The 144,179-nt window shown below is 37.2% G+C and overlaps 1 protein-coding gene across 6 annotated transcripts; it reads right to left on the reverse strand.

Moving 5' to 3' along the window:
- Positions 1–59,686: 59,686 nt before the first annotated feature.
- On the reverse strand, positions 59,687–117,794 carry HNF4G (hepatocyte nuclear factor 4 gamma). 6 transcript variants are annotated; one of them, XM_068186413.1, is made up of 13 exons: positions 117,210–117,791; positions 92,648–92,753; positions 80,384–80,517; positions 78,952–79,053; positions 75,949–76,117; positions 73,515–73,609; positions 69,918–70,024; positions 65,624–65,779; positions 63,434–63,521; positions 61,219–61,371; positions 60,806–61,042; positions 60,220–60,342; positions 59,687–59,814 (listed from the first exon to the last, which is right to left on the reverse strand). In XM_068186413.1, the coding sequence occupies exons 3-13, from the start codon at positions 80,418–80,420 to the stop codon at positions 59,696–59,698; spliced, it is 1,386 nt and encodes a 461-aa protein (XP_068042514.1). In that variant the 5' UTR covers positions 80,421–80,517; positions 92,648–92,753; positions 117,210–117,791; the 3' UTR covers positions 59,687–59,695. The 6 variants fall into 6 exon arrangements, with proteins under 6 accessions (XP_068042514.1, XP_068042503.1, XP_068042524.1 ...); XM_068186402.1 differs by having other exon boundaries at positions 117,052–117,791; XM_068186423.1 differs by lacking the exon at positions 78,952–79,053 and having other exon boundaries at positions 117,052–117,794.
- Positions 117,795–144,179: the final 26,385 nt, after the last annotated feature.

Genomic DNA, 144,179 nt, shown 5'->3' on the forward strand with positions numbered 1-144,179 from the left:
TTATTAAAATGTAATGAAAGCACATCTAACATGAACCATAATTTATGAAAATTTTAGATGTGCTGCTTGACATTCATGTCATCAGGCTTCAAAAGTTTCACATCTGAAATGTGAAATTACACAGATTTATAAAGATCCCTTTTCAACATGTTAGCTGGCACTATCTTCTGCAAAATGTATATATTTGGCTTTAAAGAGACAGGCACATGTAATTTTAATGTCAGCACCAGCATCACCAAAAAGTGCCCTGGCAATCAGTGGAAAGGTTTAATAGGTTTCCTGTCTTGTTCTTAATTTGCTGAAATTACAAAATCAATACTTTCAGTTGTAGCTGCAGCTACCCATTTTACTGCTTTAAGATAAAGTCTACAATAAAGTAACCTTCACTTTCAATTTGTAGCACAGAACATCAGGGTGTTCTTGGCCACTAACTAGTCTTTCTTTTCTCAGCCCGTATGAGACATTCCAGGTGTGTGATGTTGCCCTTCAAAGGGAAAGGGGCATTTTGTATTAAGTGCAGCTCTCATCAGTGACTTGGTTTGTTTATTTTTTAACATCTCAGTCTACTCTCTCCTAAAGTCACCTCTGCATGGGTTGTTCATTATTTCCCTATTTCTCTGTGTTTATATTCAGTACTACATAAATAAGTGATGGGTGTTGAAATGGCCTAATCTTTATTTTACTCCATAGTCTCCCTTTATGACAAAGGAACAAATTTTTCTGTTGCAGCTAAAAAAGGAAATTATCCATAGTTACTCACATTTTTAATAGCAACCATGATCACTGCATAGGCAAAAGGCCTCTGAAAGGATCAGATCAACACCACTGGAAAGGTCAAGCTCTTGCACAGAGCAAGAAGGAAAAACAATAAATAAATACTCTTCCATGGGTTTCTCTGCTATGCCTCCCAGCTCTTTAATGACAGAAGTGAAAAAAACATATCTTTAAACAATAATTTAGTTTTCCAGCTCAGGTCCAACCTTTCCAATGAGTGTTCTACACTCAGAAATTAAAGTTGTAAGATGACATTTTGACCCTCTTATCCCTGTTTCAGAAGCAATTAAAATGTTTTTAAATTTGGGGGGTTTTTTGTTTCTGTTTTTCTTTGGTAACTCTTTTCCTGAAATACTTTCAGCATATAAGCTCTCTTTACCACTTAGCTGAGCAATATTCTGGAGCTATTAGCACTGGAGAAGGGCCTTGGCTTGGTCCTCTTCTAGTGAAGCAATAAAAAGAATCTTAAGCTGCTGCTCACAAAAGAATGCAGCATAAGATGTCTCAGTGCTTTCCACTAATGCAAAATGTATTCATACCAAGGAAAAAGAGCTCTCAACACCTGCTACCCCAAATGTTAATGAATACACACACACATGCACACACACATGTGCACATTATGCTTCTTTCTTCTCAGCCACAGCAATTTCAAGTTGGAAATTTTACTCATAAACAGCACAGGATGGAGCGAGGATACTGTAAAACAGAAAGCACAGTTGATCACAGATGGAATAGAGAGCCAAATGCCACAGCTCCCTTGCTTCATGCTTTACATTTTTAACTAGCTGCTCAAGGTAAAAGCATGCTATTTATCTTGTGATGTACTCTCTGTAAATGAAAATTTAGAGTAGATCTAGAAACAATATTGCACCAAAGGAAACAAAAGCATTTGTCTCTAAACAAGTCAAGAGAAATGCCAAATGATTCGAAGAAGATCACTTGTGTCACTTATGTTTGTTTTGATTGGTCCTCCAGTGTTTACAGCACTCAACTCAGCAGGCTCAGAACCCCAAATCTATATTTAATTTAAAGCATTGCACTATCACTCAAATCTTTCAGCAGCCTCACTACAGTCTAAAGAACAAGAGCAGAGGGACCTGTTTACATGGAGCATTTTTACATGCTCCAAGGGATTGCAGAATAGTTTAAAACAAATTATATCAAGATATAAAGGAAATTAATTTTTTTTGGCAACAATTTTCCAGTAGTTGTAGGATTTTTGGCTACATTAAATTCTGTCAATTTTCAGGTGTTGTCAGCAGGAGATCATATTGCGAGACAAGATAAAATATTCCAAAAGCAGATTTAAACTGCAAAATAAGATTAATCTTAGAAAACTTTTTTTTCAGAACTAAGGCAATGATCAGGAAACATAATGTATAAATACAGCCATTGCTATGACACTGAAAGATTTGTAAAAATTCACAGCAATTTAGAGAATTAAATAGAATAAAATAAATAAACAGCACCAATTTGAGGGCCCAGTCCTTTCAGATGCAGAAACCAAAGTTTTACAAAGATAACTAGCTGATGGGAAAAAAAACCCCAAATGCCCATTTAAGCATACACAGGTAGTCTTAAAACATGTCTGGCTTGTCAAAGGGAACGAGCCCTCAGCTTCTATCAACAACAGCCAGGGTGGAATCCACTTGCTGTTTTGCAAAAGCAGCCCTGATGCAAATGCAGAGTTACTGATGTCGTATGCACAGTGTCAAAGAGCAGGAGCCTTCCTGCTGTAACCATGGTGGTAGCATGCACCAGCACAGCATTATTGCAGTGGTTTTCCATCCTTGTCAGCCCGCTGGTGTAAAAGTCTCTAACTAAATTTAGGGGTCTCTCCAGGGAAAGGAAGCAGAGATAGAACAGAGTTTAGAAAACTAGACATGTTTTATCTATGTTTATCTATTACTATCCAAGTTTTCCCAACATGCCACGAGGTTTACTGGGGAACTTGTTACCTTGTTTGAAAATGTAGGAGTTTTTTGCATTCACCCTACCTATCACCTCCCTTTGCAGTGGCTGCCAGCCTAAAACTGCTGCCCCTGTCCCTAGCTGGGCCATTCCAAGCATGAAGTTTGATCAAAGCCAGTCAGAAAAGTTGTCTGCAGATGCTACTCACTGTGAAGCATGTTTCCTCCTCAATGGCTCAGTCATTTGCAGGACCCTGGGCATGAGGACGTTCTGCTTTGCAGGCACATGCAGTTAATGAGCCCGTCCAGCTCTTCTCCAGCTAGGATCAGAGTGAGGCCAAATCTGCAGCACCGAGCGCCAGTTCCCTCAGACAGGAGGAGAAGGCAGTGTTTTGGGAGAGGGTACCCAGAGGTTTCAGCACTAGGCAGTCTCCAGCCTCCAGGAAAATGCAGAGAGGGAAGGAGAGCAGACCGAAATTAACTTCAACCCTGGAAAAAGGGGACAGGCTTGTAATAGTTTTCTTCCTCTTACCAGAAACATTTGTCCGGCATCTGTGTTTCTTTCAACCCTGTTGTGCTTCTCAGCAGACAGGGTAATTTGACCCAGAGGATTTTGGCTATCTAAGCTATGCTTAATCATTTGGCCCCATTACATCACTACAAAATAGTTCAAAATAGAGGGTTCCTTTTAATAGATTTCTTGCTTCAGTTAACAAAAATTATTCAAACTTCAGTTTTAGCTGAGCTTATTAAAGCAGGACTGTGTTTAAGTTATAGTAATTGTCAATAAAGTCCTTTATAGCAGATTGAACTCAGCATATTTTAGACCTTGCCAGTTTGAGACAGTTTCCATAATAAAGGAGAACAGCAATGTTACAGAGTGATAACTCAAAAATGGAAAAAAGGAATTATTTAGCATAAAAAGAATTATTTAGCATAGTAAAAGGAGGTATAACTAGGAGTAATGGGAGGAAATTAATAAAGAGAATATATCAGTAGGGGAAAAAGAAAAACCTGACTGTGAGTTAACCAATAGAAAAATCTCCCTGGAGAGCAAAGAGTAGCCCACTGCTAGCCAATTTTAAAATAACTGGCCAAAACACTACCAAATAAATAAACAGGCTGCAAATAATTTTGCAACCATACAGACAGAAGACTAGGTTACAATTCTGTTCCCTGCTTCGAAATTTTATGAAAGTGAGCAAGTAATTTAAGGCTTCTGATTGACAAATCTAATGAAATTCAGCATTCTGGCTGCTGAGATGTAATTGCACAGCTTTTATCTTCACCAGCATCAGAAGTTAAAAAAAAAAAAAAAAAAAAGGAAAAATGTTTTGTTTGTCTTTTGTGGTTTTTTTTTCCTTTTAATTGAAATTAATTTTGTTGGTCTGAGTTAATTGAGTTATCTAGTAAAAATTTGCTCCTTCACTGACAACAAAAATTGCACTAAAAATGCTTCATAACAAGAACTTAAATTGCAAATTTTTAAATAAATAATTTGTAACAGTAAAAAAAAAAAGCAGAAGAGCCAAAATGCTCTTACACAGATACCTCAAAATTATACCAAAATATGATAATTTCTGAAAATTCAGAATCGAAATTAACATCCTTCTGAACTTCCTTTTTTGGAAGACATTATATAAAGCATTGTTATTGTTTATTAAAGGTAAGTAGAGATATGAGGCAACATAAATGTGTTTAGGGGTTTAATATTATTTTAAAATTTTTTAAACATACTGAAAAATAAACTAACAGTTAAGACTAATAGCAAGTTTGCAGGCATGAAACAAGCTATCCCATACCGATTATACAGCAACACGTGTTCAATAAAAAGGATTAGAATGTTCCCTTGCTGTTAGACTTTTTTGGATAGGATAAAACTTTTGAGTTATTCAATGTGTGCTGTAAAATTTAGAAAATGTGTTAATTGAATGTGTGATTGAAATTAGAAAATGTAAATCCTCTGAATCGTTCCTGTATATTTATGACTATCATATATTTTGACACAAAGATAAAATAATCAACAGATTTGTATTTAGTATCATTACATGTGAAAACATTAGTAGAATTTTAAAAAATATTGTTACAATGTATGAACCGTTTCATTGAGAATTTAAAATATTTTTTCTTTATATTTAAAGTCCTACATTCACTCACAAATTTATAGCAACATGCCATAAACCCTTGCATCTAATTATTTTTTAATCACATCTACTGACACAGATGATTTCAGTTTTATTTACAGTGAAAACAGAAATCACATCACAACTCTGACAGACTTGGACCAAACCAATGTTAATCTGCACAAATGTGATTTTGTAGATGTATCATAAAAACACATGTTTCTGCACTAAAACTTGTGCTCATCATATATTTTTCCTTTATTTTTAAGAACCAAAAGTTGTATTTCTATATAAGGCAGAGAACTTTAAAAACAAATGACTGCAGAACTCCTTTAAAACAAGAAATATTTATAGTACATTGCAGAAATATGGAGGTTATTATTTAGCCGTTTTAAGTAGAATATTTAGCATGTAAAATTATGTTTTAGAGTGTAATTAATAATACTGAAAGATTAAGACAATTATATAAGTGGGGTTAGGTTTATGATTTTTTTAAATTAAAATCAAAGCATGGTGCACCTCAGTTCTGTTTAAACATGCAAAATAAAGAAAAGGATTTTTAGGTCTTCCTGGGTGTTATTTCATTTAGTATAGAACCTCAAAGTACTTGAATCTTAGCCTACAAATACACAGCTAAAATAAACAAATTCCAAAGGAAAAAAAAATCAATCCAACTTTAAGGAAGGTCATATAGTTTGAGATCAACACTTTTTTTGTTAGGTATAAAATAGAATGATTTCCTAACATGATCCTAACCTGATCCTCCCTAGCAATGTTGCCAATTTTCAAGTTATTTATAAGAAACTGCAGTAACAAATAGTAGTGTTGCAACAAAAAGTTTATGACTGTATCAAAAAAATATTTATATCCTTGCCATTTTTACATTTAAAATCTATATTCAAATACATTTGAGCATTTCAGGGCAAAATAATCTAAAAATTAAAAAAAAAATATTGAGGTTTAGATTTAAGCACTCCGCAGGAATGATCCAGAGCAACGATGTGTTTGCCTCCTGCTGGGACTCCCCATTTACCCCGAGCATTTCACGTGTGTGAAACTTGTGGAGGGCGAGGCGGAACTTGGAGGTGCGCTGGGAACGTAGCACCTTTTCTGTCTCCAGCTGGCAGGATATGCTAACAGGGGCAGTGAGTTTGTGCACATCCAAATGAACTTCAATAACATTCATCCCTTCTGCTTACAGGTAGCCAGTATGTCTAGAGATAGGGTGTATTTTCATATGGATATACGTGTACACAGCCATCACAATGCCAAATTCAATAGTTTGCAAAAAAAATTCAAAGGAAGAAAGGTTGCTGTATAAGCAGAACAACCTGCTTCCTTAAAAATAGGTAGTATCAGTGCATATACTCTCTTAAGACATGCTTTAAATTCAATACTTTATCACTTCACTGATATCCACCTGGTAAACAGTGCAACAAGTCTCTGGACGCTGATTTTTTAAAATATTTGATTATTTTTCTAGTATTTAAAGTCTCACAACTTCAGAACTGAGTTAGCTTACAACAAGAACATCAAACAATTCAGCAAGGAAATTTTAGATAATACTATATAAATTTAATTTTAAATATCTATCTGGAGAGAGATAAAATTTTACCTTACAAATGCCCCATATTTTAAACAATTTAACTATAACAGAGTAATTTCAGAAAGAAAGTATTCTATAAGTTATCTTTGCTTCAGAATTTAAGGAAAAGTCATTAATGTAATAATCCTCATAACTCTTCTTTTCTCTTCATTTTCTTAATTTGGTTCTGCTCACTTCCCTTTACTTCTTGTTTTCCTGCATTCTTTGTATTTTAACACATATATATAACAAGAAAATCATATTTAGAGCCATGCTTTCTAATTATTTTCATTTCTACAAATTAGATACTTGGGAAAAATCATATTCTCACAAGTAACATCCTTCTGGAAAGTGTCAAAACCCAAAAGCTGTTTCAGTAAGGTACTGTTTCAGCACCTTACCCTGCCCAGGACGGTGAATAAGGGGATCTTTTACAAGACAGTTTAGTCGCTCCATGCCTTGTCAACTATTTGGAACAGAAAAACAGTGAGGCTAAAAAGCAAAGCCTTAGGATTTTATCTACTTTAGCCTTCTTAAGATCTGCTACTTAGTAGCATTTTTTGATAGTACAGACTAAATTTTGCCCCAAAAACCAAGAAGGAGTCACAAATGTTTGCCTCAGCTACAGCAGCTCTGTGCTGTGCAAAACAAGAATACACTCCAAATCTTATTTACCTCTGGCCATTTAGTATCTTATGTGTAGATGTAAGAAAACATCTACACATATTCCCCTTTGATTAGGCTTTGGTTTAATCACAAGTAAGTGAAGTCTTTATTGCTGATACAGAATTTTGCAACTGAGCTTTTCTTTTCTGTAGTGCTATGAGATTCAGAAGGCAAACCATGCACTCTTTCTAACAAAACAGTATAATAGGGATGGAGGGGAGAAGCAATTTGGAGTCTATAGAAAGGTTACCATAAAATTTACATTTTCCATAAAATATAAGTAGCCACCATTTTGCTGTAATCCCAGAGCAGCAACGAAATGGTGGTACAGAAGAAAACTACCCTATCAGACACATTTCATCATTGCTTCTATCCATCACTATCTTCTTTCTCCAGCATGATTATCATTTATTCCCCTTCTTACAAGCAACATCCTACTTTTAAACTAAAAATTGATAAATATACCATAGTAAATAGATAAGGTGTAATTATTAAACTAAGAATACATACTGTACAAGTCCTCTCCCCCTCACCCCACTTCAAACTGCAAAAAAGTACTGCGTAGTGTTTCTATCACACACTGATGAACACATCCCTTGGAACTGCTACTGTATGAAAGCTGTATCCTAGAGGTAGAACACATGGTATGGAATATGGCTGCTGCATTGGTCAGTATGTATTTTAATTATTATATGATGAGATATACATAAGTAACACTCAGAAGACCAAAATTGCTTAAATGAATTGGTTTTGATTGTAATGTACAATGTTGCATTTTGTGAAACATTTTATATTTAAGTGAATCTATGTATATTGGCATACTCGGTTTAGAAATTTATATTAAGGCATCAATTTTGATAAGCAATGCCATCTTTTCTCTTTTTTTTCCTTTTTTTTTTTGTTATTGAATGTTTTCAGGTGTGGAAAGGATTGCCTACTTGTACATAAAGAAGGAAACAGTATTTGTATATTGGTGCAGGTCTATTCTGTGATACTGTGCTATACATACAAAAAGAATTCGTAAAGTTTATCCTGTAATCTCTAAAGAAGCACTATGTGTTATAAGCTTTATTAACTAGGTCCTAAATTTATAATTTTGTTATAAATCAGAAAAGTATATTCTGTAATATATTTTCTAAAAGTGTGCTTGGTGTTTATTACTATAAATATGTAATGAAGTTAAGATGAATCACATTTTCAAATACAGCATGTAGTAGGAAAAATGTTCTTGTTTTTCAGACAAGAATATATTAGATTTCAATAATATGTTATAACTAGTAAATAAGAAAACCTAAAAATGTGGGTCTTTTAGGTGATAGTGGATACTGAATTTAATTTTTTTAGGATAACTTTTAGAAAACATCCTTAATGATGTGAAATTTGTTTGCACAAATCTGCAATTATGTACGAGTAAAACAAATGTCCTGTTCCTTCCTAAGTACTCCCATTCTTTTCCAATACAAAGCAGAGAGTATTTAGGTAACACTGCCACCTATTGCTTAAAGGCCATAGTGACTAAAAACTGGTACAGTTTTTTTATCACTCATCATTGCTCGTTTTGACTACTATGCTTTCATTATTTCTAACAACTAATGAGATTTTCACGTTCTTTCGTACAAAAAATAATAAGCATCTGCCTTCAGTACTATGGCTATAATTTATCTAGAATCAATGAACACTTAGAAGACTTCCAATATCGATAAATTTAAGTTTAAAAAAAAATACTAATCCATCCACAAAATCCAAATACAAAATCCATCTACAAAAAAAGATACCTTCAAAAAAGAAGATTCTTCAGGTTATAGCATGGCCAATATTGCAAAATCCAATTTATTTCTTAAATACATGTTTTCTGATAGAATCCAAAATAACAAAACACTTGTTAAAATTTTGCAAGTGGATAAGCAAATACTCAAATTGCAAACATCCATCTGCAGGTCTTTTAAGGACACAGCTTTAGAAGCATGAAAATAAGTCAGTATAAGATCAGACCTAATTTTTTTCAGTGAATAATTATGTTTTCAAGACAACAATCAAAAAAACACTAATTCTACATATAAAGAAGTATCATGACATAAGAATAACCTTTGTCAGCTTGGAAAAAAAAAGAGAGAAAGAAAATTATTTCCACTTCTTTAAAAGAAAAAGTGAGGAAAATATATTTGGTCATCTAAGGAAAGTCATATGAATCAATCAGGAAGATAACACCGATTATATAAACTATATAATATAAGTACTGTCTAGGTTAATTTACAGCAATATAGAAAGATTACTTAGTTTGAAAGAAAATTTATTGTTAAAAGGCTCTTTTTTTTCCTCAGTGTATTACTCAGTCTGCATGTATAAAATAAGTCGACTTTTATTCTTCACTACAGGGGACTAGCTTTATATGGTATGAAATCCCTTATACACTCTTCTATTATTAGAAGAAAATGTAGAAATCCATTGTTTTTGTGCCCAAAAATGTTCAGAGTTACTGTGCAGAATGCTGACATTTGTCCTACATTAAAATATATCACTAAGTGTCCAGTTCAATTTTGAAGATTTGTGAAATTTTTAGATTGATGCTCTCAGGAAGAGCAAAAATAGAATATATTTTTAAAAATAAAAGCAGTTTTGTTTTAGTTTTGCTTAGTTAGTTAGTTAGTTTGTTTGTTTGTTTTGAGGCAGGGGTGCTCTGCTTGTTTTTGTGGTTTAGTTGGTTTTTTTCACCTATATGCAGGTATTTTAAATCTCAAACATTTAAAATGCCCATGGTAGCAGAGAGAGTATTTATACAAACATAAGGAATCTACATGAAGGTTAAACTCCTTATAGACAATTTTTTTTTCCTGTAATCATAACTACATCCTTTCAGAACTCAGAAACAACATAAAAGAAGACTTGTTCTTGCAGTTAGGGATTCCTAATCTTTTCCTCAGTCTTATGGTTTTACCCCATGAAATTTTTAACCATTTCTCTCCTGCTAGAAGGCTGTCTCTCCAAACAGTCAGCTCTCACAGCCAAGCAGTGTCCAGAGCTAATGTCAGAAAGGACGTGACTGAAGACAAATAGATCTCTACATACCTATTTTTATCTTTCTTGTTCTTTGTCTTGTTTCTACACTTTCAACTCTAATAACAATACATGATTCCCATATTGGTGAAAAAACCCTGAACTTTGTTTTCGTTTTTTTACTTATTTAAATAAAATGAATATTCAAGACTTAGAAATGTTATGTTTTAAAGGAAAAATTTGGATATTTTTCAGATTTCATTAAATTTTTATGTACCTAAAAGAATTTGATACCAGAGTATTCAACCTTAAATTCACTCAACTTAGTACAGTATAATGAATTATTAATGTCCTAATTGCTAAACATTGATTTGTAATGTAATTACTTGTTTAATGCTCCTTTTTTTGTAAATATCAGACCAAAACCTAAAAGTGTGGTGCTTTGACTAAATTTTCTTTGATGAAATAGATCACTTGTATATATTCACATATAAAAATATGTCCTTGTTTTCTCCTTTAACAAACTTTCTTTCAGGAACTATAATATGTTTCCTAAACAAATGTTTTGTGGCATCAAAAGTTTGCAGGTATATTTTTCTCCACCTCTTGTACTACCTAAATTCTGATATGACTAGACATAAATTTTGTATCAGAAAAAAAATTATCTTAAAGGAATATTCAAAATGTGTAAAGAAAACAAACGAAAAAAGGAATACATTAAATTAAGTGTATGAAACCTAGAACAGGTAGAGAATAAAATGCAATGTCTAAGATCCTTAAGCTACAGAAGGCATTCATGAATAATTTGTTAGTTTTATCCCCAAAATAAAATTCACACTTGCACTAAATCAATTACTTTTATAGATAGCCTCAAAATCAGTGTAATTTTTTGTCTATCCTATATAGAAAGATTAACAGGCAGGCACATGCATACTGAAGTGCTTGTAAAAATGCTAGCATGCCTTGCCTCTTAATATTTGTGCGTTAAAATGCACTTAGTTCAGACAAAGATGCAACTTAATGCAAGGAATAAATTGAGATTAGGTCAAAAAAAGTATCTTCTTAGTTATCTGCTCTAATCAACTACACACCTCATGTCAGCATGCACGCAAAAATGCAGAGATACTTATACTTCCACTGCTAACATTATCATTACTTTTATACATTGGCTTTACTAGATCATTGCTTTAAATGAGCATCACAGAACCAATGGAGCTTTAGTCTCTATGTTACATTTTCTTCATAATCATTTTCAATTTATTTTTTTCTTGCATGTCATCATTTTAATGTAAATCTTTCTTTTTCTTTTCAATAAAATGAAATGATTAAGTAATCCTGCTTTTTGCATGATTAAAGATGATGGATAAGCTTGGGTGGATAAAAATCAAGGCTCCTAACAGAATCTGTGCACCTCGCATGTCAGAATTCTTCCAGCTTGTTCAGTGCTAATGACAGAAAAAATTAGCATGTCTGTGAGTTGCCTAAAAAGGATAACAAACTACCTTTAAGGACCTAACCATATCTCTAAACTAAATTTTAAACAGTTGTTTTCCATAATTTTCTGTAGTAAGCCCTGATGAATTGTTTTGAAACAGATTAATAGAGAAATCTTTTTCTAGAGCAATAATAAATGTTCATTAAATCTATCACTGACTATCACTGGGCTGTTTAATCACCACCTTTGTATCACTAGATATAACACATTTAGAAAACAAAATGCAAGGGATACAATATGCTGAATATAGTAGAAATCCGATAAAAAACAATGGCAATTTAAAATCAGCCAGTCAGACACGACTCAGTTCTATAGCACAGGAAAAAAAACTCCCAACTACTGATTTTTGCCAGTGTATCTTTCCTTTCAAGAGCCCTATGCAATATGTGTTCAGCCTTTTCTGACTGAGACAAGAAAACCAGGAAGGGGATATTACAATACAGCACATACGTACTGCCATCGCCTCTAGACATATGACCCAAAATGATGCTAAGAAGTCCTTCTCTGACCTCCTGCTAACCAGCCTCTTGTGATTAATTCAGCATGTCCTTGAAAGTATCTGCTAGAGACCCTTATTTTTTTAATTTAAGAGTTTCTGAAGCCTGCCTATAGTTTCACTGATGGATTTTTATTTATTTGTTCTTTTTTTGTTGTTGTTTTATCAGAGGTAAAGCATTAATCTATGAACAGAGGTCTGCAGTAACAGAAAAACACCACCTGCCTAAGCATTCACCAAATAGGACCATAAATACCACAACATTTCCTGACCTAAGTTTCGTAGACATCTGTATCATGGTAACACTGCATTTCCCTTCTTTGACAGATGAAATTACTATTCTTTGATTTCCAGCACCCCCCCCCACCCTTTTTTTCTGATTATGTTCTGGATGGCAAAATTTGGGCCACAAAATGCTAATTTCTAACCTAACACCATGACAGCAATCACAGCCATCACAAGGATGGAATAAAGAGAGCAATCTAACATCCAGGGATATGAATTTCTGATCAGTGGCTGGCAGACTGCCGTGAAAGCTTACAGTAATCCCATTGGACAGCTAGGGTTGATGAAGCCTGGGAACAGGCAGCCACAATGTAGGTAGTTCACAATTGCAAGCATTTGTCCATAATTTAAAGCTATATGAGAAGTGGAGAGTATTCATCTGAACAACAAGCTGTAATTTAACTAGAGTAACATTTACACAGTTTTTAACCCATTAAGTCCACCTCTTCTTACACTGACATTCCCTCTGTTTAATGCCCATTGTAAACAAAACTCCTGCACACTAAATGAACACGTATTTTTAGCATTTGCAAAGCTTGGAATAATTTACTGAGATTAACTCTTATTGTATATTTGGCAGGAAATAAAGCATTTATTCTTAAATCCAAAGTCCAGACCATGTAAAACCTTACTGAAGTAAGTGGTTCCCCTGAAGCCAAGGGGGCCAGGCCCAGCACCCCAGCTCACACTGAGCAAAATCTAGTGCATAGACTGATCACACGATTAAGGTTCTTTTCAAAGTGATAATGCCTCAATCATCCAGTGATGTTCCCACCAGAAGAAAATTAGCCCCTGACAAAGTAGGGAGGCTCTGCAAATGGCAGATACTAATGCAGGCTTTGAGCTCTGCAGGACGAAGGGGTTTCTCTATCAGGCTTTAAAACTGTAGCCTGAAATGTAAAGTGTTGTCTTGTGCTTGAAAGCCCCTAAATATGTCTTTCTATGCAGCCAAAGCATGTTCCTGCTCCGTCTTCCGAATTCAGCCATTAATTGTCATTTTTCTATTTTGTCACAAAGCCTTTGCAGCGTGCGTAGCACTGCTGCCAGGATTTACAAGGCCCAGACATGATGCCGAAGCTGCTCTTGGTGAAGACTTGTCTACACAGTCACAGTAGCACGGTGACAACTAATGACACATAAAAGTGGGCAGGTGTAACTGCCACCACCATACACAAAATACAGCACAACCACAAGCAAAGATTATCAGAGAAATGATAGAAATATGCAATAGATGCACTTGCAATTGTTTTCTGATTTCCTTCCAAACCTGCACAGCAAAAAAAAAAGATATTCACAGCCCCAAGGCCCCCAGCAGACAGAGAAGGAGCAAAGCTGGACCACCCTGTGGGCACAGAATTGTGCGAATTACTGAAATGGGGCAAATTCCCAGAAACATTTTACATTTGTATGTTACTATAAGTATGCACAAAAATAGTAAATGCACAAAAGCTAACAAATGCCAAGTGCAGCTGAAAACATTAACACAAAAACAGCAACAAGCCCAGGATCTGTGAATAAGCTCAAAGAAACACTTGTGTTCTTTGTTTGTTTGTAAAAGAGAGAGCCTGCTTCAAGTTTAGTGTAATATGAGGACGGGTCAGTTCCATGTGCCTCCCAGCACTGAGAAAGAGGAAAACATCATTACAGTGATGTGGATGTTGTGGAGTGACTGCTTTGCTTTTAGACACAGAACTCACTTTTTTTCAGAGTTTCATCTGTTTTGGATATTTTACTGATTTGTGAGCTGATTCTGAAAGGAAAAAGGGGAGGAGAAGTGGGGAAATAACTACTGTAACCACCTGCAAATATTTATCGCCAAAATACAATAACTGCAGAGTAAGATAGGTTTTGTTCACTTCTTTGTTCTTTCTTTTGTTCTTCCCTCAGTCATTTCTTCTGCTCACCCCCTCCTTCCTCCTTTCCTACTAGTTTCCTTTCCATAGCCCCTTTGGTGTAATTTCCTTCCAAATTATTTTTTCACTCACATATGTAAATATTGAATCTACCTCCATCAGTTCTCTTTTCTTGCAATCTTTATATATATTCCCACCTTTATTATTCTGATTTTTTCTCTTTTTTTTATTTTAAGCTCTTCACAATGTTACTTGTGACCTTTTTCTTTCACCATTCTCTCATGATCATCTCCATTTCATGAGTCTGTGAGACAGTTTATCCAGTTTTGGCTTTTTTCCAGTACAACTCAATAAAATATATTTACAGTGGCTTCCTGATCTGCAGTTGAGTCTTCTTGGCTTGTTAACCGGAAAACTTAACTGTAGTGCAGGTATATTAGTCACGATAGTGCAGGGTGGGAGGAAGCAGGAGATGGATGCTGGTAGCAGCTCATGCCAGAGAGCAGAGGGTTCACTTCACACCTTCCCCTGTTTAGGAGAAGGGAGAGACTGCCTCTCTTAAAGGGTGTCGTTTGGGTGTAAACAGGGCTATGAAACCTGTTGTGGTCCCTACTGAGCCCCTCAAGCTACATTCAGAATAATAATACATCAGTTTACATTAGAAACATCCACATGTGTTGGCAAAAACCCCTCACTATGCATGCCATTATCACTAACTGGTCCTGAACAATTTCACAATTTAGAGATGCTTACCAGAAATGCCTTAGCCAGAACAGGTGATGCAAAACTCTGAAGAGGGCAGCTAGACTCTACTTCTGTTCAGCTATTTTAGCATTCTTATGCTGAACAGATCTCTGGGGACCAAGGAAAGGAGGTCTTGACACATAACAGTAAATTGTATTTATAACTATTTTCCTATATTCCTCATTACTTCTAAAAATCACTTTTGCATGTGATTGTCCAACAGACTTAACCATGTACTTTCAGGAATATGTCTCAGAAAGCATGAGCCATCAAAAGGAAATGATTGAAGTTGTGCTGGATAAATATCTCAATCAGAACAACAGCACCCATTTCAGAGTCTAGCCATGACTGTGCCTTGTCTCCGGCAGAATGTGATCAAAGACTTGAAAACTAGCAGCAACAGACTTGTACACAGCCTCACATTTGCTTTTTCCCCTCTAATGCACAACATAGCAACAGAGTCAAGCTTTGGAGAGGAGTGTAGGCAGGAGGGAAAGTGGCCACTATAGATATTAGGTCCAAGACTGGACTAAGTGTGGACACAAAGTATGGTTCAGAGGTTTCTTTTTATTTTATCCAAACTGCTTAGCAATGTATGAAAAGCATTTCCATTTCATGTTATCTGGATAATATTTTAGATCTCCCTAGGTGCAGTTTGCCTGCCTTGGGGCATTGCTTCACGAGACCTTTATCAACCCCATTGTGACTGGAGGATGTATCTATGAGCTGTTTAAGGAGAAAAGAAATAGATTTTTTTTAACAGCTTCCACTTCCACAGTGCAACTACAACTAGATCTTGAAGTATCTTGGCTATCACCAAATAGTAAATGCAATTTTTCACAAAAAAAATCTGTGTATGAATATGTGATGACAGTGAATATTTAACAATTCCAATAACAAATATGCACATATAGGGACACACAAATGCCTAAAAATCTGAATGTCACCATACAAAAAAAAAAAACCTGTTATAATAAAAGCTAGGAGACCCAAAGCTGTTTCCAAGAACCAACATATCCTTGGTAACAATCCAAAGGAGTCAGTAGCACAGAAGACTCACATGTTTCTGCAAGGACACAAGAAAGAAGGGAAAAGCAGATAAAGCCTCAGATATTTCAGCAGCAATATCCATCTCTATTTTCTTAGAAACTTTCTGTAAGTCTTAAAATCTTAGTTCACTCTTTGTTAAATTAGCAAGACAATATCCCTCTCCATTCCTTACTGCTAAGTTGTCAGCCAAGATTCATTCACACTTGTGTAATGTGGTGATGGAATAAATATAAATGTTTAGATAAATACATACAGAAGATATAACTAGACACACCTGTAAAATGTCATCCGCCAAAACAACCTGCATGGCTAGCTTTGGGAATTACCAAGTGGGGACAAGTGGGGTTGAAAGGCTGTTTGAACCCAACCCAAATCACAGGGGTTGCCATTGGCAACCATTGTAACATATGTCTGCTATTAACCTTCCAAATGCCAACAAATCTGAAGAAAGTGTACACTTTGAAAGTCCACACTTTTCTATAAATTACACAAAGTCCTAATATGAAAAGCAAGTTTTGATGCAATACTTTTCCATTTTTCACCAGACATTTTATTTCTATGGTTTCCAAATCTAAAGAATTCTGCAAAAGTGCATATGCAGAATCAGAAATTAATAAAGGCATTTCAGAGACAACAGTTTTTTGCCATATTTTGGGTTCTATCACTCCACTAAAGGCAAATTTTCTACATGTTAACAGCCAGCTGCTTCTTCAAAACATTCTCGTGAAAGAGAGAAGGTAGAAATTTAAACAAAGGTAGCTTGCCTCAGATTACACAACCTTTTTGCTGGCTTGATGGCAGATCAATTAATTGGAAAAATAAAAAAAAAGAAAAGTAAAAAATCAATTTAATCAATTCCCTTTAATTAAGGTTTCAGATTATCATGCAATGTCCAGGAACATAATGAAATGTTCATTTTGTCTACTTTATAGGAGGAACCACTGCCACAATCTTTTCTGTCTTTTACAACTTCCATTTTCAGTGCTGATTTTGTACTTTTCTTCCAATTATTTTAAGCCTCACAAGATTTCTAGCAAGCCTTACTAAAAGGCAAAAATGCAGGAACTTAAGAATTGCAAGCCCTCTCAACGCAATTCCCAGGCAGTTTCAGTGGATGAAGTGAACTTTAATGAACTATATACTCTAAGTCATGCCCACAGTGACTTCCAACATATATTTCTAAGTTTAAAATTATCAATTTCCCTAAATATACATATTAGCCTCTTTCCCATATAGGAAACTTAATTCTTTTGCATGGTTGTTTGGTCAGCAATTCAAATGTCACGGCTGCAGATCTTTTTATCAAAGGCGTAATTCTTTAATAAACACAGAATAAATACAAATTTGAATTATTAAATAAAAGTATACAAGGATACATGACTGTATGTGTTCTTATGATGTATGTATGCATAATATATAGCAAAACATAAAGAATAAAATAATCTCTACGTCCACAGTATCAACCCAATTTTTATTGCTTCCTCCCACTTCTTTTAAATACTTCTAAGGGTTATTGTGTAAGAACTGTTGAAGAGCAAAAGATATATATTTTCTTAGAAGCTTGTTAAATCAGTAGTATCCTTTGCATTACTTGTATTTCTTTTAAAATGATACCTGGCTTACGAATTCACATAATCATTCAATACAAATTTAGCTACCCAAAAGTAACATCCTCACATGTTCAAAAAGCCCTACAAACCAAAAATATCACTAGGAGAAAGAGACACAGAGATCAGGAAAAAAGAGGTTTAAACTCATCTTAGGAACTGACTGTTTCATGGCGCAACACAAAATTTGTTGAAGCCCCTACTACACCCATAACGTTAAATCCTTGTGCAGCATGTTTTTGTTACAGTCCTTCAAACTGCGGTCAACAAATCTGCATAAAAAATTCTGTTATGAACTGCACTAATATGCAACATCCAACAAACTTGCCACCTGTTTTCTCCTTCTGTGCCATTTCTCTGACATCTGGGAAAGCAACATAAGGCTAATAATATTAGCAGAATCAGTTGCATAATTATGCAGTTATCACCCACGTTAGGAAAACACATTTTGTTCCTATTCTAGGTCAAGTCATTATGAAAATTTGTACGCTTGACTAGCAGAATAATTTGTAGAATGTTGTTTGCCCTGACATTTTGCTATCATAGTACCTCTAAAAGCCTGTTAAACTTCACAATTATGCTTCAGCTCCTGGGTGCCATTGGACAGGTCATGAGAAGCAGACAAGTGAGTGGTGAGTCTGTATTTCAACCTTTGTAAAGGAAGCATTCCCGAAGCTGTTGTCTGCTTGGTAGGTGTTCAAATGACCTTTCAACAGTGGATTGGCACAAATTATTGGCCAATAACAGTGGTTTGCTGTAGTGAAGCTTTCCACTCTGTCACCATTTTCGGGTTTCTGGAGCTGAGATCCTTAAAAGTAATTTTCAGGGAGTGGGACAAAATCAGGAATTGGATGTAAATATCTTTTGTCTAGTATGTTAAATCTGTGTGAGAGATTCGACATCTCTACTTTACAGCTGAGATCAACATGGATACCCTGGTTTGTACTTTAAATAAGCACCGTGAAAATGCACGTGGCTTTACACTATTAAGTGGTATCTAGAATGTTATTGTACATTATTATAAACAAAATACAGGAATGTCACAGCTGACTAAATTCCTATCAGTTATGAACTTAATTTTTACACACATTTAATACTTATCTCATTTCAGACTTTTCTATACTGAGAAATTTTCTTTTAAAGAAAAATGGTTTATACAGTTCACTTCCTGCCATAATCAAGGTCTTTCTAACCTGATATCTGAAGGTTATGCTTCAGTGAATAATTCAGTAGGTTAGTGAAACTGTGGCAGCAAAGAAAGTGCTAATCTTAGATGGAAGCTGTGCGGGATATTAAGAAACAATTGCAAAAAGTGACATATTTAATAGAGAAAGATTACTCTGTGCTACATCTATTTAATTTGAATTGAATAAATTTTGCCAGTATTTTATGAGATGCAGTCTGCAAATTATGTGAAACTTCATAGTGTCACTGAAGTCTAGAGGAAAGAATAAAGGATTTTTTCTCCCTCAACCATTTTATGAGTATTGTGATTTTTGAGGACTTCTCACTCTTTCAAAAGAAATTTCAAAGGAACTGAAGAATCATTCACTGCAGGACTTTATTAATTTGAATTAAGGAAGAAGAAAGGGTAGTAAAAGGTGATAGTACTGAAAGATAAATAACAGGAGGCAATAGAAGGATCTGGTGTAATGAGACTTCTTGAAATAACTGAATTCCTTCTGGACTGTGACTGAGTGAGGCTGTATATGTTCTCAATCTTTCAGGGAAAATTTAGTTGATCTAGCTGAGACAAGTCTGAAAGTATGAGTAAATGCAAGTGTGAAAAATGATAGGGGGCAGTTTTTTACCCTTAATCACTAAACAGAACCTTAATGCTGCAGCAGTCATGACAAAAATAATTTAAGTATATGCTCATATGATTCCTTGTATAAGTCTGTGAAATAGGAATATGATGCTACTAACAAAAATATTAAACTCATCCTATGTTGTTTTTGAGGTAAAAATTATTTTAAAAACCCTGTTCTTTTTCAGTCTTTCTCACAAATATATATACTTTTTCCTTTTATATCACTGTATTTTTTCAATAATTAATGACACTATTAACAAGTCATACAAGGTGTATCTCCTTGAAATGTTCTTTGAAAAAAAATTAAGTAATTTGCAACATCTGGTGAAAAGTAAACAAAGCCTTAATTACATAGCAAACCTTTTGAAAAGAGGAGAATACATTTCTTCATACCAAGAAACAATTTGAGAGAGCAAAAAGATTTAACATGATGTTAAAAAAAAAAAAAAAAAAGAGACCTTGCCCAAAATTTTCATTAGAAATATGCTTTCCAGGAATTTTGAACTTTGTGCCTGCACCACGTCCATCCTAGCCCAAGATATTCTGCTGCTCAATGCAAATTGCACGAAGTTATAGGTTTATTATATGTGGGGTTTTCATTTGAGGACTGCAACTTTTTTTTTAAACTTGCACTATTTTATTTTTAAGTAGATGATACAAATATAAAATATTTCTTTGGAAAATACATTGGGAAAATGCCAGCTTGCCAACTTCAGAAACTAACTCTACACTTTGAAGTTAAGTTTTGCAAGCTGTTGGTTATGAATGTAGATGGTTTCATATTTTGTTTCACTATAAGGTCACATTATTAAAAACTGAGAGGAGACAATAACTCTTTCCCCTTCACTCTTCTTCCCTCTAAGTGCAAGAATGGTAAAACCATTGGAAGTCTACACTGCAGGCAAAATTGTTCTCTCTGATCTGCATGGTGGATCCAGTATTCCCAATGGGAATTCTGTGCTGTGTGAATGAAGACACAAATTTCTTAACTGTAATTTTTACTTTGCCCATTCATAATGCCCTTTGCTCCAAACAGATTGAAAAGACAAAACCCACAGATCTACTGTGCATTTCAGAGAAAAAAAATTCTCTTGTATGCATGATTAACCGTATACTGAACAATTCGTGTACGAGCAGGAGTGAAAATAGGATAGGATATGGAGCATTTTACCTGTGCTATAAGTCACCAAATCAAGACTAGTGCGGGTCACTGGTAGCCTAAAAATATTACAGACTAATGGACAGTCTGTGACCCACAAGAAATGAGCTGGAATTACCTAAATTCATGGAAATAAATTTCTGTATCACCAAAAAAACCCCACAAAACTCACTCAGGGCAAGCAACCTTGCTGGTAACATTAGAAGCAAACAGTAACTGCAGAGATCGGAGGATCTTTTCACTTCAAATGGTGGTCATACGAGAAAGCTGCAGCGAGAAAGCGGTTGAAGTGTGGGAAAGACAGAGAAAGAGGCAGAGAGGGGATGCTGTGTTTGTCTATGTATCATCTGATATGTGTACAAAGAGAAGACTTCAGTCTCAAGGCCTGTCAGTTCAGCACCTTTCACAAGTACAAAATGTCATGTACTACATACTGATGAAATAAAAGACAAAGGTGTCAAAGGAACCATTACACTATATTCTAGCAATGATCAGAGGATCAACAGCCTCCCTTCTAGATTGACACTATGTTAAACTATGCCAGTGTATTTGCCCTGAACCTCTCCTTCCCTGCCCCAGTTTTACACCGTGGGTGGAACTTAATTTACCCCAACAGCCTCACACTTTGTCAAGCAGAAGAGAAATTAAATACTCACCTATTTCTCTTCTAGATAATATTTTTGTAATTTTTCAACAGACAATATAGCTGCATACCATTAGGAAGCTTACTACTTCTTCTATTACCAAAAATAAAGAGTGCATGTTTACTCACCAGTGGGTTATCACAGTAGGCAGAACAACAACTTGCACCAAGAGGGCTGCTTATAGTTGGGAAAGCAATGTGTGAAAATAGCACTCTTTCAAGTTCACCTCATCCTGTATATTTGCCTGCAAATTGTATTTCTTTCATCAAAATACCCTTCTGTAAATATAGGTAATTATGAAAGGGTTCTGCATCTCAGTTAATGTGGATTGTGATGGTTTCATGATATCAGAATGCATTATCTTCTGCTCTATTCCACCCACACCAGACACTACATGTTGAGAATTCTCTGAGACCAAACATATGAAAGATGTTCCTATGAATGCTTGTGACCAGAAATGTCAGAAGTGACTAGACATGACTTTCCTAACAGATATGCCAATTAAAACTTCTGGTTTGATTACTTAACTTGCATAATCAGCATGAAAGAGAGGACTTCTCTGGTTTTGGCCTTTATAACAATAACTGCTGCAGCAGCAGTGTCCAATTGTTGCTTTAGTTACCAGATCCAGTCAAAATTAGATTAAATAGCTCTAAAATGTTTAGATACTTGCTTTTCTTACAAATGTTTTACTAGTTTGCAAGCCTTCAACAGCTTTGATTATGCAATGAATGTAGACTAATTGCCTACAGGTCTCTCTGTATTATACCACTTACATAAATACAGGTACTAGTCTTCAAAGAGTAGCGGGTTGCCTTTTACAGGACCTAAAGTGAAATAATATGTAGCTTACTCTTTCCCAGACGCACCTTTTTCCTGGCAGGAGATTTCCCCGATCCATTCCAAAAGCATGGCTGTAATGCACAGCTATAATGATGGTTGACTGCTGTGTGGAGCCTCCTGCTGCTGAGCAGCACGTGTTCCTGGTGGAATGGCATCTTCCCAACATCACAAGGGGTTTCTACTTTGGCTTATGTCTCAAGAAAGGCGGTCTAAAAGATCGTTCCATTTTAATTACATTAGGTAACGCAAACCTTGTAACAACCATTATTTGAACATATGCTGTTCCAAGGGCATGTGGCTCAAAGAGCAGCCTGAAAACAAGAAAAAGAAGGAAGGAAGGAAGGAAGGAAGGAAGGAAGGAAGGAAGGAAGGAAGGAAGGAAGGAAGGAAGGAAGGAAGGAAGGAAGGAAGGAAGGAAGGAAGGAAGGAAGGAAGGAAGGAAGGAAGGAAGGAAGGAAGGAAGGAAGGAAGGAAGGAAGGAAGGAAGGAAGGAAGGAAGGAAGGAAGGAAGGAAGGAAGGAAGGAAGGAAGGAAGGAAGGAAGGAAGGAAGGAAGGAAGGAAGGAAGGAAGGAAGGAAGGAAGGAAGGAAGGAAGGAAGGAAGGAAGGAAGGAAGGAAGGAAGGAAGGAAGGAAGGGAGAGAAAGAAAGAAAGAAAGAAAAAGAAAGAAAGAAAGAAAGAAAGAAAGAAAGAAAGAAAGAAAGAAAGAAAGAAAGAAAGAAAGAAAGAAAGAAAGAAAGAGAAAGAAAGAAAGAAAGAAAGAAAGAAAGAAAGAAAGAAAGAAAGAAAGAAAGAAAGAAAGAAAATTATGTTACAGCTAGTCTCTTACTACTGTGTTCCTCACCATTGCACACAGTAGGAGCATCCTGTCATTCTTATTCCATTGCCTCACCATAAGGTACACCGCATGCATAATTTTTCACCCTTTATTATGTTTGCATAAAGAAACACACCTACTTCTTTATCTAAAATTAATATTCAAAATCAACATGGATTGTGAATAAGTGCACAGTACCAGGGACAGTCACATCTTAACTGCTCACATAGCCTACCTTAGTCTTGTTAGCAATTTACTTAGTTACACCATAAGAGCCTAGTTTCACAGATTTCTTCATGACTGGTCATTTTTGTTGGGGCTCAGAAAAATTTCCCGAACTTTTTCTCCCATTTTCTGCAGTTCTTTCATCCATTATACTGCAGGCAACAGCCTCTAAAACCCTCTTACCTTTTCTTAACCTTACAGCATAGTTTAAAGTAAAAGAAGAAAAGAAGAGAGAGACAGGCACTCTCCTGTTGATAGAATGTCATTTCAGAAGTCCTTCTGTGCTTCCTACTTTAGTCTGACTACAGCAGTTCAGCAACTTTGCCTGAAGTTTAAAAAAAAAAAAAGCTAGAAAGAAACATGGAGGTTGGAAAGGATCACTCTGCATTCTTTGAGCACAAAAATTGGTGTTAAATTCTAGCTCTTGTTTTGTCATGCAATGAGAGATGCAGTTAAGCAAAAATTCAAAACAGAAACACCCAAGTAGAAACACAACCCTGTGTTTCTAGGCTAAAGCTGTTCAGTGTGTTCATACGCTGATCTATGAATTAAGAGGTCAATGTTCAAGGTTTGCCACTCAGAGAGTATACAAAGAATCCCTTGCATGCTTGAGCAATGCTGAACAATGCTGGAGGGATGGCCCATCCCTCAGATGGACACATTTTAGGCAGGTATTTGTAAATAATCTCATTGGTTTTACCAATCACATGTAGGCAGGAAGACATCTGATTAAGAAGTATATTGATTTCATCATAAAATCCACCTGTTTAAAGAGGTCCCAGCCACTTCATCAGCCAAACATTATTTTTTCCCAGTGTCCTTCCCTATCTCTGCATTTGTAAGACATAGCAAGGTCTAAAGTTTCCAAAACAACTTATGCAACGGAAATCAGACTAACTACCTCTAGACTGAGACTGTGCTGCACTGAAGTCTGGAGACTCTCAGCCATACCCCCTCACCATGCACAGTATCATTGCTCTCATATAAAAGGTGCTGCTTGCTCATCACCCCTTGGTTCTTGATGCTATACTGCAAAGTATAGAAGAACTTTTGATACCTGACCAGGATTCTTAAAACAGGTCACAAGATTTAAATACTTTCTCCAATGACATCTCAAAAACCACCCAGACTCATGTTGGGAATGTCAGATAACAGTCTCATGGTAGATCCAGCAACAAAAGAGGAATAAACAAATTTTGCACAAGGTCTAAACTACAGAGGACTTTATTATTCAGAAATACATCTCTCAACAAAAAGGAAGGCAGTGCAAATTCTGGAGATTGAATATCAACACTGCTTCCACACATTATTCACATTCTGAACTTCAACAAATTTGTCCATGAGCCAGCAATGCGCCCTTGTGGCAAAGTGATAACCAGTGATAACCTCAGTAGGAACAGCATTGTCAGCAGGTCGAGTGAGGTGATCCTGCCCCTCTACTGCGACCTGATGAGGCCACATCTGGAGTGCTCTATCCAGGTCTGGGCTTGTCAGTACAAGAGAGACATGGAGCTTCCTGAGTAAGCCCAACAAAGGGTTACAAAGATGAGATTTGGGCCTGTTCAACCTTGAGAATTAACAGCTGAGAGGGGGCCTCATCAGTGTATATAAGTATCTGAAGGGAGGGTGTCTGGGGCATGGAGAACAAGACGCAATGGGCAGAAACTTATGTGCAGGAAGTTTTACCTGAATATGAGAAAGAACATCTTTACTGTGTGGGTGACTGTGCATTGGAACAGGCTGCCCAGAGAGGTTGTGAGGTCTTCCTCACTGGAGTCATTGAAGATCTGTCTGGACACAATCCTATGCAATGTGCACCATGATGACGCTGCTGGAGCAGGGGGTGTGGACCAGATAACCCACTGCCATCCCTTTGAATCTTAAACACATTCTGTGATTCTGTGGATACTATTTGCTGAACCCTGAGATCTCTAAAGGTGCTCACTGCAGCCAAGCAAGTCAGAGGTAGCAAATGTTTAGATATTGCCAGAATATCTTGCATCTGAATTCAAATTTTGCAATCCTTTTCCTAGGAGAGAAGGGAAAGGACATGCCTGCCCAGTTCAAGTATCCCGCCCTCCACAGATGGCCAAGATCTAAAAGGAGATGTATGGTCATGAACCTGAGTAACAAACTGCAAGCAGCTCCATTCAAGTAACAGTAGCCCTGAATCTGCTGTCAACCCTAAGGATGAGCACATTTGTACATCCATCACATATGAACTTTCCTTTTTTTTTTTTTTTTCAGCTTTTCATTGTTTAGAGATATTTACCATAGGGGGTCTGGACCCTTTAAAAGGAGGATGTAATAACTAGATGCTAAAGACTGGCATTAGGGCATTGAGATCCCACTTTAACAAACTGGCCGAAAGGAACACATAGAGAGAGAAAAAAAAAAAAAAAAAAAAAAAGGCTTCTGAATGCTAAACACTGTCCTGTCTCAATTTTGGGCACTGAGCACTAGACCCCCTGATCTGTATATAGCAGACAGTCAATCCTTAATCCCTACCTGGCTCTGAATAACGTATTTGCATTGTGTACAGACATCATTCTGTGCTTTGACACTTCGTTCATGAGAATAGCAATGGTGAAGACATGGATTTTTCTTCCTGCCTTTTATATACCCACCAAATGCAGACACACACACACACACACACACAGACACAGACACACACGCGCATGGATAAACAAATATGCACAGGTACCCAGCCACATAAAAATTCACAGTAAGGCTCACAATCAAACAGAAAATTTGCAAACGCTCTGAGTGTAACACGCAGGCTAACTAGACACACAACAAAAGACTGCTGAACCTTTATCAAACACAAATTAACAGGAATACATTTGAATTGTTAAGCCGAACGTCGCCTTTCAGCGCGGCTCGGGGCTGACGCCTCCTCAGCCTGCGGACGGGAAACCTATTGCTGCAGCTCCACCTAGTGGGCAGCGGCGGGCAGCGCAGCGGCCCCGGGGAGCGCGGCCCGGGGGCAGCGGGGGCGGCCCGGCCGCGGCAGCACCGACCCCGCCGCAGCCTCCCGCCGCTCCCAGCGGGAACGAGCCGTGCAGCGGCCCTTTTCAACCAGAACACATGCTCTGTTCTCGGGATCAAAGCCGAGAGGCTTACTGTTTCTGTTTGTTCATCAGGTGAGGCAACTCTCTTAGAGAACAGCACCATCTAATACTGGCAGGATCATTCATCTAAGCAAGAGATTAAGCTGCCAAAATTATATATGTTTATAATCAAAAGGAGTCTAAATTTTCCTATTCATTCAGAATTTTCACGGTATCACAGAATAGGTAAGATTGAAAGAGACCACAGTGGTTCTTCTTGTCCAGCCTCCCTGCTTCAAGCGAGGTCATCCTAGAGCATGTGGCACAGGATTGGTATCCAGGTCATTCTTGAATATCTCCAGTGAAGGACCCTCTACAACCTCCCTGAGCAGCCTGTTCCAATGCTTCATCACCTGCACAGTAAAGAAGTATTTTCTCATATCCAGGTGGAACTTTCCCTACATCTGTTTCAGCCCATTGCCTCTTGTCCTATTGCTCAGCACCACCAAAGAAGACCCTGGATCCATCCTCCTTACTCCTGTCCTTTAGACACATTGATGGAATTATGAGGTCCTATGACCTCTGCCAGGTTAAAGATATGGGAACTTACTGTGTCCACACTTTATTTCAATATTCATTTGTGCTTCTGTAATACATTTTATTGCTTTATGTTCTTTCCAGATACTCACATGTTGCTATTGTTCATGCAGCTAGACGTGAGTGATTCCATGGCATGGTTACCAAAATCCCTCTGTCCCTCTGTGTTTCTTTACCTTTGCCTGACATTCCCAAGTTGACAAAATCTGAGAATCATGGTGTCGTACAAATACATCACCTCTTCCGAGCACACACAGAATGTAAGAACTTTGGAAGAGCTGTAGGCAGGAAAAACCAGAACAAATCCAAACCAAGCTCCCAACCCTTTAAATGGGTAGAGTTGTCACACCTTTCCTGAAAGACAGTGAATGTGATGGCATGTTCATAGCTGAACCCCTTGATTTTTATTTAATGTTATTCACTTTTAAATAATTTCATTTACAAGCAGTCTGTGTTTCATTGTGGCCCATTAAAAACATTAATTTTTTCCAAAAGTCAGCACACTCTAAGGCCCACTGTATTTTTACCAAGATGCTCCCCTACAGTTTCCCTGCTCTGCATGGGACATCTAGAACTCACCTTACATTTGAAGGGCTCTAAACCACTGCCAGTAAAGCCCAGGGTTTGACTAGCAAACACTCCAGCCCTGCTGCCAGAGAGGCAACCTGACACTTTCCTCCTACTAGAGGAGGTGAAAGAAAAGCCAGATCTGAAAACAAAAGAGGTATTAATGGAAAACAGTCTGCAGATGGGCTGGGCTATAGGGTTTCTGCTTAACTATAGCATATCCAAAGATTAATCTTAAAGGAGCAGTAAAAAAAATTTCATCACACAAATTATTTAATTCATTCCAAAAATTGTAGCATACTCTCTGCATGGTAGAGGGAATAATTGCAATTTTGTGCACATTCTTGCAAAAATGCTTGTTACCATATGGAGTAAAAATTAAAACAAAAAACAGTAGTGAAAATACTTAGTTGAAATTGAAGCTTGCAAGTTTTCTTGTGGCTGCTATGGGGACAGTTCAGAGATCTTAATTCACAGATCTTAGTTCAGTGTATCGATATATATTTGCAGAACAGTGGCTCTACGTAAGCAACAGAGGGAAGGCATCCATCTACCAGAATATTTACTTCAATATTTGTATCTGTTCTAGTTTGTTTCTCCTGAAAATATAATTTTTTTTTCCAAAAAAGAAACCCAAAAGGTGCATAATGATTTCACTAAATTCACGTTAACTATACAGGGTAAATTAAGCAGAAAACATAAAGGCCAAACACTGTACACAGTAATTAAGCTCAATATTACAGGGCTGTACTGTAATAATTACAGCCAGCATTGCATGCACACTCTGATAATTCACTTAAATTGCTTTCAGAACATGCCAAGAAAATCTCCTTTACCCAGACAGCAAAAAAATATTTTTAAAAAAGTCAAAGAGAAAGAAAAGCAAAATTTTTCATTTTGAAAACTATTATTTTTCCTTTTTCTATCTTGTTTCATGTGGAAAAAAAAAAAAAAAAAAAAAAACCAAAAAAACAAACCCACAACAAACTGAAAAACACCTAAATATAAATTGAGCATTTGCTGTTGTCTTTCTACTAAGGCTTTTAAATTTAAGGAATAATAGATGCCCGTCTAGACAACCCTAAAATTGTTTTAGTTACTGATGTATGGATGACTGATAAATGTCATCTTTTCTGCCTGCAGTGCATTTTCCATCCAGTCTAGTGACATTTGTCTATAGCTGACCTGAGTCTGCATTTTTCATTTGCATTAAGCATTTAAATTTTACAACTCTGGAGCTTCAGGATTAACTGTTTACCAGAAAATACAATACCGTTCCCTCCTCCCCCTTCCACCCCAAAGGAGAGATGCTTTCTTTGCTTGTCACATGGCCATTTTTAATTAAACCAGCAGGGAAGATTCTAATCAGACAAAGGCAATGGAATTTCCTTCATACCTTTCCAAGTGAAATAATTATTAATTCCCTAGTTTCACATTTCTCATACAGATAAAATGAAACATGCAGCATGGACAATGAAAGGAGGTTTCTATTTAAATTTGGACACGTCTTTTGAAACAATGCAAAAGACAGTTAAGTATTTCATGGTAAATGACAAAAACATGGAGATGTGGAAATTAATAGGTTTACCAATTACTTTTAAAACATGCTTTATGCTATTAATGTCTTCAGGCATGTAATTGCAAGATGGTAGAATTACCTCATAGACAGATATCCATTACAAGACAGATCACTATGTTTTACACACTTCTACTGTGAAATGTTTGTTGCTGCCTACTTTGCAATACAGAAGATTCTGATATTTTACTCTGTGAACCGTATTCTTCAGGCCACCATTGCTCAAACAAGGCATGATTTTTGAAATGCATTACCTCAAAGGACTCAATGGAAAATCTTTGCAATCTATAAGTGGTCCCCTGATTTTGATGATCCTTGCTTTCCAATGGCTATGCATATCCCAAATTGCAGCAAATGTTTGCTGTTCACAGTTACTGCAGGGTTTTTTAAGGTTTGAGCTTCTTAAAAAAGCACCAAAATAAAATTCCATTGAAATTATTGTTTTCTATTAATATGTTTGGCAACAAAGCCTGAATCTTTTCATTATAAATATTCAATATTATTTTTTTTCATTTCAGATTTTTCCTACCAGAACTTTTGCAACTGTAGCCAAGGTAAGAGCTGGGGCAAATGCTTTGCTTTTTTGTTGAGCTGACGACAAAATGGCTTGACTGGGAGGCCTAAAGCAGGGTGTCCACCTTTGCATACATGAAGAGTGCCATTAAGGCCAATGGATTTGCATACATCCTATTAAGGGTGCACATAAGTAGTCCACAATAGACTTTTTGTTCTACTGATTAAGCTACATCAGGGAATCTGCCCTACAACAAAACCCGTGGGCAAATATTTTCCCCTGCTGACTGGTACCAGCACATTTCCTTGCAGCTTTGGGAAAGTCCTACTCCTACATACCATTTTTTTCAACAGCTTTCTGAAAACGTTTCTCTGTTGTATAAGCCTGGCAGAATTTTCAGATTATACAGAGAAAAGCAACTATTTTTTCTCTGCCTACCCTACATGTGGCAGAAGTGCATCAATGCAAGAGAGAAGCAGGGGTTTGTACCTTTCCCTGTGTTAGCTAAATCTCAACCTACCTGGTACAAGACTCCCTGTAGTTCCCTTGGTCCTGGCAAATTTTCTCTTGGCATTTTTCTATCAGGCTATACCTCATTTGCTCCCATTCTGCAGAGCTGGCTTTAATATTTTCACCTCTCTAGCACAAACCAGCACAGAAAAACATCAACTATCAAGCCCTCCCCCACCCCCCCCCCCACCTCCCCCCCGCCCCCCAGCAGTCACAGATACAGTGGGAACAAGTGTTTGGGGCACATATGGTTTTTTAACCACTGCTGCTAAAAGTGCAGCTAGATCCTAGAAAACAGAACTGAGCGGAAATGGTTGCTGAGCTTTTTAACAAGCATGGAAGATACAATTTTTAAATGGGGCTTTTCACCATGTCTAGGCCAATATCTCCAGCCCCAAAAAACTAACCCAAGGGTTCTTTTTAAATACTATCAAGAAAGCATATGCTCTGAGCACAGAGGAAGTTGTAGCAAAATGAAAACAGAAAACAGTTAACCTCCACCTTGTCTATAAATCAGAGCAACAGATGTAAAAGTAAGCGCACATTTGGAACCTACTGACCCAGAACACCAGCGCTGAACTTCTGTTTTCTCTCCTCTCCAATATGTCTCCATTCTGTGATTTGTGCTCACGAGGCAGAGAAGACCAGAGGACTTTTGTTCTTTTGCAAAATTCACTGAGAAACATTTCTGCCTAGTCTTCTAAAGCATCTTTTTTCCTCTAGAGAGTTGAGGAAAGGTGTCATCATAGGACAACATCCAGTATTCACACAATTTAAGCCACGTGGTGTTCTTAAATACAGGAATCCAGTACTGCCAGACCTGAAGGAAAAAAAGCCTACAATATTGTAAAATCACTCTAGGACTGGCCTAAGTACTGTCTCATCAACATTCAGCAGCAGTTCAAAAGCAAAGAGGAGAAAGAAAACACCCTACAGACACATGAAACAGAAAAAAGATAAAAGGTGTCCTGAGTGAAGAAAAATATGTTATTTCTTAACTGAGCTGTGGATTAAGCAGAGGAAAGGGGCTCTGACATGGCCTGCAGCTCTTTGTTTGTACGAACATTCTTCCAGTGATCTGAACCAACTTCAGGTGGGAGCAAATCACTACTCCTCATCTACGTTCAGCACTCTGGCTCCTGAGCAAACCTAGGGAGGTACTAGGTACAAATTTGTGTGAAAAGGCTACCAAAAAATTTGTTTCAATGCCTCATGCAGAATCTTTTACACACTAGAGTTTTGCAGGCTCACATGTACCACACATCAAGGTCCCAATCCTGCAAGTAAGCCTCTGTGAGCAGCCCTTTGTGGTCCATCCCAATTTTAGGAACACAGAGACCTATGGAAAGCTGAAAAGCATAGCAAGAAGAGTTCAAACATTGATTGGGTAGCTAAAGCAGGAGGTCTACCAAAAACTAATAACAAGATATAAAATATTTACATAATTATATATTATATACATAATTTTATAATTATATACACAGGTTCTTATATAAATGTGTGTGTGTATATATATATATAACCAAACTGAAAATTAGAAAAGCTCTTACAAGCCTTCCTTTATTTCCTTTCTTTAGAAAAGTTTTCTCAAAATTCCATATTGTTTTTAAAGGACTAAAGAGCCATTTTTCTTTGTGAGGTTGGTACACTATATTGCAAATTAAACTCGTTGCTTTTCACAAAAAGTGTAAAAATTGTCTTTCTGTGAAATAAAAAATCTTCCTTCGTAAAGCAGAGCCTTATCAGAAGATTTTGTTCTTTTAATCCAGTTTATATAGGAGGAAGTAAAAGAACAGTGCCGTTAAAATGAAAGTGAAAGCAACTGCACTGGTTTATGGATCTGGTTTTATATCACTCCCACAGGCTGAAAATAATTTTTCTGAAAATGCTTGTGTTATACCAATACAAAAGTGATCTGAATTTGACCATTCAAGCTTTTTGAAAAGAAAAGGAATAAATGTTTGTTCTCTAGCAAAGGGAAAGATTATTCTCTTTCCTTGGGCTTTTTTGTTGTTATTCTGATAGCTGAAGAAGGCATTTATTAGGACTGTCCTCTATATATAAATTTCTGTTTATAATATTTTTTTTATTTGTCTATTTTTAAGCTACCCTTCTATCTTACTTGCTTTTATCAATAGGGTTTGCTTGACACCTTCAGGGAAATTCTTAATTAATTTCTACATACTATGTTTTTAAGTATATATAAATGTATATAAGGTGGCATTTAAATACAGAAACAATTCCATGCTGTACTCGAGAAGATGTAATCCACCCAATATTTACCTGGGAGAGATAGGAAGCTAGACAGATGGATATTTGGAAATGACATTAAAGGAAGGGCAAGGTTGCAAATTGCTTGATCAATACAGTACGGCAATAGAGAGAAGAACTGAAAATGTCTATATCCTATAGGGATAAGGATAAACATGGGTCAATGATGGGAATTCAATTGCCATAATAAAAGAAGTGCAAATGAGAAAGCATAACTTTCATGCATGGGCAATAATTGAGTTTATATCCAATGGCTAGTGCTTGAAATAAAAAAACAAAGTTATAAAACCAGAAAAATATCATGACAATAATAATGAACAGTTGAGCCCCACTGTGTGCAACTGCTGCGTGTGCCCATTTTGCATCTGCAAATTCCTGCCTTTGCCCAAACCCATTTCTGGAGGTGGTCCACACAGCTTTTATAACCTGTTCCAACAGCATTATATTTAGTAGACGTCTGCACTCAACTATTGCTTATTTTCATATGTCTTCAAGGGCTATGGAAGTCGCATGGACTAAACGTTCTCTGTTTGCAGATAGGGAAACTGAGACCTACAGAGAGCTTAATTTGCATAAGGTCCCCTGGGAGCTCAGGAAAGGCCACTGCCTGAGCCTCCTATCCAAGAGTGGATAATATTCAAACCCTCTCTCTTGAGAAAAGCCCAGTCCTATCCCCACATGGGAAGATTAAAGAAGGGTTTTCTGGCATAAAACAGAAAATAACTCAAAACAGTTCTTGCCAGGCAAGGAGGCACAATGCCTCTTGGTTCTGGGGAGTGGAGGGCTGCTCCTGCAAACTGTGAGGTTGCACACAGCATTTGTCCATGGCTGAGTGTCCTCACCCTTCCCTGGGTGACCCCACTGTTTGACTTCCACTTTGAACTCCAGCATTAGCTGTTACCTTTAACAAAACCCTTCACACCACATGGTCTCTACCTGAGAGGCCTAGCTAGAAAAACTACTTCCACTTCATCTTTTAACTCCTCGCTCGAGACACTGCTCATTTCTCTCAGAGAAATTTCTTTGCATCCCTCTCGCTCGACTACATGACTATAAAACATCTTCAAGAGTGTGTCTTTCTTGCCATGGTATGAATCAAATGTATAAAACATGAGTCTTCCTTCTCAGCATGGGAGACTGTTGGTACAGACTCCATTACAATACAGCATCAATAACAACCCTTTTCATGTTCATCATATCAAATTCAGACCTTTATAACTTCCTGACGTATATATTTAGCAGTCTGAAGTTGCCTGAGTGTTGATTCTTCCTAAAATAAATTTGTTTAGGCTGTAAAAGTTTTCTAGATATTTCCAAGAGTTAGCTGAAAGAAATAATAAAAAGAAAAAAAAAAGGGCCCTTAAATTTTAATTTTGAAGAGATCAAGTAACAAATACGTTTTGAAAACAGCAGAATTTTGGCCTAAGTGAGAAGCTGGGCATAAATTAGTCTTCTTACTGGAGATTAAAAGAATAAAAGTGAAAATATTTTTCAGCTTTTTAAACTGGCCATGTCTGTGCGGAAGGGGAATGCATGCACTTAAAAAAGCCTATAATGCTAGAAATTTTCACACTAACAAGCCTTCCATGTAACTTTATAAAAGACAATACAAGATTCCATACTGAATGGGGTTCACCAATCTTATGTGAGACCATGATATTATTTTTTCCTTTCTATGGACCTCCTCCTTTCCTAATAGTGTAGTTAAGTCCTCCACAGAGTTCTAAGATGTAATTTTTATGTGAAACTATTTGAAGTTCCTAATTTCAAAAATCTTGATGAGATGAAAGACATTAAAGAAATGAAAGGTTGTAAAGGTTGTTCAGAGGTTTCTGGTAGGTCAGTTGGAAAAAAGTTATGAAACTGCTATTTTGGGCTAATTCTCAGTTGCCTTTTACATCATGTTGTCGCATCTGCGTCTTGATAAAAAGCAAGAGGCATATAAGTGCCATCAAGTTGAGTTCAAAAATATTTACAATTATTTTGCACTGGAGTATACAGCTAAAGGAAATTCAATACAACTGGAAACAAGTCCCCTATCTCTTTCTGAAAGAGCCCTCAGCAAGGTGTGTGTTACATGAGACCTTTGTTTATTTGGGACACACCATAAAAAGCAAGGACAAAAGTCAAGTGGTTCTAGTCAACCAGGAAATGGGATTACCTGTTGAAACTATATATTTTTTTTTGCTATTGGTGGCAGTCTGTTATTTTACAGTTTGTTCTTCTGTAGTATGTTTTAATATTCCTTGTTATAAGTTTGTAATGGTTCATTCTATGTACCCCATTTGGCTTCCCTAATGGTTCAGTTCTAAGTCGTTTAACACAGTTTTCCCCGCCAAAATGTATGTCAATCCTCATGTCAATCCACCTGTATACCTCCCTTGTTCCCTTGTCTCACCCCTGTCTGTCAAAGATTAGCACACTCCTTTGGTTCTGGAGTGTTCCCTGTCTCTCATCCCTTCCTTGAAGCAGAATTGGATTGTAAGGTTTGCTCCTCCCCATGTTGGCTTCTATTGGGGAGCCCTTACCCTGCACCCCTCCCCTAATGCCCTGCTATTGGTCAAAGGCTGTGTCCTCCCTGTGTTCCCCCCATACCTTAAATGTAGCCCCTTCAGGTTCAGATTTGGTCACTTGCTCTGCCCCACTTCGGGAATTAAGTCCTTGGACACTCAGACAAGTGTCCCTCCCTTATTCCTCTGCCTCGGTTTCCTCATGCCCTGTGCCTCTGCTGTGCTACCCACGCCGCAGCAATCACCGCCACCCGCAATGGTCTTGGCAGAGACTCGGGGGCGCCCATGTGTGTGTCGGCCCTGTGGCCACAAGCGGGACAGTGAGCCGGCCAACCTCCATCCCGCGGCCACTGAGAGCCAGACACAGTTATTGTTTTCAGAGTTCTTTGTTTCCAATTTGAAACAAGGCAGCAGCAATTACTCACGGCTTTAACTGTTGATGCTTGAACTGTTTCTGCCTGCTAGTAGCATGTTACAGTTTGCAGCAGTCCAGAAAACACAAAAGTCTAGCTATGGGTGACTGCCCAGTCTTTCATGTTTTATTTTCATGAACAGTACATGCTTAGTTCTGATGTGTTGAGGGGCTTTCTCTCTGATGATGTTTGTTTGTTTGTATATGGGACAATACCAGTCTTGTTTTTCCCTTCTCAGTTTAACATGACTGCCAGGGAGCTCTACTTTCACCTCCCCAGAATATGCGAAATGAAGTCTCTTGCACCCAGCAGAGGACTATGCTGCCTTGGTAGCAAAGTCAATGGGATATTTTACACTGGCTTCCATCAAGATCTAGATCCTACATCTTGACCAATCTTCATTTTACCTATGTCTAGGTCTTAAATATCCTTGACAGCATTGCATGGCAGTGAGCAAAGCCCTCAAGTAGCATTTAAAAGTAGTAAGATTTGATTATATTTTGTTCTGTGAAAACTATGCACCCTTCTTACAACTCAAATGCGAGTTAATGTCACTTGGCGGAAAAAGAAGGAAACCAGATCATTGGAATTACATGATTGCTGATGGATTAATTTGTGACAGAAGAAAGTGAAAGTAAGGTGGTGACAAGGGGATTAGCTAACAAGATGCAGTAAGAATGCTAGGAGAGCTGCACTTGCTTTACAAATACACTAGACTTTTGAAGATATTGCCAGCATGACAGATAAAGGGAATGTAGCTGCATTATATATTTAAATTTTCCAAAGGCATTGGAAAAGATACTGCACAAATGGCTTATTTTGAAAATAAAAGCCCATGTGATGAAGACAAAGCTGCAAAATGAATTAAAATGTAAGAAGAAAGGAGGGGAAGGAAAGGAATAATGAATATAATGCACTTAAAATGGAAGGTATTCTCCTGAGAAGTATCACAGAGCTCTGCAGGCTGAAACGAACTTGAGCCTTGTTATTTAATCTATATAATGCTTTGCTTATAGACTCTTATCTGACTGAATTGATGAAAATACTTTATGGAATTCAGATGTAATTTTTTTACCTTATTTAGAGTATTTATTCTATATTCAAAGTACAAAGCTTCTTTTTTGATATCACAGAGATGGAAGGAGAGGTTAGCAATAGCCTTTTCATTACAAAGCCCACTTGCTTAATTGTTATAGAAATCCTTTTCCACTTCTCACACAGAAATTATTTTTCTGTAGTACCTCTGCTATGCCTCTTCTTACACTGAACACTTAAAACCTCTAGAAAAGAAGTACCCAGTGGAGTCTGTAACCCAGAGGTGTTTCTTTTCAAATAGTTTCTCTTTCAGCCTTTTAAATCATTGGCTCACTATCTTCATGAGCTACTGTGTTGTTAAATATCTACACACAGATTTTTAGATGTCCCATTACCTGCAATTTCATGATTACACTCATAGAATGTGAGAAGGACCAATATCCCATTCTTTATGGACAAGGGAAAAAAGAGAAACTTAAACATTTGTCCTCTTAAAAGTAATAACATGAGGTATTGCAAAATTTAAGACATCACATATTCAAATCCCCAGTTATTAACCCACCATGAGACTCATGAACCTAAACTCAGTTTGTCCTTTTGCAAACAAAATGACAGAAAAAGCATAGAGTAAATTGAGGTTTAAAGCATTCAAATTCTGCTGCTGCTGGAACTAGACCAAGAATTTTCCTCATAGCTCTGCCAGTTCCCACATGAATACCTTAATTGCAAAACACTTGAAGTGTAAATTTATTTTATTGGTGTTACTGTGTTTTATAAATTATGTAGTGAGAAAAAAGGGAGTATCTCTTTCTTTGAGCACTATTCATCTATCATATAGATATACTTGTGTTAGATCACTGCCATGACCAAGGCAGAACAGGGATCTGAATCCAGTTTTTCCCAACTCAGGAAAGGAATATTAGCACTTAGTCAGCCTTGGTAAATAAACAAGGCTGGTAAATAAGCCAAGGTAAATAAACAACACAAATAAAAAAAAAAATTATTTGAATGAGATCTGTGTTTCAGGTATGTGCTTCATTAACCCCAATTCTAAGCAAAGTGTCTCTTCTGGGCAAGCATCCGTCTGTCTGTATCCTCCTACATGGCTGTAGAGAGTGATATAGAGGATAGTACCTAAGAACCATCTCAAGCCTATTTTGAGGAATACAAGATCCATCAGGACCAAGATATTTACCAAAAGATACATGTTAAAAAAAATGAAGAAACTAAATTCATTGCTCCTAAGTTCATAGTCTTTGTATAAAACATTCTTTTTGCTCCCATAAAGAGCATGCTATTGTAGTTCTTGTTATTAGCCACAATGCAGTTTGGCTCCTGCCATATCAAAATTTTGGTATTTGAATATCTTCTCACATTTTTTAATGTAATTTTGTCTCCTTTGTAACAACAGTTTTGAAGAAAATGTGACATTTGCTTGAAGAATATAGTAAAGTTTTTTGGTTTTGTGGTGGCATTTGCAGAGAACTAACATTTGCAGAGAATAACGTTTAGAGGATGTTGAATCAGGTTGTGTGGTTTCCTAAGAGGGGTGGAACTTTCAACCTGAGTGCAATCTTCTGCTTTTAAGCCATGTTTCTTTAAGTGAGATCAGCAGAGATGATTAAATTCTTTGGGCTCCGATCCAACAGAAAAACTCTGTTGAGTTGAACAAAGCTGTGGCAGACATTACATAAACAAGATGAACAGCCATTATGTCAAGGATGTTCTTCTCAGCCCAGTTCAGGATAAAATATTCAGCACACCTCAAATTTAAATGGCTCAATTCTTCTCAAATCAAATACAAGATGCAGATACTAAGAAATTTCTTGTAAAGCAAATGGTGCCTAAAGAAAATTTTTAATATGATAAATAAGATTTAGTGCTTGTTTAGGGAACGTGAACTTCAGCTCTTTTCCAATGTGAATCATATAACTTCTTTTTTGTTGATATCCAGACATCTGCAAAATCCTTCGAAAGACAAGAAATTATGGAAGTACTTTGGCTCAGAAATTATGAAGAGATAATTTGACATATGTAAGATTGCAACTTACAATATAGTTTGGATATTTGTTTTTTATTTTACAGTTGAGACAGGATATGCTGTTACTTTGGGTTCTTAAAAATTTCTGAGATTTAGCTTTGAAATTCATGAATTGAAGCACATAGGCCACATAAAGGCATTCTTAAAAAAGTAATCCATCTACAAATAAATGTGCCTGTAGTTGAGAGAAAGAGAAAATATACATCTGGTCCATAGCAAGCTTCTAACATGTCTAAAAACAGTTGTTTACTGTGACCATTAGTGGTTGGAAGACATGGTTCTGTGCACAACTATATTAAAAGCAATAATAATAATTTGGCCCTGTTTTAAAGATGAAAATAAACTGTGCGAAAACTCAACAATGATTGGAAGGGAAAATATCAGAAAATGAAATAGGATAATTCAGAAAACATTGCTGATGTGCTCTGCTCTCCTTGAATTTCCTGACCTGTCTTCAAGGTCACTTGTGCATAATGTCAATGGATTGTGCTTGCTTTAATGAAGATTATCATTCTCATCAGCATGATTTGAGGAGCAATTACAACATCAAACTGCAAACTGAAGAAGGAAAATGTTGACTATCTCATCTGCCTAGAAATTCAGAAGGAACAGAAATTTCAATGAGACTCAGAATTCAACCATCAGAAAAAAAAAACCAAAACTGCAGCTGCATGTCTACTGGATGGCACCCTCTCCTTTCCAACTCCAGAAAGCCTCAAGGAGCCATGATATCTGTAGACCTGTTCTACTGTGCACTGAGGATAGGTTCGGGGGTAATACAGCACAGACTTTGCATAGATGAACAGAAATCTACTGAGGGAAAATTGGAAACTTGAGGGAAAGCAGTGTAAACCCTCATGGCAGGAATCCGCCCAAAGGCTTTCCTATTAAAGACTCAATGGTGAAAGAATTTAAAAAAAAAAGCTGGTGTTGGTTGTGGATTTTTTTTTCCTATTCTGGATTACTGTTTCTGTGTTTGACACTCCTGGCCTTGGCATATATTTGAATTGCCTTGATATAGTCCACTGGCATTTTAGGATTGAGAACCCAAACATCAAGTCAATCAAGGCTCTTTGGTAACAAGTTGCAGACGTCCACCACATGGCAGAAGCTATATAGGTGCAGCAGTTTCATCAGCTTTTATTTTGGAATTTGGGAAGCATATTAGGTATGGAATGGTTTGCTGTTCAGGAAAACACTGAGTATTAAATAGCAAAGGAAATCGGATTGACTGATTTTAACATCGGTATAGATGCAAAATTGTTGATGCTGGCTTATTGCTACAGGGAGGTGTTAGTTGTCAGACCCTATTGATTTCAGCTTAGATATCTTAATTAGTCAATCCTATTGATTTTGATGGGGATGTCATGTAAAGTAATTACTCTACATTCAGCATAGTAATTTTTCTATTTTAGCATCTCTTTTCCTTCAAAAATCAGACTTCTTAAATTGCTAATAGCGCTAATGCCAAGAAGGTAGCCAGATTATTTGGTATAAGAATCAAAACTAGACTCCTAAGACCACTTATCATCATTTTGACAGTTTTTGTAACAGACCACCAGAGCTACACTCAAAACTGTCAAAAAAAAAGTTGTGTTTCAATACTGCTTCTTCCCCAAGGTCTGATTACAGTTTGGTATTCTTAACTTATTGAATTTTCCCTCAAGTAGTCTTTGTGCCTGAAAATTGTTGAGCTGTTCTACCGTATTAGCAAGAAGTGCTTGTTCTAGTAGTGTACAGCAGGGACAACAAAGCTCAAACAGCGCTATGTCACCTCATTCATTTTTCCACACTTCTCACTTATTTATTTCATGTCTGACATCTTCTCTATGTCTTTGCATGATCAAAGTCAGGAAAGCTAGTTTTTGGTGCACTATGTATCAAAGAGTATTTTTATCAAAAAAGATTGCATTTGGCTAAAATCAATATACATATTTTATAACACCTTTCAGTTTAGTCTCAAGTGTTGTTTGGGTCATGCTTTAATTTAAAATTAATCACATTTTACAGACAAAAGACCACAAGTAAGACTTAATTCGTAGATTAATACTAGCCACACTAGAATGTGAATATATTTAGACAAACTGCAAGAAAAGTTCTCCAGAACTAGGACAGCAGGAAAATTGGCTTCTGCTTCTATTATTTAAATAATAAATAAATAAATACATACACACATAAATAAGTATAGTAAAGACAGCAATCTTCATTAAAAGTGCCAAAGATCTTCAGGAAGTATTTTTAATGTACTTAAGTAGAGCACAAAAGTTTGACAACACAATGACCCTCTCCATGTGATTCTGTCTTCCCAAGAAACACAAAGTTAACACAAACTTTTCATTTTTATCTTTTACTGAGCCTGTCTCAAAGCACTCTAACTAAAGCTGGTTGTCTGACAGTAGTTCTCCAATGCGATTACCAAAAGCAGGTCCTGAGTTTTAAGAGCCAAGAAGATTATTTTAGGGGCTAGGAATACTACTTTTGGAAGAAGAGAGATATGAACATATTTATGAACTAAAAGAAGAAACCTGATGTAATGACATTTGACAACAAAAAACGGAGTCCATAGTTCAACAATTTCATGTCCATTCCTAAACAGATTTTTGCCCTCATAATGTTGACGTTGGGAAAAGTAACAGACTATAAAATGGGCAGAGAAAAACAGAGAAAATGTTTCTTGACAGACTGGCTCACTGTAAGAGACTATTCTCTGCATAGATATGAGGTTCCTTGGTTGTTGTCTTACCAGTTCTTGAAGCATCATTGAAATAGCCTCCTCCTATTAGTCCAGAAGTAGCACTGGTGAGCTGCAAGGCTGCTTCACATACTCTCCTTGCAGTGTTACCTGCTTTTTTGAGAAGTAAAGGATGAAACAGACTAAAGAGATCCCTTGTAGCTTATATCTAGGGGATTGTGATCTTGATCACGTGCCCTGCTTTCACAGAAAAAATAGTATACCTTTCCTAGTAATTTATGCAACAGAATTAGTTGAAGACATTTTATTGACTAATTTCCAACACAAGAAGAGAAAATACTATATGAAAACTTTCTTCATTTAGATTGGATTCTGGTAGTTTAGGAGGATAATATTTGGTTCACGAAATGGTACTGAATGCATATCAAAGATACTGGGAATCATGTAGTTTACAATATCTGCAAAGGCAATGTAAAGCCTGTTGGATTGGTTTTGTATCAGGAATAATTGTCTGACTATATAAACCTGTGCCACATCTTCTATAATAACTAGTGGTTTTTCATAGAACTGAGATTGCTTCCTTAAAGTATACATTTTTATAAAGACACTGTTAAAGCATCATTTATTTCAATGTTTTAATGTGATGTTATGTAATTGTATCACTATTTTATTATAAATTAGAAATTTCCTGGCATGGTATATTCTACTTGCTTGCTTCAATATGTATATTTCCCTCTCAAAATCAGGTGACTTTTGTTTTTCAGACCTTCTGAGCACCTGCTGCCTGCTGGGATGGGTAGGAATGGAAGTACCATTTCCTCAGTACCTCAGAAATTAAGCAAAAAAAAAAAAAAAAAAAAAAAAAGGAAACAAACAAATATAAAACAACACCAAGAATATCTGTGGGAATTCAGTTCTGAGAGAAATGCAATAGACCTGGTGTTTTGGCTGGGATTTCACAATTTAAGAATTTATGAATTTATTTTGTGACATTTTCTCTGAAGGTCATTTTTGAATCTTGCTATATTTGAACACTATTGCTGTATCAGCTTTTTATTCTGTGAGGTGTCAAATCTGCCCCTTTCTCTTTGTGCCTTAAATGTTCAGATTTGACCCCAAAGTCTATGGTGTGGAAACTGGCCAGGAAGTTCAATGATACAATAAAGCAATCCTTGATGAACCTTTTGACTTTAGATTTTAGAAAAAATTATATCTATTTTTTATTCAGCTGTACAAGTGAAGTGTAATGTGGCCACTTAGATCTTCACAGACACTGAGACTGCTGTTATTTGTAGTGTGCAAGATCAAATAACCAAGAGAGGATTTTTTACATTTCAATATACCCTCCTGAATACCAAGAATATAGTTTTATATCATTGTCTGCAAAGAACAGTGTTACAGGAATGAAAGACCTCATACTGCAAAATTATTAGGCCAGAAGAAGGTTTCTTTGTATTATCTCCTGTGTTCCTTCCAGATGATCCTCACAAATTTGAGTTTAGTTTGCGGTGTAAATTAAGGTAATAGTCTATAGCATGCTAAACTTCTATGATTTTGAGGGGGGAAAAATAATGTCTTCAGGTGGCATACTAAGCTGGAGATTCTGTTTAAGAAAGAAGACACATTTATCTTACTTTGGATGTCTAAGTTAGTATATACATAAGATATAAAATGGTACTGCAAGAGGCAGTTTCTTCCTAAAACTGATGAAACAGCTGGAATAATTCAATGTTTATTATATAATTGACAGAGAACCAAAAAAAGGAATCTGCTAAGAATCCCTAAGACATTGTGTCAGTTATGTGCATGCAGCAGTTGATCAATGTAATATAAAAATATATACATATATAACTCATATTTATATTTACCATAACATCATGCCTTATTTAAATAATCTTACAAATATAAGCATTTAAAATAAATAAATGTCTAAGAAATTTGCAAAAGAACCTTCCCTGTTAAAAAATATAATTCTGAAGAATATGAATACCAATTTACATCACAGGTCAATTTTTCCTAACAATCTCAAATTTTTACTTCTCTTTTGCTTTTGTGACACTAAAGTGAATTGGAGCTGTGGGTTATTTTGTGCACTGATGTGTATGAGCATTATGTGTTAGAAATAATGGCATCTCAATTTCTTATACATCTCCTCTACACATCTCTGGTGTGTGGAGTTTTATGATATTTCTGGATTGCAAAACAAGATTAAACAAGATTAAAACACAAGATTATCTATCTGACCTTTTAACATGAATAAGTCAAAAATCAAAGCAGCAAATTTTAAAATCTCCATATTATCTTTGGTCAGAAAGTTATGAAAAATGGTGACTGTCAGAAGTGGCTTTGGGATAAGGAGCAAAGTCAGAGAAAAATACTGTAGAACTGTAGGCAGGGGCTGTATTCATCCACGGGTCCTGGACTTCCGTAATTGTTACAGTTCCATCAGCTAAAAAAAAAATTAAAAAAATAGGAATATATTACACAAAGTTCGAAGTAAGAATGACTGTGCCTTGCATTACAGCTCTTCTGGGTGCTGGGCTGCAGCAGGGCCCCACGCTCCATGACCACTGCTCTGACACAGCCCTCCCTGCCTGTGGGACCCCCCAAAGATGCTGGCCAGCCAGGCAGGCACCCAAGGAGCATGCTGAGTCCCAGAGATGAGAACTGGCCATCACATAGAGAGAGGTGAGATGGGAGACAAATGTATTTACAGAAAAAATATCCTGCTCTCATAAGCAATTCCTCTTTTTCCTCAAGGAAATCTTGTTTTACTACCATAGGTTTCAAAGATAATAACTACAGATTTCTTCCTCTCCTCTGATCCCATTTTCATATCACCAAGAAACATGAAAACTGTTTTCTTACTCATCCTTTCAGCTGTTGCAAAATTCACTTGTTCATTCCCATTTATCTTTTATTTGCCTTTTACTGAGAGAAAAAAAGAAACCAAACCTGTTTAATACCCTGACCTTTATAACTTTTGACTTACTTAATAGACTAAAAAAAGTTTTCTTGGATGACCAAATATATTTCTACTTTCCTTTTCCAGTGTTTTGTTAGCATGCTTAGGAGTGCTCTGGTATATAAAGCTTTGATTCATCAGATCACTCAATCCCAGGTTTAAATCTTTTTGAAACACACAATTAGGTGGGTGTTCTACTGAGGCAGTTCTTCAAGATGTGATTTTCTTTTATGAAAGTGATGTGAGTTATAATAAAATGAAAGGATCATCGAACTGGTTCAAAATTGCTCATTTAATTTCTGTGGATTTTTTTTTCCTTTTCTATGCCTGGTAAGATTAATATACCTGTAAGTCTCAATATAATTTTATGCAGTTTAGTCAGAAGAAAAACATATATTTTCTCTTTGTCAGTTGTGTGAGAGCTAATACAAAGAACAGCAGATTCTCATGGTTATATTTCAAGTATCCTAATGTCAATGTGTTCAGCTGTTTGACCTCAATGTGTCTTTTTTGCAGATAAGGTAATCTTTATTTTGCCTTCATCACTTCTCTGAGCAACACATGCAAACTAGGGTTCAGTCATGTAGCATGTGTGGCCAGATTACTTCCTGACCTCTGTCCTCTGGAGAAGGGATAAACAATCTGGCCTGTGCTGTTTCCCAAGGTATGTCCAGCTCTTATAAACCCGTGGAGGTTCAGATAAACTTCCTCTGGAGCTGTCTCATATTGAAACCCATAGGCTCACACTGAAGTTCACACTGAAAATGGCAGAATGCATGAGGCCAAATACAGTATTGCTCACATCAGGCTCTATTTCATGGTACTTTGAATGTCTGCCTAGAAATAAAAACATTTCTCACTCACAGAAAATATGTAAGGCTCATGAGAGCACAGTAAGTTGCTGGTACTGAGGTGGTCTTGGTTTGCCAGTGTATCAGCCCTGGAGACAAACTGGCTTCAGACAATACCCTCTCCTGGTACATTTGTAATTGCAATAAGTGACAGAATCCCAGCAGTGCTCTCTTTCCACTGAGCACTTGCTCCTTCAGTTTTTTTCACAGACAATTTTAGCCTCATACACATTATATCAGTGGCCTGACTCTTTTTTATACACTAAATAGAGAAATTACACAAATAATGAAACATGAAAAAAAAAAAAAAAAACAAAACCCAAACAACCAACAAAAAAAAAATCCAAAATTGCTCAGTGCTCATGAATCTTCAAGTCAGATTTTGAATAGGGTTTCATATATCCAATAAGTCTTTCCTTTCAAAGCTAAAAATTTGCCTTCCTTTCTGAAGAAATAATAGGGAAAGGTGTCAGGATATTATGAAAATGGTTTTTTAGTTAGTCCCTTCTGTCTAATTATTTCAACAACTGCCCCCATAGTACTTCTGGACAATCATTAGATGACATCTGCCATCTCCCTGCACTCTGAGGTTTTAAAGGCTAGTTTGGAGACCAATACAAACCTACACTCTAGGAAAAGATAAGTACTGGAAAGAAACAGATCCGTGCCAAACATCTTGTTTGGAGGGGAAAAAAAGGCATCCTTTCAGTCAGTATATACCCACGGAAAATACAGTGAGCTGAATATGTGTTGGAGTGATTCTGGCAAGGATCCTTTAAATCGCAGGCCTGTTCCTTTGTTGCCTCATCTTTCAAGTATTCTGGTGTTTAGTAGATAGTTATGAAGAAGATCATATACAGTTGTTTGCCTTTTTTTTTTTTTTCTATTACTAGCATGAACCAGGACATTTGAACAATGTGCTAGGTTCTGGTTCCTGCCCATTTGCTTTGGTGCTTTGAAGCATTTCATAGTTTTGTTTCTTGAAAAAATAAACCACAGCATGATATCTATCCAAGCACACTTGCCTAGCAAATTGAATTGGAACAATTCGCTCTGCAGGCACTTGTTTGTTTTTTTTTGGTGGTGGTGGTCAATTGCACAGTGACAACTGTCAGGACACTGGAACAAGACCGAGTTCCCTAACAGGCAGGTCAAATTATATTTTCAGCTGGTAAGTAGTAGAAGCTCAATTAGTACATGAATCATTTAAATCCAAATTGAACAGAACAGTCAATAACATTCTTTCGGGAGTAATCTTGCACTTGCAGAGGGATCTATCTATTTAGCAGCCTCAGGGCTGCTCTAACCCTTGCCTGAGGGCTGGTCCCCACTCAGCAGCCCAGACCAAGGGGAGGACTTAGGTAACAGTTCTTTTTCTTGTGCATTCCCACCCTCCATTCCCAAATTGAACCATGCACTTAATCATCGTGTGGTCATCACTTTGCTCCTTAGACACTTCTTCATTATCCAGCATCTTAAATCAAAAGCCTCAGGAATATGAAACCAAGATCATTCATTTTACTATAATTGCAAACCCTTATTTTATTTTCTATTATTTTATTATTTTTATTGCAACTTTGTCCAAGTGCATTTGGGATGTTAACTGCAAGCTGAGAACATTCACAGCCATCAGACTTAGGCATGTACTTCCTGCTTCTGAGCATGATGAAACCCCATACATCCTTAAGTATCATTAATTTCAGCACACTAATTCCAGGTTAAATTATTGCTATCATCACGTTTATTCTATATCAACCTGACTCTAAATTTATGTAGCAGTTATATCATATTCAGTTATATTTATTTTTAAAATTTACTTACTTCCTCCACCATATCTGCATGGATAGGATAATTAAGAAATCAGACTCAGGGAAGTGGCAAAAAACCCTCTTAAGATACCACTGAAAACTAGGTCTGCAAAGGAATCCAACACAAGTACATGCCTGTACTGCACAGTGCAGCATAGGTGAAGAATACCAAGTTAGCACAGACATTCCTGAAAATGCAAACCTGGTTGTAAAAGCAGTTTGGCCATATCAGAGCATTATATCTTTGAGATTATGTTGTACTGATAAAGGTATGACACCTGCAGTATGACAGCTGGCAGGATAGTGAGAGCCCAGAAGTGGCTCAGAGGCCACAGTGTCATCCTGCAGCATGTAGAAATTGCTGAGCAGTGATTGTTCAGCATCATCAAGTTTTGGAGTGGGATTTCTTTAGACTGTTTTTGACTGTTCTCCAACCAACATCAGACTAGGTACAAGGAAAAAGATTTTTGCAATGAGGATTGTGAGACACTGGAACACGTTCCCCAGAGAGGCTGTAGATGGCTCATACCAGGAAACATCAAGGTCATGTTGGATGGGTCTCTGGGCAACCTGATCTGCTGAAGTTGTCCCTGCTCAATACTGGACCAGCTGACCTTCAAAGGCCCCTTCCAACCCAAACCATGATACAATTCTATGACCAAAGAGGAGCTGAGGTGCTAACTGCCATCCTCAAAATTCTGTCTAACACCATGGTCCCATGAAAAAGCTCCTAAATTTTTACTTTTCAGAATACACAGCCAGAAGCATCTTAGCCTCAATGGCTCTGAATTTGATCAAATTTCCTCAAGGAGATAAAAAAAAATGGAAAATAAGAAGGAAACCATCTCTTCTTCATTTTAGCAGCCACCTCAGTGGTTAGCACACATGAATTCCCACTTGAGAGATATCTCCACTAGGAACATTTAACTTCCTAGCTCACTGGCCACCCATCAAATTCTCATTCTTGATTTAGGTTCTCTGTCCTTACCATACTTCAAGACATACTTCAAATGACAACCATGGCAGTCTAGTAAGTTAAATTATGAGATCCCTGAGTTAGCCAGTAGTACAGGAAGGTTTCGTGCCTGTTCCTCAATAGGTGTTTGCTCAAAGAGTCTGAGTGTCTCTATTCAGGATGCATCCTTCCCCAGCACTGGGTGTTTGAGATATGTCAGTCCCTTGTGTTAGAGAGAGAGATTCTGTAGATACAAATTTGGTCTAAGGCTTCCACAAGGGAAAATATATCACTGCTACTATAAAGATCTCAACTTACTCTTTTCAGTGATTTATATACTGCTACTATATAAACCTTTTCATCCCTATATGAACTGTAAATGGTAGCCACATTTTTTTCAGATATGGCAGACTCATGTAATAGGTTATTTTTTTCCATTAGAACACATGCCATTAAATCCATTATCCTTTCTAGTTTCTCTGTCAGGGCAATCAGTCTCTTTACTTTGCTACAGTTATAATGCCACTATTAATTAATCTTATCCTTAATTTATAACTCATATATTTTTTCTCAAATAAAGGTACAGCTTGTAATGAGCTGGACTGACATATTTTGAGATCAAAGGCACAGATCCTCAGAGATACATGCACACTTAATTAGTATTTAGGTAGCCAGCTCCATTGATTTCTGTAGTAGGTAGTGACAAAATGCCTTTGAAGATCGGTGCCAAAGTTTAGATTCATGTGTTAGTTATAGCCCAAAGTTCCCATCACTAGATCCATTTTGAGGGGGGCTGTGTCAGAAAATGAACACAGAGCAGGGTCTCATAGTTCATTCAGTCTCCAACCTGGCTGCAAGGATATGAGTGCAACTATTTGTGGGAACAGCTTTGTGATGGGACAAAAAATTTCTACCCAGCTGCTGGCCATTCAGTTCCAACAGTACTTCTCACATAGATCATAGTTTCATAGACTCATTAAGGTATAAAAAAACTTCCAAGATCATTAAGTCCAGCCTTTGACCAAGCACCACCATGCCCACTAAATCATACAGCAAAGTGCCATTTCTACTCTTATTTTGAACACTTCCAGGAATGTTGACTCTACAACTTCCCTGGGGAGCCTGTTTCAGTATTTACCAGTATTTAATAAATACTGTTTCAGAATTTATTTATTCTTCTTTCAGTGAAGAAATTTTTTCTAATGTCCAACGTGAACCTCACCTTGAGCACCTTGAGGTCATTCCCCTTGTCCTGTCACCAGTTTCCTGGTGAAGAGGCCAATCCCTACTGCACCACAACTTCCTTCTCTTGTCCAACAATCCCAGCTCCTTCATCCACTCCTCATAAGACTTATGTTCCAGACCCTTCACCAGCTTCATTTCCCTTCTCTGGACACACTCCAGCACCTCAGTTCTTTCTTGTAGTGAGAGGCCCAAAACTAAACACAGAACTTGAGGTGTGGCCTCACCGGTGCCAAGTACAGGAGGATGATTGCTGCCCTAGTCCTGGTGGCCACACTATTTCTGATCCAGGCCAGGATGCTATTTGCCATCTTGGCCACTTGTGCACACTGCTGGCTCATGTCCATCCAACTTTTGACCAGCACCCCTAAGTGTCGATGGAAAGAGCTACATGTTTCCTTCAAAAGAAATGTTCAAGGATTAAAATCACGACTTTCATCTCTCATTAATTTTATATTTAAAATTATGAGGATTCGAGGGAGCCTTTGTAATTCATAGAGCACACTTAGCTCAGACTAAGCTTGTCTTCTTTCATTATTTCCTGTGGATGGGAGAAAACCCATTCTGAAAGTGGGTGGGGGTTTTTTACAACTGTGGGTGAGGCAGCAATAATTTTTACGATGGGCTGCAGCACTGCAGTGCTTTCTGTTCCACAGGGTGGCACGCAGTGCACACTGCCTATTGCTACGTGGTACCGCATGTCACAGTGTGCTCAACTTTCCTACCAGCACCTCCAATGAAATCAGCCGTGACTCTGAATTTGGCATTGCTCAAGTGCTCTGTTGAATCAGGTCAGAGTGCAAAGTAGTTTTTTTAAATTCTATCTCAAATGTCTTAGCCTGAAGAGCTCTACCTTATGTTCTGAAGGCAGGTACTTTTATACATTAGGTTATAAGAGCAAATTATACCCAAATACTCTTAATTTCTAGGACTCCTATTATCTTTCCTCAGGTTGGCTTACTCATACAACAAAGTGTGACCAAACTGTAAGGCAGACTTATCATGGCCTTTGGTAAAATTTTCCTTTCAATCATACTATGCTTTGTATTGTGTCATAATATTGCACTGTAGTGTTTTTCATATTAAGAAACAAAATGCCCAATGCATGGATAATAATCATTCCAATGTACCAGCAGCTTTAGTGGAGGCTGAGCTACCTTTATTCCAGGGAAAAAAAAAAGCAGAAACTAATTCCCTTCCTGCTACAGGGTGGTGAAGCCCTACAGACATGCTGGAGCAGGCACTCTGCTGCTCCCTAACATTAGGGGTCACTTGTGCCACTTAGCCTCATTACCAGAGAGGACATGAGTCACGTGGGACTGACTGAACACTCTCAGTGGTATTCCTCATCATCTGAAATGAAAGAATATTAAAGGAGCTCGACATTTTACTTCAAAGGTCAACAAATAACTCTCAGTGTCTCCATATATAAAGCGAATGACAGTAGACAACAGGCACAGCTTTGGCCTTGCAGTGGTTGCAGTTTAAAACAAAGTGACAGGAAATAATGAGGTTTAAATTGGTGAATTGGTTTGTGTGTACTGGGGATTAACCTGTAATACACAGTGCACCCAAATTACAGAACTTCAGAGATGAACCACTTTAAAGCATTGTAGCACACTCTGACTGCCATGATGCCTCATTTAGAGAAATACTGGTATACTTCTGTATTCTCCCACAGTCACATCATAAACTTAGACTAAAATCTTTAACTATCTTGCAATAAAATCAAGTGGTATTAAAAGATAAACACAGACAAAAAACTATTTTTATAAGGTCTGTGATAGAAAAAAAGTAAGATGCATCAGCTAAGATGAGGTTTAAATGTTATATTTTTACTAGTAGGCTAACATCAATATTTATGAATGAAGTGCAAAGAGCCAAAGGATGACTCATACATTTGTGCATTTCAAACAAAAGAACAGGATGAAATAACCGTGCTGTTTGTATCCATCCAAACACTCTCCATAACAATCCAGATGTGGCTTTTGCAGTGAAAATGAGTGGCAGCACACAGACCTTTGTGTCACCATATGTCTCCTGTGACGTGAGGAACAACCATGCAGTTGCTAACATGTTCAGAGGTCATACACTGCAGGTAGTGAATTCAGCAGCAGTGAGTAACAGAAATGACAGGGTGCTCTGCGATCTTCTAAATTTGCTGCTTTCTCTTGCTTTTTCTAGATATTCTAGTAGGCAGAGGGTGTTGCTCCAGGAAACTCAGCCTGAATTTTCATGAAATGGGGCTGGCAGTGTGACAACACAAGTGCTGTAAGCTTGATGGGTTCAAGGATTCTCAGGCACAAGAGTCAATATAAATTAAGCTATAAATAAACAAGAACTCTTACTCTGGGAAAGATAAGATTCAGGTGAGAGAGAGGACAGGGCAATGCAATTAATAGTTATTACACTTAAGAACCTTATATCACCAGCAAATTATATTAGGTTTGAAGACAGTAATTTGAGGAAATGATTCTATTCACATGCTTTAGTTGAAGTAGGTTCCATGAGACTATTTATTGTGCTGGAGAAGGTATAATCTTTGGATCTGAGAGTTTCCATGGCTTTGGCTTCTTATTGACCTTTTTATATCTTCATTCACTGCCCCACCCCTCCTTAGCAAGCAGAACACAAAGATGACATCTAACATATCACAGTCAATGACAAGCATTTAAAATCTGAAAAGAGCACCCAGAATACCAGAAAATTTGACTTGTATAAAAAATCAATAAGCTGAATTATTTCCAAATCAAAATAATAATTTTTCTGCATGTAATTTTTATTGTTTAAGGAGGTTCTCTGTTAACCATGGTGCCTTCAAGCTTACTCTGACCATGAAAAAAGAGAGATTCCCTTTCACATATTGATATACCTCCAGAAGCTGAGACAAAAGGCAATAGCACTATGTTACTTCCTGGACTAACTGCCCTTCTGTGCTCATCAATCCACTTTGAATCTGTCCTCTCTAACTGGGTTCCCTTGACACTTACAGCACTATATTTTTAAAGGGATTTTTCCCCACTATTACCCCTATCTTCAAAGTACAAATTTCTCTTTAAGCAGATGTCTCCTTCCAAAGTCAAAAGCTGAAAGCTCCAACACTGCCTTCTTCATGAACAGGGAGATGGGAATTCCTCTCCTGCCCTCCAGAAGGACCCCATCCCTCTTTTCATTTTCAAATTATTTGTTGGTTAATGAGCAGCACCTCAGGCTGTCAATCTCTGAAGAGGCACAGTGTCACAAGGACAGAATATCTGCCTCTATGTGTTTAATCACATAATGCAATTTTAATCAACCTGCAAAAAAGCTCACATTAAAATAGAGGACAGATCGTGCTACAGTTAAATTGTGATTTTGGTGTTGAGATAAAAAATGGATATTAATGTTCATGCTGCAAAAGAAAAGTGTACTTCATAGTACATAAATTAAATATATAAACTCTTGTTATATTATAGTACATCTGTCCACATATTTTAGAGTATTGTTCCATTTTATTACATTTCTGATCAAGACTAATGCTCATTAAAAATCTAATATGACAATGAAAAATTTTATATGGAAAATTCTTGTCCTCTATTGCTATCTGCTCGACTTTTTGGAAACCACAGTAAATTAGACTTGGGCCGTGGTAATCTTAATTATATCTTGAAATAGATGATGTTGGAAATATATTGAATAAACTCTTTTGGTGAGATTGCCTTTGCCTCTTAATTCAAACTCTATGTTCATATGCTTACATTATTTAAATTACAAAAGGCAGGCATCTGAAAAACTGGATGCTTTGTTGGGTAGTCATATTCATGAAAATTCATTCAGTTGTGAGAAGGTCAAAAAAACAGGGAAGAAAAAAACTGCCTGCTGATCAAAACGTAACATAAGCCGCACCATTTAATTTAAGCTACAAAATGCACAGACAAAAAAAACCAGTTCAATATGGTCTCAAAACTTTCTATGAATTCGTTCTACTTTAAACTAGAGAGCAGTTGTAACCCAACATATTTACTTGCTTTATTTGAACAAAACAGAAAATAAAGGCCATTGTAATAGGTGACACAAACACTCTGCATATAGGGTGGCTGACATAAAAGTGACAGATGAGAACATCACCAGATCCATCACTTTGGCTTTTGCTCCAAAGTTGTATCAAAGTGAAATGTTGACTCGGAATGCAACTAAAAACCCAACCAAAGTTTTATCTTGTCTCAGTTGGCTTTGTGAGAAGCATGAAACAGAGCATGGCATAGCAGGTGATACAACTGACAAGTTCAGCTGTGTCACATGAAACAAGGCTTGATGATAAAAGGAGATTGGTCACAGTAAGAACTGCCATGGCCTACATGAAGGGCATTGTTTCACTCCCATGGCATTATGGCCCATTGGTAAAGAATGTGTTTAAGTAATACTTAGAGTAAGGGTCTCAGAGCTTTGATGAAGAATGTGGCCAGACCTCCCTGTAGAGCTGCCCTGTGAAGAGCCAACAAGCTGCCAGTGGGCACCTGAGGGCATGTTAAGCTGCTGGGATATGTTTCATGAATTGCTTAATCAAAACTGTAAATAAATCAGCTGCTCCGAGTATGAACTTTGCAATCTACGGGTGATACACTGAACCACAAGCCAAACCACATTGAATATATTGAGCAAAGCTGTCTAATCTCATACCTCCAGTAAAGAGGTTTTCCTAATCTCCTTGTGGAATCAACAGTGTTAGCCAATTTTTGTGTGTTTTTTTTCCTTCCTCCTTTCACTGAATTCCCTTGAAAGACTGAAGAACACCTTATTATGTACTCTATTTTTTCCTAACCAATCACTAACTCTTTTAACTCGTTCAGGTAATTTCAGTCCCAGAGACACATCTTTATGCTTGAAGACCTTCAGTATTCTAAAATTGAAACTGCAACTGCTGTCTGTTTGGTCAACCCACAGAAAAAAACTGGCAGACGAGGTTAGGTGGGAGGCCAGACCCCAAAATGTCACTGAGCCTAATCAGACACAGGATACTCAATGGTTCAACTCTGGCTACATTAAGACTCAAAAAGACCAGCCAGTGCTATTCAGATCAAATCCAAAGAGATTTAAAAACTCTGGATTTCTAGGCTTTCTGCTCTAGTCTCAGAGGAGAGTGCTAAGCTTTTAGATGAAACTACCCCTTGACCAGACTGGCTAGAGGAAAATCTTCAGCACTTGCTGCTGTTCACCTCATCATGTCAGACGTTGGTGACATTTACTCTCTGAAAAGGAAGAAGTAAGTGGTGTCAGGCCCAAAATCATTGGAAAATTTAGAGCTCTATGCTGATGCAAGGGTGTCCCGCCACAATGTGACTTGGAGAAGCTGTCACATCAGGCTTTGTTTGTGAGGAGCTGGCTACCCTCTCAGCAGCATCAGTAAATCTAGTATCGATGGCATCTTTGACTGTCACTTGATTCAGGTGAACTGCATAATGTCAGTAGCAATCATAGCTCTACCACAATATTAAGAAATAGAGATAATTGTCATAAGAACATTTTTATGTATATGTCTTGATGAGATTTTGCCCATCCTGTTTAGGTGGTACTCAAAAGGAAATTATAGTTGGTGACACAAAATGGAAGTTCTCTTTCACTGTCATTATATAAGAATCTTTACATTTGATTATATCTTCAAGTTTCTTACCCTTTAATAGAAATATTAATATTTTTGTTTAGAAAGCAGGCATGCATTTTAATTTTTACAAAATAAATTTTTGAAAATATATTCCTGCAGTTGAACACCTTTAATCCCCTCTGCAATTAAATATAGCTTTTGGCTTCATAGAAGGCTTTTTATTTACACATAGACTATTCAATTAATGAAAATACTTGGATTTGCCACAAGAAAATGAGGAACCAAAAGAAAGCAGTGATTGATGTCAACCTTGATGACAACCATCTCCTCTATCTTCATATTAGAAAAACAACAGAAGAAAGAGAAGTGCAATTGCATTGTTACCACTGTAACACTAAATTTGGCTGTAGCGGAGGGTTCTGGGGGGGACCCCCCGGGGGTGTCCCCGGGGGCCCCCCAAGGCTGTGAGTTCACTGGTGGCAGCAGGCAGGCAAGGAGACTCCACACGGCTTCCGAGGGTGCTCATTAGATGAGGTTTATTGGGGGTCCTACCCCCGGGAGGCAGCATGGTTTCTGAGGGAGAGGGGAGAAAGGGGAGTGAGGGGGGAAAGGGGAGGGGGAGAGAGGGGCTGAGCAGGCATCAGCCAGGAGAGCTGGGGAAGAGAGAGAGAGCCATCCCCCAGGCACACTGAACAGGGAGATTCAAAGTGGGCGCGGAACAGATTGGGCCAATGGGGTTACAGACACAGGATACTGCAGGGGAGGATCACAGGCTTGGAATAAACCATACATTTTCGAGGGGTGAGACAGAGCATACCATTTAACTAAAATATAACACCACATTTGGCGATAAATATTTTTTTCCATTTCTTGTTTATTCCTACGGAGAATAAAGGGAAAGAAGAAAGCTAATGCATCTGTATCAAGCCAAATAGAATAATGTAAAAATTAATTGCAAACCAGTACAGAAGGTTTTTGATAGACTTATTAAAATGTGGATCTAAGTATTTATTTACTATATACTTTAGCATAAGTATCACAAATAGTCGTGCACAACTAGAAATAGTCTGTTGAAAGACATAAAAAATTTAGGCCATCACAGACTGGCAGACATCCTTGAGGTAAAACCAGAACTTCCAAGTATATGAATAAAACAAAGAATTATGACAAATTCTCTTACATTCTGTGAATGTTAAATTTTCTGTCACAGAAGATTCCTGGAGCTCAGTGAATATCTTTGTTCACTTTCAGAATTCTTTAGTTGGGAGAAATTCTAGATAATTATTAGAACTGAAAGCTAGTTCATCTATCTCTTTCTCTAAAACACATAATCCTGATTCACCTATTGGGGCTACTTGTTAAGTTGATTTATTGAAAATCCTTGAAGAATAGTCAGTCAGCACTTCACAGCATTGAAGTTGTAAGGGAGTTTCCATATTTCCGTCATTGTAGGCTGAGAAAAAAAAAACTCTTCAGTTCCCTAAAATCATAAATCTTCTACACCCCAGTCAGCATTCATAAGTAGAGGTTTCCTGCATGCAAAATAGTCAGCCATTGATTCAAGTTCCTCAGAAGGACCAGATGATCTCCAGCACTCAAAATGGAGTCTCCATGGCAGCTTTCCCCTGTAGTTCTGCACTCCAGAGTAGAGCCCATTTCAGCAAAAGTAAGCAGCCCAAATCACTGCATTATTACTACTAACAAAAAAAAAAAAAAAAAAAAAAAAACCAAAACAAACTAACTAACTAACTAACAACCTAACCCCATTTCTATTCAAAATCTAGTAAAGAGACATGCAACTGAACATAATTTCCAAGGCAGAGGAGATACTGGTTATCTAAAAAAATATATTGTAAAGAGTCTTTCTAAAGTTTTCAATATCTTTATCGAGTTGCACCTAAATTTTTCTAAATAACAATGCACTGGAGCAAAGGCAGTGATTTCTTAAGTTATCCCCGTCCAAAAAAACCAGACTGTTGAACATATGGTTAATTTTAAACACAGATGGAATTAAGCATGTGCTTCAGTTCTGTTCTGAGTCAGAAGTAAAAACTGAAGACCATAGCTATGTAATACTTTGCCATGTTACAGCAGAATCAACTAAAATGTCGCCATCAGATTCTTTCATATGATTTCAATATCCTGCTTAGCAGAGGGGGTTGAATTAGATGACCTCCAGAGGTCCCTTCCAACCTCAGCTATTCTCTGATGCTGTGAACACTGTAGAGATGAAAGCATGTTAGTTATATACTTATTCATTGTGTAAGGAATATCAACCACTCTCATTGTTTATGTAAATAGTAAAAAAAAATACTAAAAGGCAAATGTGTCATTTGGATCATTCATATTTCTTTATTAAGCTTTGATGAAAAACAGTCCATTTGAAATATTTCCAGCAACCATTTCAATTCCAAATGCTCAATACAAAAACTTGGTATCAGAGTTCAAACATATAAAGTTACATCTCATTATAATTTAATATTTAACAGCACTAATCATTTCTGATTTTTCATAATTAAGTTTACAAAAATAATGTTACATTTATAAAATAAATCAGCTTTTCCCAATAAATTACAGTGGTGTTCTTATTCAAAAATGTAATATATCGTACAAAATAGACAATAGCTTTTTTTCAGACAAAATACTAAAGATACTAAAGTATATTTTTCCTCCAGTACATTTTGGCAGTGTGTGACAACATTTTATTGTACACTTGATATTTAAAGTTCACTGTGAAAAATAAAGTAAGCTATTATGCACATCTCATATATAAGGCAAGGGTGGCCAGTTTGGGGACTGATCTTTATTTCCCATTATATGTTTTTAGTCAGACCAATACTGCCATGTATATGTAGCTGACTTCATTTATCTGACCCAGTAAATTCATGCAGATCCACCTACAGTCCAACACTCTTTCTATGATAAGTACACAAACGTGAGCCAAATCAGTAAACTTTTGGGCTGCTCAGTATCTCTCACACTTGTTTTACCTTTGTGTATCACTGTAAAGCATTGGTGGCCGACTTGTAAAAAAAGCAGAGTCTGGATAGCCTTAAAGTTAATAGCAAAACCTCAGTACCTTATTTTGTCATAAAAACTCGTATTAAAAGAAACTTGTAAAAAGAGCAATGCATTAATAAAAAACAAACAGTAAACAGGGAAAAGGATCTAAAGAGCAAAAGGCAAACATTAATAGCTACTGTATACAGACTTTACAAAAGCAACTACTTTAAAATAATAAAGAAACACAGTGTCTACCTGATGGTAGGTGCATTCTCATTAAAGCCTTTTGAATGTTTAGGTCAGCTCAGCATTTACTGTGTTGCATTTCCTGCCTACAAAAATGTATTTGAAGAATCATTCCGGATTGTTTGAGCAACTTTTACAAGCCAAGGGTGTCACTGCACCATCTCTGGATGCTGTGATTAATGAAGGTTCAGGATGATCAACATCTCACCTTGAAGAATTTCTGACTCCTCTATGTTTTCTCTTTGCAATAGTTTAGCAAACTGCAATATATTATTATCCCTTTTTTGTATGTTTCTCTCTTACATATCTTCTGGTAGAAAGTCTGCTTTAAAGTACTAAATCATTGCTTTCCTAAATAAATAATATATGTGAAGTGGTGATTTTCTTATAATGTTAGTATTGTATGAACAACATATCACTTCATATATCATAAAAGATTACTTTCACAAATTGTAACTGAGTAGTATAAATGGCCCAAGTGAGCATGTGTCACAAGGTCCACTGTACAAATTCACAGAGGGTCCAAATCTAGATGGGTTGTTATGGACTCCAGCCACAAAGCCTAGTCAAGGTTTGATCCCCAGACTGGAAGGGGAGGAAGAGGTGGAGAAAGGGGCTTATCACAGAAAAGCAAGTCATCCCACACTTCTGAAAACTTAGACATTGAGAGGATGAGTATGTGAATTGAGAGGGTGTGCTGTCTTCTGGCTCCCTTCTGGCTTGAAATACCATGGCTCAAACCAGGAACACCTGGAGCTGAACTCAGGCACATTTGCCACTGTAATTAGTTAGTCATAACTCTCCAAACACAGAGCTACTACATTAATTACAACTTTTCAGTAGGTGAATTTTAGTGATTGCTGAAACATGCATTTACCACCCAGTCAGACAAATAAACACAATGGCTACTCTTACACTAGTAAACCAAACATCACAAAGTGTCCTCTTGCCCTGAGGTCAAATAACATGGTCCTAGTTACACCTCATTGTGGTCTACAACTTCCTTGTGAGGGCAAGAGGAGGAGCAGGCACTGACCTCTTCTCTGTGGTGCCAGCGACAGGACTCAAGGAAATGGCCTGAAGTTGTGTGGGGAGGTTTGGGTTGGATACTAGGAAAAGGTTCTTCACCCAGAGGGTGATTGGACTCTGGAACAGGCTCCCCAGGAAAGTGGTCACACAAAACCCTGATAGAGTTCAAGAAGCATTTGGACAACCCTTGGGGATGGTGCTGTGCAAGGCCAGGAGTTGGACTCGATGATCTTAGTGGGTCCCTTCCAACTCAGTTTATTCTGGGGTTCTGTTATACTCTCTGTACTCTTAAAGAGAAGGGCTGTATCCAAAGAACCTGGTGAAGAGTGTCCCTTGACTGGCCTAATTCCCAAAGTGTGCTCATAAATTTTTTGGGAAAGTACTAATTAGTCCAGATCAAAAAGCCTACCAGTCCTTGTTCTAAGTACTTATCAATATAAATGCTTCCGCACTGGCCAATTGACTATATATAGACATAATATCAATGTATGTTCTATATATAGATTTTAAGAAGTCATCAAGCACATACACCCAGGCAAGCCTTCTGCTTCAAACAAACTGTTAAGCAGGAACGATTCAATGCTTTTGTTGAAATTTTACTTGAAAGAGAAGGTCTTTTCAAATCAGGACTTTTAAAAATAGTTGGGGTTTTATGTCCATTAAGAATGTTTTTCTTTTTTTTTTAATTCATGTGCTTTTTTGGTAGCCTAATGTTTTACTATTAGTGGAATCTTGGCTTTTGCCTGAATAACCCACTTTTTCATATCTACAATTCACAGCTAAACAAGCACTAAGCAGTTCCATTATGATGAAAAAAATTATATACACATCTAAAACAATAATATTAAGACAACAACTAAAACAGGAAATAAAACATGAATCTGTGCATTTCTAAGATCTAAAAATAATATCTACCTCTATACATATTTTTCAGACTGCAGCGTCCACAGTTACAGTTGTATGCAGTAGTCAGAACAGCATTACTTTCCAAATCAAGAGGTGTTTTAAGGAACACCCACTTTGTAGTGGCTGCAGAGGAAATAATTTCCTTTATCAACCTGAGATTTTAAATGTGCAAGTGTTCTACCAATCTATCTAGTGCATGAAAAGGAAGAGAAGGAAGGGAAGGAAGGAAGGATAAGACAGAGATAAAAATATTATCACAATGATTTTTGTTTCAAAATAGATTGCTGTGCAATGACTGAAGCTTGATTTGCAGACATTTTGTATTCTTGCCCAGAGCCTTGTGGAGGGGAAGGTAATGGAGTTTCTGGAGTTGCTGAAAAAAAACACAGAAATAATTACATATTTTATAGCCTGGTCTACTCTACATATATATACTCCTGCACCGAAAGGGAGTCCTATTGCATGCTTGGGAAAGGAGTGCCTTGACATGCAGGGAAATAGGATATTTTAATGATCATAATTTTTAGTTTATTAAAGACTGTGCATGTAAAAACAATGATATATCAGAATGGAGCTGGATTTTTAAAATTAAATTAAATTCAGGTCAAAGTCTATTACTTAACACCATTTATATACATACATTTTTAATGCACAATTATTTTAATTTAAGAATTATGATGAAATAGCTCTATGAACACTGACAGGCCACCATGCTAATTAATATTTTAAATTGAAACAGTGAAGTGTTATGACAGAAGGCTAACTTGCAATTACTTACATATCTGTTCTGCATGTACAGGAGCAGACATTGAACTTATGAGGACAGTTTGGCCAGTTAATGGATCTTGGGCTAAGTGAGGATGCATTGGATGATGCAGATGACTGGCATCATTAGAAGTACCTGCAAAAATAACGTGAGCATATATCAATGCAAACGAGCATGTTGTTGCTAGTGACTTATACTTCAGTAATTACATTTCCACGAGTAAATATTTTGATTGGCAATTTGAATAATTGCCTCTGGGTATTCATTAAACAATTTAACCAGACTTCAAGCATATTAAGCACTGTGTTTATTTTCACTGTTTTGACTGCAATAACAGTGTGTTTCATGAAACATTTCTAAGGATTCTTTCATCTGCCTAGGGAATTGTAGGACAACCCAGTAGTTACTGAGAAGTACATACAAAATCTGTTGTTGTAGGACTAAGTTAACAAGATGAACTGCCAAGACAAGAAGGCTTTAGCTAACAATTACAAAACACAAAGCTCAGCCAGTGAGTCAGAGTGGTACCTTAGATTAGGATTCCCTCAACATCCCAACATGCTAAATTCAACATAATACAAGATTATTGCTAGCTTACCTCCCAGTAACATTTCCTGAAGCAAGCTGTCAATTTTAACAATTCCAAATAATTTAACCAATTGTATCTGCTCAATCATTTGCCAAGTGATGCTTTGGAGTGTAGGCAGTAGAAGAAGAAGTTCTCCAAATCTTCCTCTGGAGTCATACTGACGATCATTAATATAATCCTCTAAACTGATTTGGACTTGAAATCGCATATTCTTAATCTTCAATGGATTACTCAAGCCTTTTGCATCTTAAAAAATGACAAAAACTTAAAGTCAAGGCATATTACAATTTGGGAGGAGCATCTTTTTTTTCTTTTTATTCTTTTCCATTCGGCTAGATAACACGAACAGATGCTACATTAACAAAAATTACTTTCAATACAATCACATATAAAACAATTGAGAAATATTTTTGTAAAAATACCTGGATCAAAAAACACAATTGCTTTCAAGCAAGCATATTCATTGTCATCTATTTGAATTTCCTGGAAGGGACGAACTAATTCATCCAGAATCCGATTTGCCACTCGGCAGATCTCCATTTCAGTGCTGTTGCGATGAATGATGTAATTGTTGCCTTAGAGAGGAAGAATATAAACATATCATTAATAGAAACATTTTGATGTAATGTACTAGATTAAGCCAGTTTTCAAAAGTATATTTCATATTGCTTGATCAAGTTAATTTTTTTAAGTAATAACTCTCCCTTACATCACACACAACTTTTCTTTGCAAACAGAATATATGTGCAAATTATAGCTGTCCCCCAGTAAATACTCTGCACATATAAGTATGCCAACATGTAGTTACTGATTAGTCCACAGGACCAAGGCTGGTGTTTGAAGGTACAAGTGTGAAGCAAGTAGACCTTTATGTTTAAATAACAGATAAATATACCAATGTATTGATCTTAAAATATCTCCTTCCCTGATTAAAATAATATATCCCAAGCTGAATAACAAGGATTTGACAATAGGCAAGAGGAGACACTGGAAATGCTTCTTTTTCTAAAGGATGTTTCTGTTGTTCCTAATAAAATTTAGTAGCACTGTAAAATTTTCAGTTAAGAAATAATTTTACCTAGAGTTTTTTGGGTTTTGTGGTTTTTTTTTTTTTTAATATCCATTTTGGAGGTCTCCACTATGGCATCTTAATTCACCTGCTGGAGAATACTAGGAATATCATGGAGCTTTCAGAAGTCACCATGCAGTTTTTGAAAGAAAAACTGATAATTCTATCACAAGAGATCCATGTCAAAATGACTCATAAAACAGATATCTGCCTCCAAGTATCAAAAATAAGCCTTGAAGCCTCAAATTGTTTCTTCTTTTGGAGTATCTGCTGATGCTTATGATATATAATTTTCTTACTATTATTTTATCATTGTTTTCCTTATTACCTTATTACTAATCCAAATAAAATTGCAAATTTATTTTTCTTAGTTTCTGTTAATTTTGTTGGTGAAACTGTATCTAACGAAATCAGTACCTAAAGAAAGACATTTGTACAGCTTTTATCTTGAAAAGATTGCTGGTGAGACCAAGCCCTTCTTGTTCTTTTAATGTCTTAATATGGGTAAAAATAAATTCAAGCTAATTCAGAGCTATGAAACGGCAGGCCCAAAAAGGAAGGAAAACAAGTAGTAGAAAATGTCCTTGTACCGCACCACCAGTGAAGAGACAAGTCTGAGTCTGTATTCCATATAGCCCTGCCTCACATCAAAAATCCTGCCCAAGACAACCAACAGCCTGTCTCAGGAAACAGCCCCAATGCTGACCATGTCTAATGGGACCCTTTTTGGCAGATACGCTTCAGAATGGCAGACCACTGTGTCAAACAAGGCTAACAAATGCCTCATCACATCACTCTTCACACGGGCACACATCTCATCTTGCAACTGGGCCTCTCAGCTGCGTGAACTAGAAGATATGCTTCCATCAGTGACAACATCCTCTTCCCTGACAGCCACATTCCCTTTATACAACCCAACGTAGGAGCCATCTGAGCTGACCAAGAATACGCTCCTGCAGGCGTGTCTCGGCACTGTGCTGTGGTGCACCCATCTGCCACGCAACAGGGACAGCAGGAATGATGTTTACATGGTAGCCATATGGGGACTGTTGAGGAAGAAGTGAGAGTGGTCTTGGGAAAGTGAGTTGCAGGTAACATGCTATCTAATATTTCATCCAGTAGTCTTCTCTGAATCTGAAGGACTCCTGAGAAAACTCCAGATAAATGGTTTTCATGAAGACTGATAGTAGGTACATGTGCAACAGGCTGGCTACTCCTTTCTTAAGCAAAGGGATTTTTATTGCTGCTTTTGTGGTGGTGTTGTTTTATTCCAATTTTTTATGGGAAAGGGTGCAGAAAGGACGATAATGTAAGGAGGCAATTGCCAGGAACTCCCTTAAATTATGGTTTCTGCTATCCAATATACCTTTACCTGTATTAACCCACATGAAACCATCCACCTGCTTTTGCTAGAACAGGCACGTGACATTATGGCATTAATAGCTATTTAGCATTTACAGAATGCATTGCTTTGATTGTGCTAGAACAGTTGTCCCACTTAAGTGACTACATCGTTGCTAATGTACTATAACACCATCATCAGAAAGTAAAACAAAACCAATATTTACCTAAAAGTAAAATGTCCTTATATGCCATGGACCGTTTTGCTGCTCCAAGCAACAGGTGCTCCCCAGCATGTGCTCTTAGCAGGGCAACCTCACGAAAAAAAACAGCAGACTTATTAGATGATAAAGCAGTAAGTTTCAATAAGAGCAAAAGAAAAGAGGATACATATTACTGTGTGTTAGGTACATGCTGAGGACTGCTAAGATTCCAATGTAAAATGTAAAGTGAATGTAAAAATCTGAACACCATAAAAACAGCACTTTGTAATTAAATTGTCATCCTCTGTCATATCTAACATTCTGTCTAGATTTTAAACATCAGGATCTGCAAAATACTTCTCAATAAATATACTACCTGCATTTATTTCCTAGTCTGTCTTCCCTTGACAAAGTTTTCTCTAGCATTTTAAGTTGACAGTTAAGACTCCAGTGGGCTGGAATGAACTGTTACAATAAATTTGGTTCTATCAGTATTTAATTTTTCTCTTGAACCAAAAATTTATGCAGCACTTAAAAGAGCTTTTTCCCAACACAGCCAGATATGCTAACAGAGCCACTATTGTCCACAAAGAGGAATCCCAATTTGTACTAGGAAGGAACTTCTGTTTATTAGTTTACTCTTAGTCACCTATTTACTTTCCTCTAGTTTTAATGTCTGCTTGAAATTTCAGCAATGGCCTTTATTTCCTCAAAGAACTCAACTCTTGACAAGTAATTCTAATCCAAGACAGTCATTTTAGGAGAGATATAAAGGTACACAGCACCTGGGTAATACTTATGTGTTAGGACTTCAGGTTCTCAGTAGAGTTACCTTAGCTGTTTTGGTCTCCTCTGTGGTTTGTAAATCAGGCTACTCCCAGATCAGGAATTGTTTTTTTTTCAAAACCAGATGGCTTATTTCATAACTGAATGCATAATGCCCCTTAGAAACTAGCTAACACAACTGAAAAGGTTGCATTTGTTTTATCTCTCAACATCTTTGTCCCTATTTTTCTAATATACTTAAGATTTCAGAGTATTTCCCAACATGTACTCTTCAAGCACAGCAGGGGTGTTTTCAGCCTATAACTCTAATCTGATATTTTATTTTTTTAAATGCAGATAGGAACATTTTAATGATATTTGATACCTTCTCTTTTCCTCCATGCTATCTTAACAATAAAAGCAGCAATATTTTTTTGCTTGCTTTTGTTGCCCTTGTGTAGTAAAGACATTTGAAATTCTTTTTCACATGAACAGTTTAAATTTATTCAAGTATGTTGAGCTTGTGAACTTATGTACTCTGTCGGTCTGCAAAGACATTTAACTTTTTTGGGGAGTTTCCTGTGGCCTGAAACACACCTATATTCCTGAGGAACAATATAAAGGGGAATGAGTCAGTCCAAACCAAGGATAACCTAACACTTGCAGGATTTTGTTAAAAAACTGAGAGACTGAAGAAGCAAAAGAAGTATTTCCACAATTCCAGTTCACAGAGTGATTTTTAAGATGAATCAGATTTTGGTGTGGAATCAAGAGATCCTAAGCAATGAATTCATCTCCTCCTGAGGCTGCTCGTCAGAGAACTGATTCCCACAATGCGGAGATTCTGGTTCTGGGTTTGCCAGCACAACCTACTCTGAAAGCCAGTGATATATTAGTATATATTACAGATGTAATGTGTAGAACAGACCTCTGTCATAATAACTCTTATAAAATTTTAAGATTTGGTGCCTTTTTTCCTTACATTTATTATATACAATATAATTTTAGTACATTGTATTGCATGAAAGATTATATGCTATGGACTGATACCATTATGTTTGGAATTTGTTTGAGATTCTAATCGCTTTTGGTTTTTGCAAGTAGAGAAGACTTGCTTCAAATTAAATAACATGCTGTCTTATACCATATTATAATGAAAGGTGAACATGAAAGAAATACTTTTTAAGGTGAGAAAAAGTTCTGCTTCCAAAACACTACAGAAAGAACAAAACACTTAAAGCCATGCTTCCTTGCTGTTTCTTTTTGTTCATGTCTTTTCTGTTATAGTGGTGTTACTTCACAGCTTAAATAAAATAAATTAAGAGGATAGGACTAGTACCCAGCTCTATTTGTTCAGACAAAAAAGAATGAGTGCTTCATCCTGACATTTAAATATCACAGGAATAACAGAGCAGTAATTAGAATTTTCTCTTTGTTCTCCTCTTATACCTGGTCATCGAGTGGTAGTTCACAGAAGCCTGGAATATATTTAGCCCATTCCACCAGGACCAAAAGTTGTTGCTTCATAGATTCACAGACATCACTAACACCAGCAATTTTCTTAACATTTATATCAGTGCTAGCACCAGGACTGGAGATTGAGATCTAGCCATAATGAGAGAAAAAAATGAACAATGTTTAATTTCATATAATTTTATTTTCATTGATAATCACATATTTAAGAAAAAATCACAGCAGTAATCACAGGCACTTTTGAGAAATTTCTTGACCATATGGACCATTACCCTGTACGTAAATTATAACTTTTTCTTTCTCATTATTACCAGTATGCATTTCAATATGCTAAAACTTTAATTAATCATATCATAATAGAATATCTTCTCATTCTAAAATACTATTTTTAAAAATACTAGAGCTCTTTTCATTTGTAGAAGGGAGGTGTTTTGAGGTTTTTTTTCTTTAAAATGGTTGACATTTACTTCATTTCAGAAAAAAAGAAGAGCTCATAGTGGCATGTAGTAATATTAAGGGACAGTGATAATAAGAGAAAGAGAATGATAAAGGGGTAGCATGCTCTTCTAGTGGAAAGATAAGTATCATTAACTGTAGAAGGTAAAACAGGGGTGTTTTAGTGCCTGGAGGAGAATGGTTTGTAATGATGAAGCAGTGGTATAGGCAGAGGCCTGAGATGTTTCAGAGGAAATGTAAAGGATATGAGTGTGTATTAGACCACCTGCAGGGAACGGTGTTCTGTGAAACGGCAAGAGAGCAATATCTTTCTGGGCCTGAAGCTGAGGCACTTCTACTGAGCCAATTCCTGAAATTCTTAATGATATTTCAAGGAAAGGAACAAAACCAGGCTTTCTCTTGAGCCAGGCAGGAAAGCCATCTTAAGATAAAGGCAAACTCAAGAAGGTAAGGCCAGTTTATAGTTGCTATCATACTAGGGAAACAAAAAGAAAAAGGAAGCAGAAAAGGCAAAAAAAAAAAAAAAGAAAAAAGGAAACAAAATGAAAAAGAGAGAAGAAGAAGAAGAAGAAGAAGAAGAAGAAGAAGAAGAGAAAAAAGAAACAGAGAAAAAGGAAAAGAAAAAAAAATAAAAGAAAAAGAGAAAAAGGAAAAGGAAAAGAAAAAGAGAAAGAAAAGAAAAAAGAGAAAGAAAAAAAGAAAAAGAAAAAGAAAAAGAAAAAGAAAAAGAAAAAGAGAAAAAAAAGAAAAAGAAGAAAAAGAAAAAGAAAAGAAAAAGAAAAAGAAAAAGAAAAAGAAAAAGAAAAAGAAAAAGAAAAAGAAGAAAAAGAAAAAGAAAAAGAGGAAAACAAAAAGATCACTGTACAATGCCTATAAAACTGACTTTCCCTTTATGTATTATTACCAAAAGCATATTTGGGAAATTACGTAGCATGATTATCTTCCTCAGGAAAAGAAATTAATTGTTTGGTCTTCCACTACCACATTCCTACACTTTTCAGGATGGTGGAAAGTATTTAGTTTGACTCCTGCCAGTTCTCTTCATTCATATACCCATGTTAAACCCCACAGTGGGATCTATAGCGAAATCCCTTATCCCTGAGTAGTCAAAAGGAGTTGTACTTCAGAACTAAAGCTCTGTGCTTCCTACATAATTCAGCAGTGTAAAACAGTGAAAACAGCTTAGATATTTATGTCAGTTAACCAGCTGAACATTAGCTCTCAGGGAAATATAGCAGCTAGGCAGATGAAAATACCTCAGACACATAATTCAAAGGCTATCACGTAGGAAAATGGTTAGAGGTATTGCCTCTTTGTAGACAGAGAATGTGTGAAATCCATGCTATAATCATTAATCCATTTTTGGCATCTCCTCTACAAAAAGGAGGTTGAAAATACTGATATTCATTCAGGTGAGAGCTACCAGAACGATTCAGTCTAGAAAAACTTCAGTACAGAAAGACAGTAAAGAAATTCAATACATTTCCTTTTTTTTTTTTTTCCAGAAGAGTAAAAGGGGTCTTGATCATGATTCAAAGGTACAAAGAAGAGATTTCTGATAGTAGGTCACACTCGGAACTACCTGAAAATGATACTAACCATGCAGCAGCTAGAAGATAATACAAGAAGGTAGAGAAGAGGTAGATTGTTTAACTGTTAGACATGCTGATCCATGGAGTTAATACATTGTCATTCCCTTAATATATTTAATCAAAGCTGTGCATTTTTGTAATTTACATCTTACATTACAAACTACAGTCTCCATGCTGAAATTACTTGGTGAACTTCTGCTGGGGGTTTGTGGGATGACTCCCATGGAGTTCATTATGAACACCTAGGATTGCATGTCTTGACAAGGATATGAAGCTATGAACTTTTCAATTTCTATTTCTCTATTGCTTTAACCTGCCTCTCATTTATGGGGTACAACACAGCACTCACTGACTTGACAGAATCATAGATTAGCACATGTTAGGAGGGACCTTGAAAGATCATCTAATCCAAACTTTTATGGAAAAGGAATCCTAGAGATTATCTAACACCCTGTCCAATTGCATCTTGAAAATCTTCCGTGATGAGGATTCCATCACATCCCTGAAAAGGTTGCTCCAGTAATTGCTTGTTCTCACTGTAAAACATTTCTTTCTTATATTGAGGTGAAATTTTCCCAGTGTAACTTGTACCCATTAATGAGTTGATGAACATGAAAATATAACACTGTATCCCAGTTGCTCTGAAAACCTTCAGGAACAGATACCTGTACTCATATGAGAGTCCATCATGCCCTTTTCATATTTACATAATCCTGGAAGCCTCTCCCAGGTCTGTATGAGAAAAATTGTACTTAGATAATTCCCCCCTGTAAGGGATCTTAAGGAATAAAATTACTAATTTTCCCTATTTATTACGAACAATTCAAAAGGGATGAAAATATCTATTTTTCCTTATTTCATATGAACATTTCAAAAGAGATGAATGCCACCCTTTTCCTCATTTCACAGCTGAAGTACTTGGATAATCATTTGGGACACTACCACCTCCTCTAAGTCTCTTCTCAGGACTGAACTCATCTTACAGACCTATTCAATTGAGGGAGAAGTACTTTTAAGACTTCTTTGCTTTTCCATCATGTTAATGGAGTCTCTTGGACTTTGAGGCCAAGACTGTATCTTCATATATGCTTGACATAGTGGAAGCAATTCTGTTCTACTAAAAAATATCAAATAGTAAGTACAATAAATTTGTGTATACACAAGGAGATGTTTTAGGCCAAGAACCTACTATTTGAAAAAAACTTTGTGTTATAAACAGCTGAGGATGTGATTCTGTTCAAGACAGTTCTTATTTCTGAATTGCATATACCAGTTGGAAATGATTAAGGAGTATTAAAAAAAGCACAATAAGCAGGTTCAAAAATTACAAAGGAGACAAATATAGCTATATTTTTCATAGTGTATAGGTAGGAAAGGTAGGAAGGTACATTATGTTCATCTAGTCTGCCCGGACATGCAATACGTGCCAAAGACTATAACCCAGTAATTCCTGCATCAATTCTTTACAGGCAGTTCCAGCCTAAGAGAGATGCTGATAAAGAATGAGATTACAAAACATTTGGGGATGTATAAATCAGTCAGTATGAAATCATAAAGGTGGCAGTTAAATTCTAAGCAAGCTAGTAAGAGGTGCAAGAATGCAGAATCAATGATCATGATTTATCTGAGGTGCAGAAAAGGACTGGAGACTGTTCCATTCAGCAATTGATTCAATAGGAAAAAAAAAAAAAAAGAAAAAGAGAAAATGAAGTTCAGATGAGACAAAGAAAATTTAAAAGCGAGATGTGAATAGACTGCAGTTGGAACACTTCTGTTTGCCTTACTTATAATGTCTAAGGATATTAAAAATGGGATTTTCAAAAGAATGTAAGGAAATGAGTGTCCACACCTCTTTGAATGTAATGGCTTTGGACAAATTTTTCCCTATGTTTCATGGGAAAGCCTGCTTCAAAGATAGATAGATGCCACCAGCTGCCTAAGACAGCAATAGATTTAAAAGCAGTAAGAACCATAAACCTTTATTAAGAAAGGTGCCTAAGACACATTGTTCTGGACAAAGTAGAATTTTTTTATTGACTATGCTTCAAGAATGTATTCTATTACTGCTTCTTCCGTTGAGAAGAGGAAGCTGAGTGCATTTTGGAAGTAGGAAAAAAGTAATCTCAATAATTATTTTTGATACAATAAGAAATTAAGAAGTATTTACTTTTAGTAAAAGTGGTCTTAACGTCACTAAATAATTTTGTGATAGATCTCAGTACCTGGCGGGAGAGTGTCTCGGCTTGTGACAGTGTGCTAATAGAGGGACTGTTGCAGCCATCAAAAGTGTTTCTTCTTGTACTTATCCTGTCCCGTTCATTTTGTACAGCTGGAAAAGAATAATTATCTCATTTATTGACTTGTAAACACTGACACAAAGAATAATTCCAGAACTTTACTAGATTCCAGAAGATAACTCTAAGACCTGAAAGGTATGCCATTCAAAGAAGATGATCTGTGTTTCGCTCTGAGTGATGAGGAAGGAGGATATACATGTTTATAGTCTCTATTGGAACACTACTTGACTGTAAAAAGCATGTATAACTAATTGCAGACAGACACTGAATCATCTGCACTGCTGTCACTAGCTTAATTACAGTCAAACCTCTTTCTTCCATTGAACTTGAACACATGGTCTCAATTTCAACCAATTTAATAAGTCAGGCTTTATGATAACAGCAGAAATGGACATTTCCAGACTACCAAACAGGTCAAGTGGTACAGCATCACCACTGAAAAAGTATCTCTCAGAGGAAGTATGAAAGCCCTACACATGTTCTGCTGTAGGAAACAATGAGACAGGAATGAATCATGTATTTATTCCACTAGTAAGGTAATTTTGAAAGTTAAATCTCATGTTCCTCCTCAGTGACATTGCATTCCTAGCCAGTTTACAAAACATTAACTAAGTTACAGGGGGATAAAAAAACAACCCAAAAACCAGCACACTAAAAAAGTTTTAGGACAGTAAATTCATTAAGTTTTGTCTCATGGGGTCCAAAAACAGGCATTTGAAAGAGCTTGAGATAAGGAATCTGTAGTCAGCACATGCAAAGCTTATGAAGCAAGAAAGTATACTTTTAAACTAAAGGAAGAAGAAAAAAAATAAAAACTAACATTCAGATCCTTCTGAAACCTAGATCTGTAGTGAAAGATTAGGCCAAGGAGAAGAAAAAAAGGGAAAAAAAATTGTGCCAGTGGAAACCTTTCTATTGCATGAGCAATTTCATTGTCTTTTAAGAGCAGCAGCTTTATTCCCAAAGATATGTTTGCTATAGTGTAGGAAACAATCTGCATTACAGAATTTAGGAGTAGTAGAACAAGTTTCAATTAGAAAAAAACCTAAAAAAACCCCTCTGTGCATTGAGTAGATTCAGGGTTTATCTGAACAGTGCACACAGTTTATTCCAGAGGTGTGCTAACTTTTTTGCGGGGACATTCACTGATGGGCCTTTTATTAAGGTGATAGGAAGAAATCTTGTGAGGTGATAAACACACATTATGTTGTAGACAGGAAAGAGAAAATATAACCTTTTGTAAAAGAATGCTGAAACAAACATACAATGCCGAAACAAACATAGGTAATTAAAATAAGTTCAGCACTGATTAGTTTTGCAAAAACAGTAAGGTATTCTGACGATATAGCAGCAGTGAAAATCACTGGTGGAGCACACTTAAAACTATAGTGTGGATGCTTTAATTTTCTTCTACATACATGTAATTTTGGATTATTAGACTAGACTATGTGGCTAAAGCTTTATTATCAATTCAGGCTAAAATTGCCTTAAACAGAGACTTCATGAGGAGGGTGGTACATTTGCTCAAAGAGGACTTGTAACCCTTTTAATAACTGAAACCTCTGTTTTCTTTGTCCTGAAGAAAAGAGATTTTCTAAAAATGTGAGGAACTATCATAGACTCTGTACTATACTTATTTATACTACGAGACATGCCCTGATCATGTAGAGAGGTTATAACAAACAATAGCAATGTTGAAAGTCTTAGATTCAGTGGAATCAGAGTAGGGCAGAGTAGCGTTAAGTGGGTTACAAATTTTTTGCCGTGTTAGGCTGCATTAGCATCTTGAGAGAAACGAGCATTTCTCTGTTTTGGGCTTCTCATCATATGAAGGATGCTGGAAAACTAGGTAATGTCCAGCAGAGGGCTATGGAGATGTAATCCACAAGATGCGCAAGGTGAAGTAGAGACAGGCATCTTTGCTTATGTGGAAAAAAGAGGAGCAACACGGATGTGAGGGTCTTCATTTCTGTTAGCATACAGAAAATTATTCTTCTCAGATGCATAATGAAAAGAGAAGAACCAGTGGACACTACTCTAACTGCAGTAAGAGATATTCTAACTAGTTAGAAGGAAAAAAACCCTTCACAATGAGGGTGGTCAAGTACTGGAATAGCTTGTAGAGCAAGAGGTTTTTCAATCTCCCCTCTCACAGACTGTGTAAATCTGTCTGGACAGAGTCCCAAGCAACCTGACTGAACCTAGATGTCAGCCTTGGTTTAAGTGGAAGCTAAACTAGAGGAACTCAAGATGTCTCTTCTGAGATAAACTATTCTTTAATTCCAGGTTTTGAAAGTCTGTAAAGTTCTTCTATTTGCAAAACTTCTAGGGCTCTGCATATTCACAGATCATTCTCTTTCTTCACATCAGATTCATAACATATATACAATATGTTACTGACTTAATGTCTGAAATTCCAAAAGGCCAAAGTCTCTTAAAAGAGATGCACAATAGTAGGCAAACCTATTTCATACCCTGTGTAACACTGTTTAGAATACAGCTTTCAAGGAGAAAAATCCATTTTATCTCATACCAATAACTTGATCACTAGAAAAGTACTGCTACAGGACAGATACTTAAGAGCATAAAGAAAAAGTTTCCTTTGTACAGACAAAAAGAATGATAGCCACATTACAAGAGAACTAAGCATTCACATTTCAGACTGGCCTGCAAACACATGCACCATGCTCCAAACAAAAAAGGTAGCAAAGTTTGTGACAAACCACTTTTGAGTGTGTATTTGAAACAGATAAGGACATCTTTTGCCTCTACATCATTATTGCCTTTGAAACAACAGCTCAAACAAAAAAATAAACTCTCTAATATTTGCACTGCTTTTCTTTCCCTGTTGCTCTGCTCCTGTGGTGATCTGGTCCTTCCACTTTGACTGAAGAATCAATGTGACACATGCTTCTCATATCTGTCAGTGAGATGCTAAGTAACAATTTTCCTATATTAAGCCCTAGGGAAATTAGATTTTTTTTATTAATTAATGTGGACTCTCCACTGACAGCTGCTACTACTGTTCCCACTACTTTTTCACTCAACTTTACAGTCCTTTGTCTGGCTTAAATGCTTCATATGTTTAAATTTAAGGGAAGAACCAGTAAATTGGCCCTGTCATTACTTAGGGCAGGTGGAAAAAAAAAGCCAGATAGAGATTTTATTACTCAGATTTGGTAAACATTTTAAGTAAAATCTCATGGTTTGAAGTATTCCAGCATATGGCTCAATATGTAGAAATCAATGAATTTTGGTGAAAGAATTAATGAATTAAACAGGTACAAATTCACTTTAAATCCATGGACTTGTTAATGTTCCAAGTTCTAGGACTGCTTATCCACTTGAAAGTTAGAAGACATATATTTCACCTAAATATAAAAGCACTTTCCCATTATGAAGGTATTGTAGCAGACTTTCCATTGGTTTATTCTGCTGGAGTTTTTTAGAATTTTCTTTATATTTCAAAGCTAATTCAGATTTTTTTGTCTTTGTATATCAAATAATAAATGACTCCATTACCTTCCTTTTTCATTCCTGCTCGAAAACACTTTTTTAAACGACAATATCTGCATTGATTCCTTTTGTCCTTGTCAACAATACACTGTCGGTTGAATCTATCAGAGACAAGAAAAGGTAAATGTTTACAGCATTAATAAAGTAGCACCCTGATTACAAAGAAGAAAACCAACTACTCTGTCCTGTCAGAATAATGTCTATAATCACAGACTCTCTTCTTCAGTTGCATTGATTATTCTTCTTTATTAAACAGTTTTGAGAGGTGTTGCAAACCTGATAATTTTCCAGGAATATAAGTATGTGTATAAACACATGTATGCATTGGACTAGGCAAGTATGGAAAATTTTGTAGGGATGTACATCATTTACACCTCAATTGATTTGTGAGGTATGTCAGTAACTGGCTGCATCAAATGGAAGTGGAAAAAAAATTAAGCTGCAAATAGAAAAGGAAAGGACAATCAAAGAAAAAGTCATATGTTGCCGGCATGGAGAAGCCCCTGAGCTGCAAAACCATTACCCTTCTCTGGCAGTGTTTACTCCTTCTGGGAGATAACAATGAACAAGCTGCATGTTTTATCACTACAGGTGGCAACCTAAACAGGAAATGAGAGGAACCAAAACAATGAAATAAAGACTTGAGGAAATACATGGAGCATGACACTGCAAGACAGCTTACCCAGGCTATTATGCACATCTACAGGTGTGCCTAAAGGGAATGCATATGAGCCATTTGCCCCTCTCTCTGTCTAGATCTGCCTTTTTTTCTTTGCATGTGTTTGTTAGGTAAACAGACTCTGCAAAAGCAGAGCTCTTGCTGAAATCACTTATGTCAGCTCTTAACACACCACTTTAGTGGTATGTCTATGCTATATCACTGGACAATGTTTGTAAGGGAGAGGTTTCCTTATAAGAATATTACACAGCCAAAGTAGAGTGTAGGAAACAACATCTCCAGTAACAAGGCATTCTTATAAAGGTTTTATCATCACCCCATGCAATAGCACAGGGGGACAGAGATTGGGGGCTACAGTCAGTTCACCACATGTTGTCTCTGCTGCTGCTTCCTGCGCAAGGGAGGATTCCTCTCAGTCTTCACCTGCTCCATTGTCAGGTCCCTCCCAACAGCAACAGTTGTCCACAAACTTCTCCAATGTTAGCCCTTCCCATGGGCTTAGTTCTTCATGAGCTGCTAAATGCTGGGTGCTTTCCACAGCACACAGTCCTTTAGGATTTGGCTGCTCCAGCAATGGGTCCCCTGCAGGGTTAACAGTCCTGCCAGAAAACCTTCTCCAGTGTGAGGTCCTCCTTTGATAAGGCCACAGGTCCAGCCAGGAGCCTGCTGCTGCACAGTCTTCCCATGGGGTCACATCCTTCTTTCAGGTATTCACCTTCTCCAGCAGCAGGTCCTCCATGGGCTGCAGGTCGATATCTACTCCTCTGTGGATTTCCATGGTTTTCATAGGGACACTTGCCTCATCAAGGTCTGTACCATGGGCTGCAGGAGAATTTTCACTCCAGCACTTAAAGCATATCCTCCCCTTCTCCACTGACCTTGGTGTCTGCAGAGCTGTTCCTCTCTCACATTGTCACCATTCTTTTCTGGCTACAATTTTTTTCTTCATAATAATTATTTTTCTTCTTGGATACATTATCCCCAGAGGTAGTACCACCATTGCTGATAGGCTCAGCTTCAGCCATCTTGGAGCTGGCTGGCATTGGCTTCACCAGAAACAGGGGACACTTCTGACAGCTTCTCACAAGAATCCACTTTTTTAGCCACATCTCTACCAAAATCTTGGCATGAAAACCCAATATACCCTTTCAGTGATTTGTTCAAACTCATTGAGTTTTCCATATACTCTGCTCATAACTCAAAACGGACATTTTATAGCCCTGAGCCTACACAGATAATTTCATCAAACATGGTGCAGTGTGATATTTGGGGCACCATTTGGAAATTAACAGATTGCCATTCAGACAGACAGGGGGAAATGGCTGCTCAAAAGACCTGTGTGTCACACCAAGTGAGAATATGTGCAGATGTGTTTGTACAGTCCTTAAAACAAGACCCATAAATCCTAGACTTTCTATTAAGAAACTACCTGCATAAGGAAAGAATTTTAGAAAACAGTTAAGTATTACAATTTTTTCATTGAAGTGAAAATATGATCATTTTTCCTTTTTTTTGGTTTTTTTTTTCAGGAGATGACCTTTGTAATCATAAATAAAAGAGTGAAACAGCTTCTCAGTGATGTCATGATATCAACAATATCATCAAGCACCTGGAACATAGTTTCTTGAATGTGTAATATCAAGTAGCAGTCCTTAAGAAAAAGCTGAAAATCCCCTGACATAATTGAAAATTTCTGATAAGGTATGAATATAATTTTTGCTTAAATTCATTAATTTAGTGCCCCTAGAACTTTTGAAATACCTGCATGAATAGACGTGGTTTTTCCTTATGCTACGTCTAAAAAATCCCTTGCATCCATCACAGCTGGAAGCACCATAATGTTTTCCAGTCGCTCGGTCTCCACATATTGCACAAAGACTGCTGACCCCGTTGTCAGCAGCATTCATGTTGACAGCTTCTCCTGAACTGTCTGACAAGAGACAAGAACATACAGAGTTATGGATAAGACTTCCAAAATCTACCCCATGAGCAAGTTGTACCTAAACAGAGGCTTTTTCTAGCCTTTTCTTTTTTAATTGCCACTTAAAATTTATAGAGCATGACCCATCTGTTTACATCTGGTTCTTACTGACATGAACATTTTCAAAGTGATAGAGATGTTAAAAGAATTTATGAAGTCCATAACAACAAATAATCATGTTTTAAACTCTTTTCAGCTGAAGGGTTGAAAATTAAAAGAGTGCTTCTGTATTTATAATTATAAATGTTCCTACTAACATGAATAGGAACTTTGGCACAAAGCAGCCTGAATTGGTAAAGATCTCATGTATCAGTTCTCATACAAGCTGGCAATAGCTGGCAACTCTCTTACAAAGATTTGTGACATTAAAAAAAGAAACAAAAAAGAAAGATTTTGTACAACTTAAAAAAAACCAACAAAAGTACATGATAAGAGTATTACCATACTCTTAACATGTCTGTTATTTCCTTGAAGACTTTTTTGACAGGAGCACTGGTGCAGTCTTTCCTTGCACAGAATATTAGCTATGTGATTAACAATTAGTCACTGAATATGGTAAACACTACTGATTAAATTCACCTGAAATCAAACCAGATATACTTATTCTTTGAGTCACAATGTTAACAGATGTGTTCAAAGAAACAACTGCAAAATAGCTTTTTCTGTTTTGGTTCTGGTTTAAATGGAAGGGAAATATACCCTAAACATTTGTAGCTGTTTTGTCCAGGATAGGAAGGAGTGCCACATTAATCAGATATGCAAAAATGAATTCAAAAGTCAAATACATGAGTTCATGAACAGTATGCAGGATGAACAGTAAAACTATTAATATTGATTAATATTACACATATTGTAAAGATCCAACCAAAATGTATAAAACAAATACATTGTAAAATTTTAATTGTGTCCCACCAAGGTTAAAAGTTAAAGAGTTCTCTAGATACAGAGAGAAGCAGCCTTTCTGTTTTGTTTTGTTTTACTGAGCTGTAATTGATAGGAATTACATTAAAAATTTAAAAAAGCATTCTTAGAGGTAAGAATTCAGTTCTATAAAGAATTTATTTTAAAATGAGGGTTGTCATGACTGGAAAATTTCAAAATATTTTTAAACTAGGTTACAGAATTGCTTCAGAAAAATATAAGACCTTTCTTTTGGAGTTTTGTAGCTTTGCATCATATAGCAGAATAATTGAAAACACGATATTTAAATGTTATGATGAAATATTTCACAGCAATATAAGTTGTGCGCATATAGATATAAAAGGGTATACTTATTTTCTTTGGTATTTTTCTGAACCAAAATGTCTAGACAACTGACCTGATGTTGAAAAATTCTTTGATTTCAACAGAATTATGTAATCTCCCTAAATGTGGCTTGTTAAACTTCTCTAAATGTTCCTAATTAATTTAAACAGCTAGAAAAGATACACCAGAAGGTTCATAAGGGGCAGCTTTCAGTTCCAAACTAGCACTGTAACAATACAATGTTTTTATAAATGCTATAAGAAAATACTTTGGCTAAACTCAAAACAAACTCTAAACATAAAAAGGCTTCACCTGATAATTATCAAGCTAATCACTTACAGTGATAATTTAACCAGCTCTATCACCAACACATAATGCAACCAAGCACAACCTCCCTAATCTGCCTTCTCATTTTATTTAACATTAACTGATCCAAACGAGTGCTATTCAGCAAAAACATATGACCAATGAAATACCCATATTAGAACAAAAAGCAGAGAAATCATCTAAAGTTATATAATCATTGTCGACAGCTACAAATTTAGTTAGTGCATAAAGTTCTGGTTTTTCTTCCTAAATCAATAACCAAATCTAACCTTCTGTTTACTAAGCTTGCTGTAATTGAACATCAGAAATTCAGATAAAACTTAAAGCCCAACAATAAAAAGTTAATTAGGTTCTATATGGCAGGTGCTAAATATTTTTCCTGCAAATCACTACATATCAGTTATGCCTTTTAAAAATATATACTACTATAGAACTATGAGTTATACTTTAAGACACAATAAACCAACATTTTTGGTGTATTAAAAGATTTGAAAGGCCATTTTTGAATAGTTTAACTTGCTTGATACTTTTATTCACAGTATTTTTTGTCAGTACTAGATGGCAGAATGAAATGGTATGCTTTCTATTTCAAGCATAAATTATTGAGAAAAATTCTCAAAAATTACATATAAAAAATCTGCCTAAAGTGTTACATTAGCCAAACGCAAATACTTTTTCTCAACTAAACATTACCCTCTAAAAAGCTGATGTGATTATTTTTAAGTCTCTCTTGTGCATATATGCACATAGCTAGAAAGGCTAGATTAATACTTAAAAAAAAATACTAGTATAACAATTAGAAAATAGGCATCAATAAACAGTAGCTATTTTTTTTACAAACCTCTAGATAATTTTTTCCTTTCCTTCTGAAAGTTATATACAAAATATACTTCCATGTCCAAACTGTCAATACTAGTTATTCATTCGTCTTACAGTAAATAAAACAACTGCTGAATAGACCATTTTTTTTCCTTTGATTAACCGACTGGTGACAGTACAGCTACTTTATTATATATAACTTCTCTTATATTTTCCTTAAAGAATTATAATGTTACTAACTCAGAGTCAGCGATGAAGTGTAAGAGAGCAGATTTGTAGTTTGAAAATAACTCCCAAATGCTCCATTAATAAAACATTTAACTAACACCTTATAGCATTACTACACTTTTTCTGTTAACTGGCTTGAATTTGCCTCAAAGGGCAGAACTCACCATTGCCATTATACAGAATCTGCATAGTTTCAAACTCCAGTGCTGTATACGTTGGATCTAAAACTTCACTGTAGTTTGCCATTTCCATGTCCAGTATTGGTTCTGAGAGCCGCATCATTGAATGCAAAAGCAGTGGAAAAGCTGTTCAAATGTACAACCTTCCCATTCTGTTTCACAGTGATTGATAATCCAAAGTTAACTATAACTGTGTCACTTGCGTGCAGCAATGGGAGGAGCTGGAAAACTGCTTCTGCATGCTGTATTTTACCTGGGTATTTTTTTTCTTTTATGATACAGTGCAACCCTTCTGATAATCCTGGAATGCTTTTTGAAATAATCTTATCACGAGTTGTTCTGGTTCCAGTTCTTGCACGAACCCAAGGACATGCAGGAAGCTTCCTATCTCTCATGCTTTGCTGTACATTTTGCTGTCAATGTATGGTACGAACAGTTCTAAACAAACTACTCTGGTTGTTCTATGTAGAAACTAAGTTCATATGCCATTTTGCTCTCTCACTTCAGAACAATAAGGAAATGTGATATGATTATGGACTATCTCAAACTATACCCAAATCACCCACCTACATATTTTTAAAGACAGCTGTAAAATCTCTTATTTTACAGCTGGTAATGTTCTTTCCCACTGGTAATGACTTAGCTCTGTAGGTATCCTTAAGCAAGGCTTCCAGTCACACAAGGCTGCAGCAAGGCCAGTTCATAACTCCCCTCCATCACACCCTGTGCTGCTGCAATGGCTCCAGGCACTGTACCCTGCAGCCTCTTAGACAGTTGCTTCCTGCTCTAACCCTTCTTTCTACAAGATGTGACGGCTGCATGGCATTTCCAAGCACCATTCAGATGTACAGGGGGAAAAGAAATATTAATCACCTTCTCTGTAATGAAGAATCTCTGGGTAGATCCACAGCTCATCAGTTGGTAGACATGGTGTGTACAAACCCAGTTAAAAACCCTCCTGTAAAGCTGCTTGAATCTGTGCCAAATACATAGCTGAACAGCAGAATTTCACTTGCTAATCTGGTGCTTTCAAATGTTGGATAGCAGAATTTCAAATGTTATTATCTCAATACATTCTTTACAGAAAACTACCCTTTGCACTCCTAAAAAATAGTTACATAAAGATTACATATACAGGAAAACTACCCAGTTTATGCCTAATTAAGAAGAACGAGTAACTGTATATACAGCATTGAAATGCATATTTGAATGGAAAAGTGTCTGCAGTTCCTACTCAGTAAAAGTAGCTGTAAAAGAGCACCATAAATTAACTTCTTGATTAAATAACTAAATTAATATTTTTAAAAGCAGTTTATGACAGACAAGCTACCAATGAACGAGGAAAATTTACACTAAAAGACCTACCAAAAAAGCCTTTCAAAATTCATCCTTCTAATATCCATGTCCCCAGGGTTACCTGAGAGACACAAACCATCCTGTCTCCTTGTGGACATGTAGATGCAGCCTCAGGCCAGTTCTCCTCCTGACTCCAGCAGAGCCCAGTAACATAATTATGACAACAGGATTCTTGTATAATTCACAGATCTATCCCTAAACCAAAGTGTATTTATAGTTGTGTTACTGCTTGCATAAATTCTTCTCAGATTTTGGAGAGTCTCCACAGGGGCTGTCCTTTTCAACCTACTGCTATTCATTTTCCTCTAAACCATTCATCCATTATTATATTTAATAAGATATCAAAAAACTGCAAAATATACTTCCTAAAAAGAGCAGCTGATATGACTACAGATACTTCCTATACACAACAGAAGACAAATAGTACAAAATATGTCAATTTATAAAGATATTTAGGAATATGACTGAAATTTAAGAATATTTACTGCCTGCAGTAATGGGAAAAATTACTCACAAAGTGTAATTTCACAGTAGTGGAAGTGTACAAGGTTTCTTTTGCTTAAATAAGTGTATCAAATTAAGATTGATGAAAAGCTATTTGTTGACAGCCAATATTGTTTAGGAAATCACTGCAATGTTATGTTACCTGATGGCTCAGTTTGGAAAGTTTCTTCTGTAGCAGAATTTGTTGTATTTGCTACAACCATTTGTTGTATTTGTACAGTATTTGCTATAAAACTAATTACTACTTACATAAAAATGATTCATTGCCTTAATATGCTACTTAGCATAAAATAAAAATTATTACATGTTAACTAGAATTATCTATTGTTCTTCAGTCTACACTTTTTGATAATATGTTCTATAAATATTATCCGGCTTTTTAATGCCAAAATCATATGCTTACAAACATATCTACTGCATATTTTTTACTTCAAAATGCCAGCCCTGACAACATTCTGGCATATAAGTAAATTTAAAATAAGGGAATGAATGTAAGATGGAAGATATCATGTATGACATGATCAAATCCTGCTATTCCCTCTGCTATTAGCAGAACTTCTTCACTGCTGCCAAAACAGGCCCCTTAGTGACTGCTAAAGAGAGGGAATGGATTGACCCTTCATACTTATGTCATATAAAAACTCATTTCAATTGATTTTTTAATATGGAAAAATGTATGCTATAGGAAAGACATTCTTCATACTATTTTTTCATGTTTTGCTAAGGAAACTTCTTAGAGTCAAATCTTGCATTCATAAAAATGTGCTTTCTGGGGGATTTTTGGTATCATGAAGTATATCATGAACAATTAATGTATACTAAATCACTATAGTAAAATATTAATATGTTTTCTTTCAGCTTTAGGTGGATTAGAATGCAGTCCTGGAATTAGAGCAGCTGACGAAAGAAGCTAATGATGAACAGCTTTTGGTCTTATGTCAGTTCAAGCTTTATACTGTTCACTAGTATTCAGACTCACTCACAGCAGATTTTTTTCATATTGGACACCTGCACTATTTTTCAAATTCTGAATGACACAGCAGTTTGTAGTATAAAATAGTCTGAGTCAAGTCATCAACTACTGACAGCCAAGAAATAACACCCTAAGGTAAGCAAAAGTTTTAAAACTGTGTAATTAGTCAAACTGCTAAGCACTTCTTTGAGAGAAGTGATACTGTAAATTTGAGTAAGAAATAATTTCTCAAAGTAAATTTTGCAGCAATTGTGAAGAGAAAGTTATACAATAATGGTTTTGTTCATGTGGTTTTCTTGCTTTTTTCTTTAAATCTGATGACCTCAGGATCACATATTGAAAGCATTCCTATCTTATCTTTAAGACTATTAACTCTGTTAATTGTTCAGCTTTCCATATTAAATGTAATCATTCTTTCTGACTGTGGTATAAAATACAACACAACCTAATAAAATCAAGGTTATTTCCATAAAAGTCTTCCTGAAAATAAAAACAAATCTCAGACTACTACCACCACTGAAACAGTTTTGGTTTTCTCTTTTAATAAGTAGCAATATGTCATTTTACCTTTCCAGCTTAGTAAGAAATGTAGGTTGCCAGAAAAATGTGTTAATTCAAAGGGGTTTTTTTCTTGTTTCCCATGTATTCTGGATAAGAACACACCTTCACTCTATTTCTCGCTTTGTAAGTACAGTGAGTTGTGGTGGACATACTTGGAAGGTATCCTGTTTTTGTCAATAATCTGTCATATTTATCCAGAATGCTGGCAAAACACACATATTTATCTATTTACCTCTTGATGGTTGGCACACATAAGACAGGGTATACATGGAGGTCGTACTAAAAAACCCTAAAGAAACCATATGAGCTAAGCCAGAATGCCTCCTTACTACAGTAAACTCAAAGACCTCCAAGCCAGAGAGTTTATTTGCCAGGAACTTACTACCCAGGAAGCAGTGTGAAATTGTCCACACACCCATGGGCAATCTCATCTTTGCCTTACAAAGGTACACACCCATGTAATAGCACAGACAGAGCTTCCCTCTCCTGGAACACACCCTCAGTGTCAGGGAGAACACTGCCAGTCACCATCACATCAGCTCTGCTGACACCCACCCCCAAGTGCTTCATAAATGGTCCATGAGTAATGACTGGGAAATGTTTGCTTGCGTTCTAAAACATAAATTATGACATGTTCAACATGGAAAGCTTTGTAACAATGTGGCATTACTTTATTCAATAGATATTGCTGGCTTTTTATTTTTTAAATAAATAAAAGTGTTAGAGTTGGATCAGATCTAAAAATCAGTGATAAAATATTAAAGTATAAATGTGTATTATCAAGCTTCTTCAAAAAGAAATAGTCTTTTTGCTTAACACCTAGGTAACATGATGGAAATATGGCTACAGTCCTCTACAACTCCAAGATATTGCAGCAAGGCTTATAACGTTGTCATGCCCCTTTCTCCCTCCCCCACCCCCAAAAACTTCAGAGCCAAACAAAGACAAAGTTGCCTTTCAGCTGGTTAATGTGAAAGTATTTTTAGAACAGTTTGTGAATCATGAGAATAAATATATAGCACAAAGGCTTCCACTAAGGTGACCAAAGGCATCATCATCTCAAACCCTGCTCAAACCCAGCACCAACCATCACCTTCAGTAAGTAAATTTATGGCACTTAGACTTTTCACTTTGTCCTAAAAAAAAAAATTATTAAACAAAAAACTAGAAAAGCACAATCAGTACCAGAACTGAATTACAGGTTTTCATGGCAAACTTATTACGCAAGGTGGTAAGATTAGCTGCAACAAATCATGCCACATGAAACTTAAGTACAGATCTTTGTGGGAAATCCAGGCTAAGCCTGTTTACATTACTCACATTTTTAGACACTTAGACCACCCCAGGCATTCTATAGAAAAGAGATTCTTGCACATACTGAATTTGCCTCTTTTTTTAGTTAAATTGGTAATTCATTATGTTGAGCTCTACTCTAACATACAGCACATATAGCTTTCTTTTATAAATTATGTTGAGGGTTGTGTTTTTTGGGATTTTTTTTCCATTTTGGCGTAACACAGAACAGACAATTATTGCGAGGTCTGATTGTCATCACATTTACGGTTTTGGCTGAAAACATTATTCGTCTTTCAGAACAACCAGCTACAACTTCAGTGGTCATGAATGTGAATAAATATAAAAAGCAAAGAACATGCCTGGTATCTGACTTGTCAAAAACTATGGACCCACCTACAGCACTCTCTAGAGCTTGAAATAATACCAAAATAATTATTAAAATGTCAATGAGTAATCCACATCAGAGTTTCAAAGCTAAGTAAGAGATCTAGTACTCCAATTTCTTTGATGAGTAATTTACAATTTTGATCTTGCATCCACTTCAGTATTTGCACTGTCAGTAGCTGAGGGGAAATATCAAAGGAATATGAAAGCTTTAAAATATTTTGAGCCTGAAGAATAGTTGCTGCAGGATAATGTTAAGGATAATTTACACTTGCTGAGGACATAGCTCACTTTCAGATTCTCCCTCTCTATTACAAATATAATTTGCTCCATCTTATTATAAAAGGATAAATGATTGATTTATTCACTTTATATACCACAGTGTCACTGACAGAATATGATGCTAGGATAGCAACAGCAATATAAGGGTGTCATATGCAAAGAGAGGTTACATCCATTCTTAAGGTAAAGGTAGACAAAGCTATCTGGTTTATCTGATTTTATCACTCACAAATGCACACATAGATCAATGAGTGACCTGGGTAGTATCTCATAAAGTATAAGACACATTGTAGTTTACAAATCCTTAGTGGTGCTCTCTCTTTAACAGAAAGGTGTTTTGAGGATGATTCTCACATTATATTCACTCACAATCCTCACTGAGCAAAATTATTAAGACAGTATCTTCTTAAATTTGCAGATGTCGCATGCTACTGTTTGTCAACAATTTAGTGAAACCCGTAGGGTATCTGTGACAGACTTTCAGCAAATAGTATCACCAGTAGGAAATATTTGAGGAAAAGCCATCTCATAGCCAAGAGGTCAAACATGGACCATTGCATTATGGGTCATCACTAAATGTCAACAGCTAGCTGCACACCTGCACTGAGGGAGAGCACTGTGTCAGGGTGATGGAAGAGTGAAGGCCATGATGGTGCCAGTTGAAGCAGCACATTTCTATAGGAAGATTTAGAAGGATGAGTAATGGTGAAGTGGAATCTTGAAGACAGTCATTCAAAAAGGAGGCTGAGGCATGCCCTCATTGCTCTCTACAGCTTTCTGAAGACGGGGAGTGGAGAGGGATGGAGATGCTGATCTCTTTTCCCTTATATCCAGAGATAGGCTGAATGGGAATGGTGCAAAACTGTGTCAGGAGAGGCTTAGAATGGACATTGAGAAGAATTTTTTTTATCAGAGGGTGGTCAAACATGGAAGATTTCCTAGAGAGTTGATCAGTGCCTCAAGCCTGCCAGTGTCTAAGAGGCATTTGGAAAATGCTCATCAAGATTTTAATTTGATCAGCAATGATTTGGTCAGGCAGTTGGACTAGATAGCTGTTACAAGTCCCTCTCAACTGAAACATTCTATTTTATTCCAATTTCTTCTAGTCTAGTGAATCCTAATATTTTCTATTCAGTCAGAACACAGTATGCCAGATACAAGGGATAGGCAGTAAAGACTGAGGACACAGAATAGTTATGTTCCTTTATCTAGCCATTCCAGGAGGATGTCCTGGAATGACAGTAGACTGCAAGCCATGCAGATATCAAATGTTATGCAAATTTAAAATCTTGGTTTATGTACACATATGTTTATATATAAGTATGTACACAGGGGAATTTATTGTCAGTGTTTTTGTGACAGCTGAATTTGCCTCTTGAATTATCACTGAGTATAAAAAAATTAATCTGACAGGGGGAAGCTCTCCTTCTACATACGGATTCTTAGTAATTCTTCACAGTGTATTGCCCGTGTCCAGATTCTCTCCATGAACTAATAGCAAATTTGTATTTTGCCAGTTCAATCCATTTCTGTATTTGCTTTGTGTCCAGATTAACAGTAGATTTGCTATTAGAAAATTGTGCATATTTATGGGGACTATTAGAAAATTGTGCATATTTATGGGGAAGAAAGATAAAAAACAGGATACTTTTGCTTTTTACATTGCAACAGATCAGGTTTACTGTTAAGTATGTGAATTAGTACTAGGTAGACTTTAGTACTTAATATTTCTATTTTAACTTAATATTCTTTAGTTCATTTTATTCTTGAAAACTCACTATAGCCATGAAGTATTGACCATTTAGAGGGCTTAAAGGATTTTTGTAGCATAGAATTTTATTGTGAGATTTGCTAAGGTACAGTTAAATGACTGGATACACTTGTTAATTATTTGCTTAAATCAGGTAACTTATTATTTTCTTCTACACACAGGAAAATTAATCAGAGAGTTGTCCTGGAGAGCAGAGTGAAATGAGAAGAAAAGAGGAAAGAGTTCAGGCATAAGATAAAACCAAACCATCATGTTACTGATAAGCAAGACTAAGCACTCCTGTTCAGTCATCCCCAGGTGATTAGTAATTTCTCAATAAGCCTTCTTGGCAGGTTTTATGCAAACTTGCTCGTAAACAATGTTGTATATAGCTAGTTAGATAAAATTAACTTACAATTTACCCACAGTTATCTTAGAAATACCATTTAATGAGATTTTTTTTTCCACAGATAAACACCCTTGCCTTTGTCATACACAATAAAAGAGTTCAAAAAGAGGTTAACCATTATCAAGGCAAGGTTTGTTTGGTATTCTCTTTTTTAGCTTGCCTGGAATCTTTCTTTTCTTTGTGATCAATTAATCATTGCAAGTTTTCTAATTTCTATATTCTCTTCTCTACTGAATGAGTCATGTATTCTACATAGCATTTCAAAACAAACTCAGTACACTTCTTCCCATGCTAGTAACTATATAACTCTTGGTCCTATGTAAAAGGCTAATTAAATAACTGAAGAGTCAGACAAGTGCCATTATTTTCAGTTACTCTGTCTAAAATTAAAATTTTTAACTAGACCCTAAGCTGACTCATCACATTCCTACAGAAAGAACGTTATGTCAACACTCTCAGTTTAACTCTTGCAAGACACTAGAATGGTTATGCTTAGCTTAACAAGTTCCCTAATTGTTATTGTTACAAAAATGAGTTAATAAGTTTGGAGCATAGTAAAGACTATCAGTTTAGAGTGAAACTATGGCAAATGAATAAAGACTTCAAATACTCCCTGAACAAAAGAGCAATAAGAAAGCATAAAGTCATATTCTCTGTTTTGACCATATTTGAGATCAAAATAACTCCATTTTATTCATCAGATAAATAAGTTTTTAGAACAAATCACAGCCTAGGAAGGCATGTGTGTACAATACCCTGATTTTTGTAAAACCATAGAATGATTAGGGTTGAAAAAGACCTTAAAGATCATCTAGTTCCAACTCCTCTGCCATGGGCAGGGACACCTTCCACTAGACCAGGTTGGTCAACACTCCCTCCAACCTTACCTTGAACTCTTCCAGGGATGGGGCATCCACAGCTTTTCTGGACAACCTCTTCCAGTGTCTCACCATCCTCACATAATTTCTTCCTAATATCCAATCTAAACCCACTGTCTTTTGGTTTCTATCCTTTCCTCCTTGTCCTATCACCACATACCCTTAAGAAAAATCTCTCTCCAGCCTTCTTGTAGGCCACCATCAGGTACTGAAAGCCTTCTATAAGGTTTTCCTGAAGCCTTCTCTCTGAAATTATTACATTACTTAAGAGAACAAAGTAATTCTTGCTTTCACCAGTCATGAACTGACAGCAGTATCTCCTTGAAAATTCAAATAACAAGGCTGTTTTAAGAATCAGAGAGGTCAAGGACACCTGATACCTTTATTGGAGAGGCATCTATACCCTAAGCACAGAAAGTTAACATCCCAGTGAGCACCAAGCAGAATTCTCTGAAGAAGGAGCTCAAGTCTTTGCTTTCCTGGACACATACAGACACTCTTCCACCAGCCAGTGGTTATCTCTTTAATTTTAACAGGTTAGGTGTGTTCCCAGGAAGGAACAAAACATTAAATACTGTGACTTCACAGAAGTACAGACATATCTGCTCCCAACAGATTTTAAATAGTGGTTTTAACAAGTTCAAAATCAGCAGAAGTCTGTTTTAAAACCTGATGATAAATATTAGAAAATAAGTTGGGCTGTACGTCTTTTAACTAATTAAGCCAGAACACTGATTGAGCTGAGCAGGAAAAATTCACTGGCATGGAAGATATGAGAGAAGTCTAGCAAGGTTTTAAGTGGTCTCTATCTTGAGAGGAGGTAAGAGGAAACTTTGAGAAATGGTCATAAGTGCAGTTATGCATAAAAACACCATGCAAGTCACTGAGATAAAATATGAAAAATTATGTGTAGCTGCAATAATGTAAGTTACACGATCAAGTTTACCTCCAATAGTATAGGTAACAGTTAGGTCTGTGTGGGTTTTCTGGATCTGAACAACATTCATATGGCTGTATTCATTGTTTTTAATGTATTCATGTAGGAAGGCTCCACTATTTTATCTGAGAACTTTGCTATCAGTAACATTATTTCTCATCTGTGAGAGAGGAACAAATTATAATCTCCTTTTAATAAACAGAGAAATGAGGCAAAGGACAACTGAAGATAGTGTTTATGACACTTGAGCTCACATGTCTACAATAGAGTTGCCTACACACAAACCAAACATTCAATTCCCTTTGTATATAATGATCAGAAACAGGCACATCTAAACAGATTTCTGAAACTTATCTTTAACAGGAGGTTGAACTGAATATTAAGTTACTATAGCTAAAAGGGGGACAGTTGTCCTGCATGGTCTTGCCTGCATCCCTGGTTTGCGAATAAGCACCCAAACTCCCCATGACCAGAAGACAGGACTATAAGTTTCTTTAGAAGGTGCACCAAGCACACAGGTTCTTTTCCTGGCTGATACCCCCTCTGGCCTGACAACCAGAAATACAAGGTATGCAAAAGACACGGGTCACTTCCCCACCTTGCTGGGACACTGTTCAGATGCATCTCCTGTGGCCAGGACTGTGACGCACATACACAGTCACAGGAACAGCTTGAAGTAAAGCTGCCTTCTCAAAGCTACACTCTATTTTGATAAAAATGAGAAATCACAACAGATTTGTTAAATTTATCTCTGAAGACGCATAAAAGTTGCTGCACTCCAAAGTTTTGGAGTTTTCTTTAAAACAATGCAGTAAAGATACATTTTTGTCTGATTAGGGAGAAAAAACAGCTGTGAACTGTACTTGCTACTGATTAAATGCCCTGACAACACCTAAAATTGATTAATCTTCTAGATAACATTGCTTTAACTAGACACGTGAGAAAATATCTAAGGTGACAGTCCACTTTTGCTAAGTGAGTTCTGTTAATAAATTAGCATTTAAAACACATTAGTATTTAAATGCTCTTGATTTATGAGAACAGCAGAAGTAACTTCATGTGAAAATGTAGTCCTTCAACTTTGAAAAAGAAGCAGTAGAAAAGACTGTCCTAATTAAAAAAAAAAACTATTTGTTTAGGAATCTGGAAAGCTGAGTCAGTAGCAGTTGTATGCAAGGAAACAAAGATGACTTCACTTAGGTGATGGAAATGTCACTACTGGGTGTATCCTATTTATGTTAAAGTAGATTACACATACAACAAAAAAAAAAAAAAACTATTTGAAAGTTTCAGAATCTGCAGGTGAATGGAAAAATAGGATTAACATGATTTTCTTTTTAAGGTGATTAAAGGTCTACAATCAGAGTCTAGCAGTTGTAGTGCTCGTTGCTAAATCTATCAACAACATAACAGCCAAACCAAAAAGAATAGCAGTGTTGGCTGTTTGAAGTGAAAGTCCTGCTTGGTCTAAGAAAGATGGTGCCTCTTGCTAAAACTTGGGCTTGCCTGGGCTTTTGAGTAAGTAAAACTCTGAACAACACTGGAACGTCTCTGTTCCACTTTTATTTTTAATATATAATAAATCTTAGGGAGAAGAAACATCATGATATTTTCCAGTTGAAGACTGACTTGTCTCATTTGATCTACATAGTGTTCTTGAGGGAAAAAAAATGAAACAAAACTACAGTACTGTTGTCTACTCTTATCTTACTCTTATCAAGGTTATGGCACTGCAACAGTTAAAAATATCTGAAAACCAGCCATTCTTAGGAAGTGTGGCAGAAGTAGTCACTTTTGGAACCCAAAGTGTTCAGAATCATTGACTACTTAAAATACTAAATACTAAAAAAACATGAAGACACAATCTTTTCTGTAAACAGTTTGATTTTACATAAATGAAGTCATACTTTTCAAAATTTAAGAGAGAAAAACACAGTTTGTTTTTGCACAACAGTGAAAGTCCCTCTTTTCACAAACAGCCTTGAGGTACCAGAGGCTGCTGTGAGGGTGTCTCCCACAAAGCCAGCTCTAGGCTGAAACAACTCAGGTCCATTAGCTTCTCCACAGCTGGTCAGGTGTGTCAGCCCCTTTCCATCTTGCTGGCCCTCCACCAAACCGTCTTCAGTTAATCCATTTATTTCCTCACAGAAAGAAGGGGGCAAGTGGGAATGATATAACATTTTAGATGTCATCTGACAAGTGCTGAGTAAAAGGAAATAATAATTTCCCTGAGCCCTACTAATACAGCCCAGAATGCTGTTGGCCCTCTTCTGGGATTCAGTGCTGGGTCATGCTCTGCTTAGTGTCCACCAAGACTCTTTGGTTCTTCACAGCATAGTTTTTTCCTAGCTAGTCCTTTAACTGTCTTCCCAGTAAAGGATTTCTCTCCAGTTGTTTTTCAGAATCACAATTCTCAATGAAATTTTTATTCCCTAAGAATCACAACAGCTTTCTAGCCTGCCCAGGATAAATTACTAGCATTAATAGCACTCCCTATTTTTCAGGTGTATACATAAAATAAAATTAACATGATGGACTTGGTTTGAAAAAATTGACTTAGCTGTCTCAAACAGCTCTAATTAAGACACTGTCATATCTGTTCATTTAGCCAGAATAAGAAGCCAGCCAATCACTTCTGGACTCATTTCCTACAGCCAGCAGAACTCAACTACACCTCCTGCTATCTGTCATTCATCTGACAGTGAATGGCATTTCTACTTCCATCTACGCGAGCAGTGGAGTTGAAAGCTGCCATTACAGCTGGAATTAAGGAGCACTAATGGCTTGCCAGCCATGTTCAGGGCACAAGAATGTAGATCTTACTGAAGGAGACTAAAAGGAGTTTGTTTGCCCATCTCAGGAAAGTGAAAAGTGAGAGGGAGTTTATTCTACAAATAAATCATGCACTGTAAGTTACATAGGGGAAAAACTTATTTAGACAATAAAACAATTCTGCCATAAGAACAAAGGTATAAATTTGAGGCTGGCAAGTGGAAAGCTTCTAAACATGTCAGGGTTATGGCACTGCAACAAAACTCCTCCATTTGGGCAGCAGAGGCGAGAAACCTAACTGGTTTAAGACATGGAGAGAAATTTATGAAAGGCATTACATGGGTCGGTGATGACAGCCAAATTGGTGACTCTTCTAGTCAAATTGGAGATCTCTTCTAGTCTTATTGTGCTGAACATTTGCATCAAGACTATTTTTGATAAAGTGGCCAGTAAAAAATATCAAGTGTATTATTCTAATTAAAAATTAAAGAAATATAAATAAGAGAAAGTTAACCTCATTGTGATAAGCAATTAACAGAATTATGCTGTGATTAAGCTGATGCATAATTAACAACTGCTGTAAATTATGTTATCCATCTAATTTGCCCAGATTGGAATAGCATTATTCTTAGGCATGTTTAGCAAGTTCTGTGGTAATATGCACTTGAATGAAGTGCTCTTTACTAATGTGTTCAAATTCACAAAGCTGTTATTAGAATTGCAAATAAGATATACGCCAGCATCATTTCCTGTGCCCATCATTTTCTCTTCTTTGGAACTATCCCTGACAGAAAATCAAACTGCAACAACTCCAAAAGATGTTTGCACAAATTGAGCAAAAGTAGTTATTAAACATTAAAATTTGCAAAAAAAAAAATCATCATGATGAACAAAGTGGGACTGAATTCAAAACACAAGCGGCTGCTGAGTAGAAAGGAACAAGAATCATTGAGCTCACTGGGGGACAGAGGAAAACACTCAAGGTAGAATTCACTTAACAAGTGGAAAAAGGGAAGAATATTTTTTTCAAGTGATGTATATCTAAGGCTCAGAACTGAAGAACCTCTGATCATTCAAAGTCTAATGAAATCAGTAGAAAAAATCTTCAGCTTTCAAGTATAAGGTCTTCATGGTCAACACATGTTGGAGTGGTAAAGTCCTTAATTAGCTGACTAAAGCATACCAAGTAAGAAAAATAAAGAAGTAACTAGTGGCTCACAGGTCTTCCAGCTTTTCCCCTAAGGATATTGGAAAATCTCAACTGGAGAAACTAATAAGATATGATGAGGGAACAATTACCTAATGTGGAAGGAGCACACACAGCCTTGGGTGGACAAAAATAATGATACCATTCAGCAAAAGTTTTTAGGGTGCACATATCTTCCACCAACCTACCACCAGCTTCTCCAATTTCATAGGTATTTATATGGCTTACAGAAGCACATGATCTTTACAATTGATTCATCTCTAAACAGCCATCAGTTTCTGAGTGAGAGGCATGTTGAAATAGGTCAGTCAACTTGATACAGTCTCTAGCAAGCAAGGAGGTTAGTGAAGCATGCAGCAAAACTTTACTTACATTCAAAAAAGAAAACAACAAAGCACAGACACTTCAGTTCTTCATACACAGATGAGGAAAGGCTGATTTCCTAGGCTGTGTTTCCATCCTCATTTCTACGTAATACCTGCAGCCAATAAGAGTAAAATAAATGCTAAGCTATCTGCAATGCAAACCAACTATGCTCCTAAATAAAATTCTTATTTGGATTATAAAGGTTGAGAATACAATGCTTTCATGCAAGGTATAAAGGCATTTCTGAAGATTAAAGAAAATACTTAAGTCATCAGACAACATTGATGCCAAATTTTCTTCCACTTGTAGAGTAAAAAGGCATAGAATTTATACAATGTCTTGAAATACTATCTGGAAGGATTACATATAGGGAATAGAAGACAAAATGGTTTTTAAGACTGTGGTTCTGTTGACATAGAAGCATATGAATAAAAGATCCCCTGCTCTTTGGATGACTAATGTTTAGGCAAACTGGGTAAACTACATAGTAAAACAGGATTTGTAGTAGAAAGGCCTGAAAGAAAAACAATTTTAATTTGACTATGTGCACAGCATTTCAAAAAGGATGAAAGCACAAAAGAAACAAAGGGACATTTTGTAGTAACCTTGAGAACTACTTTACAACTCTTGCAGTCTTGCTGACTTTTCTTGGGTGGGGTGAACTGCTCTTTTAAATGCTAAGATTTAGTTAGGCAGGCAGTACCAATTTATTGCTTTATATATATTTATTTCAATGTTGCCTATTAATTCTATACATTCTTATGTATGTGTAGTCTATGCATTTATGAGCAACTCTTAAATCCAAAAAAAATATGCACTGGTCACTCATAAAATTTTAAAAGACAATTTGCTTTCTTCACCCCAAATATAACTTCATGCTCTTAAGATCCAAATAAAAGCATGTCATTTTTAGCTTTTCATATTTCAAAAATATCTGCCTGCTTCAGCAGCATTCTTTTGCCTTTTACATTACTTGAAACCTTATGGGTAATACATCCTACTTTCCCTTGGAAGAAAGTGACAACACAGAAAATCACCTCTTAACACTAGGGATAAAACTAACTCCCCTTATTTAGATACAACAGGACTTTAGTCAAGAACAGAGATTCTTATAGTCTAAATCGTAACTCGGCAGAGGTACTGCATTCTTTATTGATCTTGTAATCTGCAGTGCATGCAAAACAGAAAGCAGTAAAATTATTAGCCCATCAGTACTTTCTGTCCTCAGAAGTGATACTACCAGCATATCAGATTGATTCTGGCATTATCATAAATTAGACTATTTTATTCAACAGTTAAACATCTATAAAATTAATTTCTATCTGTATATTTTCACGTATAGCCCCTGGATCAGGAATATACCATTTGGCTAATAGAGGAGGAAAAAAAAAACCACCACTTGAAATGATAGCCTACACAGCCTCTTCCACTGGGATCACCAAAAAGGCACATAGAAACCATCAGGGGTGCTAAAGTGAGGATGAAGCCTAGAAATGGATCCGTACCTGAGGTACCTCTCTGCCTCTCTCCCTACCCTCACTCATCTATGCAAGGTAAATTCTCCATCATCCATGATGAGAAGCTGGAATCTTTACAGGAAGCACACACTTGTCTATGTACCTGTTTTAGTTCTACATTTTCAGACCTCCCTTACACACCTAATTCTATAGTCATTAGCAGGACAATAAAATGACATAAAATGAGCAAAGAGCAATAAAGCAATCATATTCCAGCATGTTTATTTAGTGTGGTCTTTAATGATAGAGACCTTTGCACCCACTGATACCTGGAGCCGCTATTAATTCTCCACTGTCTCAGATCCATGGCTATTATTACTCTCAGACATGTGCCCAATGTTTTAAAGCCTGCTTCACATGAACTGTGGAAAAAAAAAAAAACAAACCAAAAATCCCTCACAGAAAGAAAAATCAGTTTTAAAGGAAAAAAGAAAGCTTTGCAAATTCATCCCAAATCTACTTGCATGTGAGTCAGATACAATGAAAAATTTGCATGAGTGCATTGAGGTTGTGCTAAAACATGTACCTTAGTCTTTGAGTATACTGTCCAGATTAGCTGGAAACATCAAATGGTATTTGGTGGCTGTTGTTATTAGACTGTAGACATATGTTTAGTGTTAAGAAAGGTATTTAAAATCTAAATACATGTTTGTGAATCTGATGGAAAATTAAACTTCTCTCTCCCCAAAATACTTAACTATAGCATACTGTGATTAGTGATTAGTGGTTAGTTCTACAACTCTTTCTATGACAATCTAAAATCTGTTGCATTGCTTGTTCTTCTCTTGGTCTCTCCATCTTTAGACTTTTCTAGGGATATTCACTCTTCTGGTTAGCCTTTTATGAGACAGATTGGTTTTACTGCAGATTTCAGCAGGAGTTTGTTTGTCTACACTGAGCTCTGGGTACCCGTCATGTTTCAAACTGGAATGAGATGCACAAATGTGGAAGTCTGGCCATAAAGTAGTAACTACTCAGAACACATAAGTGATGTGATTCAGATAACATGTGATATGCTGCATTAATATTGTAAGCAAAACATACAACAGGTTGTGTTTGCACAAGCAAGGGCATCCAATATATAGAAAATGTATACAGATTGCCAAAATTCTACAAATAGCATGCTCTACTTAGAAAAGTTGGTCAAAAACTACTCAGGTAAAAGTTCTCTCCTTTTCATTTGAATTTCCAGGTGTCCAAACACTATCCCATTGTGCAAAAACTCAGCTTGCTGAAATAAAAGCACAATAAAAAAGAGCTATGTGTTGAATTATTTCAGTGAGCTAGGATCTAAAGTAAAGTACTATGATAAATCACATAATTTTGCTTAAAAGCAGGGTGAAACAAAACATGGACACATAGAGGAGAAAAAAAAAAAAAAGAAGAAAAAATAATGGGAGTAAACCAAAACACAAAACAAAGCAGTGCCTCTTTTAGGATGATTGAATCTTTCTTAATCCATATTTTACTCTCTGCTACATAATTTTACACTCTTGACAACGTCAGGCAGTTGGAAGAGGGTTGGAAAAACATACATAGCTTTTTGTCAACTTTATGCCTCCCTAAATTTAGAAGACATTTCTGAATAAAGAAGCTAAAAATAAATCACAAAACAGTGTCTATAATGTGGTCTGAATTATCCAGCCGTAAAAAATATGAAAACATTTTTAATATATTTCAATAGAATTTTCATAACATAAATAATAGCAACAACACGACTGGTAACAAAAAAGTTATTTGTAGCTGAACTTACACAGATGACCTTTGAAAAAAAACCCCACACTCCCTATATATACTGTAGCTTGTTTGCCTACATGTTTAAACTATTCTAAAAAACTCATAGTTAAAATGTAGCCAACATGTACTTTACCTAATCTTAATAGCAAAACTTGGCACTGAGGTCTTGGACAAGCAAATATAGACATGTTAATCGTTACAATTTTAGTTTCCAAAATGAAAATCAATACCAATTTATCTGGGTAGTGTAAATTACCAAAATATAAAGAAAACTTAATGTCTACAAATGTACATTAAAGTTTTATTTTCAACAAACATATATATATAGTGCGAGAGAGAGAGAGAGAGAGAGAGAATGCTTTTGTGTATATAGGGAGTTAAAAGGTTATGCAAATGCACATATCTAAATATGCACATATTTAGATAGGGTCCTATTTCAATGCAATCCCATTATCTTTAAGGAAATGTGCTGATAAGTTAGAAGTTGCAACATATGCATTTTATAGAAGGTTTAAAAGTGGAATTTTTAAGAAGAAAACTTCCAGAATTTTGTAAACATTCGCCATATTAATTCTTTTGTGACTGCAGAAATATCATCAAAAAGACATGACAAGAATGATAACTACTAGGCTAAGACAAAATTTAGATTAATAGATACACTTTCTGAAAAAGTATCCACAAAACAATGACAGTGAAAAATTAAAAACAATGGAGCAAGCTAGTTGTCAAAATGAAGAAAATGTTAGTTAATTGAATGATGAAAAATTGTTAATTAAACTTAAAAAAGATTCTTTAAACCTTCAGCAAATTAGAAATTTTCTATCTCTAACAATAGTTAGATGCAACACCAAAACCAGGTAGGTTCTCATTTACATCCATTTCTTCCAACTCATTGCCTCTTCTCTACACAATAGCATGTCAGGTCCAGAACTGCAGTATAGTGCCTTCCACCTGCCCAAACAGCCAACAAGATTAACCTTTTTTTTCTTTTCAGTCCTAACTGGGAACTTGTGACCAGTGAAGAGCAGAATGATTAAAAAGCTTTTTTACAATCTCTGTATGAGATTTATCACACCTTACCTTACAAGTCACTCAAGATCCTGAAATTTTTCATTCTGCTACCCTTTCATGTCAGTCCTCTTATTCCGTACTCTTTGCAGTCTTATTAAGCTTTTATTTTTCTGAGTTAATGAACACAGATTTTTACCTCTCACTCTGACAAGTTCATTGCTGAAACCATTGTTCATCAGAAATATGTAAAAGAAAATTGTATTAATTCTATGAAAAACATTAGTAGGTCAGAAAATCAAGCCACTTTTCTTGATTTTCCAACTTATCTACATCAAGCTAAACAAATATGATCACACAATAAACTTGCAGTATTTAACTGAATGTAGTCATAAAGTATACCATTCAGTAACCAAATCCACACACAAAATGTGCAAATTATTAGAAAGCAGCACTACACCTCAAACAATAGCAACATGTACTATCTCCTTTTGTACTACGGGACAAAAGACACAACTTCTTTAGTCTCTTTACACACATTAAAAAAATACATACCATTCAGGACAATTTTTTCAAACAAGCTGATGAAGAAAGCTATCTAGTACTCATAGTAAAAAGCAGAATTAGAAAAGACAAATTTGAACCCAGAAATAAACTTAAGTCTAGAAATAAGAGCTCACATAAGTCCGAGGACAATCTTCAGATGACAGCTGGAATGCAACTCCGATAAAAGAAAATCAAATTTTAGTCAGACCAATAAAATCATATTTTCAGGGTTTTTAGGCCCTAAAAAGGAAACTCTGCAATTGTTTTATGCCACAAAAATATCTACTAATATCTAGTATCTAGTGCAGCAACTTCTCCAAACCAAAATTTGCTCCTACACACACACACACACATTCACACACACAGAGAGAGAGAGCAACAATATTCATTGTACCATCATTCTCAAAAGGAAAGAGAACTAGCAACACAGCTATTTATGATGGTTGTGATCACTCTTCCTTTTTGTTGGCAGACACACAGCACATAAAATAGGCAGAATGTATTTTAATAGACATCTAATTGTAACTTTTGCTGCATGAAAATCTGAACCTAGACCTAAGTGTTCTCTAGAATGGTATGATGATAAGACTTTGTATTTGCAAGAAATAAATGCATTATAAATTCTAATTTAAGTATCTCTAAACTAATAAACTGAAATATTTCTAAATATTACCAGGTATTAATTAAAACCATACTTCCCCCAAAACTGGTTTCCATATATCTAAACTCCATGTGACTTTACTATCAGTCATATTCTGATATACTAAAGCAACCTAGCCAGTCGCAATTAAGAAAACACATTATACATAGCACTTACTTTGCCATGAAATTCTAGATGAGTTAATGATAGATAATGGCCTACAATTCATATGTGACTTGTTTTAGCAAATCTCACTGATACAGCAATTCAAGCACGCTGCATCAAGGCTGCACTAAGTATAATCAAAGGGGCTTGCAGAAAAATCAGAAGAAATTACAAAACACTTAATGGAAAAGAAAGAGATATGCTTAGAAGTCCCATGAAAACAGTGTTGTTTGGCTGTTTTAACACATCTCCTTTACCAGGATTTGCACTGCACAGTTTGTGGAGAAAAGAGCTAAAGCATCTGTTCAATTCCAAAGAATTGAAATAATTACAAAATCCTACCCAGTATCACTGTGATGGCTGCCATCTTGACTGACACTAAAGTGAGGCATATCTTTGCAACCACTCTTTCAACTTTTTAAGTGGTTTACCAATACCTAAGATGTGGGTACATGTTAGATGTACTCTGCAGGAGTGGGTCTGCAACAACGACTTTGCAACCTCATTAATTAATTCCTTTCAGTAAGTCCTCATGGATATATTGAACAACAGAAGTCCTAGGAATATCTGTCTGTCTAGAAAAATCTATGTGTGACTTCATTAGCAATTTCCTTTCAGTACAAAAGCTAACTTTAACCCTAATCCTAGCCCTGCCCTTTGTTTTCTATTAAACAATCATTAATCCAGGAAAAATCTTCCACCTTAACTCATGGTAGCTTTGTTTCCTTACATGCTTCTTTGTGGAAATTTGCCAAAGGCTTCTTGGAACATTAACTATATTGTGACAATGTCTAAAACCACGACCAGAAAGCACTGAAAGGTCCTGAGCCTGACATAGCCCAGCTTTACTACATATTGCATTGGGATGAGGTCCAGAAGGGCACCAGCACCCTTGCTTCCCTCTCATTAACCCTGTTGGCAGGAGAAGAGCTATGGTATTTGCTTTCTCTCCCAAGGCAAGGCAATCAGAGACCAGGACACATGGAGCACACACCACGAGGACGTTGACTGAGGCACACCTATGTCAATAACACATCTCTATCCTTGCGCCCAGTGATTCTTATGCAGTGTGCACTCTTGCTGCCAAAATTATTTTTATCAGACTTTCTTTTTCACTGAGCTCAGACTGTAGTTCCACAGATTTCATCTGCAACCCTTTTTAGAAATAAAAAATAATTTTTAAAGTGTCCTAGTTTTTACCATTTTCCATGGGCCTTCGATATAGGGTGACAGATACAGACTAGTGAGACAGATTAGTAAATACAAGCTGTAACAAGATAGCTGAAATAATAATATCTGCAAATACCTTCCTACTTGTGAACAGCGTGAAAGTAAAGCCAACTTCACCAGTACTAAGTGCAAGAACTTAATGGGGAAAAGTTGAACAGCTGAGGCCAAAACCATTTAAAATAGAGCGAGAAAAATCCTGGTTCCTTGTCTCCTGCTACCCTTCAGAGGGCTGCCATGCCACCACAGGAAATTACCTCACTGCTGGTCACCCCAAAGGACCCCCAGCTGCAGCCACTGTCAGACAGACCAGTGATAATGGATTCACCTAAAATTAAAAAAATCTGCTCTATGATCAAACAGCCATGGAAGCTCACAAGCAACAGATGCTGGAGCATATTCAGTTGAAATGTAGCTGATAATTAAGAAATGTCAGTATTAATTTGCTGTGGAAGATTTCTTTTTCAATGTTGTATATTATTTAATTTTGATGTTTTGGTGTGGTTTGGGACATACCACAGCAAAGTAAAGTAAAAATACACATGCAAAAGCCCAAACAGATCCTAGAGAACTTGAAACATCTTCTCCTATTAAAAATATAAATAAAAATTCAGGTGGCACATAATCAGGAAGAAAAGAAATTTGAGTAGGATTTTTCTTAAGAAATCTGACAAAACTAGACTATTTTCACAACAAAATATAGCCATATAGCCTGAAGCATAAACTTTACCATTATTTAGTTTTCTTATAGTCATTCACTTAATAGAAATACAAATTTCTGTAACTGCATACATGCAGAGATCCTCTGTGTAATCATATTGCCTGATTATAGGCTTTTATTAATAAAGACCGAATATAAAAATTATCTAAAGCTGAATTACTGGTTTTACTTGATATTAGCTTTCCATCATCTTCCACAAAAAATCCATAGGAACAAGACAAATATCTTTGCCCTTCTGCTGCTGTTTCTGTGTAAATCCAAAGATTCAGGACTGTTTAGAATCAGTTTTTCATAAACTGCATTGAGTTTGAAACAATGTGGTTAATTCACACACATAAAGATGGGCCCTCGTCAAAAATTTTATCTTTGGAAGCAATGTCCACTTGTCAATAAGAAAAATGTAGTTTAACTAGATAAAGAGACTAAACTTTATTAGCAAGAGCTCCCTTATCAAAAATGTGCATCCAAATCTAACATCAACATGCCATTTTTTGCAGGATCAGATATTATTTTCACTGGCAGAAAATGATCTGTAAGAATGTGTGTAACAGTGCCCTCTGGTGAGAATGTGCCAGAGAATATACTTGCCTTGTGAGGGTAAACAGATTTTAGTGGCAGGGCTAATAAGCAATTAGATGATTTTGCAAACTGAATTATGGTGTCACTTTTCAAAACCAGCAGTGAAGAAGTTAGGTGTTTTGAGATTGTCCCTATTTTATACTCATTTTAAATTAAAAACATTTATGGTCATTTTTTAAAACACAACCTTGTATGACGAAAGAGACAGTAGCCTTGACTAGGTGAAAATTTATGAGTGCTATAGACAGCATAGCTACTTTTATGGCTGAGAATGCAATAGATCCTAAGCAAACATTGATAAGTCCTCTATTTTTCTGAGAAGTATCCACCCACCAAGTGTCCTGACATTGGAAAACCCCACAGTTTTGATAAGAATAAAGACCAGCTAACTGTAGAAAGCAACTTAATTTCTCAACTTAGTCAGACATTCATCAAGTGTTTTGTGGGCAAGGGCTACATCTTCCTTCACTACTGAATAATGACCACCACATTTTCAATCTTACTAAAATGTGACAATCCTTATGAAATATGTAATATAATACATATATTCACCCCATAAAATATATGTATATATGCATATGTATACAAATACATAGAAAATTAAGTTAAAATATTGGATAGGCTTGTCACTGAACCAAGGAGGAACATTCTACTTTCAAAAGCTTTGACTGTGACACACAACAGAAGATACTTCATAAAAATAATTGATATGCAGTTGTGATAGTGATCAATGCCTGAAAATACCATTCTGGTATTACCATTCTAACTTATTACCTGCTATTTGTGGTAATCAAGAGTAGGTTTACCTACTGTCATGGTTCTTCACCAGTACATTCCAATGATCCTACCTGCTGTCTTTGAAACTACCATGGCAGTTACTTGCAGCCTCTTCACTGCAACTGCAGCAGTGCTCTCCTTTGCTTCATCGAGTAAACCCGAGAAGACGCTATTGCTTCTTTTGTTGCCAAATGAGAAAGTGTCAATAAAAACAAGATCTCCTTCCAGGCACATTTGAGTATCAATGCTAATTGCTGATTTGGCTAAAATACACTTCTTGATTTTAAGTGATTTCCAGATGAAATACAAATAGCTGAAATTTTATCATTCAAATAAATTACTGTTGCTAAACTATGATTACTGTAAATAGTAATTATTTGCTGTAACAGCAACACCCAGAAATCCTTTTTGCTCATCTGAGTTTTCTCTCAGCCATTTAACAGTTCAAATGACCAGGAAGGCAAGAAGACTTAGAGAAAGTACTAGAGCTATTTGTAATTATGGTGTTACATTGCATAAGAATGAGAATATGAAATTAATGAAAGTATTGCTCTAGTCAACTTCTCCATCTCGTAGGACAGTCCTTCTTCTCACTCATATCAAGTATGTCTCATCACTCTCTTGCTCTAACTTTGGTGACTAATTAACTCCATTGTTTTTAAGGAAGGAACTTGGCAGTCCCAGTTAGTTGTTTAACAAATAATCAGATGTCCCCAGAGGACTCAAAGGAGTCACTTACAGCCAAGTTCCATTGGGTCAGGTATAAACATCAAACAAAAACCCACCTCAGCAGGTGGCAGCAAAAAGAGTGGGGGGAACAAGATTGGTAAAATGTCATCATCAAATTAAAAAAATCTCATTTTACATTATTTTAAAGTTTGGCCTGTTTATTATAGAAACATCAGATATAGTAGGTCTCAATTATAGTGCATTGTTTGTCAAGTGTATGAATTACCCTCATCTTATACATTTACTTAACACCTCCAAACATCCAGCTGTTAACCTTCTCAACAGAGAGGCACTAGCACTTTCAATGGTTTCAAAGTTAATTAGTTTTGCACACAGACACACAGACACACAGACACAAAAAAAAAAAAAAAGGAAAAAAAAAAGCGTGGAATGTTACAAAAACAACAGCAAATTAAAATACTTTCAAAAAGTTAAAAGTTCTTCCTCCTTTTCAAATTGTCACCCAGACAAAATAAAAGAGAATGCAGGAAATTGTTTTTCAAAATCTAACATGACTTTGATAGAAAATTCCACTTGTGGAAAATGAAGCCAATTTATTTTGGCAAATAAAGAACAGTGAGGGCTGTGTAAGTCAGGTCTGCAGTAGAAATATTAACTTTTGTGATCATACTTTAGCAATTGTTAAAGATCCTGGAGCAAAGGCTACCTTTTAACTGTGGTAGCAAATGGCATTCAGCCTTGTGAGGCCAACAAGCATCACAGTAATACATGAAAAAATACAGCAATGGTGCAGATCGATTTGGGGTCTGCTCTGAACCTCAGATATAGGGTAAGTTAGAAGTCAGTAAATTAAATTACTGGCTTTTAAACTGTCCCATGATGTATTTCTGTATAGCTCTATGAATAGTCCTCAATTAAGGCAACTAACAGCAAAAGACTATCCAGCAGCAAAACGGCAGAGTGAAACTACAGTGTAAATTGTCATCGTTTGCTTATGCAGAAGTAACAGCTCGATGCAGTCACATTACACAAGCAGTCCTCTCTGGTGAAGTAATTGGTAGCTGAAGATGTTTGGATGAGAAAGTGGCTATTTTGTGCCAGATTGGTAATTTTGGTAGAGTGAAAAATAATTATCCAGAGTAGTTGCAAGCAATACTCCATGGAAATCTAGTGGAAGTAACAGAAATTGAAAAGCAAACAAACAGATATAAGAGTCCACATTTCTGCAGAAAACCTTAGCAAACTGGCAAAAACTGACAAATATGTTACAGTCCTTGCACGTTCATAGTCAGTGAGATTTGACTGGAATGGATTTTTTTTTTCAGGTACTAAAGAAGATAAAAAAGTCGGAAACACTGAAACACTGTCCTGCTTAGGGCTTAGCCCTGGCTTGTTCCTCTCACTACAAAGCTCCACATTCCTAGGGTGCAGCAAATTCCTGTGTGTGACACCAAGACTGGTGAAGGCTGTTTTCTCTAGGAGACTTTTTAAAACAGTTAACTAAAATTAACTCCTTATTAATCAAAAGCAAAATAATTCTCTCTCTTATAGCCTCATGAGAGAGGAGGGGATAGTTGTTTGGAAATTGGAGAACCCTATTAGCACCCCAGGCTTTTTGAATTCCAACCAGCACATCTTTGTCAGTACTGCAGTATGATGGCATCAAGCCGACTTTATTATTCTATTCACAAAGGTGTATTTCCCATGTCTTAGATCAGTCACAACTTGCCCAAGTGTTTCTAAAGGAAGTAAAAAAAACATACTACTATTCTAGCTTTTAAAACAAAACAGAAAAACAACTGGCAGAACACACAGATTTTCCTGTGTATTTCAAAATCTCAGAGTGCTCCGACAGCAACGTTGCATAGTAAATAAAGGAAAAAGAAATCCACTCTAATCAAATTCATTTATTAGTCCTTTAGATGCATTACATTGACAGAAGATGGACTCTAGTTTGCCTTCTTTGGGATCACACAGAGAGTAAAACACAAAGTTACAAGAAAAAGCACGGTGGGTTTTTTGTTTTGGTTTGGTTTTTTGTTTTTTTGTTTCTATCAAGTTTTTATGGTGTCTAGGTTTTCCATCTCAACTGCTCTTGTTCAAAGTAAATCCAGTTCAGGAAAAAAAAATCCCCACCTCATTTCCCTGAGAACCTAGTTATTTTTATCTACCTCAACAACAAAGCTACTCTACCTTGTCATTTCAATTTTCACATATTTTCTCTTTGTGTATTCGTTCTATGATGCAGTGAAATCTCATCTCTTCAGCCCACTGCCATAAACTACTGTCCGGAACAAAGCTCTCTCTCAAATTCAATCTCAAACAAAATGAAAAAAAAAAATAATCACAAATGAGAAAGTGGACCACAACCAATCCTATGGGCCCCATTTTCACAAGGTCTGTGAAGTTATTTTGTTTCATCAAGTAAACCCCAACTACTCGCAGGTGCTGCTGCTTCTTTTGTTGCCAAATGAGAGAGCGTTAATAAAAACAAGACCTCCTTCCAGGCACATCAGAGTGTCAATGTTAATTGCTGATTTGGTTAAAATACACTCTTTGATTTTAAGTGATTTCCAGATGAAACAGAAACAGCTGAAATTTTATCATTCAAAAACATGGGGACACAGACTGTTGCACATTTAGTGGAATTACTGCTGCTAGACTGTAATTACTATAAATAGTAATTATTTGCTGTAATAGCAACACCCAGAAATCCTTTTTGCTCATCTGAGTTTTCTCTCAGCCATTTAACAGTTCGAATGACCAGGAAGGCATGATAAACCTTTATGTTTACATTATCTATACCTTAGCACAAAGAACTGCACTGCAGAAGATCTCACAGCTGAAAGAACACTCAGAGAAGAACAAATTTATTTTTGTTTCAAAATTTATTGCATTTTTTCTATGATCTAATAATAGCTTTTTAATTTCCAAGTCTATGCATTATTTTTCTTCTCCTGATATGACTTTAACAGCTTTGTACAGAATGCAGTATAGTAGCTTCCCCAAGTAAACTGCAATACCTGTAACTCATAGGACTGGATTACAAAGCTTTTCTTTCAAACACACATCTGAAGAACACTAAAAGTTAAGGATTTTTGTAGCAGGTATTTATAAATGTTGAAATTAAGCCACTGCATGTGAACCTGTGAGTTAAAAGGATGGACCAAAGAACCAATTAAGATTCTCTACTGTAGAAAATACTTTTTCATATAATGGTGGCTTTAAGTACTTTCTGCAGTCAAGAACAAGCAATTGTCTGTATCCATACTGTTCCATTGTTAAGGTACAAGCTAGGCAAGCCCATAAAATTGCTTCAATCAAGAAACACACAAAGGGAGTTAGCACTGAATTTAAAAATTACTGTCACACAATGAAAATATGTTAAATGAAAATTATAGAATTCATTTTACCTTCTATCACAGTAATTTTCAAATTGGTGTAACTTAATTAACTTTATTTTGGTCAGCAGAACGATCCACAACAGACTGCAGAACTGATGCAAATATTCTCACATACCACATGACAGCAGTGACATACTAGTAATAGTATATTGATGCTGATGTTCTGGTATATCTGTGACTATTAAAATAGTTTCATTTTGTTAAAAACTTGTACTTAGAATTCTTTATTCAGCTGCAAATTGCAAATGTTATTAATCAAGCTATTTTTCACTTCAGCTTGAGCTTTTCAAAAGTTAGGCTGCAGTGAAAAATTGCCATAATTTCTTGGTGACTGTTCAAGTCTTACCATTGGTTTACCTTTTTCTTATCAGGTTTATGCCAAAGTGATTCCATAAGAGTGCATTTGGTGTAGAATGAGACATTAAAGAACTTGACCAACTGCAATATATTAAAAATGAACCTCTATCAGGTATAGGTATACATGCCTTGCAATACATACACATTTCTCTCTAATTTCTCAACTCCCCCAGTGTCTTTGTAACATAAATCTATTGCTACTATTTTTGCTCATTTTTCTTGTCTCAATTTTTGTTTTTTTGTCTAAGCAGAGAATCTTTCCCTTGTGAACTCCTACCAGGCTGTTCCTAGCCCTCTACCTTCTCTCCCAGATCATCACATTAATACTGCCCTAAGCCCTGAACCTGAGGTCATCACTCACCTATAATTCTAACCACCACATCAGCTCCAGTGATGCTTATTTTTAGATACTTTAACACCTACGAACATACCTCCTTCTTTTTGCCCCTGATTTTCAAGTTCTGTGTTTCCTCTTGGCTTACAACACTGCAACCTGAGATGTGCCTAAAGCAAGCACATCTTTTTTTACCCCTTCTCTGTACTCTTTCTCAACTGATTCCATATTTCATAGTTTCAGCATCAATCCAGTTTTTCTCCTCTGCTTGCAAACTGCTTGCTGATTCCCAAAACATTCTCTGTATACAAAAAATCCATTGCCACAAAGCTGGAGTGTGCTCTTTTTCTCCAAGGAGTTTGTGGACAACAGATTACTCAGAATCCCAGACCCAGCAATGGAAATTTTTGCAGACTTTGTCCCTTTTCAAAGATAGTTCCACCTGGAATTCCAACCATGTCCATTATCTCCTGTGACTGATGTCTGATCTGTGATCTTCCTAGCCACAGCAACTCCAGGTACTGGAGGTCAGTCACTTCATTTCATCCCTTAAAAATCTGAGGTGGGAGGGAGAGCAGAGCTTTGCAACCCCCCTATACACATCTTCACCAAATTCCTCATCATGACCTTCACCTGGTTTTAGTTCAGCTATGTGTCTCTCTGCCCTAAAGTCAAGCTGTCCAGTCCTAGAGATGTACAGACTGAAATGTATGCCCTAACACACAGAATGTTATTCCTGCTCCACGCTCAAGAGTAAGTTACAATAACAAGAATAAATTTCCTCCAAGATTAACCCCCTCTCTCTCCAAAGAATTTGCTTGTAGAAGTCTACAGTAACGCAATAAGAACATAGTATGCCACATTTTTTATGCTGTGACTGTCCAACACCAAACAAACATTTAATACCCTGGCAGCTGTTCTCCTTGCATCTTTAGCAAAAGCTGGTGGGCTACTTGAAATACAAAGAAAAAAAAAAAAAGCCAAACAAACTCCCAAATACATGCACAAGAAATATACAATTAGCCCTTCTATGGAAAAAAAAAACTCTACACACTGTTGTTACTTGTTAATACTCATGTCTTTAAATAACTTGCACACACTTACTTGCATTGTGTTAGGGCAAGGCATTTCAGATGGAGCTGCACAGCTATACTAAAAATGGGAGAAATATATATATTGGGAAGAATCAAGATTTAAATTCATAGAGGTTAAAAAAATCAACAATTTTGCTTAAATAAAAATGCACATATTTGTGATACACATAGGGATCTGGAATTAATTTGACATAGGTAACAATATAGACAGAACAGGTATAAAGGCTCAATCAACAGGGATGAAAAAATTGCTCAGGGAATTCAAAATGAGTGGGATTCTTTCCTTCATTACAACCAACAATGTTTATTAAAGTAGCTACTAAACCTTCATGTTCTGTTTAAGAAGCAGTCTGCAGTAAGGTTCTCACATGTGCAACATCATTCCAAAGTGCTACAAGTAAAGTTCCTACAAACTGAAAAATGTGTCGGTCAAGACCTAGACTACACAAAAAATTTAAATTACTAAAAATTTTATTTTAAATTTAAATAATCATTTAAGGATCTGTTTAAAAAGCCAAAACACACACACACACACACACACACACACAAAAAAAATAAAAACTATAGAAATATTTATTGTTTTTGTCTTTGTTTTGTTGGAGACTATTCTTAACAGATAAATTTAAATATGCAAAGAGTTTGCTTAATTCAAAATTTCTCAATACTAACTACATGTAGAAAATAAATATAAATATAAATATAAATATATAAAGTGCATCTCCTTTATAAAAGCAAATAATTGTTTAATGAAGCAGCTGTTAAATGCTTTGCATTTTTTTTCTTACAACTACATCTACTACAGCTGCATCTGCTTTGGCGTTGCAGCACAGTTTACCACTCAATAAAGTAGGTGTCACTGTACTAATAAAAAAAGCATTTCTTATTTTTTCCCACATTCATTACATATGAGATTTAAATAATGTCTATCTTTGTTTGGGATTTTTTTTCTGTAAGTCATCATCAGCCCCATCACATTTCTTTAATTTGGTGTAGTTCCCATGGGAATATTACAAGGAATATGTATAAAAGCTACAGACTCTTTCTCACACCATAATCTTCTCAAGGCATTTCAAACACACTGAGTTTTAAATAGAAATCATAAAAATTCTTCTGTGTTGTAAAGTATCTTTTCTTTCAGGAACTTAACACCTTTTGCTTTAAATGTTGACAGTGCTTAAGTATAGGGTCTGTCTTTAAAACAATTCCTGTATTTATTTACATTGACCATCCTCTTTCTAATGGGTGATTGCACAGAATATTTAGGAATGTATTTCATCTGGTACATTTAGTTTCCATGAAAGCAATGTAGTAGATGAAACAAAAAAGAAAGGTAGCAGTGAAATAATACTACCTACAGCACATTGTGTATTATCATTAAGTGTCTGATAGAGCACTGTTTGAGAATCACTGTTCTGTTCCACAATAAACACAGGTATTTATAGACCAGCCGATATATTTAGTGTCATAAACATCCCCCCTGGTCGGAAAAATTAAATTACATACACTGTTTAATATTAGGTGGCTGGTTTGTTTTCTTTTTCTTTTATTCTTTTTTAAATTACAAGGCTAATGAGGCATACAAAATGATTCTAAATGAATTTAAGAAAGGATGTAAGACTTGCTTTATGGGAAGGTTATTGATTTTCAACAGGAATCTAACTATGTCACATACTAATAAGAGCATTACATGTTTTGTATCAGAGCAAGAAGGCAAGCAACTTTCAGACTTGTACGATTCACAGATATAGAAAATATATGTATATCTCCAAATGCTGTATCTAAAAATGTAAAGACATACACTATAAGTAACTTCCAGCATTCCCAGCATGAATATATTGATATCCTTGTACGTACACAAGCTCCTCTCGCACCTCTAGTATAACTAGACAGACTCTAGAGCCAGGGTCACCACAAAAAGCCAACACTGGGTCCAAACAAAAAGGATGTAGAAATCTGAATTCAGTGATTTTAGATCAGGACACAGAGAAAGAAGGTAACATGAGGATGTTTGTGGTCTTTGGCAAACCAATTCAAAACTGTAAATGGGAAAGCACAGTAGCTGAAGTAAAGGGAGTCCTTCAAATAGGAGCAACTAGCAAACCATAGATTTTTCTTCATATCTGGAAAAAAATCTTTTGACTTATCAAGGAATACAGGACATGTTGAATTCTTTACCTAGCTAAGAGCAACGGAGTATCTTTGATTTTCCAGGATTATAAACTACACTTGTGGCAAGCAGATGTATCCTTTGTGGAGAATGCACCACACAATCCCTTTTCCAGATTTCTAAACCATGTTCCCCAAAGTTTCCACTTCTCGTTGTACTTGTCTGAGGCACAGCAGAGCTCTTAAAATGAAAAATACAAATCTATTACTTTGACCTCCTTAAATTACCAGAAAAGGCAGAAAAAGAAACTGTTTTCATAGGAACTTCCAAGAGCATGCTGCCTTTCTATGTTTGATAAGAGTTAAGTTCTATACAGCAGCTTCCCTACAACTATTTAACTGTGTCACTTTGTCCAGCTAATAAAATACTTACGTACCAAGAGAGTTTTTTCTTCATGAAATTCACCATACAGCCAAGGGTTAACAAACACTTTGTTTGCTTGGACTGCTAACAATGCTACTTTTCATCCTTTTAGAGAAAGCAAGAGCTCTGACCTACAAATTCAAAGCTCCAACATGCCTATGACCACTGACCATTAAGGGTTAAAACTTTTGCTGCAGTCATATAGATATTTTCTTCAGGCCATTCAAAGCTGTGCTCATTTTCTACCTGCCAAGGTTTTTGCAATTCATATATTTATCTTAATTTAAGGATAGTCCTTTATGCTCTCTGGAACCACAGAATCTTGGGAATTATTGAGAATGTCTCTCATTTTCTGCCCTCTTTCAGCTTCAAATTCATCTTGGGAAATAAATTACTTGACCTACTAGATTAAAATAAGATAAAAACTTCACTATTAAATTCTGCGCTAACAAAACTCATGGTAAAATTTATGTTAACATTTGAATCCCTTTCTCAACCAGAGCATGCAAACTGCTTAACATTTCCTTGCCCTTCAAATATAAGCCTACGAATTGAAAGTTTCCAAGTTTTGCTTCATTATTTAAAAGATCTCTGTAAATTTGATACCAGAAAGATTACATTAGTGGAGTTGTTCGTTCTTCTATTTACCTCAAATCAACAACATGTTAAACATGTGAAATGAGTTGTCCTCCATAAATTTTTGAGCAGACAAATGCCCCTTCCATTATATATCTACCAGTCAGCCTACTCTTTTTTAGCAAGAAAAGAAATTACATATTTTGTTGACTGACTCTTCTTTTCAGCGGTGCCAGCACAGGCGGGCACGCACACAGACCTCAGCTGTGCAAGTTCAACATGAACTTGATCAACATGCGGCCGCCTGTATTTGGCCATTTAAGCAACCATCTCCACTGGGGCCAAGCATATGTAGTAATGCTGGCAGCTTTGTTATAGGGACAGTCACCTTTAGGCCAGATGAGAGCTTAAGTGGAGAAGCAAGCAGTGCTTATACTTTACACTGCCTTGGTTGTTTCGGCCAAGCCAGAAAATGGAAGCAAAATTGCATCAGCCTGCGCCAGGGAACTTGCACGCTTTCTTCTCAGCTCTTACATACATGCAAACAAAGGCATCTGAAGGAATCCTGGAAAATCTGGCTAAAATGGACCTTAAATTAATCCAAAGGCTCAAACCAGCCTTGTGTGCCCCAACGTACGGAATGCACCCACATTTTTAAATGCAGTACAGATGGTAAAGTCTGGGGCACTGTGGCTTTGGTTCATACTACTTCAGTTTTACTGTGAATGCTAAATGACAATAGCTAAGGAGATACAGACCCTGTAAAGCAGCTTTTGTTTGAGGCATGTTCTTTTTGTCTTTATTCTTTAAACTAAAAAAGCCATAATAAACAAACAAAATCCATTCACAGCCCTAACCTATTACATCTCCAACCAGCTTAATGAATTTTGCATTTTTTCAACTTAAACTTTTTCCTGCTACTCCTGAAGCTACTTTTTGCTCTTTTGGGGAAATTCCAAGCAAAATTTCCTTTTATTTAATTTTTATTTTTGATTTTTGAAGATAGTGTTTTGTCACTGATATAATGATCTACTTTTCCATACAACATTGGGTGTCAGATCCAAACCCTTAAAGGGACTAGTTTGTATCTCTGTAACTCATCTAGAAGAGCCTGAAATTAGGCATAACAAGATAAATCTCAAAATAAACCTGACTGCCTTTCTCTGCATTCTTTCCCTCTTACTATCATAGCCAAAGTTATTAATATTTCTATGATCAAATGTAAAGTTTTACCTTAAACTTTTATGTCTGCCTAAGATCTGGTAGTTCCAAACTGAAGTAAATTAAAAAGCATTGTTCCTAAGTCTCCCTAAAACCCTAGTTAAAATTGCATGTTCAATATTAATATAGTTACTGAAGCTCAGATAATCATATAAAAAGACCAAAAAAAAAAAAAGTTAAAAGCAATGAGATAGGGTAAGACACTCTAAAACATCACCAGAGACAAGAGGGTTGGAAGACATTACAGCCTCTTTAAAAATGTAAATCTTTTGGAAATGCTTTGGATTTGGAGATGAAAGTCAGAAATGTCACTGTTCTTCCAAAAGAAAAGAAATATTACATAAGGATAATACATACCTATTATGTAGATAGTGCCTAGCACCAAAATTAGAACTAGCACTAATAGCTCTGCATTGCTTTCTCCTTTGTAAGAAAAAAACCTACTTCCATTTTTGTGAGGACAAAAGAGGCAATCTGAATCAAACGGTAACTGCCCAGAAACCATATAAAAATCCCCAGGCAGCCAATGTATGGGATCTCTATCCCACCTAATAGGGCCACTGCATGCCTACCAAACAGTCCAGCAGAAAATCCTGTTTTCAAGTTGTTTAGCAGCTGGGAGTAGGCAGCAGTAAGCAGATGAAGTATTTAACAATTTGGTGTACAAAATCCTATCCATTTCCCAAATAGTAATTTTATCCTTTTAACTACAACAGCAGGTACAAGCTAACACCTGTTAGGGACCAACAGAGGACAGGGATTGAGAATTAATGTACAATCACAGCATGGTCCACCATGTCACCATCTCTTTTCTGTCTAGTGTCTCTGAGTAGTCTCTAGACCTTTACTGAGGCAATTTTGTCAGCTAATGTAATGTCAGACTGGCATTTCTGTGCAAAAGAAATAAATATTATCATCCTGAAGGGCATAAGACACTTTGGGGTATGATTCTGAAGCAGGTGGTATCAATAAGAATCATCTTTCTCATCATAGTCTTCAATTTACAAAGAAAGAAAGAAACAAGCAAACAAACTGTAGCTGCAGAGGTGCAAAAAGGGCTTAAGATATATGATCAACTGGGTCATTGTAGTCAGAAATCTTCAAGCATCTGGACCCAGCTCTGATAGTATGAACTGGCCCCACTCAGTGCCGACTGTTGATACACGTCAGCAGTTAGTGAAAATACCTTTATTTAACAAAGAAAAAGGGAAATTCAATCACCTCTCTGCCAGTGAGGCCTATTTTGGTTAGCAAGTAACTGGTGACACTGCTACTGTCTCCATCAAGTCCAATCCAGGCTGGTGCAGCCTAGTAATCTCAGACAAAAATTTCTCTGAAAAAGAGGATTCTCATTGCAACACTGCCACAGATGCACCATCAATTGCAAGCTGAGTTGTATTTGTCATTTCATGGAGTCTCTGTCCCACTCTCCCACCTGAACCAAATTCTTTTATTTAGGCAAGAACAGATACATATCAAGAAATCCTTTTCCATCAGAGAGCTAAATATAAATAAAACCCCCAGAAGTCTACAGACAAACTACACAGTAGAAATAGACAGCGAAAACAGTGCTGTTTGTATAGGTCTATTGCAGTTGGATTCCCAGATAAACAGGAGGCAAGGAAAATTCTCACAGCACCTTGTATACTGCTGACTATAATGTATGTCCTCGTTGCCTGGATACCTCTAGTGAATTACCAAGCAAGGGTGTGAGTTTTTTCCTTGATCAGTATTAAATAAAAAAATCCCAACCTCCTGCTCTTAAGAGTCAGAAGATGCACATGGAAGCTTCCCTCGGCTGTGCCAGCCAAATGCCAGAAAGAGACAAATCGAGCCTTGAGAATTTTAAATCTTGTGGGTTGCCGTGCCACGTTATGAACTAGATCTCATACAATTCATCACCCAAGTTGCAGAAAAATAGTTCAAGAACTCAAAATAATGAATTCTGTCATTTCCAATAGAAGTGTGAAGGGAGAATTATGAATGAACCTTTTAAAAACACGTATGTGGAGGGAGATTGCCCTTCTACAAAATGAAAGCAGCAGGCTTCTATTTAAATGGCCCAATCCTGAAAGCGAGACCTTTCATTTTCAATTAACTTAAATTGACAATTGAGAAAGGCTTGAAAATGTTGTTGGAGCCTTTCAGTTTGATAGATCTCGGTTCTGACATTACACACACCATTCTGACCTGATTTTTAGGGTGTGCTGTTTTAAAATTGAGAATTTGAAATGAAAAATATTTGATTCAATCAAAGCTGTTGTAAGACATTCAAACGTCTTAATCTGTTAGAAATGCATTTTCCTTATTTTCTCATAATGATATTACATAATGCATCATTCATTGATATATTAAAAACTAAGAGCCATGCCTTCCCTCAACCTTACATTCTTTTATGTTGCAGCAATACTTTCACTGAGAAATTTAATTTATTACAGAACATACTACCATGTAAAACAGGTAACTATTTACCAGACAAAAAATCCTTTCTTTATATTCTAAAGCACTCTGCGTTACAAATCTACCATATCAGAGTAATGCAGTAACCCAATATGACATACCTCCTGTCCACCTGACACAACACAGGCAAATCAAACCGATTTTCAGGTGTAATATTAATTCTCAAATACAGAAGTGGAGGACTTCTGAAGAGCCACACAACTTCATAAAATGAAAAAAAAAAAAAAAAAAAAACTAAAACAAATAAATCAGATAATATTTTGAAGCTCACAAGCAATAAATGGGTCTTTGAAACCACTGAGAAGTGAGGCAGAGAGATCCCTGCATTGAAATAGTCCATTTATCAGTTAAGACATGGAGTACGTTGCCTCTGCTATTTGACGGATGCAAAAGCACAATCTGCTCAGCTCAGAACACCCCTACACCAGTAATGCAGTTTTAAATCAGTCATGAATTATTGTTTGTCGTAATAGATTAAATTCCCAAATGAACCAAAAACAAACAAAAAATTGATGTTTTTTTCCATCATATAGGTTGCCATATTGCTAGTTTTGAATTGAATTTTTTTCAGGAAGTATCTTTTAATTAATGACCTGCCAAGAATTGAATTGTTTGAAATAATGTTTTCTTTCTCATAGCTAGTGGTAATTGATGTACATGATGCAGGTCTGCAAATAACACTGATGACACTAGACCCCGTTTTCCCACCACAGGCTTAACAGACTGGCAACCTCTTATACTATGGAGTCCATATTCCCCTGACATAAGGTCTGCCATGAAGTTTGAAACCGAAGCCATGTCCAGCTTAAGGACTGAGTTCTGTTCTTGCACTACTGTAGGTTTTGGGAAACTCAGCAGACTCAAACAGGATTTGATTCGGAGATTCAAACCTGGGCAAGCAATACTAGGCCATTATCTTGAGGGAAGGGAGCAGTAAAGACGTGCTTATATAAGGACACTTCTGTTAGGGAATTGGCTTAGTGATAATTTAATTCTGTGCACAAATTAGAAGTAAACACCACTTGTCCATCCAAGGAACGGTCTGTTGTAGCTGGGCCACAAAAAAACAATTTTCCTCATTGTACCTCCATGGTAGGAGGCAGTAGGGACAGCAGCGGTAGCTCCATGCCTCCTGAAGCTTTTCCCAATATGCTGCCTAGGAGTACTTACAATTAGCTATCTTGGAAATGCAGACTGGATCTCTGCATTACTCTAGTTTTAAACTTCTGCTGCTAAGTGCTAAAATTTTTGGAAGATATATTCCTCTTGTTATATGAGGCAAGTTGCAGAGAAAGTTTCGCTTTGTGTTAAGGAAACACAAAGTTTGCATTCCAGGAAAAGAGTCCAAATGTGTGAGTTGCAAAAGTCAAAGGTAACATCATGAACAAGACAACAGCATCCTGATCCTGTCTCACACCTATTTGTTTGGGGATTTTTTAATACATGTATGAAGTGAGACTAAGGCAGCCTGGTGTCTTTCAGCAGGAGAGAGGGGTACAGGACACAGAGTACTGCACAATGAAAATAATACTTTCAAAATTCTTTTTTACTCTGAATACTTCAGAAGCTGAAGGATAATGTGAACTATTACAAAGTATTTTGTCCCTTTTCCCCTTACCATATGACTATGAAAGAGTAAAACAATGAAATTACAAAAATGCTGTTCATCATATTTGAAAACACCTGCATATATATAAATGTCTAATATGCCTCCTATATAAGATGTAAGAACTTCTTAAGGAATACCGGAAATTACATAGCACTTTATAGTTTTTTAGCACACAAGAGACTCGGGGTTGTGAAAGCATAGTAAGTCTGAATCACTAGCTCAGTTTTAATGAACTCAGTATCAATTAACAGAGATGCTATGTTAAATTACTCCACTTTCTATATAATACAGATGAGAAAGCACAGTAAATCAAAGCATGTGCAGCACTTTACAAGGCCTACACAAAGGAAGGTCCAATTTAACACAGTTTACTATGAAATAGGATTCACTGTTAAAAATGTATAAAGTTGCTTTATAATACTGATACCACTGTAATCTACTGTCTACTTTCCAAAATGCTTGACTATATTGCCCGTTTCAGGGTACAGGAACAGATGTTCAACTCACAAGTGTGAGATCTGAAAGTTTGCTTTCATCAAAGATACCCTCTAAACAGTGCACCTGTAGCACTGTAAAAGCTGGATCCACCTGCAAAACTCACCTTTGGGTTGCTCTGCTTGTTTCATGTTTGAATTTTTCTCTTTGAATTATTTTCCCTCTAAGTATTGTGGGATTCTCTAACAAGGCGGCCAGCACTGGCCAAGTGCTATTACTAGGACATCTCTACAAAAACAAATTATCTGTTACACAGGTGACCATGAGGGCGGGGGCGGAGAAATCAATACGGGAGGCAAAACCAAAAAAATCCTTTTAGAAAATGTTCCTTAACCCGGTGCAAAGCCGTGACTTCGGCCGTTGAGGAGCCACAAATGCCAGCACAGCGCCAGGCAGCGGTGCGGCCGCCCGCGGCGCAGGGGCAGAGCGGCCGGGACAGGGACACGCACTCCGGGGGACACATACACACGCACCCCGCCCCGGGGCCCGGGGCTGCGCCCAGTGCGGCGCCTTTCCCCGCAACGCCCCTGGAGCCGATAACAGGAACACGTGACCAAGCGATTTAGGGGGAAAAAAATTTTAAAAAGAATAACGTAAAATTCCCCCCAAACCGGGCGCTGTCCGTATGGCCACCAGCTGTGCCGCCGCGCACGTCGGCCTCTTCGGCGCGGCGGGCGGCGCGGGGCTGTGTCACTGGGCGGCCGCCGGTCCCCGGGAACTTACCGGCGGGGCCGCCCCGTCCCTCGGCCTCCGACGGCGCGGTCGCAGCTCAGGCCGGTGGCATGCCCCGGGCCTCCTGCCTCCCCCGCACCCCCCGGCTCCCCGCGGACGTCTCGGCGCTGGGCTGCGCGACTTGTTTGGTGCGGTGACAACGTCCTCACCATATGCTGAAGCGGGAAAGGAGGAGAAGGAGGAGGAGAGAGAGAGTATGTGTGAGGGTGAATTAACTTTGCTCAATGGCGACAGGGCAGCAGCCTCAGCCCCAGCATAAGATCGATTTACTAAACAAACTGAAACGTGGGTGGGGACGTTAAACAGTAACCAGCGGCCTCAATGAAAACTGAAAGCTGCTGCTGCCGCCGCCGCCAGCCACTGGCCTGGGCAGCCCGCGCCCCGCCGGCGGGCGGGCCCGCCGCTCCCCTCACGGCCCGGGAGCGGCTGGCGGGAGCTGCGGCGCTGGCACGGGCCTTGGGTCCCAGCCCTGGTGCCCTCGGCCGGCTCCGCGGCAGCGCCCCCGGCCGCCAGGACAGGAAAGCGGCCGGTGCCCCGCTCCCGCGGCTGTACCCCGCCGGTCGCCCTTGCCTCTGTGACAAGGGTAAATGTCCCCCGGGCCGCCCTGCCCTGCCCCGGTAGGCGAGCCCAACGCCCCGCAGGGACCGAGCGAACGGCGACCCGTGTCCGCGGGGCCGTCTCCGCAGCACCCGCCCGCGGCCCTCAGCTCCCCGCCGTGCTGGGTAGACACACATTTGAGGGCACCCCGGCCTCTAATGCTTCCATCCCGGTGTCGCTCTCCCGGTGTCTTCACCGAAGCTGTCACGGGAGGAACGAAGCCCCCTCTTTTTAGCTCAGTATTTGTCTATGTAAAGAAATGGGATCAAACACGGGGATCCACTGCAAACTCTGGGTTCTCTGCGCTAAAGACACTTCGCCGGCCTTTTAGAGCTGGGTAGGTCGTGACACGAGGAAGTGTTTATGAAACAACAATTGCCGTGGTTTTCAGACACTGAACATTCACAGACTCGAAAGAATAATTAACGCCTTGCTTATGATACTACCCGCTCACACCCACAGAGGCATTAGGAAGAAGAGAAATAATTAAAGGAAGGATGGTGTCTTGTCACTCCACTCATCATCCGTGGGGGCCTCCTCGGCCGTGTGAAGGGTGGGTATTTGGCACAAGTTCCCATGTAAGACTGACTAAAGTCGCCGTAAGAAGGGGCTGCTTCGCCGTGGGTGCGTAAACACGCCTGACATCCGCCCCCGCACACCCGTGTCAGTGATTTAACGATGCTCTCACAGGAGAGGGACTGCACGGGCTCTACACAGGAAAGAGGTTGGAAAAAAAATATGAAAAATGTTCTCTTCCTCCAGTCTCTGAAAGCGGCCGGTGATTGATTGGTTTCCCCAGCGAGCAGATCAGCGGGTTTCCTCTACTTTCTTACCGGCGGTACCTTGCCATGCTGTTGGATCTCGTTAAGATGGCCAATTCCTCATTTCCAGAATTTGCGGTAAAAACTCTGGATCCAGTTTCTAGGGGCTTTCGATTGTCCCTTGAAAGGAACAAAGATAATTTTGCTTGACAGTTCCCCCCCCCCTTTACAAAATATTAATAATCACTGGAAATAATTGTCCAGATAGCCACAAGAAAGGTGTAAATACATCCAAAGCCCTCCGGTGTTATTTTAAAGGCGGTTTTTAAAAGACCAATAAAAGTGGCCGAGGAAGACTTGTTTCTGTGGAGTTCTTGCCCATCTCCTGCCGCAGATAAAATACTGCAGGCAGGGGCAGCACTGACAGTGAAATAAACGTAACTGCTGCTGGCTCCAGCGCGCCTCGGAGCAATCCGCAGGCACAAATAGCCGGCTTAAAAAGTGACTGCCACTTACGCGAGGGCTGTTTTTTACCTCTCTTCAGAGAATCTCGGGCATATGCCGTGGGCTAATAACCAGTTTTCTTAGATAAATGAAGAGGATGTGTCGGAGTTTCTTTGCTGTCTTAATTAGAGTAAAGTTCACACGCTAAAGCCGTGTGGTCATCTGAAGCAACTGTATTCCTACACTTGAATCCAGATGCGGGTAGATTTGATGGGGGCGTGGGGAAGATAGAGGAGGGGGTCAAGACGTTTTGATTCCAGTCCCTTCAGCGTATACAAACGTTGTCATTATTATTCTTTCTGCGGGAAGGATACTGCTTTGTTCCAAAACCAAATAGCTTGCAGAAGAGTAAATGGAATTTCTTTCCTGTGAGGAGAATATTCGCACCTATTTCTCATCACATAAGGCCACATTTGATTTAACCTTAATGTAACTAGTGGTTTTCATTTCGACTTCAGCATTTCCTTAAATGGTTTTTATAAGTGGTTGCCTCTTATAGTTACCAACGTTTTTGAGGAAGGGTGGGGTGCAGCACAGAGTCCCTTGATGGTCACCTCGCCGCCGGTGCTACCTCTGAAGCAGCATTTTCACGTGCACGTCCACAATGAAATCATGCGACCGCCCTAAGAGCCACGGTAGCTGTAAACTGCCCCAGCTTCCATGGCCGGGAGCCCTTCCCGCTTCTCTCAAGGGTGGGGGCTCCCGCCACCTCCAGTCCTCCCGCCCTCTATTGAGGATGGAGCATCAAGACACTAGGGCAGCGGCCAGATCCCTCTGCCTCGGATCTCCGAAAGCACCGGCTGGGCCATGGGAGGCAGGAGGTACCCCTTTTGCTCTCCACATCTCTCCCTAACTACACCCCGGGGAGCAGGGCTGGGAGACGGTGCCGAGGGGAGAAAACACACGAAGCCTTTTACAGCGGAGATAACGAATATTTCCAAGCGTTGACCTCAAGGGGAAAGTCCCAGACAGTATGATCTCTGTGCCATTTTGAAGAAGCCCCTCTAATCACTTGGCTGCCTCTGGCTGCGTCGGCAGACAGCTGCTGGGCGGCTGCCCGCCGGGCTGCGGCCGCCGGCATAGCCCCCTCGCTCCAGCGGGGCCAGCGACCCCCGCCCCGGGCGAGCAGCCCGGCACGCTCCCGCAGGGCAACATCTGCGAGGGTCTGCCCTTCCCGACCTGCTCCCAGCAGCATTTGTCAACCCCTCGCCAGGCAGTTTATTCGGGGAGAAAACAAGAGGAGCTGGCGGAGCTGCCTCTGCGGGCGGCGGGACAGGGGCTGGGGTCGGAAACGGGCGGCCGCCCATCGCGGTAACCCGCCCGTCTCCTCTCGCTTCGTTCCGGTATCATTAACCTGCGGGTAAAGCAACTGTTTGTGTGCACTCTCTCCCTCCCCTGGGCTGCTTTTTTTCCCTGTTACTGATCCATCCTTCGTAAATCATTTATGGGGAACTAGGCACTTCTCTCCTCGCAGGAGCTTCCCTTGAAAAACTTTCCCATCTTGAGGCAAGCGCCTTTCCTTTGTTATCACGAATAATTGATAAAGGACCCCAACGTGCCTTCAAAAACCATCTAAACGGCTGCCGGGAACTATAGTCACTTGGGGTCACGGGGTGCTCCTGCCTTTAAAAGTGCAATACAGGAAACGATCAGGACCAAACCGGTTTAAAGAAACAGATAGTTTTATGTGGTTACCTGAAACCATAAATGGGAAACGCAGTCTAATTTTACAGGTTCTGGTATCGAGCGTTCAAGCTGACTTAGGCAGAGCCCTTTCCCCCTCCCTCTGATCAGAGAGCACCTGGCATTCTGTACTAAGGTTTCTGCGTTTTGTTGCTTCGAAAAACAGAGTGAAAGTGCATTCTTCAAAAGAAAAAGAAAAGCCGTAAACCTCTTAAAACTCTGAATTGTCAGATTACGCCGGCACCACGCGGCTGTGAACCGATTTCAAGGGATGCATTAGACTGGTTTCTTTAGAGGTTCCCTGGCTAAACTATTAATTGTCAGGATTTCATGAAAGATTTGCAGACTTTACAATCATTTATGATCCGTGCAATAAAAATTCGGAGATATGGGCAAACTGGTTCAAGGTGTAATGCAAAGATGTATTAGGTGCCCTTGGCAACTATCTATGGGTGCTGTTTGTGTTCTCCGAACACGCCCTTCGCTGCAATGAACATTTCTGCAAACCGCGGGTTGGGTTGTTCATTTCCAGAGCTCTGAGGTTCACACAAAAGAGCTATAGATTTAAGGCAGGGGAATCGAATGCTTGGAAACTCATTCTAGTCCCCCGAAGAGTTCAAATGCAAGTGAGATAATTACCCTTGACGAAAAGTAAACTTCGAGGGAAAATATATGCCTCTCCCCCTCGTAAATTAAAAGCCCGCCAGAGAGTAGGTCTGAGTGTTCAGTGCCGCAGTGCTCTCCTGACCCCCATCTAGGCGGAGATCACATTACTGTCCGCCACAGCAGAAGGCGGAGAGGAACCCCTCGAATCCCAAGAAAGACACCTCAAAGGGTATCGCGGGCCCTCCGACGATATCCTATTTAGGAGCCTCACAAGCGAGCACCCCAGGCATTTTAAAGATTATCCCCCTAAAGATCTTTGAAGATTATGCTAATGACTGCAGATTACACGAGTTTACTGCCAGAGCGGCCGAACAAAACCCGCCTCGTGGCGGCTGCCTGCGGTCATTTTCTGCCTCTCTTTTAAGATGATTTGCGCCTCCCTCCCTCAGCCGTTCCTCTCATTAGCAGCGCAGGGAGGCGGGAGGCGCGGGGAGCTCCCGCTGCCCCGCTCTAACGGGGCGGGGGGGCTGCGGCGGCGGCGGGGTGTGCCGACCCGGGCAGGGCAGGGCCGGGCCGGGCCGGGCCGGGCAGCGCCGCAGGTACGGGGGAGCCGTGCGAGACCCAGCCGTGCCACCTAGCGGTGCCGGGCCGCGCTACCCGCCGCCTGCCGCCCGGCACCTGCTGCCCGCCGCCGCCCGCCCCATACCGCCCCCGCCACCGGGCACAGGAAGGCCGCGGCGCAGCACAACCGCAGGGTGCCTGCAGCGGGAGCAAGGGAGGAGCTCCCAGCCGGCAGCCTGTAAGTCCAGAAGTGGGCAAAATCCTGCCAACATGTGCCAAGTGTCACATGCAAGGCGTCCCACATGTCTCAGGGGGGGAGGAAACGATGGGCAGCTGGAAGGTTTGATGCTGCTTGAATGCTTAGTTCAACCCCAGCCCCACCCCACTCCCCATCTTGATCCTTTCACTCCACAAATAGATAGATGGCTAAGTAAGAGTCAGGATCTCCTTCCCGTTTGTTTCACCTGACTCATGCCAGAGGTATTTGCTTCACCTGACTCATGTCAGAGGTTCTAGCAATTCGTTCTCCAGAAAAAACACGTCCTCTGGTCCTGCAAATAAAAGGTGTGGAGCACATCATCGTCTAGGATACTCTCATTAACACACCTAGAGTGAATGTATGAGAGTATGAATCATGTTCACCGTGTTTGTTTTTCTGATTAAAAATCCTGCCAGGCTAAAGCAGGAGTAAGGGCTTGGAAGCACAAATGCTCCACTGATGTAATGAGAACACATATAATGGGAATTATTCCCCAGCTGAAGACAGTAGCTGCATATTTGGAGATATAGTTTTGATCCTGTTGCTGACCCCAAAACATATTCATAATATACCCTATGCAAATTAGGATTAGTTTCTTCCCAAAATGCAGCCGAGAAATGAACAAAAGATGAAAGAAAAAACATTTAATGCTTATTGTAAGTACTTCAACATGTCATATGTAAAAGCACTGGTCACAGCAGATCAGCTGTCTAAGGATTTGTTGCTTGGTCTATGCATGTGAAGTGTGTTGTTCTGTGATTATTTGGTGCCTATCATGTGATTTAGAATAAACCTCGTGCTTATCAAAAGGGTATATATGCATGATAATTTTAGCATGGGTCTATACCTGCTAGTCTACATAGTCTGTGCAATATGGGCTACTCTGGAGTGGTCCTAACTCAAGCGGAGGCTTCTCCCTCTATGAGTATGCAGTGGTTGTGTTAGACTGCCTGCCTGATGTTACGGGAAATATCTTGGAAACTGTAGGATAGGTAAGCAGAGAACGTTGCTGTTGAAAGAGATTTAAACAGTATTGATATGAGAACACAGCAAAAATGAAACTGGCTGCAAGAGAGATTAACAGGATGAGCATGCATCTGATACATAATTTGTACACAAAATAGTTCCAATTCACTGATTCAGTTAAAGGAGATTGAATTCAAAATGTAGGCATGGAAAAAGAAAATTATCTTTTACTGATAAGTGAGTATACTTCACACTGTGTATACTGCTAAACAGTGTGTACATATTGATATTGACAGTGTAGACATGGTGTATGGAAACCATCTTCTGCTGAGAGTTGGGAATAATGCAATCTCCATGACACCAGCTGATGAAAACTTCTGTTTTCAGTCAGGGTCCATGGGTAAAAAGCACCCTGGAAGTCGAATGAACCTTTTAAGAAATTCCATTTCTGTGTTAATAATGATAGTTAAAACTAAGTGGTCTGTCTGGGCTATTTTTATGGTCACAATGATGCAGAGAAGACAAGACAATTCAATTTTGCCCAGGTCTTAAAGTTTGACAGATTGTTTTATAGCATTCCAGAGTGCATTGTTCTTGGCACTGAACTTTAAAAATTGTGGAATAGGTTTGGAGCCCATTTGGGTGTTAAATTGTTTTTCAAAAGAATTTTACTTTTTCCCTTTGCAAATCACCACCTTTTAAGTGGAGGCACAGACTTATGGCAATACTCATGGTTTTATTTACTTTTTTCAGTATTCTCTCACATTCTCCTCAATCCATGCAAACCACAGTGATTCATATTCAGCTGAAAAGTGCTGCTTTAGGAAAATCTAGCCAACTCCTTCCCGATAGTTACAGTTCAACTGGTTGCACTTTAACCAGTTCAGCACTGTTGGCTCAGAAACACATGGTCAGGTCTTTAGTGCAGAAGAAGGCCCAAACCTTGGCCATAGGAGCTGAGGCTGAAGGTCTGGAGCCAGGTGAATGTTGGAGTACTTGGCCAGTCCCACCTTTGCTCTCAAAACTTCTTAGGTTGCCCACCAGCTAGCTTAAAGCTGCCACTTCCTCACATCTGCTGCCAGCTGTGTCAAAATTACATCAGCTTTCCTGTTAGATGATTCTAACTGCGGTGTTTGGTTTTTCTTTGCCCCGGTTCTGGGCAGCTGGGAGTGCCTGGCTGGCACACTGCTTCTCGGCGAGACCGGGGCCGCTGCATGGGTGCAGAGCTCTAGGGCTGATCTTCCACGTGGGTCTGCCGCACCCGTAGCCTCACGCTGAGGGGAGATAAAGAGCCAGAGAGAAGGCACACTTCACCCGTGTGGCTGGGAACTGTTTATTTCCCGCGTGGCTGCAGCGGCGGACAAAGCAGCTGTTCCCAAGCCCGCAGGGGCAATATGGCCCTGGGACAAAGGGAACAGGGGATTAAATAGGGGGCAGGCCAACAGGGGCGAAAGTCCTCCTCGCCCAATGGGGACAGAGGACAGGGGAGTGACGCAGACCACGGCAACCCATGGGAACATAACAGAGTTGGATACAGGGTTTTGGGACAAATGGGACTACAGAGATGGGGTGATTGACACAGAACTTTCTGTGGGGAAGGGGAGTGGTTACAAGATTGACAGGTGAAAGCTCCTATAGCAGACAGCTTGGAGCGAACCATTTTGAGGAGGAAATAGGGGTACATAGAACCAATCTAACTAACATTTATTAAAACCCCTAACTGAACCCACTTGGCATGCAACGTCTAACAGTACATAACTTGCATGCATGCAAGTTATTATAGGAGATCTGAGCATGAGGTATAATGTTTAAAACACAGATAAAAGCAGGGTTGGCAGCTTGCAGCAGGAGGTAAGTGGCTATATTTTGGGTTAACCACAGTGCTGGAGATGTTGAAGGTATAAGAACTAAATGATCTTTAAGGTTCATTCCAACCCAAACCATTGTATAACTTTAGTCATCCCTGAAGGGAAGAATCTCTGTCTATCTTCAAGTTTTGAAGTTACCAAATCCAGAAGGGGCAGGCCCCTTTTATGTACCTCAGCCTTTCATGTGGTCATAGAACTACCAAAGCTGTGAAGAACCCAGAGCAGTGATTCATGTATATTCCTCATAGTCTGTATAGAGCTCAGCAACATTCACCACATAAGATCAACCTCTACTGTGTTCAGATTTATGTTAATAATATGAGCCTATTTTTATTTCTAAGGTAAGAAAAATGGAGAAGAATTGTATTTTGTAATTTCAGTAGTTATTTTTAAGACTGCTGTTTAACATATCTAGAGCTAAAAACTCTGCATTTTCATTTTCAGAGAGAACCATGTGAAATAATACAACCTCCCTTCAGTCTAACCTTGAACATCACTGCAGTATGGGCATTCTTAAATTCTAGATGGTAAACTTAAATTTGTCTTTTATTTAAATATTTTGTATAAAACTAATATCTTAATAAAGTGTAAAATCAAACATCACTTAAGGTTGCAAAGAGACAATATATTTATTTACTAAATAATTTGTAAAATTTTGTCACTAACCCCATGAAATGTACTGGGATCACCATAAAAATAACTGCACCCCATAAATTATATCACACTGTATAAAATAATACTGTTTATTCAGTGTATTTTTGCATACTGTTTTGTACATAGGCATTTTCTATCACGCAATGGGAAAGACTGATGCATGGTTTTGCTGGCCTGACAGTAGGATGTTTTAGTGAAGTGCTCATTAGTTTTTCCTAGAAAGTTTGTATGTGGTATGGTAGCATGTTGACATGGATAAATTTTACAGTATCCACCTTTTCCTGAGAAAAGGAAACAAAAAGACCATTTAAGTCCAGATGATGTGCTGGTTAGAAGAAATTAAATGCATCAAACTCGTTACAAGATAGCTGTTTTTAGAGTGATTGGCCTGCATCTTTAATACAAAAGATGCAAACCAAAAGAAGCATGCTGAGAAAGAGTTCTTTGAAAGGAAATTTTCTGCCCAGTGTGGAATTCATTGGATGCTCTGAGAAAGAATTCCTTGGGAAACAGCTGCTTCTCTATTGTCTCTGCGACCACTGTTACAGAACAGCTGATTTGTCTTTGAGGGATGATTTATATACATATTTATACATTTTTTTAAATGTACTACTTTCTTTGCTTTCTCAGTAGACTCACTGTGCAATATTTTGACAAGTTTCTAGGCTCACTGTGTTCCATTTGCTTATTCATGTACCTAGCATAATGGGATGTTCCTCATGTTGTAACAAATAGAACTTCTGGAGAGAAGGCCAGACACAAATAGGAAAGGAAAGAGGCTTCAGATTCCTAAAGATGAAAGAACATACTCCACAGGGTCTAGCACAAGAACTCAGTGCTACAAAGCATGCATGGAAGAAGATCCAAGACATATTTTTTCAGGTGCTTGATATGAACCATGTGCACGGGAACCAGGGCATGTGCTGCATCTGAACTACTGGTGTACACCATCTTCTATCCATCTTCTGTTATTGTGTTTGAGCCTCAGGGCTGGAAATATGTGCTATGAAGTGAACTTCAGACCTTCTTCTGTATTGGAAGCATCTCTCCCAATACCATTCATAATATAGTGTTGTATGAAACAGGGAAGGGGATTCAGGAACATGAAACTTAATTGAGCCTTATGACTGATGAAGCTTCTTGAGGAATCTTATTTTCAAAAAGTCTCTTATCCTGACTTGTAAAGGGACAAAAGTGACCAAAGTGAGTTAGCACACTGAATAGGCTGCCAAAAGAAGTTCTTTCAAGGGAAATCAACTATTTTTTATGCTTTAAATTCACTGCCACTGTTCAAACAGGTAAATTTACACTGATTCATTTTTATTTATGTTTCATCTTATTTTTTGATAGAGTAAAAATGTGTAGTAAAATACATGCATGCAGCCCTCTTGTGGGCCTAATTACAAGAGTTGTGCTAATCACAGAGGCAGAACACCTGTATATGCACATAGCAATTGGAAGAGTAAACTCTTTTAGTGTATGGATGTCCTTTTTGTGCTTTAATTCAAATACCCTAATTATATTTTTAATGCATCATGGAAGGAAACAGAGAGAAATTACCTCTTTTCTCAGTTTTATTCCTTTGCATGTAACATTTTTAACAATTTGAATTCCAACTCTCTACAGTAGTTTATGTGTCTTGTATTTTGTGAGCGTGTAAAATGTAAACTCTATTTTATTTCTCTGTAAATGTCAGGAGAGTATAAATCAATAATAGAGTGGTAACTGTGCAATTAACTCCTGTCACCCCTGTACCTTCACATTAGCATCACTGAGAATGATCTTACCCTTTCAGTGACCTCAGTAAAAGCAATAACATCCTTTTCTGCTAAAGTTAATTTTTTTAAGTGAACCTAAAGCTCCCGAAAGGTGATAGATTGACAATCCTGTAAAGTGAAGTTCCTTATTTGGTCATTGACTATGGGTAGTATGTATTTCCACAAATTATCTAGTGATCCAATCCTGTCCCAGAAGGATAAGAATGGAGTCTGGTACTTCTTCTTTCACCCATTTCATTGAGGCATCACAACTTGGATATCAGTTGTCAGGGTAGTTTCTGATGCAGTTGCTGTCAGTTAGCAAGCAGAGTTGGAATTCCAATTCATTTTCATTTACTGTAATTGCTATTGACAAAAGTTAGATGGCCACCACAGACACACAGTTGTAGGTTCTGTATCCTATCCCCTAAGCTGCTTCATTTGCAAAATGGCATCTAATAGCAGTTCAAAATGCATCAGGAAATCCATGAAACAACTAAGAAAGTTAAATGCAATATAATAACCTTCTGTCAAGCTGGTAGTAAGATTTTGAAAGCTGAAGCTTTGGAAGCTTTATGCATTACTGGGAAAATCAAGAAAATTCAGCAAACAAGCAAGTGCAATATAATTTAATTACTCTCACAAGTGTATTTTCATGTATTGATTTTACATCATAAGATAGTTCTAATCAAGTCTGTGTGTATTTGCCAGAATTTTGAAAGGTAATGGCTCTCTGAGCCTTGCGACTGCAAGGATTTTCAGTTGTCCCCTCTGCCACAGAACTCAGCCAAAGAGAGAAATTTCTCTGTGCATCTCTCTCTCTCTTGTCTAAAAGGAAAATGCCTTAAAGTGTTCCAGGACAGTCTGGATGGCACTTTGAGCAGCCTAATCTGCTCATGGATTAGGATAATGGAGCTGTCCATTATCTTTGAGGTCCTTTCCAACACAAAGTGTTCTTTGAAAATATGCAAATACTTCCCTATTTCAGAGCAGTATAGGGTACAAACAAATATACAGATAATATGAACTTTTCTGATACGCTGCCAATAAGGGAGTCAGATATGAAGCTGAGGTAAGACCATGCCAGGATTCACCCTTAGATGGTTGAATGATTTTTCTTTCCTTGAATGTAGGTGCAGAGAAACATCTGACGAGCAACTGAAATGGCCCCTGTTTCTGATGAATATCTTTGTAGGTATACTTCTGTGGTTTTATGTTCATGTGGACCAAAGTAGACTGCACAAAATAAATTCCCCTTTTGTTCTCCGTTAGTCAGTGATGTAGTTGCAGCCAGCAAAGAGCTTCTCATCTGCTTTCTGCCCTGAGCAAAGAGTTTTGCCATGAAAATTGTCCTCTAGTTTTATGGGGAATGTGACTGGTTTTGTCTTTCTCATTTCAATCTTCTTCTGGAAAAAAAAAAAAAGGTACAACCAATGGAATATTTAGCAGGAGCAAGTTTAGACTATGACTATACTTGGACTATATCTATACTAAGAGATGTGGGTAAGACAGGAGTTAAGGGTCCTATTTCTTTTCCTTGGTCAGGAAGGAAACCTGAGAGGCTAGGCAGGAATGATCTACAGTGCTGTCTATGTTTTCTACACCACCCCTTACTAGACAATGAAGTGCAAAGAGCTAAAGGATATGTTGGATATCATGTATCATATGTACATAGTCATTAGGCCTTGTAGTATTCCTATCGTAATCAACTCCTGCTGTTTTCTTTATAGTGAGCTGTTCATTGCAGCTTTCTTAAGACTGAACCTGGTCCTTTGAAATGTGACAGGGATCATAGGATTTAAAGCAGAGGATGATGGAATTCTTTTAAATGTTGTAGGGACTTAGGCATATCTTTCATTAAATATGTTGAATGATGTGTTTCCAGCCCTTTAGATAGTTTTTAAAAGATTTTCCCTTTGTCTTAGTATAATATTTTCTTATCTGGGATAAGTGCAGTTACCTAGATTGGAAAATGCTGTAGTGCCAGGTTACACTGATGATTTTCCTGTGGAATGCCTGCCTGGGCTGCCTTCAAGACATTTGCATATGGGGCATCTCTTCTTACATTTAAATCCAACTGCTCCCCAGTATGCTATCTCATTAATTGTACACTGGAAAAAAGAGAAGGAGAACACTGTGACCTGTGTATGTGTAGTACTTAGTGAGAACCTAGGGAATTATTTAATGAATTAAATCACTTCAGATATTTCTTCTACATTCTTGAATAGCCCACCAGATCCCATATGCCTGTATAAATTGCTATAGGGCTCAGGTGGTCCCTCATTAGCTATAATGTCACTTAATTTCTTCCATCTTTATGCTGGAAGTACCTTCAAATAAAGCTTGATGGCATAATTTTCCATGGCCGTAATTAAGAAATGAGGCAGAGGTGGGACAAGAAACCACATGTGAGTGCAGAAGAGATCCATGTTGGTGGCAGACATCACAGTGTTTACCCAGTTGCAGCAAGGTAGTGAACTCAGCTGTCACTGGCAGTATTCCCTGCAAGGACAAAGGTAATATTAATTAAAATTCACTATGCGCAAAAGGGCCATTCCTAATGAACATGTACTGATGAAATGTTTAGCTATGTCTCTTGCATCTTCAGATGCATTAGAAATAGCTTTCATGAAAGACTTCTATTCCCAGGAAGAGTTGTCAATTTTCCTGAAGGTTTTCAGTCGCTACCACTGATTTCTATGTGGAACCACACAGTGACAGGCAGAAAACCCTGAAGTAGAAAGTGTATTAAAAGTACTGTTATTTTGCAAGAGAAATTCAGCTTGAGTTTCTGAGTGGTGTTGTCAGTACACAGATGTCAAAATAGTTTCTCCCTTCTTTTCAGTAGGTCATGGGAGGTGGAAGAGATGGCCTTCAGAGGTCTCGTCCAGCCTCACATGTTCTGTGAGTTTATGATAATTTCTGCATTTCTGTGAAGGAAAACTAATATGATAAATATGTGTGAGCAGAAATGAGTTAATTTCATATGAAAGGTAATGTTGCCAAAGTCAATAGTAAGATTCCTTTTGCCTTCAAGGGAAACAAAATGACTTTTGTTTGTGTTAGAATGTGATTTTTTTTTTTGCAGTGAAGCCATTATAGAATGTACAGGCAAACATTAACATACAATTGTAACAATTGTTTATTGTAACTCCACCCTGACATGTAATGACAGCCATAAGAATGGTTTAACTTAAGAATCTTCTGTAAATACTTGCTCTGGTTCAGCACCAGGTCATATTGCAGCCGAAGAATCCTATTACATCTGTCTTTATCTTTTTTTGCTATGGCTATGGAGCTGTCCTCAGAGCAAGACCAGACCTGAGTCTTGCAGCACATTCTTGGATCCCACATTCCAGGGTGTGCCTGTTGTGTTTTCACGGAAGAGATCTGTAAGGCTGCTCAGCATAACCCTCCTGCAGAGCAGCCTAGAATAGTCACAGACTGCACAGAGTCTGTGCATGTGAGAAGGCAAGAAATCTTCATTTGACTTTTCCAATGGCTAAAGGGGACATACAAGAAAGCTGGAGAAGGACTTTTTAAAGGGCCATGAAGTGATAGGACAAGAGGCAATGGCTTTAAAATGAGGGAGGGTAGGTTTAATTTAGATATTTGGAAGAAATTCTTTACTGTGCTGGGGGTGGTGAGGCACTGGAACAGGTTACCCGGAGAACCTGGTCTAGCAGGTGTTGCTGCCCATGGCAGTGAGCTCGGAACTATGTGGTCTTAAAATTTCCATCCAACCCCAACGATTCTATGAATAGAAATTGGGCATATCAGCATATCAGCTGGTATTATTTACATAACCAAATGGAGTTAGGCACTTGGCAGCTACCACAATTCAGTGTATTCATGCAGCACCTGAGAGAGTCTTAAAATTCTATCTGCAGGCCCCAATATTCCTGCTCCATCCTGCTGAGTGTGCTGGAAAAGTCTAGACACAAGGATATAACCTAAGCAGTGAAATGAGCTTGTTTATTATGGTTGTCAGTTTTTTAGACAGAATTTTAGGTTTCAGCTTTGCCAAAATAGTGTGAGGCCTGGCTGAAAACATTGTCGCTCTCGAAGAAGATATGCAAAGTCACTATCAAATGGGGTGTTTTGCTCACCTGCCTTTCTCACAGTGAGCGCTAGATGGCCATCTGGCCTTTTTCTTCTTGCCATGTTAAACCTTATTTACGATATAGCCCCTGTGGTGTTCTGAGTGACTATAAATAATATCACATTAGGAAATGATTCGGGAAAATTTAGCCCACTTTAGACTGATTGCATCAGCATCAGAAATATACAGTTTTTTATTGTACCTAATAACTACACCCTGTGGTCTATAGGAGATGTAGTAAAACTAATTTTTATGAAGAAAAGTAAATTCTCTGATAAAAATCCCTAAGGGACATTTCAAGGTACATTCTGGTGTTACATAGTGTATTTCCATGAAGTAAGATTTCTGCATGGTATAGGTGAATGTTCAAAAATCTGTTTAGTGGCAATCTGTAAATTAAAAAGTATTTCCTATCTATCAGACTATAAGATGATCTGAATACTGTAGATAATTTGCATTTTCAAAGCATAGGAATCTTTGAGAAAAAAGTCTCATTAAAAAAAACTGTTCAACATTCTCACACATAACTGTAGGACAAGATTTGCTTTATCATTTTACAATGCATATCTTCTTTTTAACAACTATAAATTCTTCATATTTATTTAAAAAACTTGAATAATTGCAAATTGATGGAAATCATTATTTTTACCACATTTCTGTAGAAGTAGTATAATTTTCTTTCATTGAAAAGGCAATATGATTCCTAAATTCCTAGTAAGAAACAATAATGCTAGTCCTTCTGTTTTCCACAGGTTGAATAATGGGCCTTTGACTTCCACAGGTTGAATAAAGGTTTCACACATTATTTTCTTATCCTGTGCTTTCACTATCTCTGATAGAAATAGTAGAAATTTTCCATCATCTGGTTTTGGTTCATTTTACAGTAAGAGAGAGCCTTTATGAAAATGGTAGATCTATTGCCCACTGAAATTAAAGGCAGAAATTACTAAAAAAAACTTATATATGGAAATACCCAATAAGTTATAAAATAACATTTATCTCTAGAATGATGTATTTAAAGTCTCTTTCTCTCTTACAATTAGACATTCCAAAAGACATCAACAATACACTATTTATTTATAGAAAACCTACTGTAGATTCTGGAACAACCTATTTAATTTCTTTGATATTACCTAGATCACTGCACAAACCACAAATGTTTAATAATGAGATTTATAAAGTCCTCTGAAATTTTGTTAAAAATATTATCCTTGCTTATGCCGAAGTTGTGTACATACTTTGTGACTTCTTTGGCTGCAAATTAGTTTAGATAGACTTTTATTGGCAAAGTAACGTAAATTCTGTCATTACTATGTGGGATTAAATATTCATTTCTTATTTAGGATACTACTGGATACCTATATGAAATACCATAAAGATGTGAGATCTTTATGTTCTGCCCAAAGATTTAAGACACATATTCTAAACAGCTTTCTGGATTTTAGGCAGATGGCTTGTCCTTTGTTTATGTTAGCCTGGAGTGGTGGATCTTTATTGGCCATAAATTTCTGGCACTCTTACAGTGCAGCTGCTTCATGTTTAATATTTGGATGGCAGAATGCTCAATAGTATTGAAAGCCAAGGAATTGGATTTGAGTTTAATGCACTGCTTATTGCTCTCAAAGAGCTATTTATTTCGGGGGGGATCAACTATGTATGAGGGCTCTTATATCAAACAGATGAGCAGTTCTTTGCTGTAGATAGGACAAATCCTTCTTTTAAAATCTTCAGGGCATATACAATGCTACCCCAGGTAGTTCCCATTACCTTCTAATGGGTAGGTCTGGACTCTTGTATTTGGCTTGTTCTCAAAATATGTTTGGCAGCTGTGAGTGGCTTTCAGTCAGATTCCAGCACATTTCAGCAGGCAACCCTAATCTGGTCCTTTTTCCATGCTTATTCTGCTTATAGCAGAAGGATGGCATAGATGGCCTTCTTTCTGCAAGTTCCTTCCAACCTGCATTAATCTCTGATTCAGGAATTTAATTTGTTTTCCTGAAAAACATTCTGAGGCTTTTTATGACTTCCTACCAGTTCCTACCTTTCCTAACAATGATTTGTGCCTGTTCTAGGAGAAAGCTGAAGTAATGGTTTCTAGGCACCAGGTTCAATAATAAGTGCTATGTCATTTGCAGACATAAACTTGCAGGAGACTGTAGGTAGATTATTGGTGAGTGAGAGGTAGTGACTCTTGAGCAAATCCTTCATTCAGAAATTTTTACTAAGCATACAAGATTAATATTTTCTACTGTTGGGCACCATAAGTGTTAAAGTTGCATGGAAGTTAAGGATGCATGATAACATAGAAATAAGTTAACTCTCAGGCATCCCTCCCTGCAGAACTTGACAAATAAATGTAACTAGGGGAAGTGTGCTTGAATATCTGTCAGTAGCTGTATTCAGTAAAAGTGGACTATGCTAGAACTTTACCAGAACTCTGTTACTAAATGATCTCTGATTGTTCTATTAGGGCAACTGTTTCAGTGGCTGGTTGCTGGAGAAGATTTCTAAAAAGCTATGACAAGCACTGTACTGTCAAACAATGACTTCTAGAGGATAGAATTAACTGCTTGCTTGCTTCCAAGATCATAACTTTTCCAACTGTATACTCTTTGAATAGCTTGCCAGAGAGATGAGTGTTGTAAAGAAATTTGCCAGATCTTTCTGTTTCAAAGTTCTTAAGGACCTTTGGAAAGGCACCAGCATGTCCAGCAGCCTTCTCTAGGGTAATAGCAGCAAGTCCTTGTTTTGTCTCCTGTACTGGAAAGGGGACTGAGAATAAAGATTGTTTGACAGTTTGACATGTTTTAACAAGTTGTTTATAGACTTGACTTTGACAGGAATTTTTTATTGGAACCTTCATGTTCCTGATATTTATAGGATTTGGATTTACTTGCAGTAGCTTCTGAATTTCTTGATTTGCAGAATCAATAGGTGGAAGGTTATGCTGACTTTGCAGAGTTGATGACCTTTGCAATGTCTCGCTACCATCTTTACTGCAAGTTCCTATTTGGCTCAGAGTCCTTTTCCTGATGATATAAGTGAAAGAAATGAAGCCTTACACAAGCCTTCTGAAGAAATAGGAATCAAAATATGTTTTGGGTGATATTTCTAAAATGTTCTCAATTTGCATTTTCCACTAACCTAGTCATCAGACTGTAAACTGAAAAAAAAGATGGATCTTGGTGCTTTCTAGTAAATTACTGAATAGAGCCTTGTGGTAAACACATTGTGTATAGAGCAGCACAGAACATAAAGTAAAATTATAACAATTTTTGAGTTGCTAATCTAGAATGTTCCTTGCTTGGCATCAAAATAAGCAGTATCTTTTTTTCTGAAGAGACCTCTGAACATAGTTTTTCTTCAGCATAGGTGATATCTCTGTTTTGTGTGCATTTTCAAATCACTGATATTGTGGCAAGATGGTTTAATAAACTCACAGCCATAGATTCCACATGGAATGTACTGCAGGTTTTCCCCTCATGAGATAACAGGTTGTAGGTACAGTCATATTTGATTCTATAAAATGGATTATTTGGGCAGATTTCCTGAGCTTGCAATTTACCTGTTTCACTATTCACATAGCACTTGGCAGTAGTATTATGTATATGCTTATCCTGAAATGAAAGCCTTCTATCCCAGTTCAGTTTTCTGAAAAACTAGGAACTCCATGTTTTCATGGTCTCACTGACACCTCAATTTTTCTCTTTTTTCCCCATGATTTTATCACCATATGTTCCACATTCCACTTCAGGATGCATTGGGACAAAATTATTTACCTGTTTTAGGTGAAAAACATCAAGAATGCTCCACTATTATTAATTATCTATACTATAGCCACATAGCTGAAAAATTTGACACACAAACATATTACAGGTATTTCTAGTAAACATTATACCACTTTATTAGTGATGATGTCATCTGAAAACTCATAGCTGATATATAATTGATATATAACTAAACAAACATCATCATATTAGTAAAGAGTTAGGGAAACTTCTTTCTGCTTAAAGAATGTTCAAACTTTCATGAAAATTAATTTAATTCTTGACTGTCTGAAATGTTTGAGGTATAAATTTGACTTGGTCTTCCCAGTTAAATACTCAGGTTTTATCAAATTAACTCTCAAACTTGTTCTGAGACCTCACTATGCTGTCTGCTTTGCTTAGTGTGTGTATTTGAATCTCAGAAATAAATAAGATTTTCCAGCTGCACTGTCCAAGACTCCCCCTGAGTTTATTCACTGTCTGAACACATACTGTTATAGCAGAGAAATACCCTAGCAGAGCTGGCCAGATTACTATTTGCTTTTAATATAATGTTTCCAGCTAGTTACTATAAACATTGAATGACAATATGCTGTAATTTTTTATACATCCAAAGACTGTAAAATGCAATATACAATAAAAATATTTTTTTTCTTCTGTGTAGTGAGTTATATTTTGTCATGTCAGTATGGAAAATCTCTACATTCAGATTATATTTCCCTATTTAATATTTATTGTAAAAATTATTCTGTTTATTTTATGGTCTATTTCTGTTTGTAGTATTCAGCTTAAAAAATATACATGTTTACCTTGAAGTATTTTAGAGGTCATGATATTGTCAGCCATAGGCATTTAAAAGCTTGAAATTCACACTTTTCTGAAGATAAAAAGATCAACTTTTTAGCAATGTCTGTGGCAAATTAAGGTCTAACAGACTGTAATCATGTATCAATGTAAGCTCATACCTAGCCATTTCTAGTAGGAAATATAGATGCAAAATAAGGAACAAAGGAGCACTGGAAAGGAATATTGGTATCCAATCTACCAGTTATTCAAAAATTTACAACAAAAATTCCATCTTCCTCATGTCAGATGTAAATAACCCTGGGTTTTGGAGCATGATTTTTAATCTAAATAATTTTCTTGATCCACTTCACAAAGCAGCCTCATGAAGAATTCTGTGGGCATAACTGATATGACACACTGAGACGCAAGATAGGAAAAAGTAGTCAGAGACAAAGGGGGTGGGGGTGAGAGCTTTAAAAGTATCCATTTCCTCTAATAACACATACTGGAGTGCTTGAATATACTTTGTTCAAGGGCCTTATGAAATATTAATGGTATTATAGGCTAAGCTTCTTGTGGAGCAAATAATACTCTTTAAGAAAAAAATGATTGTAGTAAGAACATGAGCCCCCATATCCTCAGTCATGAGTACATAGACCATGATGTATCCTTTCCAAAACAGAAAACCCTGACACAGACTTTCGTTCGCCGCTTACAAGGAATGTACTGTGTCAAATCAGTTCTCCTACGTTCACATAGGAGGTGTCTGTCACACACAATGCTGAGCTGTCAGTTTCCCAATATGACCATAGAACATGCAAGCTCTTTCACGTGACAGTTTCTACCGTATCCCTTAAGAATTGACATACAATACCTTTACACTCCCCAAAAATTGAAAGTTTTCATGTCATGTAAGGTGCTATGACCAAGACTGAGAAACTCATGGACAACTGACAGGTGGTGGGAAAAGACCATGTATCATACCCATAACCAACTTATCTTATTGACTCAATCTCATCATGATGTTTTCTAGGAAATAAGTTTTTCTTAAGACTTCCTTCTTGAAAGACCCTCCACTACACTTTTCTCTTATGACCTTCAGCAGTAAAGGGAAACTGAATTAATTCTTTTTACTGAATTTATATGTATAAATTATTATTTATACCAAATTAAAACTATTTATACAAGAACAGATAAACTCTACCTTTTTTTTTCCTATATCTTCAGATGCATATATTCTTCCTTTGAAATCTCCAAGGTTTCAGAGTTTCCTCATCCATCACTCTCAGGATAAAATAGCCATAACTGAGCTACAGTGAAAAAACTGAGCTACATCCCCCAGAGTAGGAGGAGAATTGGAGGAAAAACACTGCAGCCTGCAGCATAATAACACTAATTCTTGCTTTACAAGCTTTGACATTTGCTCCCCATATGTCAAATAATTTTGACATAAAATTATTTATTTTTATCATCCTTTACTTCTTGGAAACCATTTGCAACTGAAACATCCCTGGGCCACCTACTCATTCTGAAATATGTCCATCAAGCAGCATACTCTTTCTGCTTATTCAAACTGTGGTGGTTTTAAATCTTGTTTATATTAATTGCTGATTATATAAATTGTTATGGATTATGTGTGTGGATCAAATTCATGATAGTGCTAAATATAGGATCCTAGAAAAGTCAGGCTGGAAGGAGCCCCAAGACATCTCTAGTCATGTCTAGCCCAAACTGGGTTCAATTGTGAGGTCAGATCATGGCTTTAATCATTTGGTTCTTGAAAACCCCCAGAGATGGAAATGGTAAAACCTAATTGGGCAACTTGTTTGATACTATGACGTCTAAGAAGCAATGATTTTTTTTCTTTCTTCCCTGTATGTGGCTTTCTTGTTTCAGCTTGTGTCCATCATCTCTCATGTTCCAGCCCTTCACAGCTGCAAAGGGCATTGCTCCATATTCCTGTTGGTCTTGTTGGAAGGATGCTATTAGGCCCACTTGAAGGTAAAGTTCTGTTCTCCTAAGATATTCTTCTCATCCCTCAACTATGCTATATTCTCTAGCTGTCAAAGCAAATTAAATTGCAGGATACCTCTGTCATGGACAAATCTACCTGTTGACCAGGAGTGGGAACTGAGTAAAAATATAGGCCAGTGTGTCAGCTTTCCAGAGGGGGAAGGGCTAAATGCCTCAGGTAGAGACTGCAAGTCCTGTTGTGGAGAAGGAAGAGACTCCACAGAAAGTCATGGCCGTTTGGAGCATTTCTGAAAATTCCATAATCCTTGTAAGAACAAGTTTGAAGAAAGGGAGTTAGAAATATGTTGCACAGGGGGATGATCTCTGGGGTTTTTTTGTTGTAACATTTGTCTCTCCCGACTTAACTGTCACAGAGAATGGGCATAGACTATCATGCATATTACTTACTGATGGGCCTATCCTTTGTGACAGTGCTCTGGTGTTTTTTGAAGCCATTTATAATTTTGGGCTCCACAACATTTGTGGTATTTAGTACCATGACTTAATTATTTTCTTTGTGAAAACACTTTCTTTGTATTTAAAATAATTTGTTTGCATGTGCATGCTGCTTCCTCTTAGCCTGTAAAAGTTTTAGTCATCATTCTATTGCAGCCTTCCTTAACTGTCTTTTCCCAGTTGAAGATTCCTAGTTTACGTAATTTCTCTTCAACTGGTCAATAATACTGATGATATTTTCTTTCTAGTTTTTCTAGTACTGCTGGAACCTGTTCACAGTGCACATACTATTCAAGATGGTACAGCAATGCAGACTTGAATTGTGATATTCATTGTTGTACTTCCATTTTTAAAAGTTGATGTGGAACTCAATTACACATCTTTTTTGATAAGTGAACCTTACAATCCTCATCAGCTGGAAAATGCTGTTTTTCCCTTTCGTTAGTGTTTCGGGTTTATTCTTTTGCAAACTGCCTTGATTAGTTCTATTATCTCTGCTCAAGGGAACGTTTTTGTGTGTATTCCAAAATTCACTTTCAGTTTCATAATCCAAACTCCTTAGGCATGATGGATGATTCCATGAGAAATTATCAGTCTCATTATTTTAAAAACCTCTTTTAAATTATTTCTACTTAAGCTATTGTAGAACATCAATATAACAAGTTTTTCCCTAGGATTTTGTCTTTAAATTCCTTCTGTGCTACCCAAAATGAATCTCAAGCAAATTCAGTTTTTATTCATACTGCATAACAAAACAGGCTTTTGGTAGTTTAACTATTTTATTCCAGAAAAGATACTTTAGCCTCAATATGAAGGCCCTCTAGCTCTGTGCCATGCTGCTTCCAGGCAAACAAGTCTTCCCGAGAAGCCCAGCCTTTGGTGATCTATGGCAGTTTTTAGATTGATGAGCCTCTCAAACATAGAAACGTTACGGTTGAACCTCACCTACACAGCCTGCAAAATGTTACACTCTCAGGCACGGGGCTGTTTCAAGCAGAACTTCCATTACCCTCGATATCTAAAAATAAACAGTGTGGACAACTACCATTGCATCTAATCCAAGTCCAAAAGAGCAAACTCTTGAGCTAAAGAGGACTACAGAGGGCAGGTAATGAACCCTCAACCTTCTCACACAAATACTGATCCATAAAGGCAGGAAGTTTTGACCTTGCACTCATTCATAACTGCTGCATTTGCTCTGTGGGTGTTTTAATTAATGAGCTTACTGGGTCTTTTCATGTGAAATGAAAAGGAGAATGTAATTTGTTTTTTGTAAAAACTGAAGGTAGTCGCAATTTTTTTTTTTTTTTTTTTTAGAAAGAATAACTCTAGTTTAATCTAGTAGACTTTAAAAAAATCAACAATGTCATCTGATCATTTATTATTTTGGGAAGGTTTGGATTCAATTTTCACAGTCGACCAGCTAGATAGGAATTAGTTTTACATAGAGATTTGCAATCACTCAGCAGAATATCCACTTTGGAGCAGCAAGAATTATTAAAATATCCAGTAAAACAAAGGGTCCCATTCCTTCAAGGACAGAGAAAAAGAGACACTTAAACTTACACTTGACCTACTTCCACCTAACTAATAAAATTAAATACAAATACACTCCAAATAAAAATGGAGTTAAAAATAAGGATATGAATATATAGGAAAAGGAAATTAATGAAATGCATTTTTAAAATTTCAAGCACTATGAGAGTAAACAAAGAAAAAACATCAGGAGCTAAGCTCCACAACTTTTTAAAAAGTCCATAAGACGTTACGAAAGTGTACGCAGTGTTCCAACTCCTGGTTTGTTTTTTCATAATGTAACTGACCTATGGGAAATTCCCAGGGGATGAAATAGGTTCTGCTGCACTTGTTGTTTCTTTTATAATCAGGAAAAGAAGCATTATAAAATGCCATAACTCTGGGCTCAGAAGTTTGCTGCTCTAATTAAAAAGTGAATGTTCTCAATGTTTTGCCAAATAAAGCTCTTTTATAACAAATAACCTTTTGATGGGGAAACCACACTGTTTGGACACCAAAAGGTAATTTTAAGGCTTATCTTGAGTGTGTGCCATGGTAAATACAGGCTAGAGCTTCTTGCCTTTCCTCTCTTTACTGAGGAATCAGACGTATTTCAGCAAACAGCTTATACAAATATTCTACTGTAAATGTAACTGAAGTTTGGGGTGACAAATTCTCTTCTAATGACATTTTTGGAAGGATTACACACACTTTTACATTAGGGAAATGGTTCTATAGGATAATGTTGTGGCACATTCTCTAATATTAACATACATCTGCCCTGCTTTTTTAACTGCCACAGAAAACCTCCTTTTGGTCTGACTTTTTTTTGGCCTTACTGTAATATCCTTTCTGCTTAATTTCTTTTTTTTTAAGTTTGAGGTTATTCAGACAAGTTTCATTTGAACTGAGCAGCTCAGAAAACTCAGTAACTATAAGGGATTTTAAAAACACACCAACTGTAGGTGTTGATAGCTATGGGCTCAGTCCCAGTCTTACTAATGTCAATTTAACAGTCTTTTAAGTAACTGCAGTGTCAGTCCATAAACAGAGTACCCACAGACAACACAGTAGTGGTGACAGAATCTGCAGCATCCTAGTTTGCAAACCTTGGTAAGGGGAAGGTGGAAGTGAGAAGGGGAGGGGGAGAGATGGCTTTCCTCTACAATACTGCCCTCCTTTCCATCAACTTTGGAGTGTGTGTTTAAGGTATGGCCATTCAAATCTAATGCCATGTGAGTTACAATGTAATACGGATCATCTCTTGATTTTTTTTTTTGTTTGTTTGTGTCCTCAGATTCCTTAGTTTGATTTGCTTCAGTCCGGAACACTGAATTTCCATTAATTAATAAGCTGAATACAAAGCTGTCTTGACAAATTGCAGAGGGTCTCCTTGTGGTCAGTGGAAGGCAGGAACTGACATTACATTTTGAGAAGCACTCAGTAGCTTGCAGGTTTTCCTCTGGAGTTAGTAAAAGTGAAGAGCAGCTGGGCTACTAATACAACAACACACCACCATCATCAGCTAGGTAACCCCAATTCATGGTATTATCACCCACCCAAGATCTTTATCACCTTCAGTGAGGCTTTTCCCTTTTGTCAAGGAAGATATCTGTGGTCTTTGCAAGCATGTACTGTTATTCCCAGAAGCCTGAAAGCAGTAGATAGCATGTTGATTTGTCAACCTGAGATATACACAGTAAAAGATAAGAAGTTGAGGTAGAAAATATTTTGATATCTACACATCTTTGTATGCTATTGTATTTCACAGAATATATTAAACTTCTAATGTCTTATTACCATGACAAGTCAAGAATTGCAAACAGTACAGAACTGCAGGTAATCCATTTTTATGACAAGTTTTCAGTGTGAATGAGGAATAGCAAGCATAAGCCATTCTCATTACTGTATTCTCATTGTCCTCCACAGATGTCACACCCAGGGCAATCTGTTCAGTTATTTTTTTAAAAGAATTATATTTCATTTTATTAGATGTTCTCGAGCAGACCAGTTATCTGTGTTAGCCACTTCCAAAAACAAATGTAAATTATCCTTGTTCAGACAGTTCAAGAAATGCATGTCAACAATGAATAATAGGAGAATTTATGAAATATCTAAATGCTTTAGAAAAATTAAAGCCATTCTGCAGATTCTGGTTGTACGGATTCTATTTTTATGTGTATGCAAATTAGTGTACAGTAGGGCAGTTATAATGCATGTTTTTTTAATGAACCACAGAATACACATATAAACCATAATTAGAGCTCTTGGGAACAGCATTACCTAAATCTAATTTGCTGACATGCTGTCATAAGGTCAAGTAAGTCTTTAAAGAAAAGAACTCTGGTAACCTGAGATCAGAGACTTCCAGATTTTTCTTCAGCTTTCCACCACTGCTTATTCATGCACATCTTAGTGGAAAAACTAACCCTTTTTGATAATTCACAAGGCTCTAAGCCCTGCTGTTACCATCCACTGAAGTCATGAAGTACTACATTATAAATTAATACGCATGTCTTATACTATGACTCTGGCTTTGTCTTTTTATTTGTCCTTCACAGAAAAATAATTTTGAGGATTGCAGCAAGATGAAGAAAACAAGTTCTGTAAACTATTAGGTCTTCCTTGTGCTTGCACTTCTTCACTGCCAGATCTATATAAAATGATTCATATATCTCATTTTATTTATTGATAACTTCCTCAGCATAAATTGCTATTTATTTGAGTTCACGGGTTACTTATAACAGAAGGATACTGGCACCTATTAACATACAAATGGCTATTCAGCACAGTGGCAATGTTTTGGCAGAAATTATTTTTACTTTGTACTTTAACAGAGTTAAAGATCTTTAAATTATAAATAAAAACAAAAAAACAACCCAATGAAATATATATATTTTTCTTACTTTCTTGTGGGGATTTTTTGCTCTAACAATTCTCTTGATAATGTCTGGGAAGTTCTTGTTTGGAAAATATTAAATAATCTAGGTCAAAAAATCTAAAAACTTATGGAATTTTGCATAAACAATTCCACAGAGGTTTGCAGTTCAATTTAGGAGTTGAAAAGTATAGTACATATTGCAATTATACAGATATACTTCATGCTAAAATACCAATCTCACAACTCATGATTATGTTAAAAATATGCTGATGTGGCTAACATTCAAAAATATGACAATAAAAAAAAATTATTATTTGGCATTAGGACTGATTCTAGATTATGACAGTGAAGAAAAGAAATGGATCCTTCTGTTTTGGTCTGGATCCATTTTCAGCAGAAGGGTTTGTTGTTTTTTGTCCTAATGTTACATAGCACAATGGGTTTATTCTAATTTATCTGGAATACACTAAGTCAATATTTGTCATTCACAGCTCTTTTGAATAGGACATTTCTGGACAGCTTTGAACACCATCTTGATGCTTTTCAATATTTTTATTTATTTTAGATACTCCAAGTGAGGCTAAATTCTCACTGTGCTCGGCACTCCACAGACAACTAGCAAGATAGCCTCTCTTCATCAAGGAACATGCAATATCAGTCACAAAGGTGGAGGAAGAACACCAAAATAATCTAGCTTTATTTTAAAGAAGGGAAAGGTCCATGACAGTGATAACTTTTTGATCTGGTGCTCATAAGTTATATTCCAACCATCATGAAATATATGCCTGTTTTTAAAATAAGCACTTGACTTTCCTGAATTATAAAAGTAATTCCTAATAATTAAGGTGAAGTATAAGCTCATGTAGTATTCTTAAACCTGGTATATGAGGAACTCATATTTCTCTTACATTTATAAAGACACATAGGAGAGACATGTTTCTTTGATTTGATTATTATTTAAAGGAATACTTTCTTTAGAAAAATAATTCACTGTAACTGGAGATTTTTTCATTTATTTTTTTAAGTTATAAAATAATTGCTGCTTTCTGGATTTATTATTTTATAAATTTGGTCTTAATAAAATCTTTGATTTTTAGAGATATCTTCAAATTCCTGAAATTCCTTTTCCTTGGACAACCTTCATTTTTAAATGGTATTAGTATGAAAAAAGTCTCAAATAAAATTGAGAAAAATATTTTGATAGGAACGAGTTTTGTGATATATTTAGTTTGTGTAGAAATGTTCTTGCTAAATAGCTGAGAAAAAAAGTGCATATTTTGTGCAAAATGTTGGGCTACATTTTAAATCATTAAATTTCTAAATAAACTATCTCTTATGTTTCTTTGTTATCTTCATCTATATATTTGTCTCTTCATTTTATGC

Source organism: Anomalospiza imberbis, chromosome 1 (assembly GCF_031753505.1).
Source record: "Anomalospiza imberbis isolate Cuckoo-Finch-1a 21T00152 chromosome 1, ASM3175350v1, whole genome shotgun sequence".
NCBI classification, from domain to species: Eukaryota; Metazoa; Chordata; class Aves; order Passeriformes; family Viduidae; genus Anomalospiza; species Anomalospiza imberbis.

Excerpts from the sequence above, each read along its gene's own strand:
- HNF4G (XM_068186413.1), bottom strand. The coding sequence starts at position 80,420 with ATGTCCACAAGGAGACAGGATGGTTTGTGTCTCTCAG. Across the intron at positions 76,118-78,951 it reads GATTCTGTATAATGGCAATG|ACAGTTCAGGAGAAGCTGTC; the intron begins GTGAGTTCTGCC and ends GTCTCTTGTCAG. Across the intron at positions 73,610-75,948 it reads AACCACGTCTATTCATGCAG|ATTCAACCGACAGTGTATTG; the intron begins GTATTTCAAAAG and ends TGTCTCTGATAG.